The sequence below is a fragment of the Sturnira hondurensis genome, unplaced genomic scaffold (assembly GCF_014824575.4).
Source record: "Sturnira hondurensis isolate 20B ecotype Veracruz unplaced genomic scaffold, ASM1482457v3 Scaffold0007217, whole genome shotgun sequence".
In the NCBI taxonomy this organism is placed as follows: Eukaryota; Metazoa; Chordata; class Mammalia; order Chiroptera; family Phyllostomidae; genus Sturnira; species Sturnira hondurensis.
The window spans coordinates 1,498,003-1,608,999 of NW_028079848.1; the positions used below are offsets into that span (position 1 = coordinate 1,498,003).

A 110,997-nucleotide genomic window follows, 5' to 3' on the forward strand; every position below is an offset into this window, starting at 1 on the left:
TGGCTTCTGAAGGTCGATTTGTGCTGTTGCCAAGGCTTGTCTTTTCTGAGCCGCATTTTCAACTTTTCCAGGAAAAGCAATTTGAGCTAAATTGCTCTGGCATGGTCTCTGCCCAGAAGGAACCTTTTTTCCAGTAAGAGGTTTAACATCATTTATATATTTTTTTTCAATCTGCTTAAAAAATTTTTTTCTGTCTGTTAGGGATAGGAACTTGCTAGAGATTGTTTCGTGTTTTTAAGCAGTCAGGAATTATTTTTAGTCGTTTAAACAATGAGCTCAAATGAGTTTAGAGAGCTCTGTGAGTGTATGTGTGAGTGCCCACATGTCATTGATGGAGAAAAAAACATCATACACCTTTGGGCACTTGTCTTTCATTAGAGTTAAGCAGAGTCGACAGGATCCAAAATAAAAGGGGGAAAATCTAAGAAACTGTGTAATTTTCAAGACTAAATTGATTCGGAAACAAGACAACCCGGAGCTGCTTGCTTGTGAGAATCTCCTCGAAGCAAAATGACAGGTGCTTAGAAAACTGTCGCGCTCTTCTCCTTGGGTCCTCCTTAAAGTTTAGCAAGTTTGGATCCTTCCCCGGGTGGAAATAAGTGCTGGCCCCGCGGGTCTGAACGTGGTCGCTTCTATTCCTGGCCAGGTGAACGCGGTCAGGTCTTTAATGAGCACGGGATTCCCACACCTCCCGCTGCCTTCAAAGCCGTCTCTCCCACCAACCCCTGCTGCTCCGTGACGCTTCCCCAGCCACACCCCCTCCTCCAGCTCCTCCAGGCTCTCTCCTGTGACCGTCAGCATTGTCCAGGAAAAGCGTGGCACCGGGCTGGATGGTCATTTCCGTGTCTGTGTCCCTCGGAAGGCTGTGAACTCGATGGTCTCAACTTCCTATCTGTAGCTCCTAGCGGCTCCTCACAGTCTGCTGGATGAATGACTATCAATCTACCAGCTTTGTGAGCTCTGTGGGTCAGTGGGAGTTAGTTCAATTCCTTTCTCCTCGTGTCCATTCTCACCAGACAGGCAAAGACCCCCAGAGCAGCCCACCAACGTCCCTCAACCCTGTCTGATAAAGCTTCAAAGTTCTCCTTCCAGCCCTGTGTCAGCCCCAGACAGACTTCAGTCAGATTCCAGACCTGATGGCTAAGGGTCTTCCCACGAAAATGAAATCTGTGTAGCACCTCATTTCTGAAATACTCAGAGGAAATAAAAAAAGAATAAAAGTGGAGTGCAATCAAAGGGTCCGACCTGTGCCCGAGTCGGGGACCCGGGATACGGCACAGAAGGCGTGCACCCTCATTTGAGGAAGTCGAAGCTCCGAGGAGAAGGAAGAGTTACGCTTCACCAAACCCAAAAGCCGAAAGAGGCTCACCGAAAAGGTGGGAAGCCAGCTGAGCGCAAAAGCGGTTGGCTGCAGGTGGCTCGTGACAGGTGTAAAAAGAAACCTTAATGGCTACACCTCACGAGATGTTTTTACCTGGCCGGCTCGACTCTTGGAGCACTGAGAACACTTGTACAAAAACAAGAAAACACCCAGCATTTAAGATGTTCGGAGTCTTAAGTACAGAACATGCTTCAGACAAAAAGGCTCAGCAAGTTTAATCTGTTATCGCGGCTCCTTCGGGTGAGCAGATTTGAGGGGGAGGAGGGTTGGGGCCTTTCGCTCTAGACAGCTCTGATTTCTATAAGAATCATATTCCTTTAAAAGGAGAAACAAAATACGGACTGATAACAGGATAGGCTTTAAGTAAAATGTGTCATTAAATCAGATCCTAACGCTAAGTCAGGTATCTTCCTGCCCAGAATCTGAGCCCAATAAAACCAAGAAAACAGTAACGTTTGGAAAAGAATTGCTCAGGGTTCATTATTAGGATGATGCTGAAATGTATATTGAAACTTCCCTAAGTTGCCGGCTTATTGGAGGCTGCACAGTGTTGTGTGAGCCCAGGAGGAGAAGCCTCGCCTGGTGGAAGGGGCGCAGGCAGGTTGCTGTGGAAACATCACCCCCTGCCCCCCGCCATTTGGCCAATGTGTCTTTTCAACATCGCACTAGAACAACTTTTTTTTTAATTGCCAGAATTTAATTTTTTCCCGTCAGGTCGCACGGTGTGCATTCTTGGCTTTTTAGAGATGTTACATGCTAGCCGAGCATAGCAAGAGATTATTAATGCACAGACATGTCTCTAAGATTTTCTGCCTTGAAACATGCTCTATTTTCAAAGCAATTAAACGTTTTAACCACAGTTTTTTCTAGGCCTACCAACGTGTGTTTCAACCCCAAGCTTTAAAATGCTGAGTACCCCCCTGGCCAGGTGGCTCGGTTGGTTGGAGTGTCATCCCGTATGACAAAAAGGTTGCGGGTTCGATTTCCAAGGGAACAACTTGCCCAGGTTGCTGCTTAGATCCCCAGTCCGGGTATATACAGAAGAGGCAACTGATCGATGGTTCTCACAGTCATGGTTTTCTTTCTGCCCTTTCCTCTCTGTCTAAAAAAAATCAATAAACATGTACTTGGGTGGTGATTACAGCGGGGAAGGGAGTGTAAGGGGACTCATTGGTAATAGAAAAAACAAAAATTTTACATAAAATAAAATGCTGAGTACGCCCTGCTCGGGGTGCTCCCGGCACTTAGTCTCACTGGGTGTCCCTCACAGCAGCCAGGTCGTATGTGGCAGACGCTGTTAGGCTACGTACAATACAGCAGAGAGAGTAGGAAATGGGCTGTGGCCTTGGCCATCTGTGTGTTTAAACCCAGGCCGTCCCGCTTGCTAGCTGTATGACCTTGGGCAAAGCGCCACGCGTCTCCACATCTGTTTCTTCCCCCTCGAACTTCCCATCACAGGGCTAGGTAGTAAGGTAGCAAATAGGTTTTCCTTGTGGATTCATGGTACTTTGCGCATTGTCTGGCTTAGAGTAATCACTCAAAAAGGAATAAAAGTATTGCTAACATTCCCCCAAGGTCTGCAGATACCACGCTGCAAATCTGAGGTCACGTGAGCTGCTGAAATGTCGGGCTCGCGGGTTTTTCCTGAGAACATTCCGTCTGGGAGCCCGTCCAGGGCAGCTCGACCTTGGGGTCCAGCTGAAGGAGCCGTGACCTCTGTGACCCTCACTGCACAGGCTGCCCTGCTGCTTGCTGAAGAGTGTTTGAAACTTCCTGAAGTTTTTATTTTTATCTGCTCTCACTTCAGATTATTCTAACTCATTGTTTGAAAACTTCCATTCATAAATGGTATTGTCATATTTCTTTTTATAAATTGATTTTAGAAAGAGGAAGGGGGAGAGAGAGAGAGATCGATTTGTTGTTTATGCACTTACTTATGCATTCACTAGTTGATTCGTGCATGGACCGTGACCAGAGATTGAACGCATGACCTTGGGGTATCAGGATAATGCTCTAACCGACTGAGCTATCCAGCCAGGGTTTTTATTCTTTTGATTTGCCTTCTACTCTATTGTAAGCAGTTCAGCAATTTCCAGTATATATATTTTACTATTTTATTTCATATGTAGTTTTTTTTAACTACATTCTTTTTAAAGCCTCCATGATGCCTTTATTTTTATTGCATTATGTTTTGGCTTTAATTTCTCCATACTTCTTTCCTTGTGTATTTTTGAAATTGCAATTTCTAAAAACTATATGAACCTATACGAACAAAATGTGAGGACAAGGTCATCTGTTAAGGCAAAGAAGATTCAGGGATCTTTTCCTCTTCCAGTTGGCCCTGGAAGCGACTGGCAGATTGGCGGCTCCCGTGGGTGGCACGTCTCCTGTGACGAGCATCATGTTTGGGACCAGAAGCTGTGCCACTTCCGAGTTTACCTGTGAAGAACCAAACAGAAGCCGGAGCCCTGGTGCACCGGAGCCTGGCGGCCCAGAGCTCCTGTCTCCCGCTCACAACTCCTCCTCTCCACGTGGCAGTCTCCTGACGGCAGGGGCCGGGGTCCATCCACTTCCTAAGGTAAAGCTGCGCGTCCATTTAAATGGGCTTTTGTTCCTACAGAATCAGCTGGCTGATATACAGAGTGTACCAAAAAGATGGGTATCCTTAGAAAGGCCTGCATTCGAGGTCGCCCTTAGCCCACACCTGGGGCCTTGGCCGGTAAAAGCTCCCACGCTGATACCAAACTGCCCCTGATGACAATTTGGCTCAGCGGCGCCGCCCCGCGTCCGAGAACACATGAAGGTTTAGGCACAACACCTGCTTTCCCACCTGGAGTCTGGGGTTGCGGTGTACGCCCGGTAGAGGGCGCTGCTAGGACCACCCGCAACTTTAAAAAATTCGTAAGTTTGGGTGCTTTGTTGTCTAATGAGCTTCACTGGTAGACAGCAGGTCACATGGACTGTCACCACCAGTTGCTGAAGGAGGGACCCCTCCATGACCCCTCGGGAGAGGACACTGGGCAGCCCGAGCCTGGCTCCCCACACCCGGCTCCCCACACCCCCTGCCTTCCCAGGACTCATTTTGTTGTGTACCCTTTCGCGGTGAGCGGTCTCAGCTGGGAGGGTTCCTGGTTCTTTATTCGTTATTACTACAGTTTGTGTTGCTATTATTTTGTGGTAAGAACCCTTCAGGCCCACCCTCTTAGCAAATTAGGTGGAGGGCACAACGTTTCAGGCACTCTACGGCCCGCGTGGCACCTGGAGTTCGCCAACGTACTGCATTAGTCTTCAGCTTCTGGGCAGCAACAGCCCCAAGGAAGAGTCCCAGAGCTGTGACTGAGGTGCGTACTTAGTGTGCATTTGCCCGGATGGAAGGGACAGCCAACCTCCTCTGAGAGGCCTTTTTACCTCGGCTTTAAATCCCAGAATCAGTTGCCGCAAAATTTGTGCCCAGGGGTGGGGCTGGGAGTAAAAGGCAAAAAATTGTACTTGAACAATTAAAATTTTGAAAAAAGGCCCAAAAAATTGTGCCCAAAGCCCCCTTTTGCTGCATTCTTGGAAGCCATCTAAGTCCTTTGAAAAGAGAGCTATCGTATAAATAAAGATACATTTGTAAAAAAGAAAAAAAAAGAAGGTGTGGGGGGTGAAGGGAGATGAAGAAGTACAAATTGGTAGCTCCCAAAGATTCATGGGGATGCAAGTATAGCATATAGTCAATAACACTGCCGTAAGGATGTAAGGTACTGGGTGGGGACTCAGATTAAGGGAGGGATCACTTGGTCGCCTATATGAGTGTGTATGTGCTGTACTGTGCACCTGAAACTAATTTTTAAAACTGTTGAATGCAAACTGCAACCAAAAAATAAAAAATAAACTAAAAGGAAAATGTATACATATTTGCTGGACCCTTACCCTGGATCTAAAGCTGAATACAAGCAACACGTTGCAGCTGGTCTCCTTTCTATAGCCACTCCCTTGTCCCGTTTGCAATCGACTTTTTAAGAAGCTTCTGGTCAACTTGCATCAGACCTGAGGAGAAGGAGCCAGGTGGGGGTGGTAACCCATCTCTGCTTTGGGGTCGGCCAGGTTAAAGCAAGACATGGTGAGCAAAAGGGTCCGTGCACTTACACTTACCAGCTTGAAATCACGTGATCTGCCATTAGAAGTAGGCTTTCAATGTAAGTTCCTACTTGCACCCACCAAAAAAAAGTTTAAACTTCTCTAGCAAAGCTATTTTTCTCCTCAATATGATTATCATAATTTGATCCATAGAGAAGCAACTGGGCGGGAATATATTATCCTTTCAATTCAGCTCAAAATAACTTCATACCATTATTTTCCACTTTCCTTGCAACCTGTGTGTAAGTAAAGTACTTTCATCTCACAGTGCAGATTACATATTGCTGTAGTTGGAAATCTCCCTAATTCGTCTTCGGAGGAGACATGTAGTGACCAGCTTCTCGCTTTGCTGAGCGAGGCCAGAAAGACTGCAAGATGCTGCAGCATCGTGAGCTCCACCCACGAGGGCACCTCGGAGAAGAACACACCCTCATAGGACCCAAAACACCTGAGTCCTGCTCAGCCTATGGACCAACCACTGGTCTACGAAGGAACTTGAACATGTGACTCAGCACGTCGCGGAGGAAAGCATACAAGATCAATTTTGAAAATACTTTTGTAGAGCTTAGGGTTGGTGAATTTGTGTTCCTGCCGCTGTTTAAGTCACAGCTGAATCCAAAGATTGCTTCGCCTCTTCAAGTGTTTTGACATCTATGGGTAAGAAAACCTTGTCAACTCAATGGCCAGTAGGTGAGAAATTCATTGGTCCTAGTTAATTAATTTTTTCATCTTTTTTTGTAAGAACTAAATCTGTTGAAAAAGACTTTCTGCCCTTTTACACAGGTTCATGAATTCACAAGAAATCTCCTTAGATGTAGTCCGATGACAACCTCAGGAGCCAACTGTCCCAGGCAGTGTGCGAGGACAGCTAATTGGCAGATTCCCTACTCAGGAGGTGAAGCTATCTTGCCGCCCACGACCTTTCTCACGTGTTTCAAACAAGTCTGACAGGCAAAAGAGAAAGGGATGAACCTCCTAGCTATCACAACCCAAAGAGATCCAGTTCAATACATAAACTATCTCCCATGTTTCTTCTTCCTAAGCTGGCTTCTTTCCGGTGTGTCATAGAGTAAATGACCAAGCAGAACCCCAAATGCTGACCCGTGACCATTGCTTTAGTAACAGAAAGGAAAATGATAGAGAGAAAAAGAGTGAGAAACTGACATCATCTGAAACTCAAAGTATACGATTTCCTAGGGCTCACTCTTGTGCATTTCAGGAAATGACCGCATCCTGGAAAACCAACGAAAGGTGAACCGAAAATCCGGACTGGCGACCTTGAGGAACTCAATGGAAGGCACCGACCAGATCGGGTCAAACATAAAATCATAGACTTCAGTACCTTAGTACTTCAAAGCCCAAATTATCAAAGCCAGGGAAATGTGAATTGCATAAAACTTTTATTATTTATTAGCAGTGTATTCTTCTACACTTTAAAATAGAACAAAATATCTTTTGGAAAGTTAAACTATTCATAACAAAATACATGTCAAACAATTTTTATTATTGCAGTAGAATTACTTTTCTATATACTTTCTATATTATATACATACACTTCTTGGTTAGTCTATGTATGCACATGTGTATAAAACTTTAAGACATACACATGTAGATACATATGACTAACACATACCAGTAGGTCAAATTTACAGTAGTCAATTTCACAATCATTTCAATAGCTGCACACATATTAGTGTTCACAGAACTAAAATCTCCGTGGTTCCCTTTCCACTTCCCAAATGTCATGTGAATTACTTGTCAATGATCATTTAAAAAAAAAATACTATCATCGGCCTACATAATTCACCAACTTTTTTTTACAATAACTCATAATAAAATATTTCACTATGTCAGCTTCTAAAAAGGTAGACAATTTAATTCCACAAGTTTTGATCCCTAAAACATACATCTTTTCATGAACTTAGTGCAATTATTTGGTGCTGTCCTGCGTGAAGGTTCAGTCAACCAACCTGAGTCAAACATTCATTCAAAGGCCTGTTTAAAACTGTAAAACATCCAGAAACATGTGTGAGTCTTGAGGCACCCTCTCCTGACAAATACATTATAAATAACCCAATGGGTGGGAGTGAAGCACTTCATGTGAATCCATTAAGCGACGTGGGGAATCGGGGTCTAGGGCTCCCCAACTCCCCACAGAAAGGGAGCCTCCAGGCTCCCAGAGGCCTGAATGGAAGACCACGCTTCCATACCAAGTGCCACAAAGGAGTCCCTTCATTTTCACGCTGGGTTTCTGAGAGGCGAGCTCTGTGCCAAGGTCTCTAATCTCTTGGAAACATGCCTCCTTTAATACACAGAACTTAGCAGCAGCCTTTTTTCAGTTCTTTCCCCTCGTGGAGGTACAACCGGCGCCTGCCCCAGGTGAGGTCACCGGCAGGCTCGGGCTCGTACCACAAGCAGAAAACGCCTAGGGGCCGAAGAGCCCTTTGGAGAGCAGGGGAAACACAGAAGCATCTGGAATGTTGAGTCATTTCATGGAGGACACTTTCGGGAGGGACAGTCAGTGAATCCCCATCTTCCATGGGATGTTGCATTGTGCTAACGCCCCGAAAGACGCAAAGCTGAATGGCTCAGCCATGAAAGCAAAGGGGGAGAAAAATGGTCTCCAGGAGCCGGATCCAGCGACTACTCTTGCTCGAGGTAAACCTGGAGAAACTCTGTGCATCAGACTGACTTCCTCAAAGAAGGAACTGCCCCGCCACCTTCGGAGTCGGGACATCAAAACCACCTTCTCAAAACTTTCTCCCTTGCTTCTTCTTAAGAGAGAGAAATTTATGTATTCATTGTAGACAAAACCATCCTAACCAAATCCAAAATACAAATTTTTGGTAGCAAACAGCAAGAAAATCTAAGTCAAAATATAGTCTAGCTCTGACGTAATTTTATATATTTATAAATTTATCAAAATAGGCTTTTGAAGTTCACGATACATACATAATGCAACACTGTACACGTAAATGTAATAACAGGTGTATTACCGCAATACATCAAAAATAACCTTTGAAAATACCAAAGTCAACATGAAAACTGTCTTAAAAAGTGTGGACGAACAGAGTCTCAGTGCACGGACAGTAGTCGTGGACCGGGGCGGCCGGTCTCAAGTCTCTCGAGGGGGTTTTAGTGCTGGCTGGGGTTTAGGGAAGAAGGCTGAGTGAGTCCTCCGGCCCGCAGGGGGGCGCTCTCTCTGCGGTGCTCGTCCAGGCGCGTCTAAGAGCGGCTCCCACCGGAGTGGTGAGGTCTTAGTAATGAACGAATTCAGACCGAAGGGACTGTGCAGGGAGAGACACAAAGTGAGGTTACATTCCATCCCGCATCACACTCCTGGCACATCACACAGCTTCCTCCTTCCACACCCCGCAGTCTGGGTCGATTTGATAAAAGATAGATAAAGCAAACTAAGAAAAAAAAGGAGGGAAATAAAGCGCTGGTTGAGAAGGAGATACTCATGACAAAAGTCATTGCAAGAAATTTATCTTTTAAAGGGCTTACTAATTTATGAGCAGAGATGAAAGAGTAAGCATTATTTGAAAACTGGTAACACTAAATGTGTTTCCATGCTTTTGTGCACGACTGTGGAATTTTACTCAAAAGCATTAAATGGCACTGGTAACTAAACTAAAATGATCACACTATACTTGAAGAATTTATTATACTTTCGAGCGTAATTGAATACATATCCATCAGAATGTTAATGCGTCTAATGCAGTAGAATCAGGAATCGTTTAAATAAACTCCTTCAGAATGGGTGCACTGAATAAATAGCTTACAAATCTCTTGCTTTGAAATCAGACCTTCAGACCCCAAAGGATTTGTGCTGCCGAGTCCGGCAGTCCCATAAAAGTGGGCCAGTTTCCAAAAAAGTAAACGATGCAAGGCCCACCCTTACCATCTTAGATAATAACCTACGAAAAGGCATGTACGGGGACAGGCCATCAGAGTACACTGACAGGGACATAAACCAGAGGACACAGAGGAAGAGAAAATCTGCCAAATAGTTATTTCTGGGCAGAAACCGCAGTTAGAAAGAAGAAGCGCAAATCCGTCCGACGGCAACAAAATGACTTGCACAATCCTTCTAATCAGATTCCTGAGAACTGGATTCGCTCCCACTGGCCCTTTGCTCCTCCCCCAATATTTATTTTTCACATTGGTCAGCAGCATTTCATGACTTGGTCTTATCATTTCTGAGACTGGCCCGTTTTGTTGATGGCATGGGGGTCTGGACAAAGGAATCTGTCCACATGGCAAATAATTTACAAAAGGATCCGAACTCCCTTTGTTCAGCTTCAGAATCCCAGAGCTTTATATCCCGTCATCGGCCACCGACGCAGTCAGTCTCTCAACCCCATGAGTTGAAAGGTATAATAGTCCCGGTGCCCACCCTGGACAAAACATGTCTCAGACAGACGTAAAATCGACAGAGGTGTCAATGTGAGATAATAAGTACAAGTGAGAGGGACACCGTGCATAAGCAAACAATTAGTCAAGGAGTTGTTGGGGACAGTTTGGGGGGGGCGTGGCTCCCGAGGCAGCCCATTTCAAGAGAAGAGGTGACGTGTAAGAGCTCCTAAAAAGAATGGAAAAGGGGTGGCAAGCCTCCCCACAGGATGTGGTTTATGCCAGGGCTTCAGAACAGGAAAGACGACCAGGATGAGGGCATCGCTCTCAGCCACCCCCAGTATAAAGCCTTGGGACGCGGACACCGCCTGTCCCGGGCTCACTCACGCAGTCTGTCAGCCCGCGGCAGAATAATAATAACCTGAGGCATGATGCTGAGTGAGCGAGGAAACATTACCTTACCAAAAATAATGTAATATTTATTACTGTAGAGGAGCTAATATACAATTAAAATTATGTCCAAGAAAGCCGAATCCAACATAATTTTCAGGAGTATTCTGAAAAGAAACTGTCTTTATAAAAACACGCGTGGTTAAGTATCCTGATTAAAGTTTTCATTGTGCTTTGCCCATTTTTTATCATTGCCATAAGAATGAATACCTAATACATCTTAAATACTAAAAAAAATGGGGGTGGGGACCAGCAATGACGATGAAAACAAAGGAAGTGAGACTTAGGCATAAATATTTTACAAGGCAGCACTTATTTATATACTCCAGAGATTTCAATTACTCAAATAGAATATTCAGTTTCAGGTGAACGGTAAGTTCAACGGGGCTATAGTGAGTGAGCTGCAGACCAAGTCCATTGTGAATATACGGCATTTTTATGGTATGCGTGCCAAAATCCAGCAATATGCAACCGCAAAATAAGACTGAAATTAGCTCACACTTGCAGCCCCCAAAACCCTTATGTCAAAACATCAGCTTCCAGCAAGAAGCCTTGCTCCCGGAGAGCAGTTCAATTTGACACAAAACCAAGCCTTCGGTGAGGAGAGCAAGAAAAACGTCTAATAATGATGGACATAAATACTGACAGATTGTTCATCGGTGAAACGACAAAATGGCTATGCAAAACAGAAAGCTCTAAGGCGTGATGAAAGACTGAAGTCTTGGTCAGCAAATCAATGAAATGCTATCTGCACATGCAATGACCTTGAACCAAAGGGCCCCATGACCCGCCATGTTAGTTTCACACTAGGTCAACATCCTGACTCACAATCACCATATGCTTTGGCCATGCCTTTCCCCCCCCCTGCATTTCCCCATTTTTCCAAGTCCCTTAAGAGAGAAAAAAAATAGTTCACTCATTACCCTTGATTTGAGTTCTATCTACAGAGGCAAAAAGCACCTTAAAAAGAGTTTTGTTTTAATGGCATAGGTATTTAAAGGGGCGGAAGCACACGTTTGGCACTCGGTACCTTAGACTCCACTCCAGTGTTTTACGTTTTAATGAGCAGAGACGGGGGAAATGAATGCTGGGGGCAATGGTTTATCTGTAACCACCTCGACAGTCCCCGGACTCTTTTGGGCTCTGTGGTCCGGTTTCCGGCGTTTTAATCGCTTCCCAGTTAAGGACACCCAAAATGGGCGGGTTGTCAGTATCTCCGCGAACGTGGTTTGGCCAAACCGAAAGGCTCCGCCTTGGCCAGCACAGCAGCGTGTCTCTGGTCAAGCCAGGAGAGACACGACCGAATAATAAAATCGGCTGGAAAGAGGTGCGCACACTTTTCTGTAGCGCTTTCCGAGCATTTCAAGGACCCCAAGAAGAAGCCGGTTTGCGTTAACAAAAATGCTACATAAAATATTTTCTCACCTTTCCACAGAACTCTTAACAGAGTCCCTTTCTCCCCCCACCCCGCCCCGGGGGAATTAAATCTGTGCTTGTCAACAGTCACAAAGATCTCGACTGCCCGGTGGCGGATTGCTGGCGCCCTTCCTGGTTCGGCCAAAGTCGCGTGGGTGTTGGCAGTTCAGCTGGACACCAAGGCTCCATTCACCTTTCTCAAAGGCAGTCTGGTTTGGTTTTAGAAAGCCACATTGGTTGGGGGCTATCAGAAACTAGACAAGGTCAAGTGAAGGTTACATCTTTAGTGCCGACCCCCCACCCCCCGCTGTGGCAACCCTGGAATACTCTCGGCTCTGCCTCCCGAACAGCGAACAGTGTGAGCACTGTCCGTGATCACTGTGCAATCATCACCGCCACCCCGTCACCAAGATATTGTCACCACAGACACATGGACCCCCCTCAAAATACACCCTCAGAGGTCTGTGGCACGCTCACAAAATAAATGTGTTGCAACCTTTATCTTAAAGAGGCCCTGCGGAACTGGGTAGGCTTCAGGGTGCACAAAACCTGGAACCGCCCTTTCTTCTCATCACTCCCATTATTATTCCCCTGGTAGAGCCGTTAAAGGACTCGCAAAGGACTCAAGAAGTGGCAGAGGCAGGCTTCGAACCGAGGTCCACCTGCCCCCAGAACCCTAACGGGTCACTGGGTTCCTAGCAGGCTCCTACCACCCTCCAAAGCCCAACGACACTGTCACCCCTTCCCCACAGCTGTCCCTGCCCCTTCTTGGCAAAACAAAGCCTCCTGTAGCTCTCCCTCCTGTTTCAACACCTGACACAGCACAGACGTGACAACATCACCAACAACACGTGCTTTTTGGAGTCAAACGGACCTCCGTTCAAATCATAGCTCCGCTACAGCGTATTTGTGGCTCCGTCTGAGGCACAACATTTAACCCCTCCAACCCCCAAGTGATCAGTCTCTAAAATGGGGGCACAGTTCTCCCCCCTTCCCCTCAGGTAAACACCCAACCGTCCCTACAGCCATTCAGGAAATACTTGATGAGCGCCAACTATGTGCTAGGCTCAGAGCTCACAACGGTACAGACCGGAGGCCCCGGCCCTGCCCGCCCGCAGCCGACGGCCTGGCGGAGGCTGCAGCCAAGCGAACAGATGACTGCAACGCACAGTGAGAAGGAGACCTAAGGCCAAGGCTGCAGGGCCCGACCTGGGCTCACGGGGTCAGGAAAGGACAGTGCAGATAGATGCACGTCCAACTCGGTGGGACGTCTCTTCAAAGTAAAACAGATCCTTTTCCCAAGACAGATACCTCAAGTGATCTCAGCCTAATAAGATACTTCCCCCCACCCACTCCGTCGTCACACGGCCCTCGTTCCGAAGCATTCGCGGCCTCCTCCTCCGGGTTCAGAGAAGGGGCACTGAGTTCTCACGGGGCCGGGGCGTGCAGATCACACCTGGCCCCTTGCGCTGCAAGGGCCGACCTCAAGACCAGCCGAGGAGGGCAAAGAAATAAAACACAGGATCTGACTGTGTCTCAGCACCCCGTCCCAGCCAGGATTCCTCAACATTCGCTCTTGTTTTCTGCATGACAGCAGTTCATGACAGAACAAGGGGATCGTTTCTCCATTTTTCTGGGGGCTGAGTTGCAGCAAAGAACGAGGGAAAAAGCGGGGCTTTCAAGAGAGACACTAATTACAGCTTTTAAACCATTAGGCAGCTCCCCCAGAACACCTGCCAACCCCCCACCCCTAGGAGCTTCTCGAAGGTGCTGCCACACAGCCTCCCTGTTCTCCTTAAGGATTTAAAAACACTGCTGAGTGATTCCCTCCTGCTGCTTCGAGGGCCGCACGCCGTGCCTTCAGAAGCCTTGGAGAGAAGGACGCCATCGTTTAGACAAGAAGAAGCCTGTGGCTGTCAGAAGAGCGGCATTGGACCAGAAGGACAGGAGCCTCACGGCCTCCCACTTTCTGCCACAGCGGACGGGGTTTCCATCTTAACTCGGACTTTCTGCCCGAGAGCCAGCAGGGGTAGGGCTTGGCGGCTTCCCTCTCCAAAAAGACAGGGGTTTTGTTTGTTTGTTTCTCCTTTGTTTTTGTTTTCAAGCAAAGATGAAGGGGGAAGAGTCAGCTCTCTGCTTCCTGGGAAGGTCAGAGAATGAAAAACACCACTGTGCTGACCCACCCCCCCACTCCCACATTTAGAAACGCTTCTCCTTCACAATCAAATGACAAATTCAAGAGGGAGAAGAGGGAACCAGCAGCAGCCGCCCACACAGACAATTAACTTTCAATTTAATTACTGGAAAATTACTCAGGCCAGAAAGGGGGGGGAGGAGGAGGAGGAGAAAAATGAGAAAACACGAACCGAGACCAAAATCACATCATAGAAACATGGAGGGGGAGGGAACCGACAACCATCTAAAGAATCCCCCCAGCAGGGAGGGAAACGAGGGTCCAGAAAAGACAGGCCGTGGCTCCCGTCCAGACGCCGGGCCCTGGGGTCCCACTCTGAACAATGCCAGCTGCCCAAAACTCCCACCGGGAAATCTGCCGGGTGTTGGTGCCGCTAAGTTTCTCTGCGTCTAATGCTTCCTCTAAAAGGGGAAAGACCTATTGCTGGGGTCTAAAAGGAGAGTGGCCCTCACTCAGGGCATGGAAATACCGACGGGACCCAATTTCTGCTGCGAAGTCCACGGCCTTCGGACCTAGTTATGAAGATGTAAATACACCATCGTTTGCCATCTAAGCCCCAGCTACTGGGAGTTAGGGTTCACTGACACATGCACAGCGGTAACGTCGTGGGACTCGAGTCAGACGGAGCGGTGGGGCGAGCGGGCAATTGCTGGGTCCCTAGTCGAAGCAGGAGTACAAAGTAATGTTTAGAAACATCCTTAGGAACAAAATCAGATGGGAAAATTACATGAGGCAGAAAAGGGACTGTGTGTGGACCTGCCCAGGTGAGGGGCTTGACAGAGGCCTGAGACAGATGGCGTGTTCGTGAGTTCTACCAACCAACGTGTATGCACACGCTCTCACACATTCATATACACATGTGCGCACACATATGCACACACATTCACACAGCATCATCATGTCAGAAAACAGCTTCTCATCTGCCATCTGAGGAAAGTGGGTCCCACTCACGGTCACCCATGGGGTTACTGCTTCGCCCAGTGTGGGGGTACAGGCACGCTGCCCCCCGTGAGGCCCCTCCCCGCCTGCAGAAACCAGCCTCCCCCTGGATAACCTGCAGGAGGAGAACAGTGGGCACGAGGGGGACCCCGGAGCTGTGCTGAGCCCTGTGGGGAACTAGGGGCGCCCCTCCCGTGGGTCCACAGCCCCCTGATCTGTGCGAGTTCTGTCTCCTTCCTTCCGTCCTTGTCCACTCAAATCAGGACTCACATTCCCAGAAACCTCCACGCCCTTTGCTGAGCGTGACTGACAGCAAAGCATGGGCCAACAGACTCGCTCAACGGGGCTCACTGGGCATGAAGCAGGGGCTGGCAGCCTGCACGAACAGCCCGTGGGCCGGGGCTGTTGGGAGAGCTTGCGTCCCATCTCTAGGAAAAGGGTGGCTCACTCTTCAAACCATCTTCCTGACACTGTGCCTTCCCATCCCCGACACCCCCCGTGAGCCTTCCTGGCCCTGAGTGAATTCCTCTGCCCTCACCGCGGTGGGTGGGCAGAGGGATGGGAAACCCAGCAAGAACCCGCCTGGGTCACTCGTGCATCCCTGACAGAGGGGACAGAAGCGATTTCCTTCTCAGGGAAGCCACCCGAAAAGCAGTGGGGGGAGGAGAAACTGGAGGAAGGAAGAGCCCCGGTGGAAACTGGGCCTTTACTTGGCGAGGAGCCAGCGGCAGGGACGTGCCTAGACGGTGTCACAGCACAGAGGGGTCAGAAGGCCTCCTTGGTGCTGCTGAACTTCTTGGGCAGCAGCCTGGGCGAGGACCACGAGGCGCAGAAGTCGCGATCAGGGCTCTCAGGGCCCTGAGGTGGTGTCTGCGAACTTACGGGGATGGAGCGGCTCAGGAACCGGGCGGAGGAGGAGGACAGGCCCGGGTAGGAGGGCCGGAGGATGGCGGCCGCGGCGGTGACAGTGGCCTGCTCCTGGGTCTTGGTGCCCTGGGGGCCCAGCTGGCTGCTCGGGGTGCTCCTGCTGTACTGGTTGTTGTTGAGCTCGGGGTAATTCGGGTCAGGCATCTGGGAGCTGCCATTGAGGAGGTTGGTGAAGGGGGTGGCCAGGAGGGCTGCCTTGGAGAGTGAAATCCTTCTGTTGTCCGGGTCGTCTGCCACGGCGTTCAAGTTCCCGAGAGAGCTGGCCAGTCGGGAGTTTATGGAGAAGCTGGATGGGAAATATTGTGGGGCAGGGGAGGGAACACAGACAGCGATGGGGACCAGGGCATGTGTCCGACACACACACACACACACACCCACCCCCAGGGGTGAGGAGCACAGTTCTGACCAGGGCAAACAGAGACCAAGGGGCTCCGACATCGCTCTGGGTGATGTAATCATATGTGGCCTTGAGTTAGACATGCTAACTTCCTCCACCCAAAGCCGTTCACTGACATGCAAGAAGCTGCCTGAAACCCCGAGACTGGAGATCTTGAACTAGACTGTGGAGGTGCCATTGGTCCTGAGACAGGAAGTAGGGACATGCAGACGCAAGGAGAACATGAGATCCGACTCATACGTATTTGATCACACGACCACGCAAATCGTCCCTGACCACATGGCTCTGCCCAGCGCCCAGGGGAGACATGACCATCAGAAGTGCCCTTATTCAAACATACAGGTCAACTCCATTTTCGAGTTAGGCAGCCTGTGGAAGGGGACAGTGCAGGGTGTCCGATCTTTTAGTGTCCCTGGCCCACACTGGAAGAAGAGTTGTCTTGGGCCACACATTAAATACACAAACACAAAAACTTATGAGCAAATAAAAGGTTTGAAGTAAATTTATGATTGTGTGTGGAGCTACATTCATAGCCATCCTGGGCCGCAGGCAGCCAACAGGCCGTGGATTGGACAAGCCTGTCTGTTGCCATCCACGGCCCTGAAATTCAAGACAGGGATAGAAGCCCAGAGGTCACAGAGCCTTCTGTGGTCTCTCCCCTTGCCCCTCCTCTGACCATCTCCAGCCAAACTCATTGCAGTGGGCCTCTCCTACCCCTCACCAGGACCTCAAAGAGGGGAGAAGAGTTACCTCCTTATATTGGCGCCCGAGGATACGGAGCCTCTGTTTATCCGCTTGGCCGTGGCTGACGGAGACGAAGCCACTTTCGAGGGCTTCAGCGTGGATGCAGACCCTTGTAGGGAGGAAGGCAACCTTTGGAGAGAAACATGGGCCAAGGGTCACTCAGACACTGTGTCACCTTGACATTCAGCAAGCGCCTAGGATGAGATAAACTGGGAAGCACTGAAGAGGTCCCAGCAGGCCCTAGTCACGGCGACCACGGCAGCCACATCGAGACAGTGGCTCTGCCCCACGGGCGTCTGAGGACCTGGCGGATGTTAACTGGGCTCAGCCCCGCTGTGGGTGGAGGAAACAGAGGCGTGGCGGGAGCACTCCTCACTCAACGTCACTCAGAGCAAGTGGCAGAGCTGGGGTCGCGCCCAGGGCCCCCAAGCTCTGCCCCTCATGACAATCCTGCCATCCGTGGTCACTCCCCTTCCTTGCCACTGGCATTCCTGCCCGTGTCCTTGTATTCTTCACCCACCCTCTCCTTTCCACCCAGCAACTGCCCTGGGTGAGGGCATCGTTGTGTCTGATCTCAACTGCTGGCGGCACCTTCCATCTCCCCTAAAGCGTCAGCTCTGAATGGCCTCCAGCAAAACCTGCAACGCCTGACGGAGTCACTCGGCTGTTTAAACCGATCCCTCTTCCCTCCGGGCCCAGACGGCCCTAATGTCCTTGACCTGGCTTATGACGCCCTGCCACATCTGGCGTCACCACCGCATTGCGCGGGTCCACGTGCCCGTGCTTGCCCTCTGGACGAAACGCCCGGGCACCCTGCCCGCCTGCCCTCTCACCTCGTCCAGTTTGTCCGGCCAGGTGCCCCACCCCCGTCACTGTCTCGTCCCTTCCTCCCCCACCTGACGCACACCTACCGCTTCTCCTTTCACAGTGCAGCCCCCTGGGGCCCCTTACAGAGGGTCTTCACTGAATTCCCAGTGGGGGAGCATCCTGTCTCATCCTATCTTTCCATAGGAAATCATAGCTTTCATGTCTCATTTCACTGCTGTTCGTCTACCTCCCTTGACTTAAGGTTCGTTGGGAGCAGAGAACTCTCTCATTCCAATCCCCAGTGGCCAGACTCAGGTCAGGCATTTGGTGAATGTTTGCAGAGGGCACAAAAAGCAGGAAAGGGACTCACATCGGAGAGCCTGGGCCCAGGCGTGGTAGAAAAGCTCATTTTCTTATAGACCCCCCTTCCCCACCCCCACCCCCAAGAGCAGCTACGACATGGTGGGCCTCTGAGATGAGAACACTGAGACTGTTGTGCAAAGAGGAAGCTCCGCCTCCTGCAGAAGTCGGAGCCCTCCCAGAACTCCCCCTAAACACCCTTAAGCCTGGGGCTCAGTGACAGGTGAGGCGTGAACCAGCCTCTCCCATCCGCAGTTTCGGTCACACGTGCCCCCTGCCCTCACCGAGCCCTCCACTGGATCCTGTGTCCCGGGGGCCTGTGTCCCCGGGGGCCTCATTCGACCGGGTGTGTTCAGGGGACATTTCCCAGAGAAAAAACAGTCTCCTCTCTGAATGGAGGGCAGAGAAGGAAAAAAAAAAAAAAACTAGAAAATAAACGAGGGCAGCACACACATGCAAAAATAGGAAGGCGGAAAAACAGAAATGTGACAAATTCAAGGCAAACTCCACCACGAGACTGAAAGGGCTGTGCGGGCAAATGTCATCTGTCAGGGACCCCGCACGTGTGGGCGCTGGGGGTCCCGTCATAGCCACACAGCCCTGCGTGCAGCTCGGGAAAACAAAGCTCCTTTCCCCAGGGAGCGCAGCGCAGGATCCCCTGGAGGGGAAGGACCGCAATTCGGAAGGGAGATGCGGTTGGCGGGGCATCCTCATTGGCTTCGAGGGCTGGGGTGTGTCTCTCAAAGGCGGCATCGTTTAAAAGGTTCTAGCAGTTGTGGAACCTTGGTCACAGTACCTGAACGGCTGGGACATGGCCCTGGGATGCCCTTTGACGTCGTCCAACCTGCGAAAATCAGAGACAGATGTTCAGGTGTCACCGGGCTCACATGGCCTGGCAAAAAGCAGACGGCGCACGCGCGGAGACGGAGCGTGAACCCCGCAAAGACCAGACGGCACACTCGTGGCGTCAGGGCAGTGAAAACACTCAACTGGCGGAAGGGAGGGCCTTGCAGGTGGGTATCACCTTAATGCACTTTCATAAAACAGGTCCTGGAACCAGCAGGAAGTCTATGGTAGTCATTCTGTTTCATCTGGACTTCCCTGTATTGTCATTGCTTTTTAAATCGGCAGGTGGCACTGCATCCCCTGAGGGTAAAATCGCTGGATGATGGTACTACGATGTCTTTACAAAAAAAAACAAAAACAACAACCTAAATTCCAAAACTATGAGAAAATTTCTGGGAGTAAAAAGAAAAAAATAGAAAAAAATCATACCAGAGTGAGCCTTCTAAAACCTGTGTACTGGGAACTCTGTTTTCCCAATTCACTTGCCAAGTTATTTTCCAACTTCTCCCTTCCTCGTCCTTATGATTTCTTAAGAATAAAACATAGAGGTTTGGAATGGATTTTAACCAACAGAAAGCCCTTTCTTAGAGTTTGAAAGGGAAAAAACAGTGAAGAGAGATCAGTGATCCCGAGCCCCTCCCTAATGGAGAGAACACCGACTGGCAACAGTCCCGGGTTGAGCACCAGCTCCGCTCTCATCCTTCCAGGCTGAGGAGCGATGGAACCGCCCTCACCTCCAGCGTCCAAGCCAGGTGTGGGCGAGGAGGCCCGCCTCTCGGGTTAGCTCAGGGAAGCCTCACGTCCGAGCTCAGCACCTGCGGCCGCCCCGGGCCCAGATCAGCCGCTCTGCGAAGGCCGCGCCTCCCCAGCCTGGTCGTGGTGGCTGCTGGTGGTTACAGAGCACCCAGCTTGTCATCTCACAGTAGAGACTGATCGATCACGCAGCTCTGAGCTGCATGAGTCTCTATCGCTCAGCTCTGGGCACCAACACTCCAAGCGGAGGCCATGGTGCGATCAGCCCCCCTCTGACTGGAGTGGGAGTCCCCCCAGGGAGCAGGTGAGAACTGAACGGCCTGGGAGACGGCCGCACATGTATCACCCTGACAAAACCGCCTTCCTGCTGTGCGTGTCTCTCGCTCCAAAGCCAGAGAGAGGCAAGCATTTCCCCTCAGATCCCTTTGTGAACATGTCCCGAGGAGCAGTCTCAGTGACATCAAGATGGTTTATGGCTTTCCAGGCACAGCTGGGAACAGCTTATTCGACTCTCAGAAACAGAGGGAAGGCTTTGGAGTGAGGTCTGCCCACGCTTGGCACACGGTACCTTTCTGCACGATCAGGATTCAAACCAAAGCCTGTGAGGATCTGACACGGAAAACCGGCTCATGGGAGGGGGCATGGAATTCCACAAGGAGTTTGGAGCAGAGCCCCAGAGACACGGACCGCTTAGCAGTTCAAGGTACAGTTCTCAAGCCTGCTGTGCACAAGATGCCTTTCAGAAGCTTCTAAAATTTAGCTCCTCCCCACAGTGGTAAAATAAGAAACACATAACACAAAACAGTAATAAACCAAAACACAAGAGGTGAAGCATTACTTGACTAACAACACCAGAAAAAGAGGATTAAACAATCTGTCCGCAGGTGGAGCTGTGCTGTACGCGTACAGGTGTGAAATGGACCCACCTAGATGCGCGGGAGGGCAAGGGGCGGGTATGCCTCTGGCTCTTTAAGGTACGCAGTTTGTCTCCCTGGGTTACGCTGTTCTTCATCTCCACATCCTCTTCTTCTTCTAAAGAATTCTGGAAAAAAGAGCACGTTCCACAGAAAGAGCGTTACAGATAACTTGGTTTTGTATAGCTTTCTTACTCGATTATAGGTCCTCTCAGTATATATTTGATATGTATTATCATACATTGCTTTAATGCACCATGAGTTCAGCATCACTCACATATATACTACAGAATGTGCAATGAACAAAGATGTATGACCACAGTACAGTCAATAGGACCATAAGCACCATATATGGTTCAGGTGGGTGACGACTTCCTAATTACACGAATGTCTAATCGCCACATTGCATACCTGAAATTAATATAACATTGTAGATCAACTCTAATTAAATTTTTTAAAGAAGAATCCTCAACTATTAAGCAATGAGCTATCCTGGTCAAATTCCCAGTCGGGGAAGCGTGGGTGTGGATGTGGAAGAATTTAGGGGGAACTGTAGTTACAACGAACCGCAACCACAGAGACTCTCCTGCGGACAAAACCAGGCTTTGGAAGCTGGCACAGACACAGGCTGCCTGGGCAGGCCCGGCACAAGCACACTTCCAGGAACCAGCAGGGCCCACCGAGCACATTCCGTAACTCGCTTACGAGAGCGAAAGGTGAGACCATGTAGAATGCCTACAGTCGCTCGTCAACACCGCTGAACACCAGTCAAAGCCCTCAAGAGCTTTCCAGAAGGAACCCAAGCTTACTGGAGGGGGGAGCGTACTTTCCCCTGAAAAAACCCATCCTGTCTGTGTAGATCGAACTCCTGCTTGACGAAGGACACACAAAGGTAGACCGCCTCCGTCCCCCACTGGTCATCTCCAGCAGCCATTCTGGATCGAAAGACCTCTTCATTCCCTGCCCCTACGTTGGGGTCCATGGGTGCACCCGGGGCTCCACGGGCACGCCTGGGTAAAGAGACCACCCGTCTCTCTGAGGTGCAGGGAGAGAAAAGACCTAGGACACAGGCAGCCGGCGGGACAGGAGCAGGAGCAACGGTGAGAGCTTCCTAGAAGAGGCAGTGCTTCGGCTGGGTGTTCAAGAAGGAACCCGAGGAACACAGGCCAAGGCCACCGCAGGTGTCCTGCCAGCCTCGGCCCCCAGCTCAGCGTCCTGGGATCGTGCGACTCAGATATAGGTGGTGGTCTCGTAAAGATCAAGGACCTGGACAGCGCACGCAGACGCGTTTTATTCCTCCAGTCGTTCTGTCTCTACACGCAACACAAAACCCCAAGTGCAATCCCTCAACGGGGCCCAGAGAACTCAGGCGGCTGAAGTGAAGGCTGATGAGCTGGTTACTGCAAGGATGCGAGCCGTGCCCGGGGTGGGAGGGGCCGTGCACCCCACGGACGGGATAAAATGCAGCGTGCTGGGCGAGGCAGCGGGAGGAACTATCGTGGGAACGGGGCGGGAAAGGGGGGTTTGAAATAGGGAGGCGCAAAAGTGGAAGTGAAAGGACTGGAAGAAAAAGATGAAAATGGAATTTTTAGCAGGTTTTGAGGATCAGGCTCGGAAGGGTGCGTGAGTCACCTCTCCAGCTCCGGGGTTGGGGTCGGTCAGGGGCACACACTGTGGACAGGCAAAGGAGTCCTTCCCATGGTCAGCTGCTCCTGAGCGGTAACAAGTCTGGGTTCAACAGAGCCCCCAGGTCCGTCCGCTGTCCCTCCTTGCCGTCACTGTGCAGACCTCTGCCTGCTCCCCTGTCGCCAGCTCCCGGGCCTTCCGCCCACCACCCCCAGCCACACACAGACATCTCCTCCCCCACACACCCCCCCAGGGGCGACCTCCCCACACTGGTCTCTCTGGACTGCCACTGCGGTCCCACAGCCGCCGCCAGGGNTCAACAGAGCCCCCAGGTCCGTCCGCTGTCCCTCCTTGCTGTCACTGTGCAGACCTCTGCCTGCTCCCCCGTCGCCAGCTCCCGGGCCTTCCGCCCACCACCCCCAGCCACACACAGACATCTCCTCCCCCACACACCCCCCCAGGGGCGACCTCCCCACACTGGTCTCTCTGGACTGCCACTGCGGTCCCACAGCCGCCGCCAGGGCCCAGCGGCACTCAGCGTGGTCCTGAGAGGGGAAAGGGCCGTGCTGGAAAGGGGGGCCTTGGTGGTTTCATCTCCTCCGAGACACTTTCCTCCAGGGAGGCACCCTGCTCGTGAGCACGTGAGGTACAAATCAAATTCAGTGGTGAGGTTTCGGAGGCCGCAGTGTCTCCGAGATGCGGCTGCAATGTCACGGCCTTATTTACCTGATGTGGGTTTATGGGGCCTCGACGCCCGTGGGCAGCCCCTGCATCTCACTAACATCTCTAAGTCAAGGGCATCTAGGGGTCAGTGGGCTAAGAGTGGATGGCTGCCCTGGAGTAGGAAAAGGCAGAACCACCACAGTTCCAGGAGGGATGTGTTAGAACAGGCTGGCTAAGCTCCCATGCAAAGCCACTGCAGGTGAGGGACCAAAGCCACATGGGGACTCGGGGAGAGAGGGAGCAGGTGAGGCGGGAGGCTCCCCCGTGGCGGCTGAGTTTGGCTCTGGAGCTGGGGCACCTGGGTGGAGACAGCTGCCCTGTTGACAGCTCAGTGATCTCGCCCTGAGTCCCATGCCCAGCCCACACAGCTGCTGTAGGGCCCGAACGAGTCACCCACGCCAAGGGCCAGAACAGTGCCCGGCAGGCACAGAGAAGGTGCTCTGTAGGTTGTTCTTGTTGTACTCCAAGCTCTTCGTTTAATTCCTCAAATATCTGTACCTTAAATGTTTCAATTCTGCCTCCCATTTTTTTATAACCCCAAGACACAATGAGCCCTTCGGCCCCTGGACGTCAAAATGCGCACTTCTCGCTGGTGCTGTTTGGATAGCTTGGGTCCTTAGCAATGTCACCTCTGCTTGTCTGCTTTCTACGGAACTGGAAGCCACCTTCACTCATTCGGGCACGGCCGACACAGGCCCAGCGGGCTCGGAACAGACTCCTGGAGTCCGCACCTCCACAGAGCACGCCCCCAGGGAAGGGCTGTGAAGGACAGGGACGTATTAGATACGAAACTACCTACGTAAACCAGGTGCCTAGCCTCACATCGGGCATAGTCTGACAGCGAAACCTAAACGAGGGAGTCAGACCCCTAATTCTCCAGGTGGCCCAACTCCTGGACACCTTTGGGACCTCGGGCAAGTCACAGATTCTGTGGGGCCCCGCTTTCCGAGCCACACACGAGGGGACTGGAACAAACGATTTCAAGGTGGCTTCCAGCTCCAGAAAGGTCCCTGTCCCTAATTCTGAGTAAGTCACTTTGGTCCTCTTTCGGAGGTAACAGGCGGTAGTTAGGAAAATACGTGGCTGGTGGGGGAAAAAGATACACGTGATGTGAATCACGTCTCCACAACTGAGGTGAGAACTCGGCTCTTCAATTTCTTTGCCATGGAACAGAGGCGGCACTGCCTGAATCACCAGCTGGTGATCCAGGTGAAATCAGACCTTGCCAGCAACTGCAAGAGGTTTGCTTATCACGGAGTCTCCGTGTTTTTAAGCATCGCCCCCAGCTGTTTTCAATCCAGGGCTTGCTCTGGAAGTCAACATGAAGCCGAGGCCTTCGAGAACTCCTCGTGGCATGAATTATTTCTTCCACTGTCACGTTGAAATGTTTCTTCTCCACGGGCTATTTCCATTTTCACATAGTCTGTTTCTTTCATTTCCTTTGTTTTGTAAATATCCTCCAAACCAGATGGCCTCCTGTATAATTGTGCTCCTTAAATTACAGCTTTCTGCTTTTTAGGGATAATTGCTTTCCCCCCCGCTCTGACGCTTGCTTCAGAGGCGGGAGACTCCATGCCCCAAATTCGGGTGCTCTCCGCAACTCAGAGGAGGGACGCGGCTACATTACATGTGTTCACACGCGGAGCTCAAGTCTTAAGGGGGTGCGCACATCTCCCCGGGGCAAACTCACCTCTCCAAATCTCTCCGCGTTTTGTATTTTGGAAAAGTTTCCACCAATAGACATGTCATCCAAGCTAGAAAGAATTTTATTAATGCTTCCTTCACTGGACGGTCTGTTTTTCCGTTTGGATCGGAAAATGTCTCCTTGGACCCACAACGATGCCTGTTTTCTGTAAAGAAGGAGAGAAAACAAAGCGACTTGTGAAACGAGTTACTGTTGTCTCAGAAGTACGAGGTCTTATAAACAAGAAAAGTTGCAGAGAAACATTTACAAATCGGAACAGAAAGATTTTGAAGTCGTAGAAGAAAACGAAAAGTCCCTCTCTGGTGCCACATTAAGTTCAAGTTCTATAAAAAACACAAACAACCGGCTTCCAATATATGGGCCCAGACAACCCCACACGGGTTCACTATTAAAGGTTCTCAGATGCTTAGAACACACTGCACAGCAGCAAAGACTGGGAGCCACTTTGTCTTTCAAAGGCAAATTTAAAATCTGTAAGAAGTTCTGGGTGCGCACAGGAACGGGAGTGTGGTGGCCTCGCTTTTCCATAGTGGCCGATGGTTTTGCTCTTTGGAAGCAAATCGCCAGGGAAGATTTCTGAGTAGGATACGCAACTCGATGCGTTTAGCCTAACGACTCCATCACATCTAACTTTTCCATGCCAGGTGTAAATGTGTGTATTCAAAACAAACTCGTCGACTTTTTCCTCCTTTCCGGAAATCTTGGTAAAACCACGGAATAGCCCCTCTGAGACTCCTGCACCCTCAGAAAAAAAATCTTGCTTTAATTTTTTCTTCCTCTAAATTATTTCCATTTAATGCTGTACCTGGCATAACCCTTTCTCTGATGCTTGACTCTTATATCCATAGCAGAGACCTTGACAAGGTAGGAGCAGTTCAAAAACTGTTAAATTTAGCCCTGGCTGGTGTAGCTCAGTGGATTGAGCGCGGGCCTGCAAACCACAGGATCACGGTTCGATTCCCAGTCAGGGCACGTGCCTGGGTTGCAGGCCAGTTCCCAGCGGGGGACGCATGAGAGGCAGCCATACATTGATAGTTCTCTCCATCTCTCCTTCCCTTCCCCTCTAAAGATAAATAAAATCTTTTTAAAAACTTAAATTTATAAATGAATGTCCTGGGCCTGTGGTCAAAACTCCCGAAAATAAAGAACTACAATTTCACAGGGAGAGAAAACTCCGTTGTGTCAAAGACAGAGGAAAAGGCAGATAAGTGAAACACAGAGACAAGACTGGGATATTCAGACAAGACAGAATTCCTGTCCTTCAAGAAGTTCCCCATTTAGTATGAGAAAAACCAATCTGAAATCCAATACTGAAGACCCATGACTGAGATCTGCTAAAGACCCGGGGGGGGGGGGCGGGGGAGGGCTGCGACCTCAATGTGAAGGAATCAGAGAAAAAGTCTGGGATCCGGCCGCACGGGCAGCGATGAGCCGGGCCGAGCCAGCACGGGGCATTCGCAAAGCAAAGAAAACACTGCGAGCTTAAAAAATAGTGAGATCAAAAACGCCACGTGTTTTGGAAACTGAGGTGCCTGAAGAGAAAGTGAGATGAGAGAACTCAGCATGTTTGGGAGAGAAGGCTGTTGGCTTTGGCCCGCACGCCACGCCGGGGAGTTTGGATTTATCTCAAAATGGAAGGGAAATGTACCATAGCTCTTTCGTCCACTCCTCTACTGATGGGCCGCTTCCAAATCTCGGCCACGGTAAATAACACTGCAGCGAACATATGGGTGCCTGTGTTCTTTTCAATTAGTGTTTTGAGTTTCTTAGGATAAATCCCCAGAAGTGAAATCGCTGGGTCATGATTTTTCTTGAGGTAACTCTATTCTGCTTTACTAGTTGGCCATAAAAAAGAAAAGTGTATTATGCTAATTGAAATAAGCCAGTCAGAGAAAGACAAGTACCAGGTGATCTCACTCGCACGCGGAATCTAATGAACAAAATGAACTAACAAGCAAAACAGACAGACTCATAGATGGAGAGCAGGCTGACAGCTTGCGGGTGGGGGGCTAGGGGTGCAGGGATTGTGCCAAAAAGAAAAAAGAGGAAGAATTCTAGACACAGAAAACAGTGTGGTGATGGGGGTTGGGGGGGGTGGAGGTAGAACAGGGTAAAGGGGGGGATAAATGGTAATAGAAAAAAAGAAAATTTAAATTGAAAAATGGAAGGGAAGACCGTCTAAGGATCTTTTGGGGACTGGGGGGCGGGAACCATGATGTGGAAACAGAGGCAGAGAAGTTTGAGGCTTAAAGTGAAAACAAAAACCCAATTGTAAATGTAAACTGAGGACTCGGACAGTGCAGCCGACCTAACGGTGGCAATTACACAGTGACACCTTCCACGCACTCAGTTTGCAGGTCTCCTGTCCCGTCGCTGGGGGGACTTGATCTGAACTTGGATATGAACGACGAACGGGGGTCAAAGCTGGTTTCCCGCGGCTGAGAGATGTGGTGCGTTGGTGCTTAGAAAACAGCGGCTCCTCCCGAAAACCCTTTCCCCTGACTGTGGAAAAACCGCACTGGCTTTTACCGTGGTGCCTGTTGCTCCTCAAGAGCCTCCTCTCAAACAAAGGTTGAATCACCCACTTTTAAGTATTTAGCATTTGAAAATCAGATGCTCTCACAAGAACACACCAGCTCGAAGTAAATCCTCCGGGGATGTGGTCCGTTTTCCAAGGGTGCGCCCCTCCACCCTCGGAAATGACAGGGAGACACCCGTCTCCATGCAAAGCGAGCCTTGCAGAGCTAAGCACTGGTGCCGGGGTCACCACTTTTGGCCAAGTCCCAACCCCGGGCTGGCCAGGCCTGGGACGTAAATAACGAACTTGGGCTCCCTAAGAGCCAAGTCCCAGCTACGTCTAACACTGAGCCTTCATGAGTGTCTTTTGAAATCTGCTGTTGGAATTCCCCTAGAGAAAGGCAAGTCGTTGCCTGGTTACAGATACTGCTGGTTTTGCACGCGGAGCAGGGGCGGTCACTGTGCACCTCCTTCTGTTTGCAGGTGACCTCCACTCCCTCCCTCCCCGAGCCCAACCTAACCCCATCTCCACAGCACCCCAACTCTCTGCCTTCCTCACCTCCTTCCTTCTGGGTCACATATCTTTCCCGTATGACCCAACCCTGTCCCAGGGGTCCATCTAAAGCCACCATTTGGTCATTTATTGTGGAGAAACCCAACCCATTTTTAGCTCCTCCTGGACCTCCTCCACTGCGACCTGAGAACCAATCTGCCTGGGCATCGCCCAGCCCAGCACCCAGGGCTGCTGTGGAAACACAGGCAGCTGCTGGGCTGCAGACTTAGACTAATGATACAATGTGACTTGATTTCCAAGGAGGACGGACCAGAGAGCAGGACGCAAGTCTCAGGGGTCGGAGGGAGACAGGTGTTCAAGGAGAACTCCTCCTTATTTGCACAAATGCAAAATTTAATAGGAAGAGGTTTCGAAAGGATTTAGGAGGGCGTGGGGGAAGCTCCTGACGCTGAAGCACACAGGAAAACACAACCAGAAGGGAAAGAACTGATTTGGGAAGTTCCCAGAATCGACCACTAGCTGAATCTAATTCAGATGGAGCACCCCTCAATCTGAACCCCGGAGACCCCTGGAATCGTGACCGAGTACACACGTGACAACGAAACCCAGTGCGTCGTTACACCTCCAGCCCTCCTCACACGGGGGACCAAGTGGGTGTCACCCCGTCTTCCACAGCAACTGGCATGAGGCTTCCAAGACAAATTTCTGACCCCACGGTTGCCAAAAATTCTTCTACACACCTTGTTTTCTTCTCGCTTAGCCAAGAGATGCAATGCCAACTGACCACCGAGTGGATCAAAGGATGCAGCAGCAGGTACTGATAGCAATTACCAATTTTTTAATAACTGAGTGTCGCTCCCAAAAGGTAACTGTCCAATATTGCTCAAACTCCAGCCTTCACAGTATGCTTGTTATTCTAATCAATAAACCACAACATTGTCTAGTATTATTTTAAATTCTCCCGTTTCTAATATTTTAGACTTCAATTTTTTTCTATTTTAGGAATAGCAATTTCTTAGCTTTCAAATAGATTATTTAAAAAAATTAATGCACTTTCTTTGAGCTCATACATGTATCTTAAAAAAAAGTAAGGAAACAGTAGGAATCAATTATAATGAAAAACTCAAGCTCTCACTGTGACACATTTTCAAGCATTTTTCCACTTCTTCAACAGGTTTTCTTCATCTTATTTTCAGTAACTTCCTGACATAAAACACTGGCAGAACAATTAATTTCTGATGTCACTCAATTCAATGGCGAAATTTACCAAATGCTCTAGGCACCAAACTGAGTGTGACGTTACACCGACATGTGCAGAGTGAGACGGAGCCACAGGCCCGTGTAAGAAGAGGCAAGTGGCAGGTGACAAGTGCGAAGTCCCTGGTTCCGCCCTGACCCTGCCTCAACCTCCCGAATCAGAAACTGCGTTCGCTTAGGCACCCCAGTTCTGAGAAGCGCTGCAGACTGACAACAAAATGAGAATTCTCAAAAATATCCACCTGACTGGACACTGACAAAAATCAGCAGAACGGGGAAATTCCCGATCTCCGGATTTAGAAATCAAAAAGCTTAACCACAACATGGGCACCTCCTTGAAGGTGACTTCATCCAACATGGAAGCTCTGCTCTGCAAAGGCATAGCTCTGTGCAGGGCCTGGGCGGAGGTTTAATGAGGTTTCTCAGGAGGCGACTTAAAGACAAGAGCTTGACATGGGCCCCATAAAAAAAAACATCCCTGTGAAGCGAAGGTCCCTTGGTCACCCACCGCCAGACCCCCAAGACTCCCTTTCTAAGGAATGAAAGCGTTAACGGGCCGTGCTTGGGAGGGAGGGAGGCAGAGCCCCAAGTGGTGAATACCCCATAAACAGAACCAAACCAACCATCCCAGCAGCCTGGCCCCAGGTCCGGGCCTCCTGGGGGGATTGGGGGAGGTGCCAAGACCCGTGTCTGAAAGCAAAAAGCAATCTGGGCATTGTTGTGAGAACGTTGAGGGTGTTTGGTAGAAGACGTATCGGGGCTGTTATGTTTTTAGCTTAAGAACATCAGCTTTAAGTAGAATTTTAAAAAACGCCTGATGTTTGTTTTGCAAACAGTTTTATAGCCCAGGAAAAGTTCAATATGAAATTTCAGACAGTCACAAGGAGAGGCGGTGTTCTGTCCATGACCCAAACTCACCAACTCACTAGGACTCGGATGAGCACCTCTGACTGCTGGAGAGCTTACGGGGAAGGTGTCTTCCAGACGCGGACACCAGGCGCAGTTCTAGCGTTCGAGGACCAGCGGGACGTGACAGTCCGAAGTCACGGGTTCGGAACTGACAGTCCCTAACGAGCACCGACTGTCCACCTCAAACAATCCCTCTCGGGATGGAAATCCATCACCAGACGCGTGATGAACGTGGCACCTACTCGCGCCTCCACGTCACCGCTGTCACAGGTCTTCGTCTACCGTTAGCCAGTCTTCACGGCCTGAGACTGATCTGCGATGCCCCCGATGCCCACCTCCAACTCCTCAGTCTGACTTCTAGCCCTTGGACAAGTCCCCGCCCGCTTTGGGGGACAGTCCAGTGCTCTCTCTTTTAGCCTCTCTGGCTCCAGTCTTCTGCCCCCGAGTGCCGCAGCCCAGTCTGCCTTAAATACCACGGGGGTTGCAGGTGCCCCACTTCCACTCCTCCACAGTAGGGGTCCGACGAGCGAGAGAAGTGCAGAACACCCACGTCCCCACGAGGATCTGTGGGTCCGACTGGACATATCTGCTGGCTCTCGACTCAGAGGCACAGAGTCTACCAGGTGGACTGGTCCCCTACCCACCCAGAGCTGCTGTGACAAGGTCCCACACACTGAGCAGCCAGGCAGGACACATCACTTTCGCACAGCTCTGGGGTCGGAAGTCCAACATGGGCTCCAGGGCAGATCTCCACTCCAAAGGAAACAGAGAGGCTTGACTTTAAAAGACCGACGCTCTCAGGCATCGGTGAGTCCGGGAAGACCTGAAACTCGCCCACACTGCTGATGGGAATGTGGACCAGCCTGCCTGTTCTGGAACTCTCTTTGGTGGCGCCTGCCACAGCTGGTGGTTCCACGCATAGGTGCAGAGCCAACCCAGAGGCGGACCAATGACAGGAACCGGCCCAAGAGGTTCTAGACTCTCTGACTCCATGTATGTAAACATATAGCACTCTCGAAATGACAAAACCCATGAAGGGAACACAGATCCGCCGCCCTTGGGAGTGGAAGAGGCGTAAAGGCAGGAAGGGGGTGTGGCTATAAAAAGGCAGAAGGCAACTCGAGGGCTTCCCGGGGGGATGGAAACATCCGTGTCCCACGTCAGTGTCCTGCCTTGGACGTTACACTGTAGTTTTGCCTTAGGGGAAAGGAGGGGAAAGGTACACAGGAACCTTTCTATTGTTTCTTACAACCACCTGGAAATCTACCATTAGCTCGAAATTTTTATTTAAAAAAAAGTGTGTGTGTGTGTGTGCATCTTACAGTCAGATCACAGCACCCCTCCGCTCAAAACCTGCTGCGGACCCTTCTGTCACACACAAAGGACAGAGGCGGAAGCCTGGGAGGGCCGGGAGGCGATGCCCACAGGGTCCCTCAGGCATAACCCCACCCAGGAGGTCGTGCGTCAGACACACAGCCTGCCCACAGAAGCCCTGCCCGGGGGCCGGTCACCACTGACTTCACCACTTCACTTGCACGTGGAGACGGGCGTGCACCTCAGCTTTCACAGACAAACACCTGGAGCTACAGGTGGGCTTCACACCTGAGGAACTATCCCAAATGTGTCTGCTCACAAGTCTACACAGGGAAAACACCGTCCTTTCCAACTTAGGGTGCCTCTGCCTCCTAACCTACCTTCTGGGCTACTGTTTGGCGCTGCGGCAGGGAGAGGAGCTGCAACAGGGGTGAGGAGGAGGGTCGTGCAGGTGTGAAGTGGGGGGCTGTGGTGCCGGATGCCCCGAGAGATGCTGGGTGAACTTGACCGGCGGTGTTCTCAGCAGAGCACCAAGTGCCCGGTGCATCCTCGGTGGGGACCCAACAAATGAAAACTCTTCCAATCAACCGCTTTAATAGATGCCTGGACAGCCCAGCACACGAACGGTTTGGTTTTCTCATCCCAAGGCCCTTTATTCAACTTCAGCAGGAGAATGGACCACACAGGGATCAAGGGTCAGGACGCACGTGCAAAACAGTGGAAACCGCGGGCAGAGAGTCCCATCAAGGGTGGAACCCTTAAATAATGCAATGATTTTATCTGTATCTCAGAGGCCAAAAACCTAGGAACTTCGGTCTTCCTGCGGCTCCTGTTCTTGGGTGTCGCTTTCTCGTGTGCTCAGTACGGTTCTGCCTCACTCTTTCAGGCCACGATGTACGTGAACATGTTTCTGCCCTAATGGTCTCACCGGTGACCCCTCGGGGACCGGAAACGACAGTGATTCCTCAGCAGGCTCGGAGCCCTAGCACCGTTTCTGGAGCGAATCGCTCCCTTCCAGCATCTTTCCGTGAAACTTACCAGGGTGTGTTTCTCACAGACATAAAATGGTTTAAAGGCAAAGGAATGAATTATATGGAGAAGGGTGCTATCCCAAAGAAAGCCACTCCAACATGGAGAGAGAAAAGTGGAATTTCAGTACAAGAGGTCACTCACTGACAGAGACTTTGACCTGGACCTAAACTGGCTGGTGTTGATTTCATCTCCTTGTTTTATGCACAAATTGATGGTGACTGTCAAGACCTTTTAAGGGGGAGTCAGGAAGAGTTGTGCCCGTACGGGCTTTACCTGCCCCTCCGTGGACCGCCGGGGTTTTACAAAAAGCTAGCGCCTGAGTACAGGAAGGGAGGCGTGATTTTGAAGCATTCCCCTAAGCACGGGCAGGGCCAGACTGGCCCAGCCCCCCTTTCCTTCCTGGGCACCTCCTCAGTGGCGGCCACAGAGCAGCCGAGTTAGCTGTCAGGAAGGCGACAGCCTCCCCGAAGTCACCGATGGGCCTCAGCTGGGCTTCCTTTTGTTTTCTATCCTGCTCTTAGACATGCAAACCGAAGATTGAAAGGGGCCAGGTGGGACGACGTCGTCGGAACACTGCACTGTGGCCAGGTCACACAGGGGAGACAGCAGGGACGAGGTGGACAAGAGGTGGCTGTCCCCGAGCAAAGGGAGAGACAGGGCAGGGTGAGAATGCCTGAGCTGCCCGTCGAGAAGACTCCCTGGGAGGTGCTGACACGGCCCAGGGAAACTGAGGCAGAGGTGACCCGGAGCCTGGATGGAGCCCGACACACGGAGCGGGGGCGGGCAGGGGGCAGTGACGACAGACTTACTCTTCCAGGAAGTGCTGCTGGGGCCCTATGATAGAGCCCGGGCGGCAGATCCGGATCCAGGAGATGATCTCGGCGTGCGTGAACCTGTAGTGCTTCATGACGTAGCAGGCTATCAAGGTGCCCGTCCTCCCGAGGCCGGCTGCAAGAGAGGGGGACGGGCCGGAGATGCAAACCACTGCCCACGTGCCCCTCCCGGGAGCCCCTCCCGGTCAAACATTCTGCTTCCCCTGTTTTATTAGGTGAGGGGTTTAGGGGGCAGGTGGCCTGTTTTCCTGTGAAGCACCTTTGGCCTCCGATCCAACACCTACGTGCTTGGAAAAGAGTCAGATGTGACTTCAGCCTCAGCAGGGGCTCCCCTTTCAATGTAAGAGTCACGAGAATTCTGTCTCTGTTCCTGCAGAGGAGTCCACTGCCTGGGAGTCTGCAGGGGCCACAGGTGACCGTGGTGGCCAGACACAGCCGGAGCAGGGTCCAGGGCTCGGTCAGCATCCAGGGCCCCTCAGGATGGCCTTCTTGGGGGTGGCAGTAGCTCCCATGCCCCACTCCCTGAGGGGGGGGGGGCTGCTGGGGTCCCTCTCAGGCCCCTCGTCACACACACAATGAAAAGGCAGCGCAGCAACGTTCAAGTTTCTCTGAAACTCAGGTTGCTTCCCCTCTTCAAAAAGAGCCTATAATTTCATCTATAAAAAGAACGTACTTTGCGCTCTTAACACAATCGAGCAGAACAGGAACGTTCCGCGACGTTGTCATAAAAACCTGAGCAAGTTTGTTAGAACATTCATCACCCAAGGTCTCCCTGGCACAGCAAGACAAGAGGCGGGAACGGTTTCTGTTCATGCCACGGTCAACGTCGGCTGCCTTACCGTTCCTGGCGCTCTCTGAAATCCCTGTCGACCGTCAACAACTGCACACCAGAACATCACGGCGTTGCCATTTTTTAAATGATTACTTGTGCTAGAAAATTTTAAGAATCCATAGCCATCTGTTTTATTAACCAGAAGGTGGGCTGGAGACACTGGATTGTCATAAACCCCCACCCATTTCCAGCAAATCCATTTCTCCTTTGACTCTCTACGTCGTACTTTATGTCGAGACAGGACACATCCATTCTCTTCCTGACAGCCATCAAAGTGCATTTGACAGGCAGTAAGACTCCCTCTGCCTCCCCCTTGTAGGGCGATTAAAATGCTCAAGGCTGTTTGAATTCCCAGAAAATTCAGCTGACTTAATTAGGGCAAGTGTCAAAATAATTAACGGGCCTATAGCAGACAACCACTCTCTTAAAAGTAATACAGCTGTAATTAAACCAAAGCTATGCTCCTTATAAAAGAATCCTAAGTGTGTGCACAAGAGCAAGCAAATGAAGTGGTCTCAAAAAAGATGTCCCCACAGGTAAATGTGACCTTCCCGTGCAAGGACTGGCCTCAGTTGCTGAAGGGTCTAAGTTTGGGACTTCCGGTCAAGATGGCGGAGTAAGTCTATGCTGTGCCCGCCAGCATCCCCGACCACATCACAATCACAACCAAATTATGGGATGACCACGCTGAGAACCACCTGCAGACAGACTACCTGCACAGAAGTCCCATACCTAAGAAGCAGCCACGTCAAGACTGTAACATATCAACACTGTTTTAATGCTAAAAAAGGGACAAACAAAAAGGCTCTGGTTTTAAATACATTTGAAAAAAACCTCTGTACTATAAAATAAGTGTCAACATGCACCGATCCAGGGTATAATGGAGAGGAAGACCTGTAGCGAGGATGTGTAGCACCAGACACTTTGTTTTCACACTGTTTGTTAGTGAGGAAGGCTATGGAGAGAGGTGCTGAGCTTTCAGAAAAGCCTCCCATTTCTTCCCCCTTGAACTTGTCGACCCGAGACATGACACACAGATAAAACATATGACGTGGTCCTCGCAAAACGAAACGACTCAGAAATCAGGCCAAACTGATCCCAGGAAAAACACTGACTTTCATGACACAAAAATAAACTTCAAAAGAGAGCATGTGAGTATCTCCTGACCTGCTGGCAGCGGCTGCGTTCCCATTAGCTCTCAAATTCCACTGATATTGGAAATACGTGAAAGGCAGGCTTTTTCTTGGGCCTGGGCCGTCCTTCACCAAGTGAGACAGAAAGGCAAAGTCAGGGTGCAAACGGACTGCCCCTGGGGCAAGCCTGCTCACCAGCCCCCTGCAGTGACCTACTCAGAACTGGAAACAGCAGTCTGCAAGGAGTGAACAAAGACACCTTCCTAGGAGGTAGGGAGCCCCGAGCCAGGGCCCCATCCTGCTCAGACAAAGGGTGGGGGGGCTGCGTCAGGGTCAAGAGCCCCACCCCAGAAGCCCCTCGAAATCCGGGCCACCTACAGCTCATTTCCCTTTCCCTGGGCCCCAGGCAAATGGAGCTTTCCCTCACTCTCACATGTTCGGCAAAGTACCTCCTCCACCTACTCAAATCTTAAACATAGAAACAGGGGCCTACAAGATGGTATTTTAATTACTGTCAGAACCCAAGCTGAGCTTGTCTGAATAAGTCAGTTACAGTGGCACCTGGCACGTGAACAGAACGATCCCGATACCTATGGGAGCAAGTAGCATAAAACTCCACAGACGCGCGAACAGCACCACCCAGAGGCGCTCTGAAAAGCTGCATGTGGGAGCTCAGGCCAAGGAGGCCAAAGGGATTCCTTCCTCTTCTCGCTGAAATCAAAGAAAGACCCCTGTAAAATGCCTCCCACCACATCAGGGAGTCTCCCAACAGTGACCTAGCCTCCTCCGCAGCTAAGGCTTGGCGCAAAGGTCCGCTCGCACAAGGCTGCCAGAGAAAACACCAAGAGTGTACGTCCTGTGCCCTTCACGATGCCAAAGACCAGTAGGGAAACTGGGGAGCAGAGGGGGATGGGCGCAGAGGGCTGCCAGGGTCAGGAAACGAGATCGTTAACTATCGGGTGGGTGGAGGAGGGCGGAAAGGAGATGGCCAGTTCCGAAGGAAAAGAGAACAGAGGAGGCAACAACCCCATGCCTCTCCACCAGACACTGTCCCCCTCTCCTGCAGGGCCCGGCGTCAGCGAGCCTGACCCCAGAAAGGCCACATCCAAGCGACCCTTTTCTAGGAAGGGATTATTTCAATAGGTGTGTGTCCCACTCTTCTGAAACCAAAAAAGACCTCTTTCTTTTTTCCTCTAAGACACTAGCTGGTTTTTGTTGGACGTGATTTGCTGGGCCTGGGCCATCCCCTCCCAGGGACCCCAGGCCGGGCACGCACCTTTGCAGTGAACGGCGATCGCCCCCTCCGTGTTCTCGCAGATGTTCAGGAACCGCCGCACGATGTGGTCGCTGGGCGTGCTGCCGTCGATGAAGAAGAGGTCGTAGTGCTCGAAGCCGGCGTCCGTGAAGCGCTTGGCCTCGTAAATCTTTTTGTTCAGCCGCACGATGGCGGTCACATTGTGCTTTTTGAAGTAAGGGAAATAGGCTTCGGGGGCGTGCAGAGGGTAACCTAGGGGGAGAAAGACCTGTGGTCAGCGCGGCAGGGGACCTGGGGACACCCACATCTGCAGTAACATTTACAACGAGCAGCAGCGCCCCAGGGGACCGTGCAGCTCAGGACACGGCAAGAGGCCCCAGCCCCTGCTTCCATGCAGCAGTCTGAGGAAGTGGAGAAACCCCCACGGCAGGGGAACCCTTCCCTGGGCACTGCAGAGAGCTCCCTTCCAACAGCCGGTCCCAGTCCCTGGAGCACCTCCTGCCAAGCCCTGAGCACAAGTGCGCACAGCTGGCCGGCCGGGGCCGCCATCCCTTTACTGGTGCACGTCAGTGACAGAAGCCCGTCAAAGGCAGTTGAAGCCTCTCTGCCGGTGGGACAGTCTCAGTCGGCAACGCAGCCACGCAGCCCCCACCAAAGAGACTGAGAACTAAGCGCCTGTCCTGTTCCAGCCACGATTACACTCTCGTTTCCTCTTAATTCTCACACCGACCTATCAAGAACAGTTCGGTCCACTTAGCAGATTCAGAAACTCAAAGAGGTTGAGTGATTCTTTTGTAGACATTTTCTTTTGGGGGGAGGTCAGGCATTCAGCCTCTAACCCCCCCTCTATTTTGAGTGCATCTGGCCTCACATGAGTGTTCCCAGGAGCTACAGTCAACCAAGGGGACCCCTGGGGGCTTTGCCGGCCTCACCCAGCAGCCCCAGGGGGTGAGGGGCCTGGGCTCCCAGCACACTGCCCAGTGCTGCTGAACCCCAGCAGGGCCCACTGGCTCTCAGCAGGTGCACCAGGTGAGACACCCTCACTCAGAGCCTGTCCGTGGTGCTGGGGTCCACACACGGCTGGCCAAGGGGACCCGCAGTTTCCGCAGGGTGACCGTGGGGACATTTCCTGCCGCCTCCAACCCTGCACAAGCAGCCACTTCTTCCTTTGTCTTGGCAGCAAGCCCGCTCTCTCTCGACCTGCTCTGAGCCGACTTCCTGTCAGCTCTGCAACTGGGAGGCACCCCAGGGTGACCGGAGGCCAGAGCCAGGGGAGGGAGCAAGCCCAGTGGTCCGGCCTGCGTGGCCTCAGCAGCTGAGGGCAGCTTGGCTTCCCCCGGCGCCAGCCTGCAGCTCAGCCTCCTGCCCTCCACTCCTCGGCCCCCAAATGCAGGCCTCTACACCCCGGCGCAGGCCCTCCAGGACTCTGGCACCAGCCTGGCTCCTCCTCTGAGCTCCCTCATCCTGGTGACTCCACCCCCCTCTTCTGTCTCCTGGCCTGAAAGGCAGTAGCTCTTTCCTCCAGAATATTCTGGTTTCTTCAGTGCTGCCCTTTGGCTCTTTGGCCGAACAGCTGCCCCCCGCTGAAGCCCCACTGTCGAAGCAAGGCAGTTTCATCCCTGCCCAGACCCCCTGGCCCCTTTGTCTCCCCTGGGTGTGGCTCGTAATCTAAGCCTCGTTCTCCAGCTGTCGCCTGGAGGCTGCGACTCCCCAGCCAGATTCCAATCAGTGCCTCCTGGGCTTCATTCGCCTGAGCTGGTTCTGCCTGCAACCCAGAGCCCGAGGAGGGTACACTCAGCCAAGGTCACGCCACGAACAGGGTGGAATTGGAAGGCAGGGCTGGCTAATCCACAGCCCAGATCCACGATTTCCGCTTCAGGCACACAGGTGATAGAGCGAGTCCACAATCTTCCGCATTAGAAACAGCGACGCATACACACACAGGAAAAACAAATGCTTTTCAACTTGGAAAAATCCTATCTCCTAGTTCTTTTAACAATAACTGAACACTGAGCAGTTCCCAAGTATGGTAACAGGATGCTGAGGTAAGAGCAATAATGATAATGATGCTCCTTAGCGTTTACTGAGCACTTACTATGCGCCAGACTCTCAACCTTGCCTTCACCGGTGCGGGGCCCGGAGAGGGAGCTGGTGCGCACACTGCTGCTGAGAGAGGGAGGACGCCTTTGGAGCCTGGAGCCAGAGTCCAGGGCCTGTGCTGGGGCTGATTCCAGGGAACAGCCACCCGGGGGCTAACCGCTAGGTCTCCGAAAAAACTGGGGACGTCACATGAATAGCGCTGGTGAGCAGGTTTCTTCAAGATCCCCCAAAGGGCTTCAACTGAGTTACAGCCGAAAACAATGCCCATATCCTATAGCTTGGGGCAATGGGTGGGGGTTGTGCAAGCACTGGACGCTATGGCTGACGGGGAGTTCGCCCAGCTCTTCTCCATCTGGCCACTAGGAGGCGCCCTGACCTCAGTAAAAAGCACAGGCAGGGCCAGGTGCCAACCCAGCCCTGAAACAGAATCCCACAGCCTTTTAAAAAAATCCATCTCCTCCCAGCCCCTTCGAAGTCAGGAATCGGAACAACAGCAGTCAGAGGACTAATCCCCCTGCAAAAGAGGCCGGCAAATGGAGCAAATGAAATATCGGGCTCATTCGTGGTAAAACTGTCGTCAGAATACCTGCTACCGGATGAGCACCTCCGACGTGCCGGAGCACTTTACACAACCCCACCAACCCTCACGAGATGCACTCTGCTCCACCCTTCGGTAGGGGAGGAAACCAGGGCTCAGAGAGGGTGCGGGGCTCATGCCAGTTCTCGGGGCAGGATGGGTGGGAGGGGAGCCTGGCTTCTACCTGCCCAGGCTCTGCCCACTGGGGGTCTCCCACGGGAAGAGCAGGCTGACCTCAAATGTCGGGATTCCCCGCCTCCAGCTGTCTTTCTCTGCGCTGTTTTCTCTTTCTCTCTTTCTCATTTCTCTTTCTTTCTCTCTTTCTTTTTAATGAAGATAGGAAGGACATTGCCACCTGAGAGTTCTGAGGGGTTTGTTTGTTTGTTTGTTTTTAGAAAACTTGACATCCAAAATATGTTTAACCAAAACCCAGCAGGGCTCTCCTCTTGCCCGAGGCCAAGAGCGGCTGTCGGTCCACACAACACACGCGACAACACCCACGTAAGCCTCTCGCAGCGCGTCCTGCCTGGCTGCCAGGGTTGTGGGGCTGCGTCGGCCGCGTCCTGGCAACAGCCGTCCGAGTGTGAACCCCTTGACGATCCACCTTCCCCACTACCAAACCCCCAACGCGACTCCCAGCCTCCTCGGGAAACCAGGGTTTCTCAATGCGGGGGGGGAAAAAAAGTGGCGAGATCTTGCTGTAACTGGATCGAGTTTACTAATTCCATCGCATTACTTTTAAGTTCAAAAAGGATGTCTAAAAGGTGAGGCCCTTTGCAAAAAGCCTGATGAAGCTTCTAGTGAATATCAGGTGTTAAAACGGGCATCCCAGGAACAGGGCGACACTTGACCGACGGCCGCCTTGATGCAGTCGTTCCAGACGTCAAAAGGACAAACACGAGGTAAGCAGCCCTGTCAGGCCTTGCTCTCTCTCTCTCACTGTGAGCGGGCACAACAAATGCGTAGGAAAAAAAGGGTGTGTGGAGAGCAGTGTTTCATATATTACTCGTGACTTTTTAACGACATTGCTTACATTTTCTATCGTGGACGTGTTCTTCCTCTGTAACAAAATTCAAAACAACCCGGAATTTGGACCTGGAGACACCTGTGTTTGAATCCACGTGCGGCGCTTTCCAGCCGGGGGAACCCCCCGTCGGGCCGGCCCTCTGAGCCTGCAATGCTCCCCCTAAAGTAGGTGCCGCCTGTTCCGACTGTGAAGCAGACAGGGCACAGAGGCTGGGCACCATCCCTGGCACGGAAGCCAACGGTGGCCGTGATTATTACCGCTGTCTCGCAATTGGGGACCAAAAAGAATTCCTGAAAGATTTCTGACAATGAAGAATGATCACACAAAGTGTTTGTATCCTTTTGGCGACTGGGTCTACTTTCAAGACTCTAGACAAGAAACTAGAGCTTCCGAAGAGACACATGAACGTGTCTGCCCACCATAAGCTTTCAAAAAGTTAGTCTTTGTCGTCCAAAAGTGATTGATTGATTGATTGATAGTCACTGAATAATATAGAAGGCAGCCATGGAAACATATAATGAAGGTGCACATTTCCTGCCCACGGGAATATGTTTGTGTATGTTATGTGGGAAAAAAAAGGCTAAAAGACAGTAATTACATCGTGATTCCAAGCTTGTAAAAAAAAGGAATATTCTTATAAGTGTCTCTGTGCGTATTCATTGAGAGAGGAAAAATGTGTACAGGTAAAAAATAAAGAGAAGCACATGGAAGGAAAATTAAAATCCCCAAATAATCCCACCACTAACTAGTAAGCCTAGAAAAACCTGGGTAGAATTAGAGGTCATTTCTACGCTCTTTTTATTGGTTCTCCTGCACTTGCTTCCTTTAAAACAATAAGCAAGGAGTATCTCTGTAAAAATATTTTAAATGATGTTTTAAATTATACCTCATCTCCTCTCTAATTTCACAAAACACCATGAATCCTAAGTGGCAAATTTCCTTCCACTTCGCCAGTGAACGCCAAACAACAGAGGCACCACCAAACCCCAGGCCTGCACAGGTGTTCTGGGCTGAGTCAGACCCTTTCGCACTCAAGGCCAAGGGCAGGCCTCATTGGCGCTGCCTGGAGAGTCCACCAGTCAGAGAGCAGTCTGTCAGGCATATTCCTAACAACCCCGCAGAACAGGGGTTCACCCATCAACGTCTGGGGCGGAGGAGGCTGGTGAGCGAACCCCTGCGGAGGACGTGGTTCTGGCCTCCTGGGGGCCTGTGGGCCGAACCCTCTGGGGTCCCGTCCCAGAGGGAAACTTCCGGGCAGAGTTTCCCCGGTGCATGAAGTCACAGGTATGAAACGATGGGCAGGTGTGTGGAAACTCCAAGAAATGGTCAAATCTAAATGTGTGAATAGCAATGTATGACAAAACTGGATTTTAGAATAAACACTTGTGATAACAATGATAAAAATAAGAATAAATCTAGACCAGGTTTCCAATCCTGTCCCCTCACAGGACAGGTGGTCCAGGTCTCCGAGCAGACAGAGAGCGAAGGAAAGGGGCTGTTATATTCAAGGGTGACTTTTGAAATTTTATGTACTTCTCCCCTCAATTACTCTTCAACCCTTGGAGACTCTCATTTCTTGTCTTCTAGGAAATGTTACCAGATGAAAAAAGAAAGTAGAAACTACATATTAATGGGAAAACTCAACTAATGGTCCTGTTTCATTCAAGAGGTTTATTTTTTGTTTGTTTGTCTTTCCCTGAAGAGGGATGCCCCAGCCGCCCACGAATGGCAAATAAGTAACACAGTGACTGCCAGCGACCTTGGGCAATTTCCTCCTGCAGGAAATGAGGGTAACAGGACCCACTCCTCCCGGAAGTGTGTGTGTGCGCTGAATGAGACAGTGCTTTCGTGAGCTAGCGTCTAGCACATAGTATGTGCTCAATAAAGGACTCCGCTTGTCGCCCTCATCATTATTAAACATGGTGTTCCCCAAAGAACACTCTGATGACCGGCACTCCCCTCCCCTGCCCCCTGATAAATCAGAACTGCCGTGGGAACTGGGTCATCTTATGGGGTCTAACGAGCTTCTCAGATTCTTCTCTGACACCTGGGCCAGGTAAAGAGGGAGTCCTGATCAAGACAGCCTAAACACTGGCGAGTTTTAACTCGGTGATCTCACCTCCACTCACTAAAGTATAATATTGAACACACCGATTACTACCACTCTGATTTTCAACTTACGAACATTCTTTGGATTTTCTGAGGAAAGTAAGACATTAAAAATGAAGTGCAATAAATTTGGAGGGGGGATTGTAAAAGAAAGGAAAACCTACCATTTTCAATCTTGCTTTTTGGATGTGGTCCACTGAACGCTAAAAATTTCCCGGGGACAATCCAGTTGAAGTCGCCGTTCTCAACTCGCTGGAAAGAGAAGAAAAAGATCTCATGATTCTTATACAACTGAGGATCGCCTTACAGACCAAGCTGCTCTCACCCTGTGGGTCCAAGAGCGACTGGGCACCCAGGGAGACGAAGCAACTCGGCTTAAATTTAAAACGGCGTCGATTCTCAAAGTGGTATTTATGAATTCGATCCACTTCAGAAAAGTTTTTATCTAGACTATAAAAATTCTCCAGAACTCTATTTAGGTGGAGGTGCTTTGCTTGACACGAGTTTGTCTCCGGGCCACTGTGCACTGGAAAGAAATGCAAGCGAACATTGCTGGTCCCAGCGATAAAGGAAAATTAAGAGAAAAATATAAGCACTTGCCATGAACGCAGGCTACATAGATTAACCAATAAAAAATACTATACATCAGGGTTATGATGAACACACTTTCTTGGGCTTTTTTTTTTTCCTGTTTTTACGGATAGAAGTCTGTTGCCAGCACTGATTATAGACTGGGAAATGGACGGAGGTGGGAGTGAGGGCCAGACCCTCGTCCAAGGTTACACCACGATCTAGAGTCGGCCAAGGTCGTCTGCCATGGCCGCAAACCACTCAGTCCAAGGGTCTGAAGGAGAGACATAAAGGCAGATAGATGCTCCTTAGCAACGTGGCCCGTCTTCCAATTGGATTTTCATAGGAGATTTGGAATTTGCCATTTTGAGTGACATCTTTCAATACCGATACCATGCAGCCACACAAAACACACCTGCGGGCCAGCTTAGGTCAGCAGGTGTCAGCCTCCAGCCCACGCCTGCACAGGGAGCCCGAGCAGAGGCCGGGAGACTAGGGAAGGGGCAGAGCGTCCCCCCACTGCCCCACCCTCCCTCCACCTCCATGCCTTCCCCGGTTCCGATGAACCAGGCGTCACTGACTGGGGCAGGGCTGGCGGTTGAGATCAGGCAGGTGATTGGACCGGTTTCCTCAAGGCATCCAAAGGCCGGTCACTGCTTCTTCACACGAACATCCTGAGCCCCCCACCCACCCCACTGCCAGTCAGTGGGTCCCCAAGTCCCCACAGAAGAGGCTCTCTCCTTCCCGGGCGGACAGAGCAGACCTGGGCGCTGGGTCAAACACCTCCCACACCCTGGACAGGGCTCATAGGAGCTTGTGTTTGTTAAACGTGACATCGCATGCGGGCCTCAAGGAAACGGGGAACCCCAAAGAAATGGGGAACCCCAACAGTGACTCCTTGCACTGCCCCTGGCCATTCCCATGAAAATCCCGCCTGGGCTGCACGGTTCTCCTGATTCAAACGCAGCCGTGTCTCTCCAGTTAGAAGAGAAACGCTACAGGCCGCCTTATAAATGTCTGTGCTGCGTTAATGTGATTGTAACAGAGTGTCTCCCCAACACCCTGAGCAGGTCTCAGGGACCCTGTGAGTGCTCACACCAAATTCATTCTCCAGCACAGCTACCTATCTGCAGTGGCTCACGTGGAGCATCTAACATACAGCTCTTCCGGATAAACCTTTATTTTCTTTCTTCAATAAAACGGGCCTCAATTAACGGCCTGCTGCCCCTCTCGAGTAACTGTGAAGCTTAAAAGGGCATTTACAAATTCAAAAATAAAGATACGCCCTGATGCTCCGGCGGCGGAAAACAATTCCTTGACGAAGCGTGGAAGCAAACAGCTTTCTAAGCTCCGTCTTCCCGTCTCCGTGGGCACTAAGCGGTCTCGACAGATGTGCCACGCCACCTGTTTGTCTGGGTTCCCGGCGCCCGTGGGTTAAACAGTAACCTTTCATAATCAATCACGGGGGGCAGAGACAATGGGCTCAGCAAGACGCATTCACTCACAGAACCCCAGTGTTTGCAAACCCGCCCACCCGGGGAGAGAACAGGGAACTGCGTCCCGTAGCCTGGAGAGGCGCGCGGGGTAAACAAAGAGATTGAGGTCTTGGATCCAAGTCGAAAAAAATATATGCCGGTCATAAGAAAGTGACGGCTTTTCACTGACTATTATAACTTAAGCTGACTTTGACAAGCCTCCGACATTAATACCTGTGCTGTCTTCATACGTGAATTATTACACCGATGTCCAATAACACAAACGGGTGTTTCTAATTAAACAGACACACACGCTTCAGAGAGATCTGGCTCAGGCAGGAACTGGAGCTGCGATTCGTTCCACGCTGACCACACTCTGCAAACCAACAGCCCCCCAAGATGAGGCAAGAGGGGAGTGTCCTTTCTTCCCACCGAAAGCCTACCACCTACTGGTACTATGTAGGAAAATCTCAGATGCTCTCACTATTAAAAAAAATGAAATAAAAACTTTGGATGGCTAAAACTGATGCATTCGGGTGTCACTGATTCCCTTTACTCCAGAATTCTTGGACTTGAAAGATTCACCAGGTTCCTTTGGAATAGCTGGGTCTTCTGGTTTCATTTGCCGAATCACTGGGTTTGCAAACCTGAATGGTTACAACGTCTAACAACAGCATCCGTGCCCGTGAGAAACTCGCTCTCACGGCCGCAAGTACACTGCTCAGCCCCAACCCTGAGAAGCGTTTGGCCTCTACACGGCCGTAACAGACAGTGAGACAGAGAAGGGAGGCCTTGACCTTGACAACCCCGGGATGGATTCCCCTATGAACGGTGTCTTCTCTCAGGCGACGTTATGGGGAAGCAGTGTTCACGAGGATTCCACCTTGGTTCCAGCGTTGGCCGAGCCTTTATTACGACGTATCAAGGACTCTAACTGGGTGTCACCCGTGAGATAAGACAGAGTACTCCTTCCATGCTCTGAAGGAGTCTGAGAGCAAACGGGGACGACAAGTCTCAGTGACACACAGCAACACACACATGACGCCGACCCTGCACGAGGCACTGCCCGGTCACATAGCCAGTCTAACCCTGTGTGACCCCGACAGGCAGGCGCTGTGGTTCTCACTGTTCTGGGCCGTGCCGCAGGCTGAAGGTTGTGTCTCTCAGAGCTCACCTTTTAAAACCTAACCCTAACCCCCAGGGTGATGGGGTTAGGAGGCAGGGCTCTTAGGCGGAGATTAGGTGGTGAGGCCCGAGCCCCGTGAATGGGGTTAGTGCCCTTCACAGAGAGGCCAGAGAGCCACCTCACCCCGCCACCGGTGAGGACTGGGGAGAAGACTGTGTCTAAGAACCAGGCAAGTCCTTCCCAGAGGCCCACTCTGCGGGGCCTCATCTCGGCCTCCCAGCCTGCAGACCCGAGAGAGTAGGTGTCTGCTGGTTAAGCCCCTCAGTCTGTGGTATTTCTGTTACGGGAGTGCACACCAGGGCACACGCTGAGGAGAATGCTGCGGTGAACGCTGATTGAGAGCTGTGGTGAACGTGCACGGGGGGTTACCTGCAGCACCCAGGCTGTGCTGAAAATCAGAAAGGCAGGAAGAACTACAAAGTCCTTTTTTATCCATGAAAAGGTGCCCTTGTGTTTTTTTTTTACAGGGGCACACTTTGCAACCCGTACGATGGTCTAACCACTGTGTCGTGCACCTGACCCTAAGACAAAGCAATACGGAACGTCAACTGTCGTTGGAAAAGACACTTTAAATCAAATAACATAACCTGGGGTGGGGAGCGCCTTCTTCCTAGTCCCCTATCGTCTGGGACAATAAAACAGTGTTTGTGGCACAGCTGCGTTACATAAATGCAAATATGCCGACGGACTGGCACTTAATGGGTTTAAAGCAAAGTAAACATTTGAGTTTGGGGTTTAAATGAAGTCGCCGCACATTTGGCTTTAAACAATACGCTCTAGATTATTAACTTCAGCATGATTTGCAGAGAGAGCGTGTGGCGGACGGGAGGAGGAGGGGGTGGCGGCCACACCTCTGCGGGAACAGCAGGGACAGGGAGGCACTGGTGGCTGAGGACTTGGAGGGAGGGCACCACCAGCTCTGCCCAAATGCTGCCACCTTTGCAGGGGCTGTTCCGGGGCTCAAGACGTGCAGACCTGTGGCCATTAGCGCACCAACAGAGGCTGAAACTCGGAAGCAGGGCCCCCACTCAGGAGCGTGTATTTGACCCGACATCCCGGGGCCCCAGCCAGCAGCCGCTTTGCAGGCCGGTGGAGGAAGCAAGAGGACAGGAGGAGGAGAAAGACCAAGACCAAGCCATAGGAGCTGGCAGGTGGGGCAGAGTTTCTGGATTTAGCCAGTGCCCACGGCGCTGATCAAGGAGGGGGAGACCAGAGACACCCGGGGGGTTGGCCGTGAGCTCCTCTATCAGCAAGAACAGTTTCAGGAGAGTCGCCGAGCGAAACGCCCCACCACGGTCAGACCACAGAGGTGAGACTGTTATCCTTAAGACGTCTGGAGGGTCAGAGAACCCAACACCACCCCAGGAGGAACAAAACCCCACGGGACACTTCTCAGGCAACGTTTCCCGGGTTTAACCGACGTGGCCGCTGCCCCAGCAGTGGCTGTGGGAGCGAAGTTTGTCCACACGGCAGCTGCGGCCGGGAAGGAACCGAGTGGCCCTGCAGAGGTGGGGCCCACAATGCAGGGTCGCTCCAGGGACATGCTTCTAGTAGTTCCCTGAAGGGCCAAGTCGCACAGGAGAGACACACCTCCACAGTCCCTCCAGGGGCTCCGGCAAGGCCACATACCTGCCATCTAGAAGGCGCTTGACGCCAGTCCTGAGGCAGAAATTCGCATTTTTCTAATTCCGTCACCCATGAACAAACAAGAGAGCCGACTGAGCAGCCCCCAGGTTACATTCCAGTTTGCTGTACAAAGCCTGACCCAAAGCAAAGCCTTGAAATACCATGCCCTGGGGTTCAACGACCATGACCCCTGGTGCTGACTGACCTCGGGTGGCACACTGACAGACAGGAGACCTAACAGGACTTGTGGTTCTCAAGGTCCCTGTGAAGGGGCAACCTGTGGTGTCCACCCCACCTGGTCAGGTTGACGATGCGCTGATTAACTGCACGCAAGGACAGCACCGTCCACCTGGAGACAGACTTTGTCCATACATTAAACTAAACTGATGTCACAGGCAAGCCCTGGTTGAAGGTGACAGTATCTAGCAATCCATGTTGCCAATAACTGGTTTAGGGAAAAAAAAAACACCTCCCCTCACAGCGACGAGCGGGTAGTAATGAAAGAAGCATCTCTTCAAAAAGCTGCCCACCCCGCAGTCTGTTTTTCCCTGGAGTGTCAGGGCAAAATCAGAACAGGTTCTTAATTAATATGCCTTGGCCTCTTTCTGTTGAAAAGTAGTTACTTTGAGCAGATTACATAAATATCTTAAAATAGGCTATCGTCCTCAATTAGTCGTTGTTGTCTCTTGTATTCGTCATCCTTTCATTGATGACGGTCCGCACCTGTGAGCTGCCAAGATCAGGCAACACCCCCCCCCCCACGGTGCGGCCCCGGAGCTGCTGCTTTGCCTTCCTCTCCACATCTCNAGCAGGCAACCCCCCCCCCCGCCCCTCCCCGTGCGGCCCCGGAGCTGCTGCTTTGCCTTCCTCTCCACATCTCACCCCCGCCAGGAGCAGGGCGCGGGCCCAGGCAGGACGGCTCGCTTCCAGTCCCACTGTGCGTTGGCCTGTGCGCAGCCAACCCAGGAGCAGCTCCGAAAAGGCGAGCCCTTCTGGGGAACAGCAGAAAGCCCCATTCCGTGTTGTCTTCTTCTGTTTTGTTTGTTTCGTGGACAACCAAAATCTTCCCCGGAGCGAAAGGTCCATTTTTATTTTTTTAAGTGAACTCATCAATGGTTGGATTTCAAGGGAATGGCTGCTCTTAGTTCTCAAGTTCTTTGAGAATCCCTTTAAAAATAAAAACCTGTTGGAAATGTATAACTGTTTAGATACGGACTCTTTGCAGAGTCTTCTGGACCATCACCTGGGAAACACTTCCCAGGACCTCCGCAGCCTGGCGGCCAGAATGAGATACGGTGGATCAGCGCAAACACGACGAAGAATGAGACCGCACTCGGGAAGATGCCTCTGTTTATCAATTCGTAACACAATGGGCCGTTGGCGAGTCACCTGAACGCAGAGCACGGGCCTGGGAGACCTTAGCCCAAGACTTGCACACGGAACAGGGCCTCAGAGGTCCTCGACACCCCCTTACTGGCGGCCTAGCTCCAACAGCCTTTGCCGAAACCCTGCACGGCCGCACAGGCAAGATGCCGCGCAGAAGCTGTGCAATAGCATCCTGGGAAAAAGCCAGGCCGCCTCTTACAGCTCGGCAAACGCAGCCGAGTTTCCAATAAACTGTGCGCCGCCAAAATATTGGCGCGAGTCTCCTTTTGTCTTCAACAGAACCTGAATTTGAAAGCGAGAGTAACTTACAATTTCACTGCCAAACTGTACTTTAAAATTGTTTTTCTCATGACAGTGGAAGGTAACTGTTCATAAAGATTTGATGAAAGAATATATATAGATATACGGCATTTTCCAAAACTCGAAGGCTCCTGATCAAAGCTGAAAAATGGACAAATATAGAAAACTCCAGAATGATTGCTTTTACCAGCTGCTCCATGTGCAACCCCTGAGTGTTAGTGGGCAGTGGGGGGTGGAAACAATTTAATCAATGTGTAATTTTCTCTTACAAAAAAATTTAAATGTACAAACCTCATAGTGTTCGTATTCATCCACGTCAAAAGTCTCAAAGTCAAAAAATCCATGCTGTAATCCCTGAAAGCAGAATTTGAGTTAGTTTTTGCACATTCAACTGGCAAGGCTTCTGCCATTCCCCAAATTCCCACTCATCAATGGTGCCCCCTGACTGGATGGACAATGTCGGGGGACCTTCGGTTCGTAAAACGTTTCTAAAAATCAGCTTCTAACATCAGTCGTTTTGCTTTGCATCTGTCTTACAGGTGGGACTAAACACTTAGAAAAATATGAAAATATGCCCCACAAAATATGTCTCTTGAATTAATTTACATTATTTTGTGTAAAATTGATTTATGTCTACAAAATGCAACAACATACTAGCAAATGTATAGTTCAAACCTATTGAGGCCACCCAGTTCATTGATACCTGACCATAGCAGAATATAGGATAGTGATTCACTTTTCAGATAAAAGAAAATCAAAAATTCTTAGGATGGCTCATCTTTTGTCATTAATGAGACATTTAGAACAAAGGGCTTTTTTTTTTTTTTTACTGAATAGGCCCGTATTTGTCCCTAAAACTCTACGTGGAAAGACTTATGGTGAGAGTTTCTAACAGAGTAAAACTGTACTCGATGGTCTCACAGTTTAGAAGGAAGAACAGATATGCTCAACAACGCGAAGAGAAAGTTGACACTCCTTTTTGTAACAAAATGACTTAGAACTTTTAAAAACTACCCGGCCTGCTCAGATATACTATTTCCAAAAGAAGCAGGGTCCTTTATAAGTCATACAGATTACAAAGAATGCGAAAGCACAGTTACTTTGAAAAGGGACGTGACAAAGTCATTAAAAACGGAAGGAACCACTAAGCAGGCTCCCAGACAGCCATCTTTGACCATACTTTAGAGACCAGCGTTCTCCAAACTGCCGACCATGGACCAGCTGCAGCAGAAACACCGGGAGTTATACGCAGCACACGGGTGTCTAGGCCCCATGCCTGCACCGCTGCATCAGAGGCAGCTGCTGGGGAGGGGAGGGGGTCGCAGACCGGCACTGTTAACCTGCCGCCTTGGGGGATTCTCCTGAGTGCCAAACAGGTACAGACCACTCTCCCAGAACAAGCGGAAGGACTCTGCTCCTCCACCCGTCCCATTCCAGAGACATCGGTGAGGAAACCCCCCCCTGAGCGACCCCTTTCCCACCTTTTCAGACTCTGCGCTTGTGCAGGTCTCTGTGGGGAGGTCCCGCACCCGCGTGACCACGCTTCTGACGCCGCCAGTGCAGCATGACCAGAAAGACGAGCTTCCTGGAGAGGCAGAGCTGTGGCCGCACCCATCTCTGTCCTCAGGAGGTTTGGCGGTCCCTGCCACAAAGATCGCCGGGTGCGTGCCCCACGGAAGAGGCGTTTGAGGGAATGGTGCGTCAGCTGCTTAGAGACTGACAGGCTGGGCGGCCTAGCAGGTCCTCCGAAACCTCATCTACACTCAGGCAAAATAAACTCCAACAGCCGATGAAACAAGAAATTTACCCAAGACCAAGTGCCTCCTCCCCTCTACCGCAGGACGGATGCCACCGATTTCCGCGTCAAGTCGGCAGCTACTGTGACCGCAGGGGGAGCACTTTCTAAATTTCACACAAGTCATACGAGAAATGGGCTGGGCCAGATGGCGGGATAGGCAAAATAATGATGACCACAACAATGACGATGCTGATAAAAATAGAATTACCTTTTCCCCCAGGCATATTTTTAAATGCTGCAATTGTGGATTTTGTATTAGCCACTATCTCCGTAAAGCCTGTTAACTGATGTTACAGGAAGTGTGTGTTGACGGTATTGTTTGCAAGGGGTGGACAGGAGGGCTTAATAGTTTTTAAATTAGAAGAAAAATGTTTGAGAGGTACTTTATAGCTTTACAAAGTTCAAATTCACTTTTTGAACGCCGAGACAGTAGGGCTGAAGTCCCACCAGCAGCACGCAAAGACACTAGCGTCATTCCTTTTCCCATGTGTCACCTCCCGCAGCCCCCGCAGCAGGGACACTTGTCACTCATTACCTTTCTGATTCCCTGCAGGCAGTCGAGGATGGTGAGGTTGTAAGTGCAGTTTCCGAACGAAGCATCCCTGCAAACACACACACACAGAGAAGGTTATGGTTAAACACGGGGGTTTCCACATTCAGATGCGCAAATACCAGTCGGCCGCACGAGTGCCCGCGTGGCCTCCCAGCCGCGGACGAGGTCAACGGGGGGACATGTGAGGACCGGCCAGTTAGTTAACTGCCTGCTCCCCAGCTCCCCAGCTCCCCTGCAGCGGCTGCACCCCGGGGGCGGAATTCATCAGGAAGCACGTGGAAGAGCCCTCACTCGGGGGCCAGACTGTCTCTGTTGCGAGTCCCACCGGCTGGGGCCTTGGGCAAGGGATGTGACCTCTGAATCCCAGTGTCATCCTCTGTGAAATGAAGGCGTGGAGAGCAGCGGCCGTTCACGGGACAGGTGCCGCTCGCATTTATGAAGCAGGACATCCATCACACAGTGCCCGGCAGAGGAAGCACTTAATAAGCACCGTGACCACTATTATTACTGTTCATCGTAACCAGTAGCACTGGACCGTTTCATTACGTAAGACAGAGGTGCCAAATACAACTCTGAAAAGGTGAAGGGGAGGGTAGGTGCGGGTCAGCAGAACCTCGCAGCTATTTTCATGGATTAAATGCCATCTCCCCAACCCTCCCCCCCCCAAAAAAAAGGACAGGATGGTTGCTCTTCCAGACGGCCTCCCCTGGGACCCCCTCCCACCCCGAGAGCTCCCAGGGCACCATGAGGGGTTCTCTCCAAAGGGGTGGGGACCCACTGCCCCCAAAGCCAAGGGCTTCATCCTTTATTTAAGTTTTCAGAGCAACTTAGCAGACCTGCTTCGGGCCACGTAACACTGAAGTATCAAGTTCGGGTCAGTTAAGCAAGGACTGGACCGGAGCTTTAACACTAGCACCCTGCCAAGGTGTCCAAGGCAAGAAACTTGACCTCCAAGCTCTCAGTCTCCCTGCCCAGCCCCCACTGCTGACCCGAAGGAACAGAGCCGTCAGGGACCAGAGAGGACAAGTCGGTCCCGGGGCAGCAAGGGGGTGGGGCTGGCAGTGTCCCACAGGGAGAAAATGACCTCTAAGGACTTTAACATAATAATATAAAATTGAGTGTTACATCACAGCCAGCCCAGGTAACTTGAACCCACGGCGGCTCAGCCATGAATTGAAACGCAACTTCAGCATCATTGAGTTTCAGCATCCCGATGGCCTCGTGTGCGAACAGTAAGTCCGCAAGGCAGCTTGACCGAAATGTCTCCTAAGCCCTGCAGCTCCGAAGTTAACCCAGGTGAGTAGGGCGGGTTGCTCTAGGCCCTTGTCTGATCGCCAGAATTCGTCCGTTTAAAGCTGTTGGGACGCATGGGTCAGTGAAAAACAAAATAACCCCCTTTTCACATACCTTGTTAAAGACATTAAACATCTATCAAGAAGAAAATATGAATGGACCACACCAAAGAAAGAAGTATCTGGGGACCTAAGACAAGACACTGGTGTGTGTGAAGGACCGCACAGTCCCTGTGGGCACTTGCTTCGGTGGGGTGGACGTTCAGGGTCTTATCTGTACCAGGGACCCGTCAGCAATCCGAGGGACCCTTTTCTCAGCCTAAGTTTCACATGCACGAAATAAAATACAAAGGAATAGCAGGAGATTCACTCGATTAAATTTACAGTGAAGAAAAACATTAAGAACAAGTTTCTGTTACAACAATGTGTACTTTTGTATCACCATGCTACACAGCAAGGCATAGGAGTCGGTCTGATAAGGGCCATGAAGAAGAAAGAAATGCAAATAGTATCCATCTTAAGATACAAGCAACAACTGTGATGGAATTACAAACGGCTATGACAAAGTCACACAGGGTTCTGCTGGGACAAAGTCGTATGTGTTGCTAATACTGCTATAGTTCATGTCCAACAATTACAACTAACTGAGTGTCATCCCACAAGGTCAGTGACAATAAAGATAATCCTATTTTGTCAACCCAAATTACTACCTCGCTAAATTAGCTCCACAGACACTAGATTAAAGAACTACTCCTTCAGTAAAGAAAAGGGAATAAAACTTTCACCTTTAAAAAGAAAACAAATACTCTAAGACTAGCAGGTGGTTCTCTATTTCCTCCAGCCTACCTCCCCACGCCCAGACGCAGCGACACAAACCCACAGACGGCAGTTGTCAGAAAACCCAGGCCCAGCCTTCGGACTGTCTGCAAAGTACGGGGAGACTGCACGCTATCTCTCGTCCAAGCAAAGCCACACGCTCCCCAGCGACTAAAAAGGGCGCTGGTGGCCCGAGGGAGCAGACCTGAGAGTTAATATGGCACCTGGCTGAACTGGGGCCCCAAAGCGGTCAGGCCGGCTGGTCAGACAGGCCCAGGCTCACAGACTGGAATGCGTGGTAAGGCGAGCAAAACCATGCAGTCACACTCTCGGGACCCGGAAAGGAGGTGGAACACCTTTTGTGAACACCTGCTCTGCTGGGTCATTCACATGCGTCCGCACATTTAATCCTCACGACAGACAGTCGTGAGGCCAGCAGGTCCCCAAACCTGCCCCAGGCTGGGCAGGGGAGAGAGAAATGGCTCCCTGGTGGTCCCCCGCTCAACATCGTCAAGGGAGAGGAGCCGAGGCAGTGAAGGGCCGCAAACACCTGTGATATACTTTGGGGGGAAGAGAGGGGGGGTATAGGTGGCAGATGAACCCAGGTAGCCACCAGAACCTCACTTAAAAAATAATTTTAGAAAGCTTTTTTTTAAATGGAATCCAACAAGGTCAGAGAGAATGAGAGCGTATACCATAGTGATAAAATCCTGAAGCCCAGAAATCAGGTGAGAGACCTAAGAAGGCCAAGAAACTGAAGACCAAGGGGAACACGAAAAACCACAGAATCGACCCGATTAACAGGAGATGATTCTCCCAAGGCTCAGGAACGGGCCGTGCTGGGTTCCTCCGCAAGTGGGACTGGAGACCACACCGGGAATCCGATCGGAAGCCCACGGGACGACGCAGAGGGAGTTCAGTCTGCAAAAGCAGCGCTGTGTCCCGTCTTCCCGCTGGCTTTCCTCCACCACCCAGCTCGGCGAGAACCACCGGGACCAGGACGGTTGGCCCCACGCGGCGCCCAGTCTGAGTCGGACACGGCGGCCAAGCGCATTTCCCCGGCCCCGCTGCGTGAAGCGGGGGGCCAAGTCAGGAGAACCCCAGGCTCTGGCAACCTCCAAAGTCCCTTCCTCCTCCGGAATGAGATCATTAGTTAACGCAACGCCTTCTCTTCCCCCCACACACCTCTCTCCTGTACCCGTCCCAACAGAATTAAACCATTTTCCGATCACAGGGGAAATAAAGGCACCATCCCAAACCTTTCAGCTCTACATGCCCCCTGGAAAACCCGACTCCTCTAAAGAATGGGTTTTCCCACCTCCTCTGCTCCCCCCAAACCTTCACCTCCAGTGCCCCCCCCCAACCGTCCCTGCCACCCTCGGGCCACCCCGGGAACGCCTCTCCCTGAGCTTGCCAGCGGCCTCTGCCTCACTGAGCCCAGGGGACCTTTATACTTAATTGAGAAAAAAAATCACTCTTTTAACCTTTTCAAGTACGCAATTCAGTCATTTTTAGTAAATTCACAGTTCCCATCACCGCTAATTCCAAAACCACTCTCTCACCCCATAAGGAGGTGCTGCGCTCACTCGCAATAGCTCTCCATTCTCCCCGCTGCCCGCCCACCCCTGGCAATTACTGGTCTCCTTGGTCTCTCCAGGCGATGTGTTTCCAGCGTCATTATATTTCATGTGCCGGCGACAAGCGTCTCCATCCTCGGAGTAGTCTCCTCATTTGATTCCTGGATTTTTCATCACTTCTCTAAACACGACTCCTTCCCCATCTCCCTTGCAAAGCCAGCCATCAGCTCCCAGTCTTACAAAGTTAGGGCTCCCCAAGCCTCGAGTCCAGGCTCGAGTTCTCCCCACTCTCCCCCTAGACAGGAGTTGCCAGCACCGGGAGCTTCCCTGGAGCTTCCCTGGAGCACAGAATGCTGGGCCCACCTGAGTTTCCGATTCCCTAGGTCCGGGGCAGGGCCTGAGACTCCGCATTCCTAACGCCTTGCCTGGTGGGGCTGAGGCTGCTGGTAGGCCGGACCACATTTTGAGAACCATGCCCTGCGCAATCTCATCTACATAAACTGCCACCCCTCGGCCAACCACCTCAAATTTCTCTCTCTAGTGCAAGCTCCTTAAAGCTCTGAATCAGGACAGCCAACGACGCTGCAGGGCACAGTTCCACCTGGGGGTCTTAAGGCAGCTCCTGGTTTGGCCCTTCCTTCACGCACCCATGCCCTCGTCCATTCGCATGTACGAAGCCAACAAGCATTTACTGAGTTGGGTAAGGGGGAAGTGTATTTGTCCACGTCCCTCGTAAAGGACCACGGAACCCCCGCAGACTTCCCCTGAGCAGGGAGAGTTTGCACCCCTTTCCCGCCTGGGAAAAACTCCAGCGCTCACCCTTACTTTCCTGACAGTTTTACCCAGTATTGTGTTACCTCCTTAAACAGGTAAACCAGAGGTGCTCTTCGTTCAGGGGATAAGGTAATGCCCGAACACCCAGAGTTTCTAACCCTCCGCCTCTGCTTTCACCACAAGCATGGGTCTCTAACCCCTAGCACGGAAGACCAAGGACTGACCATCTAGAGACATCCAAACCCTGAGGCAGCTCAGCCTCAAGCTTGACCACCTCCATTCCATCCACCCGGACGATCCTTTCTCAGTGTGACTTCCAGCGTGATGGCCGCCCGAGCCACAGAGCCATTAGGAAGGGATTTTAAAAACCCACGTGAGTGTGGCAACGGGCGGGGCTCCGGATAACATTGAGGGAGCAACTGCATGCGTGACCACTTGTGTAGATGAAGTCGCTGGAATTTTACATTTAGTTTTATGGTTTGCATTTAGTTTGCTGCAAAGAAGCTGAAGAGAAATTCAATGTAAGGAACGAAGGGAAAGGGTTTGCGTCGTCTGGCCCCAGAGCGGAGCGAGAGTCGACTGTGAAACCTTCAGAAACCCTGAGCCCACGTCAGCACCGGCAGGACCGTGCTCACGCCATGGGCACCAGCAAACGCTCTTTCTTTACCAAGCCAGGTGACCAACACGCCGCTGCTAAGAGCCTAAGAGGTCACTCAGCACCTAGCAACCTTGCCCGTGGTAATAATGAGATGAAACCAGAAAGGAAAGGACATGTTTACACAAAACAGTTAGAAGGCATTTCTGGTAATGAGCCTGTTTGAAAAGAAGAACAGGGGCAAGGTGTTTACAACGTGGGGACCACACTGAAGAGTCCCAAAGAGCCGATGACAGAGAGAGAGAGCGGGGGTGACAGTGGTCCCCGGTGGTCCTGATGCTGTGGTTCTCTGTAACGTATCTGGGTGGCAACTGTTAGGATATTTGCAAACACCTGCAGAGCCACGGGTTGGGAGGAGTCTCAGAAGGCATCCTAAGCGTCCTTCCAAGCAATGAACTAAATCCCATCCACCCTGCCACCATGAGCTTCTAAAGGACAAGGAACGTGGCCTTGAAGTCTGGGTGCCCAGAGGCTAGCACAGGGCTGGGCACACTTCTAGGCTGTAGATGCTGAATGAATGAATGGTCAACACCAGGCGATCATTCAACTTATGCCCGAACAACTCCAGTGGCTAGGAACTAGGGACCTTTCAAAGCCAAAATTCCATAAAACAATCTTTAATCATAAACAGTGAACAACAACAAAAACATAATCAAAATAACTGCTGACCAAAGGAACTATGATGCCAGCCACAACACAGAGCGGCACATGTAATTTTGAATATGTTCATAACCAGGTTAAAATAAAAGGAAACCAACTATATTCATTTTAATGTATTTTATATAATCTGATACATCTGTAATAGTACCATTTCAGCATGTAATGAACACAACTATAAATAAGCGTTTTTATATTAAGTCTTTAAAATGAAGTTGCAGTCTATTTGAGTTTTGACTAAACCAGCTCCAAGAGGCTCAACAGCACATTTCACTAGTACTAGACAGTTACCCTGGGGACTGTGTATATCGTATGGACACTTGGGGACCGGGCCCTGCCCCAAAGTACTTTCCACAACTGTCCAAAGTACACCTGGCTCCCAGGCTCTGGCCAAATCCTCGGCTCGCGTGCACCAGCTCCAAGGAAGAGAAGAAGCTGACGGCCTGTATCATCTAGGCCTGCAAATGAGAATGTACTTAACAAGAATCAGTGGGCAGACAAAGCAATCTGCCCCTCACGATGGAGCCAAATCGATGACCGCGCAGGTGCGAGCCAACAGTGGGGAGGGCCGGCCCCCGGGGAAAGTGGGAACTCGGAATCTCCGGAGCTGCGGATCTAGCACGAGGCTCTACTCTGACCACATGGCTCCTCTGAGGAACAGAAGTATGTGAACTCATTGCTACGTCACAGCTTCGAAGGTCCCGCGAAATCAGCAGAATAAATCCTTTTAGAACCAGCCAACACGCGCACCAGCAAGACACGTAAGTGGCTCCCAAGTGATAGCACTCATGTTGCTGTAAAGATAAAAACCGTAGTTAAGAGCATCCTATAATAGGCATTCACACCCTGGCTGGTGTAGCTCAGTGGATTGAGTGCGGGCCTGAGAACCACACGATCGCAGTTCGATTCCCAGTCAGGGCACATGCCTGGGTTGCAGGCCAGTTCCCAGCAGGGGACTCACAAGAGGCAACCATACGTTGATATTTCTCTCCTTCTCTTTCTCTCTAAAGAGAGCTAAATAAAAATCTTTAAAAAAAATAGGCATTCAACCAAATGCCTACGTTCGTTAATGTAAATGATCACAGTCTTGCTCCAAACCGCCTTTCCCACCAAGGCCGGCTCCTGCACTCACACCCTAACGAGCACAAACAGCCTGGCACCGGGCCTCCCCAGACAGCTCGGTGACACTGGGACCGTGCACACAGGACCGAGAACAATCTGAGCCAGTTTTCACAACTCAAGCCACTGAAGCGGAACGTGGCGTAGAGGTGACCCACGGCCTTACGTGGATTTACTGGGTCCCGGGGACCGGAACAGTCGTTTCTGTTATCAGGTCTTAGGTGAAATGGTGAGCGGCTGCCTGCTCGACACTTTCACAACCAAATTCTGATGAAGAGCCTGCTCCTCCTGGTGATCCAAGTCAGCCAATCCGCCCCACCGGTGAGAACGGGTTCGACAGTTTGGGCTGGATAAGCCGCCCGTTGCCATCCCTCAGGAAACTGGCACTCCCCGCTATTCAAAACTCACACAGGCTTCCCCCCCACCGCCGATGTAACAAGCATCAAAAGCCAAGATTTTGGAAAGATTCACAGGTGCAGGACCCCAAAGGTGAACACCAAGAAGCTGAGAGGCAGCGGGCTGTCACAGAGAGAAGTTGGGAAGGAAAGGGAAGCCTCCAGAGGGCATAAAATAAATTTCACTCCTGCATTTTTGATACTCAAGAGAAAAACGTGGCAAGGAGAACCTTCCCTTTGAAGTGCAAAGTTATCTGCTAAATAAACTGCCAAAAGTATCGTATGTCAGCGAACAAACACCTTGTTCAGCGCTTTCGGTAAAGAGATCTGTCTTTTTGTGACATCTACCAGCCCATGTTTACTCCGCTGTGGAAGAATCAGGGGAGCAGCTCAAAGCCGAGCTGTGAGTGGTGCACCCCTCTGCGCCTTTGTCAGGGACTGACAAGTTCAGGCTTGCCCAGAGGACCAAGGTCACCGAGGAGGAGATTTCCAGGTTGAGAGTCAGCCCCGGTGTGAGACGGAGCTCGGCAACAGAGGTCACCAAGGGTGCTCCGAGCACACAACAAACCCTCCCGTCACACAAAGGTCTCGGTCCATTTCAGTGGCACACGCCAGGAAGGGGCTGCCAGTGGGGGGGGGGCAGGGGCATCTGTTGGAGGTCGCCCGGCCTATGAGAAAACTCGAACTTGCAGATGGCTGCTCATGGCAAATAAAATACCCCCACTTGATCAGCCATCCATGTCCAAGGCTCTCAGAGAAAAAGCACAGGAACAGTCCCACAAACATCAGCATGTTTACTCTGATCCCGAGACGTGGACAGGTGTCCCAGGGTGTTTCGGAGGCAGAGTTCTGCCAGGTGTTAACAGAAACTTGGGGGACGAGGGGGGAGGGGCTCAGGATGAAGCACTTCGGAAAATTCCGAGTCGAGCAAAATTAGACCGGTCACTTTATCGGTCAAAAACACTTAGAATCTTAAAAATTGAAGTGTGCTTTGTACATCTCCAAGACAGAGAGCTCCAAACTTATTTGATCCCTGACTGTTGTGGGGAGCCGGGCACCGTAGATCACAGAGAGCTGTCATGCTCAGCCCTGGCGACATACCGCACTCACGTAGGTGGTTTTCCTAAAGCCCAACACCCAGGCCAATTCTATCAGAATTTCTGGAAATAGAACTCAGGCAACGACATTTTTTTTAAAGCTTCCCAGATTTTTGAAAATCCAGGATGGGAATGAACAGATCTTTGGGGAAACATGGACCTATAAATTCTGCCACCTTCTCCAGGCCAAAATAAAACAGCCAGAACAAAAATGCATTCCTGGGCCCACCCAGGAAGAGGTCTGCCCCCCACCCCACCCTGCTCCGGTGACCTAAACAAAAAAAAAACAAACCACTAAACTAACAATCGGTGATACAAGAGCAAACCTTCAACCAGGCTTCTTTCACGTGATGCTGAGTCGCCCCTCTGTCCACCGCGCCTCGGCCCTCAGCCACTACGCTTCCTACCACCCTCTCCATCTTTGTCTGCAAACCCAGGAGCCTGGGTTATTTCTTGTCTGCGGAGCTTTATTTCCCATTTAATTTTATACATCACAGGGATATTAGGTTTTGGTACATTGATGAATCACCATCGATACCAAAACAATGTACCAAGCTGGCACACAGGGACCAATAAACCGAGGGTGTAAACGAATTCAAAAGCACCGCAAGATCTAAACGAAGACTGGTGCGGTTCAGCCCAGCTACCTCGCCCACGTTCTTGTGAGACTGAAGCATTTTCACAAGTGCTGTTTTATAAACCACCCAAGAATGCAGATGTGAACACCGCTGCCAGGGGTGGCCAGGACAACCGCCTGGGAATGACATAGAGATGGTGGTCTCGCGGGACGGCAGACCAGCTGCGGTCCCTGTGACCTTGCAGAAGGCTAGAAGTTGGGCATGAACTCAAAGGAAGAGGACCTGAAGAGATGCCTCCCAGGCCCGCCCATCCAAACTCTGCTGGCTCGGACCCCAGAACTGAGAGGTCCACATTCCCTCGAACGTGCTAGAGATAAAGGGAGTCGAAGAACCAAAGAGGTGAACAGCACCCGGTTCCCCTCATTTTCAGCTGAAGTGACTCTTGACAAATACATTGTCTAGCTTAGTACGGGTGAAAAGGACAGCTGTCGACACAGCTACTGTATAATTAAATGGGACACCCTAATACTGACATCAAACCACACCCAACTGGGTGTCACACTGAGCCAGAAGTTAAACCTTCTCTGAAGCCTACAGTACTTAATAAAATCACGAGTAGACAGTAAATGGGGGTGGGGGGGGACTGGGCAAAAGGGGTTAAAAGGCACAAACTTCCAGTTACAAGATAAACAAGGACTAGAGACAGAACACACAGCCTGATGGCTGCAGTGGACACCGCCATCTGGGACACCCGACAGCTGCTGAGAGACCAGACCCCCAAAGCTCTCACTGCAAGGGAGTCCACCGTGTGCTGCTCTACAAGGTGGCAGGAGTCCGTGAACCTCGCGGTGGTGATTGGTACAGGTACGCCAACTAGCTGGGCTCTACCCGGGGTGTCCGACCCTCGGCCCAGGAAGGCTATGCATGCGGCCCAACACAAAATCGTAAATGTACTTAAAACCTTTTTTTTTTTTTTAGCTCGTCGGTTTTCCTTAGTGTTTGTGTATTTAATGTGTGGCCCAGAGACGCCAAAAGGCCGGACACCCCTGCATGTACACCTGAAACTTACACAGCATTCTATGTTGATTCTATCTCAGGAAAACGGGGAAAAATAGGCAGTCAAGTTACCCAAATCTTTGCTTTAATTTGCCCCATTTTGAAGTGCTTTTTAACTAAGTTAATAGAAAGCTATAATTTACTTTTCTAAAATATATTTTATTGAAAAAATATATATATATTTTACTGATTATGCCATGACAGTTGTCCCATTTCTCCCCCTTTATTCCCCTCCACCCTGCACACCCCCTCCCACCCGCATTCCCCCCCTTTAGTTCATGTCCATGGGTCATACATGTAAGTTCTTTGGCTTCTACATTCCCCATACTATTCTTAACCTCCCCCTGTCTATTTTGTACCTTCCATTTATGCTACTTATTCCCTGCACCTTTTCCCCTCTCTCCACCTGCCTCCTCTCCACTGATAACCCTCCATGTGATCTCCATTTCTGTGATTCTGTTCCTGTTCTAGTTGTTTGCTTCATTTGTTTTTGTTTTTGTTTTAGGTGTGGTTGTTAATAACTGTGAGTTTGTTGTCATTTTACTGATAGGTCCCTTTAACATTTCATATAATAAGGGCTTAGTGATGATGAACTCCTTTAATTTGACCTTATCTAGGAAGCATTTTATCTGCCCTTCCATTCTAAATGATAGCTTTGCTGGATAGAGTCATCTTGGATGGAGGTCTTTTTGCCTTTCATGACTTTGAATACTTCTTTCCAGCCCCTTCTTGCCTGCAAGGTTTCTTTTCAGAAATCAGCTGATAGTCTTTATGGGAACTCCTTTGTAGGTCATTGTCTCCTTTTCTCTTGCTGCTTTTAAGATTCTCTCCTCATCTTTCATCTTGGCTAATGTAATTATGATGTGTCTTGGTGTGTGCTTCCTTGGGTCCAACTTCTTTGGGACTCTCTGAGCTGCCTGAACTCCCTGGAAGTCTATTTCCTTTGCCGGATTGGGGAAGTTCTCCTTCATTATTTGTTCAAATAAGTTTTCAATTTCTTGCTCTTCCTCTTCTCCTTCTGGTAGATTCCAAGATCTATGATTCAGATCTTGGAATGTTTAAAGATGTCCTGGAGGTTCCTAAGCCTTTCCTCATTTTTTTGAATTCTTATTTCTTCATTCTTTCCTAATTGGATGTTTCTTTCTTCCTTCTGGTCCACACCGCTGATTTGAGTCCTGGTTTCCTTCCCTTCACTGTTGGTTCCCTGAGCATTTTCCTTTATTTCACTTAGCATAACTTTCACTTTTTCCTCTAATTTGTGACCATATTCAACCATTTCTGCGAGCATCCTGATTATCAGCATTTTGAACTGTGCATCTGATAGGCTGGCTTTCTTTTCGTCGCTTAGTTATATTTCTTCTGGAGCTTTGATCTGTTCTTTCTTTTGGGCCTTTTTTTTTTGTCTTGGCACACCTGTTACGTATGAGGAGCGGAGCCTTAGGTGTTCACCCAGGGCGGGGCAACCCACAGCCCTGTGTTGTGACGCTGTACGTGGGGGAGGGTCCCAGAAAGAACAGTGTCTCTTGCTCAGCTCTCCACGGACTTTCAGTCACTTCCTCCGCCTCCCACAATCAAATTGGGCCCTGCTGGTGCTGATTCCCAGATGGTGGGTTTGTGTACATTCGAGGACCCTGTGGGTCTCTCCAATGCACTCTCCTGTGAGGCTGGGTGTTTCTCCAACCGCCGCAACCCCCACAGGTGTTTTCTGTCAGAGGTTTGAGGCTTTATTTCCCCCCTGGAATCCTGGGTTGTGGGTCTGTCTCGCTCCCTGGTTGTTCCTCCCGGTTCATCTGCACGCAAACATGGGACCTCCTGGTCAGCCAGCCGCCACCTCGTCCACCCCGGTCCTCCAGCCGCCACCTCATCATGCATCTCTCCACCCGGCTGCCCGTCTCCGCCCCTCCTGCCAGTCTGGGTGAGTGTTTCTTCTTTAACTCCTTGGTTGTCGGACTTCCATATACAGCTTGAGTCCTGGTGTTTTTTTTTTTTGTTTTTACATTTGTTGTTGTCCTTCTTTTGGTTGTGCGAGGAGGCACCGTGTGTCTCCCTATGCCTCCATCTTGGCTCGAAGTCCAACCTGCTTTCTCTAATTTAAATTCTTTAAGGATAAATCCCGATAGAAAAACTCAACCAGGGAGTCCCTCCAGTTCTAACGACGCACCTACACCACAAACGTCCTCGTACCCTCGTGTGCCTCCTCCCTGGCCTGCTGCCTTCAGGAAGACAACCTGTGCTGGGCAAATGAAAACCCGCAGCACCCAGAACTGGCCCCTGCACGGCTTCTCCCGTTTCATCCTCACGGGAAAAGCATTCAGGGGCTCACCCCTAACATACCCTCCACTCCCCAGCCCCAGGGTGAAACCTCCACCCTCCATCTTCCTGCGGCATCTGCCTCCTTGCTCTCATCAAGCACCGTAATCGCTCACCAACCTACACACTTACACACCAGGTACTGAGTTCCCTGGGGCGGCCACCTCATCGCCCTACTCCTCTTGGGGGACCCAGGAGACTGTCACAGTGACTGGCGCGGAGGAAGCAATAAATAAATGAACGCACCCATTGTTCTCTGGCACACGATGAGAAGAGCCCAATCCGGCCCTCAAGAGAAGAGTCAGCCACCCAAACAAGACATCGCAACACAGACGTTTGCTTTGATGGCATAAAGGGCACGTGATAGGGTGTCATCCCCCCTTCTCCCTCCCCTACCTCCCCCAGCTCCTCTCCCTCGGGTCCTCGCCACACTGTTGTCCGTGTCTATGAGGTGGTCGTGTCTTTGTTTTTGCTCAATCCCCTCACCTTTTTCTGAAGACGATTCCTGAGGCCACTGCCTTGGCCTGGGCCACAGACTAACTAACATCAACTCACAGCTTATCTTAGTACCAGCGAAACTTAAGTTTCTTTCATCAAATCCCGGCAAACTCACAGGATTATCTTTCCCACTAAATCATAAATCCACGACGTTGCTGTATTTTCTGCCTCCCACGTACGGCTCGTGAAGAGTCTAGATGTAGAAATGCAGCTAAATACAGACACAACTCCTGGGGTCTTGAAAGACACAGAGCTATGTTCAAGGTCAACCTATTAACAGGAAATAGGTGCTTACACCAAGCACAAACGCCTCATATTTGCATTCGGCATGCTTTTTTCATATGAGTAGCTTTATCAAACAGATTACAAAACTCTCCTTATGTCTAACAACAATCCTGTAATCTTCCTTAGAGTATTGTCTGGGTTTCTTTCTTCTAAAATACATTTGAGACCTTGGGAATTAAAAAACGAGAATTCAAATGATAGCAAACCACCTGAAGGTCTACCTGTCAGAGATGGGTTAATTGTACTCTTGAACACGGTACAGAAATAATACAGAATGAGGAAGGAAGCTGTCTACATACGAATATGAAACGACAGCCAAGAGGAGTTACGTGAAAAAAATCGAGGTACAGAATAGTATACACGGTGTGCTGCATTTGGTGGTAAAGATGGGGAGACTAAAAACTGCATGCCTTGCCCTGGCTGGTGTAGCTCAGTGGATTGAGCACAGGCCTGCAAACCAGACGATCGCGGTTCAATTCACAGTCAGGGCACATGTCTGGGTTGCAGGCCAGTTCCCAGTGGGGGACGCATGAGAGGCAACCATATATTGATATTTCTCTCCCTCTCCTTCCCTTCCCCTCTAAAGATAAATAAATAAAATCTTTAAAAAAAAATTTTTTAAAGAATGCATGGCTTTATCTGCTTATATGCACATATGGAAACTTTAGAGAGAGAATAAACTAACACAGAAGTTCAAGGAGGGACTGGACAGGGGAGAATCAAGGGTGAGAGGGAGCATTTTCACTGTAAACCTTCTTATACTTTTTAATATTTTTAAACTGTGTTAGTGTGTTTACACTTTCAAATATTTACATAAAAACAATTTAGAAAAATAGACTACACCTGTAATAATTATGATTTAATTCTACATTAAATAGTAATAATTTTTGTACTATCTCCTTTCCATTCTGATTTTCTTAATTATCCAGAAACTCGGGAAACAAATCACTTAGCACATATAAGCTAAAAATATAGTCACACTTAATAATCTGTCATTTTTTTTTTGCCTGCCGTTCAATAGCTAATTAGCTCATACTCCAGATTTGGGGGGGATACCTCCTCTCACGGCTTTACCCCCTGATTTTGCGGAGAAGTTCAAGTAGAGTGGGTACAGCCACGTCCATCCCCCCTCCCCACCCTGGTACCCCCCCCACCCCATGCCTAATAATGCCCCCTCCTGTGGTCTGAGAAACAGAGGTAAGAATCCCTGGAACCTTAAGGGATTCCATCTTAATTCACTCCTTGAAATGTTTACTAAAAACACGTTTAAGTGGCAGGCACTGGGGTGCCCCCTCCAAGTCGGCAGGAGAATAAGGGGGACAGACCGGCAAGGAGGCCCCCTGGGCCCCTCTGCTCCCTGCTCCCACTGGTGCTGGTGACGATGACATCAGAGACAACGAGCAGCCCGTGTGCTTGTTGGTCTGGACACACAAATAAGCCAAAAAGGCAAAAACACTGTGATCACCCACAGCTCTATCAGAGATGACTACTGTGCAGGCTTCAATGTATTCCGTCCCCTTCTACTTTTTAAACAACCCCAAGTTTACCCAAAGTTTTAAAAGATCTTCTTTGGGTGACACTGACAATACCTTCTTTCCCAAGAGTGGAATGAAGAAACAGCCTTCTTCCCTCAAGATGAAAGCCAGATGCGTGGACTAAACAGGGAACTCGGGGCTCCCACCCAGTGTCTGCTTCTGGGAAGACACTCAGAGGGTCTTATTCTACATCCCCAACCCCTGACATTCGGTCAGAGCCCACCCACGGCTCTGGAGAGGAGGGAATAAATGGACGCATCAGCGATGTGGATTACAAAAAGCTAACAGATCCAGACATGGTTATTAGCTCCTAAGTCAGGCACCCTCTGTGCTGCAACTGTCAAGATACAGAGAGGACTCAAGGGAGAAATTAATCCCTAAAAAGAGAAAGCTGTTTTACTCTTACTGGATAGGGAGGGGGGGCAAAACTCTGCAAAAAAAAAAGGAAATAATAAAAACTGCCATCTCATTTCACTCCATGGAACATAAAACAATGAATACACACAATAACCCCACTGTAAAGTAGCGCGCCATCTGGCCAGGAGCGGCAGCCCAGGGCTCGCGAGCAGCCAGCTGTACCTGAATGGAAGGTAGGGGGGGTTGGAGCCAGACAGGAGAGCTCGGTAGGCTTCTTCTGGTGTCTTCTTCAAATAGATGACCTGCGACAGATAAACAGCAACACTTAGAACACCACCAACGAATGACAGGAGGCTGTACGACTCCCCAAATTTGCATGTCACCCCTTCCTCTTTGAGGGGCAACTGTCACCGGTGACAAATGTGGATCTTTAAGACAGCGATCACACTGCCCAGACTTCCCTCTCGGCCTTTGGCCTAAGGACGGGTGAGAGCTCCGAGACGAAAGGCAGACACACAGAGGCCGCCCAGCGCTGTGTTCCAGGCGCAAGGTGCAGGTGTCCCCGCAGGGCCTTCCCGTCCGGGGGTGGCATGGCTGCACCCCCACGGTGGCCCTGTGTGCTCACCAAAGACCAACGTGGGCCCGCCGCCCTGTCCTTCACAGGCAGCCCGCCGTGAGGCAAGGCAGGGCCCCACGAGCACTGGAAGACGTCTGTCTCGGGGTGGGCACAGCCCCCACGGGAGGCCTCCTGCGTTCTCCACCTGCGCTGAGGACCGCCCGGCTGCTCTCTGAACGCTCAATAAAATCACAATGAAACCGTGCAAACGCACGCAGCTCAGGGCGCCACCAGACAGATTCCCTTGGCTCTTGACAGCAAGGAGACCCGAATCCCCAGGGTCCAGCGGGACACGCTAATCCTGAAGAAGTCAACAGAAGGGGCCCGCCACACCGACCCATGGCTTCCATGGGATTAGCACGCTGGCTCTCGTCAGGGCCTGGAACCCCTCAATAGAATGTACGTTCTTGCGGGGCAAAGACAGCGATTCACAGAGATAAATAGTCTGCGTTAAGTGCTGAGAAGGAAGTAAACAGCGTCCTGAAATGAGAGTCGGGAGGGGCTGCTCGAGGTTAGGAGTAAGGGAGGGTCTCTTTGAGACACGGGGGGTAAGACGTGCAGGGGCGGGGGGAGCCAGCTGGCTGCCCACAGTGACGAGCAACAGCAATGGTGGGCGACTCTGCTGCCGGTACAGGTGCAGTTTCACGCTTAGTCCTGGCCCAGGCCATGGGTCCTTCTCCTCCCGAGTCTGAATCCAATGTGACTCCTAGAACCGCCTCCCCTGAGACTTCTCAGCATTCCATCCCTCTCAGGCCCCGACCGCAGAGCCACGCGTGTTTCTGCGACGAGAATGGCAGAGACCAGTCCTTACAAGGCAGGGCTTCCCTCTCTGCGTCCAGTTCCCTTGAGCTTCAAGCTATTCCCCTAGCAACGTATTACACGTATGGAATGATTAACAACGTCAGGACTAGAAAACACCTCAATTTTGAATTCTCCGAAGAGAGAAAACTAAATGAAATTTGCGAAAAATGCGTCTGCCTTGCCCACGACGGCTCCACCTCTGCCTGACACATAACCCTGAAGGTCTGATCAAGGAAACGCCCACCCAGGCGACCGTCATAGGAAACAGAAACAGCACAGAAGAGGAAACCACCGTGAAAGGAAGACCTCACTGTGAGGCCCAGACTCAGCAGGGGCAGCCTCCTATTTCGAACTGCAGCTCAAATAATTCCCCAAGATCCGTTTACACCAACCCTAGCTGTGAACATCATTTTTAGGGCCCAACATTGAAACAGGGTTTTGTTGTGGCCTGATGGGCAGGTTACATAACATAAGTGCAGCTGGTTGTAACGCAGTCGTATTTGAAGCCTACAGATGTGCCGTGGTGGGAAGCTGGTAGCACTTGCTACAGGGACAGCTGCCTGGAGAAAGCTTCTGTGCCTGGACGGGATCATTAAAGCTTACCCCACAAGGTCCGCAAAGCGGAAGGTCACTTCCCACCTCAGGAGCAACTGCACGGACACCCGTGTGTCGGGAGGAGGCCCTCCTGCGGGGAGGTGGGCGGCCGCCCCTGTGAAATGCTGCTTCCCAGGGGCTCCCCACAGGGCTCCGCTCCTGCGCTTACCTGCCTGACTGAGCACGCCTGACCCGTGTTCTCACACTGTAAGAGGAGAGCCTTTGTTTTTATTTTTATCCCGGTGCTAAATGATTCATAAGTGCAAAGCGAAACCCCACAGGGGCCATGCAGATTCCAGGAGGACTCCAGGGGCAGCTGAGTGCAACGACCTTTCACAACCCGAGGACGGGTGCGTGGGCGAAGGCTGGGGATGTGCCCCCGTAAATGAGGACACGGCTGAGTGCATGCACACCGGGGTCACCGTGTCCAGAAGTGCCTCGTGGAGGCTTGGGCCAGACCTTAGGTCTGCCTGCTATTGAAAAGAGGAAAGGATGAGGCCGATGAGGCCAGGCGAGTGAGCGCGCAGAAGGAAAGCCACCCCGAAGCCTCGCTGCGGCAGAATCTGCAGCTCAGGAAGGTGAGGGACCTTCCAGGCCGCCCTGCTGTACTGGGAAGGCATCAGAACCCCAACACACGTGTGACTCCGAAGCCACAGAAACCCCCCGCGTCCCGTCGGCTTGAAGATTCGGAGACAACAGAAGCGCCAAACCTGGAAATAAAGAACCCCACTCTTCCAAACCCCCATATGCCACCTGACTTTGAAAATTAGGTGACTTCCAACTGTCGACAGTAGCCGTGTCTGAGCAATAGGGCTGGTGGGGAGGGGGGGCCAGGGAGGCAGGAAGCATCTCCTCTTCCCATTCCCACCATCCCCACATTCCTTGGATTCTGTACAGATGCACATTAATTTGTTTTTTACATGTGGAGGAACTGAATCCATTGTGAAATGTTAAATGTACACTCTTTCTAAAACGTAAAATCTGTATCTACTTAACACTCAAAAATTGGTTGCCAGAGCCCTGGCTGGTGTAGCTCAGTGGATTGAGCTCAGGCCTGCAAACCAAAGGATTGCAGTTCGATTCCCAGTCAGGACACATGCTTGGGTTGCAGGCCAGTTCCCAACAGGGGACACACGAGAGGCAACCATACATCGATGTTTCTCTCCCTCTCTCCTTCCCTTCCCCTCTAAAGATAAATAAATAAAGTCTTTTAAAAAAGAAGAAGTGCTCTTTTAAAAAATTGTTACCAGATATTCTAATATTTCAAAGAATATTTTCTCAAGAACACTGATTTCAAAGCATCTTTTAAATATCCTGATTTTCCTTTTCTGCTTCTCAGAGGGGAAAAAAGTAGTGATATGCTGTCTTCCCTTGTCCCGAGATTAGCATCAACAAACCCAAACAGGTAGAATCTTCCCAGACTCATAACTGATCGACGTAACCATGGCCCTTTGCACAGGGCCTGGCAGTGCCAGGCCAACTGGTCCCCAAGACAGTGACATACCCATCCCTTTCCTCAACTTCTCGCCCGCAGGGAGTCCCAGAAACCTTCCCCAGAGAACAGCACTTGACATACCTGTCATCTGTTTAACTGACTGGGAGTCAACCAATCAAAGTGAGTCCTCTTTGCTCAACTAACTTTGATGCCAGGTTCCAAGGACCCAAAGAACTCTTAAAGAGCCAGCATCCTAATACACATATACGGCAGCTATGAATGTTTTATTTAATAGCATAATAAAATTACAGGACCACAAGCTAACAAGCCAGCAGAATGTATTATTTACTGTTAGCTAGTGTTCCCCCCACTGAATTCACCATCCATCAGCTTCTACTTCAGCCCCACGGAGGACCATCTACTGACATTTCTCTTTAAATCGACAATCTCTCTGAACTTCATGTATTCTAACGTGTTTTTGTATCATTGCAAAACTGGGAAACCAGTATCACTTGCCAGTGTCATAGTGTCCACATATAAGTGAGTGTTACAGTTTTTAAGAGAACTACATAACTCTTCAAAATGCAAAAAGGTTTGTGCTCACCCCACACGGTGAAGCCATGTAACAGATACCAAGCGTGGACTGGTTTTACCGACAGCAGGCCCACCTGGTAAACTAAATACCGTCCTCTTAAAATTAACAGGCACATTCTTTCAAATCAAATCCTCCTCAGAAAGCCCGGCCAGGGGGCCAACCCTCCACCAAGACAAGGCGCCAGCCTAATTTCCAGTAAGTTTGTCCTGTGCCTTAAATAAACCCCAGCCACCAGCCTGACCCCTCACCGTCCCCTACACGTGCTCAACGCCTTCTGGCATCTGTGGGCTTTTCTGGACCGCTCTCCACACTGTTATCGCCGCTGGGAAAATCCTTCCTACTTCATTTGCCCTAACCCAAGCATTGCACCCATAATGCCTTTCTTCTCCAGCTCAGAAACCCCTCCCCTCACTCCAGAGACTCGATTTCAGGAGTGACCATGACCGTGAAAATGACAATAAAAAAACAAAAAGGGACATAGCACACACCAGGTGCCAGGGACTATTCTAAGCACTTCAAATAATCTGGCTCGGACGTCCTCAGGGCCACCCCGAGTGTCCATTATTCTCCCAGTTTCCGTCTGACACATGAAATGTTGGAGTCAGTTGCTCGAGGTCACACGCAGGCAGCCTGGCTCCCAGACACACCCCCAGCCACTTCCTGACCAGCCCGCACAGCCCTGCTGGTATTATTTTCCTTCACCCTCAAGCAGAAAGCTCCTGGGAGGGCAGCGACTGAGATCTGCAAACCCTTGTACGCCTCCCAAGGCCTCCGGCCAGAGAGATGCTCGGGACACAGAGGCATCATGAGTGACTGCGGACACTTGCAGGGGACTGAGTGTGTGCCCACCCTGGAGGGTGAATTCCGTTTCATTATTCTTAAATCCTGTCCCAACCATAGTGAAAAAGCCCAGGGGAGCTAACGAAATCAATTTCCTGAGCCAGTGGTCTGAGCACATCCCTGGGCCTAGTCAATTCTTCCATGATGTGCTGGAAAGGTGTGAGGAAGGTATCTGCATCCTCCGATAGCAAGTATTTCCAGCGCAGGTGCACGGCTGGCCCAGACTCCCACCCACCCACCTCCCCGCGCCTGACCTGTGGCTATACTCGGCCACTCCCAGCCCCTGCTAAGAGGCAGGAAGCTGGAGGTGGAGCAAAAGTCCCTAAAGATCAATGTGCAAGTACTTAACGAGGGCACGGGGAAGGTCTGCAACCTCGACAGGGAGCTTACATTCAGTGCCAGCCAGGTCTCCTACGGGAGCTGGAGAATGGATGGGCCATGAAGGACCAGATGGGACCCGAGCCTTCCTGGCACCCTGGTAGCGTTAGAGGGCCACCTCCCCCCCGTCACTCTGGCAGGCCAGCCCTCTTTGGTGACCTGCTGCGACCAGGCTCCTCCTGCTCTTTTTGCAACTTTTTCTGCAACCCCGGGTCTGTCACCACGTGTTTCTGTGGCTACTGCTGTCAGTCTGCCCGGCTAGGCTGCAAATCTGAGCACAGGACTTCAGTCCTCTGTGTCACAGGACTCTGCACTGTGCCCGCGGGGCATAGCATACACCCCCAAAATGGACGGTTGTGTGAAGTGGGAATGGAGAGAAGGAGAGCATCATGTGTGACGAGCGTGACAGGGACCACCTATCTGTAGGGGACACCGGAGTCCACAGCCCGGATGCCAGGGTTCAAGTCCAGCCTCCTCCTTCTACATATGGGCTGAATGACATTAACTCTGTTTCCACTTCCTTACTGTGAAGAGGGGGTGGTAACCCTCCCCGGCCCCTAAGGCCGATTGTCAGGGCCATGAAAACAGTCAACAGTATGTGTCAAGTGCTCAGACCTGTATCTAGCACGTTACTCTTCTACAGCCAGGGACCACAGAAAGGAGATAAACCTGGGTCCCCAAATGTTTCTGCCTCCTTGTCACCCCCTGGGTCACTGTGAGTCTGGACCCACGACTGTTGGTATTTCTGGCGCCTTAGCCCTCAAGACTAGCTGTGTGTACAAACATCAAAACACGAGGTGGTAAAGCATCCCTATGCTTGCCATGTGCCAATGCGTGAACTGTCACGTAGCTCAGCCTTTGCGTTTTATTTTTTACCGTGATTTTTAGGGAGAAGGAGGAGAGAGAGAGGGAGAGAGGGAAATATCAACCTGTTGTTCTGCCTTCCCACACATTCTCTGGCCACCTTCTGTTTATTTATTTTTGACTTTATTTTTTTACCTTCGTTTTTATTGTGTTTTTTCCTCTTCCATTTGTCCCCCTCCTACTGTCTTCCTCCCACCCCTTCTCCCCAACCTTGTTTTAAAGTACAGACGTCGACCCTACTCTCAGCGCTGCCTCTTCAAACAGCCTCCTGGGTTGCCTGGTACCTGAGCCTCAGCAACCGCAAAATCCAGGCTCAGGCCCATTTGTCCCATTGATTGTGCAGATACCAGATTGGGGAAGAGGCCCAGGTCTCCCTGCAACAAAGCATGTGTACTCAGGAGACAGCGGACGCCCTGCCCATTTTTCCTTGCATGAACGTCTCATAAACAGAAGAGAAAGGTCACCTGGCCAGGTCTGCCTTCAGACAGGACAGCAGCGGCCAGTTGCCGCAGACAGTGAGCCACAGAAACCTGTGCAACAACTGTCTATAAAAAAACACTATGAGGTAAGAAACTCCGCCAAGAATTAAAACAAAAAACTTTAAAGTCTCTTCCGCGGCTCCCAAGACTTTGGTTCTCAGACTTCTTAAATGTCAGGGCACTTAATTTATAAACCGCTTTTTCCTGAAGACAGCATTAAGTCTCCATTGTCATACACAAGCACCAACAAAATGTTTAACCTTATTATTTTTAGCAACGTTTTTCCTCTTAATCATTCCCTCCCATGATAACCAGTGACTGCAAAAACAATGTCTGTATTCAACTTAAAAGCTTTAAAAAAAATTTTGGAAAAAGGCAAACAATTTCCATGCCCACGTTTCTTCAAATGAGTCTACTTTTGTTCCAATTGCTTGTGGAAATAAAATAAAATAAAATGTGCAATGTTAAGCAATCACTTGCAACTTGGAGACCTAAGTCACATTACAAACCAGAAATGCAAATGAACGTGGAAAACAGCCTGTATTTTATTTGGTCTATTTTAAATCACTTGTACTAAACAGACTAATTAATTAAAATAGAACAAGAATGAATGCATCCTGTCTCCAGGAGCCTGTCAAAGAAGGCAAGTCATTCTTCCTGCTCTTCGAGTTTTGAGCCTATTGTAAATCACAGGTTACCAGGCCTGCAAAGTCCCCTCTGCTTAATAAATATGGAGGCCACGCTCATTACAGAGTAAGGCGGGTCCGATGCCAGGCCTCCTTCTCCCTGGCTTATTTCTGCCCTAAAAATACTTAACCGTCACCTGGCGTCCCTACAAAAACAAGGTCTGGAAATGGCTGTTTTTGGTTGAGGTGACGTTTGCTTCCAAATACTCTCGGGTGACGTCTCTTTCCATATTAACTTGAATTTGGGACTGGATATACAGTGGACGGGGTTCTATGTGTTGGAGGGTTGGTTTAGAATAGAAGTGCTCTCCACACCACTCCTGTGGGCGGGATTCTGGCCAAGCCCTGGGAGCCCTCGGACGCCCACATAGGAGACCTGCAGGCAGCCTCCACCACGGGTGTGTCCCCATCTAATTGGGCAGGGACCAGCATTCCCATCATCAGCCTGAAGAGACGTCGCTCCAGAGCTGACAGCTACCAGAGGGACAGACACACATCGCTTGCTAGCAGGGTCTCCAGGACATGGCTCGTCCTTGGCTGAACGGAGATCAGGTCCCATCACAGGCACCGCTGAGCTGGGCGCGTCCCACCGAACTGGCCCAGCCCCTTACCCAGGGCTGAGGCTGTGTTCCCCCCACACACAGTCTAAAAGGGCCCCGTGAATGGGGAAAGGGAGAAATATGTGACCCCGAGAAAACCCGAGTCCCTAGGCTCACAGATGCTGAGTCCAAGTCTGCCGAGTTGCAGTATGCAGGTAGACACGGCCCTGCGTGTCACCGTCAGAGAGAGGACTCACTCCAGAACATCGCTGGAATGACTCCACTCTCAAATGGCACGGTGTCACCTACAAACCCCTTGGGCTGAGTTTCACTGCTTACTTCCCGTTATAGTAGGAGTTTTATTGTAGAAAACCTTTCAAATTAAGAAAGACAAGTGGGGGAAAAAAAAAGAGTGTGTTCTTTAAGCCAAGGACCACATCGGATCAAGCTTGGAAAGCAAAGAACATTTATGACAACTTCCCTTATGACAAAGATGGAGATGACACAGCCACTGTCGTAGACCGAGAATCAGCATTTAAATCTGCTTAACACCTGCGACCAATTACAGACAGTCCTGACCTTGCAAATTAACCATATTCCAAAAGCTTACTTGTAAAGGTTAACATTTACATCTCTGGAAATAATTTCCCAAAGGTAAAAGTGTATAGCTGTTAGTTTCCTAGAGTAGCCCCAAAATGACCCTACATTCCACATTATCATACCTTTAGTATAAAATGTAGTCGAAAACATTTGAAAAAACTAAAATAAAGTAATTAAATAAATGTTTGCGCCTTCAATTCTCTTACCCAATGAGGGTTAAGGGAGGATGAAGAGAACAAAGGGGGTCAAATACATGGTCATAGGAGACTAGACTTGGTGTCGTGGGTGTGCAGTGCAATGTACAGATGATGTATATGGAATTCTACACTTGGAACTTATAGAATATTACTTACCTATGTCACCCAATTAATCGAATTGAGAAAAGAAAATAGAAGCACGGCCCCACCCCCACCTTCCAAACAAAACAGTCTTCCCTTCCTGTTAATAGTTGAGGGAAGGCTAGGTTAAAAAAACATGGGTTGGGACCTGGCTGGTGTAGCTCAGAGGACTGAGCACAGGCCTTTGAACTAAAGGGTCGCCGGTTCAGGTCCCAGTTAAGACCCACGCCTGGGTTGCAGACCCGGTCTCCTGTAGGGAACACATTGAGAGGCAACCACACATTGATGTTTCTCTCCCTCTCTTTCTCCTTCCCTTCCCCTCTCTCTAAAAATAAATACATAAAATCTTTCAAAAAATGAGCTGGGTGGAAGAAGATTTGACTTTGGGCAGTGAACACACAATGCAATATACAGATAATGCATCACAGAATTGTACACCTGAAACCTATATAATTTTACTAACCAGTCACCCCAATGACTTTAATTTTTTTAAAAGATATCATTGAACATTCGATGATGCCTCTAAAGTGAACCTCAACTTACTTCAAATGTTTGGACTGATACTTTCCGATACGTCCAACCCCTTCAAAATGCATTGCTTTCCTAAATATCTGGGGTTATATTTAAGGCTGATTCCCCATCTGAGGTATGGTGAGGGCGTGCGGGGCCGGAGAAGGGCCAAGACAAATGTGAGAGGAGCAAGAGTTTCCTGATGCAACCAGAGGAAAACAATTGGAAAGAACAGTGGAGGAGAAAAACCAACAGCGGTCTGGAGTGACCCAGGAGGAAGACCCCCAAACTCACCCAACAGGACCCCAAGCGCAAGGACCACAGCGAGACCAAAGCGTGGTTGGTGCCCCATGGACCTAGGACAACTCACGGCCTATGAATATCTCCCAGAGGGGGAGGAGGTGGGCCCGACAACCCATTGTATTCTTCTCACTAACTAGAGCATGGACCTAAGGGACCCCCCCAAAAAGGGCCATCTTATTCTTTTCAGACTGAAGAAGTTGGTAGGTAAGATGTTATCCAAACTTCTAAGACAAAGCTTGGAAACTAAAATCTCAGATCCTGAACCTCATTGTAGCTTACAGGCTACTAGTCTTTGAGTCGACTGAAGAATAGAACACCAACAATGAACACGAAACAAGGAACTGGTTGTTCTCCTCGAGTATTTACAAAGAGTCGTTGCTTAGAGAAAGCGGGAGAAACGGAGCTGCAGGCATCAGTCAGTGTCTGCGGAAAGGACTCTGTAGCCAATGGGCCGGGCACCAGCCCCGCCTGCTCACATATGGCCGCGGGCCTGAAGTGCCCTTCAAGAACACAGTAGAATTCATCGTTCTTCAGGGTCTGTTCATTTTGTAAGTAGTAACTGTGTCCCCTAAGTAGTTTACTGATGTCACACACAGTAGAACTGAAACAAGTGAAGGCGACTTCAACATAAGTAGAAGTGACTTAGATGCAAGCCAGAGAGGTGCCCACGCACACAGACCCACTACGTGTGAGGGACAGGAAGTCCATCCACCTGCCCTGTGGCCACCGAGAATTCCCATCACGACTTTCAGGGCACGTGCAAAAAGCACATTCCTCTCAATTCTGTGTATCAATAAAACAAGTGGACACAAGCATTTTCCACACAGCAAGTAAATGTCTAATAAGATTCAAAGAATGTGTAAGGGGCTATAAACAGTGTGTCACACTTAACTATACATATAGTACTGAATACAGTGCGTGCGTGCATGTGTGTGTGTGTGTGTGTGTATGCAAATCTGAGGGTTTATTTACAGCACAGAGGAAGCTTGTTATCTGGACACCAAAAGGAAATTTTTTTTTAAATCCTGAAAAGACATATTCAGTGAAACTTGAGACGCAGCCCTCCCACTAAGGAAGAGCAAACAGCTAGTTTTCCTAGCCCCCAGCGACACTGGATCAAAGACAGTACCACTCCACCCATCTGCAGAAGGCCAAGAGAACTTCCTAATTCGCAGAGTTTGAAATTAAAACCGCTGTATGACTTTAGGGAGCCTGACTTGTTTCAAGGACATTGAAAGGACAAGCAGACACAGGTAAGGGCCCGTCTGGCCCATGTGCAGACGATGACCACGAAGGCCTTCTTGCCCACGACGCCAGCAAAGGCAGGAAGGGGAAACCGGAAGTCGCCTGCCCGGCCAGGCGCCCCTCCCCGACCACAGGCCGAAGGTACCCGGAGACCTGAGAGGTCTGAGCGCACTGGCAGCCGAAGCCCGCTCTGTCACTGTCTCCGCAAACACGTGGAGGTAAACGCCTTTGTTATTTGGAACCAACACTTCACTTGACAATTTTCCTGTCATTTCAAATAACTGTCGTTGAACCCACAGTTTGGCAATGGCATTTTCAGGTAGTCTGACACCGACAACTGACAGATGAATGACGAATTGGAGACGGAGGAAGCTGATAGGCTTGTTCCAAACAATGAAAACAAAAAAAAAACTCAGGGTTAGTTGCACTGTTTACCATTTTCCAATGGTTTAAACACATACACACCAACCACTTTTAAGAAATGCTGTTCTGACTCTAATTTTCCACACACTCAGTGGACCACTCAGGGTGAATAATCAGTAGGTCCCCTACCAGCAGTTCCAATTAACCCTCCTGTATTCAGGTATATGGAAGTACTTATTAATACAGCATTTTAATAAGGAACAGAGTTTAAGGCACATAAACTTCCTAATTTCGTACAGAAACTGGGACTGATGGGCATGATTTCCAGGGCTCTACATCTATTGGTACAAATTAAACACAGAAAATTTTCTTTAAAAGGAGACTGATAGTCACTTTCCAACTTTTAATGATCAGAACACAGGAAACAAATTTAAACAACACAAACTAACTGAAAAGTTAATAAGCCCGTAAGTAAAATGACAGGAATAATAAACCTCGATGATAATAAAAAATGATTCGTAAAACAATGAGATATCACCAATTAGAAGCTGCCTTTATGTTTTCCACAGTGCTAGGTAGAGCTCACCTGAGCTAAACAACTATTTACTGGATTGATGAGTGCCAGAAGACGCATCTCAAAAACGAGTTCATTTGGATTCGAGATCGTCCCTCAAAATGCAAATAACACACAAGGAGCGTGGGGAATGGGGAGAACTCACACCCAACACCTTCCAGTGAACTATCCTGAGCAATCGTCGGATTAACACCCACCTGAGTGCTGCGGAGCCACACAGCAGGACTTAAGTGTAAAAAGGGTGGGAGGGAGGAATGATGAGCAGACAACAGTGGGGGACAGTCTTCAATTCTCCATAGGAAGACGATGGCTGAAAACATGTTTTGGAGGCCAAAGGCCACCCGCCCACCCAGAGCCGCCAGCCAGAGGCAGCATAACACGACCTCTCCCTCAGCCTCACCACAGCCGGTAGGCGGGCTGTCGTTACCTCTGATTTAGGGTAAAACGGGACAAAACGGGAGTTCAGATGAGTTAAACAACTTGCTCAAAATATACACCTAAGCAGAGGGTTCAAGGTCGAGCCTATGGTTCTGCTCAAGGCATGCCCCCCACCATCCCCTACACCAGGCGGGGAGCAGTGTCCTCAAAATTAGCAGTAGACTCAGAGGCAGAACGGAGCCACCAAGGCCTCCCATTCAGTCTACAGTATCTACAGCGGACATGCTCAGAAAGTCTGCAAACGTTCGCCTCGTCCCCCGAATGCAGACGTGACACCTGGCTCGGGCCAGGCCCAGCCCCGCACACAGACCTCTGATTCAGCAATGTGGACTTAAGGCTGAACAAGCGGGTCAAGGGAAGTCCTACGTGGTTGCCACCTCCGTTTAAGCGGCCCCCACCTATCCGGGAAAACTCCTAGTTCTGGGACCCTGAACTTCATTCTTCAAGCCAAACCAACGCACTTCAGGGAACTACTCCTCAAACACAGTATCTTCCACGCTTCGGTCCTCACGGCCTGGCCCACACTCCCCTTGCCCCCTTCGTCACAGTTCTCTGCACTGAAAACACCACGGCCACAAGTGAGGGTTTCGTCTTTAAACACTTGGCAAAGACCTCACTACGTCATGCTCATGAGTTTGCACAACCATCCTGTTCGAACGGCCGAGAGTACGCGGGAGGCCGTGGAGACCCGGAATCCTAACTGGGGAGGGGCAGCAAGCGCTGTCCCGAGGAGCAAGACCTGCCTACAGAGCCGCTCTCTGCTTAACCTCTCAGCACCCCAGCTCAGGGATAACAGACCCCCATGGGCAGGGGCTTCCCCGAAATGTGCCCGTCATCTGCCCAGTGTCCCCAATCACTGGTCGGTGGTCAGTCTCTGCAGCTGCCCCACGGAGAAGCAATGGTGGATTTCCTGGGGAGCAGCCGTCCTCTGTTTTATCTCCTTTTTACTTACCCCCAGGACAGCTCTGAGCCAAGAAAACGGACGCACAGAAGCTTGGGTGACACATGAACTTACGGCCCAACAGGCGGACCACAAGCAAAGGCCTGACTCTGCAGGCGCGCGTTTGCCCCAAGACGTCACTCTCAAAAGCAAGGTCTGGCGTTAGGACTGTACCGAGCGCCACTGAAATGCACACTCGGAAATGGTCAGGACACATCACAAGAAAACACATGATGGAACTACGTGCCGTGCCGGGTGTTAGCTGGACTTTCTGTCCAATTTGACTGTTTTCAGAGTTTTCCTTTGAAGTTATTACCTTCCTTCTTCCTTTCATATTTTAGCACTCCATTGTCCATTTCCTCAATAGGTATTTACCCAGCGCCTGCTGTGCGCCCGGCATAGTTCTCAGCTGATGCCCACTGTTCGGAGGCTGAAATCGTGCCACAGTTCCACAGCCAGCAGCACCCCACCCCCTGCGCCCTGGCCACACTCCATCTCTTTCCTGGGACACACCCCCTACCCTCCACTTCCCCGGGATTCAGCCCAGCAGGAAGGCTCCCTTGTCGTGAATGCCAGGGCCTAACCCCTTGTTCGATGTTTTATCAACTAGGACACACAGCAATGAGTGAAACACGCAGGTCCCTCCCCTCCAGTCCGGGGAAGAGACAATAACCGAGTAACTACATAAATGAGTCGGATAAGTTCAAACAGTGTGGGAGAGAAAAGAAAACCGCAAAGGGTTGGAGGGTGGCTGGAGATGCGAGAGCCTGGAAACTGGGAAAGTCTCTCTGAGGGGGTAACTTGAGAAGCAGCCAGGCAGGAGTGCAGAGGTCTGAACTGCACATGCTGAGGTCAGAACATTCCAGGTAGAGGAAAGAGTGAGCAGAAGCATCGAGTCCTCCTGCTGGGAACCAGTCTGGGAGTCCCATGGTCGCCAGGCCGGTGTGGCGGGCCATCTGAGCAAAGAGGCCCCGGAGGCAGACAGGCCTGGCGGGGAGAACCTTGAGGGCCCTGGGGCAGTCAGTGAAATCCTTAGACGGATGTGAAACAGGACAATGACGTGACTTAATTTTTACTTGTAAAGGGTTGCTCTGACAGTTGACCACTGAATTAAGGAGAAGAATGTAAGGAGGAGACACTATGACGCTGCGGCGTCTCCCAGGGGCGTAGGCCGGCTGGTAGCAAGAGAGACGGACAGATGTACTCCGGCTGCACACCTGTTCCAGAGGTACAGCTGCCCCAGCGCACTGACGAGCATGACGTGGGCAGAGGAAACCGCAGGAATCCGGACAAGCGTTCAGCAAGTCACTGATGGCCGCTCACTGATTTACTAAAAAGGTAAGGACGGGGGACATAACAGGTTTGCGGAGACACGGAATGAGAAGTTCCGTTATGCTGCAATCAGGGTGAGATGCCACTGAGAAATCTAATCTAATCCAGCAGGGAGCTGCACGTGTGATCTTCATAATAAAGTAGACCTGAAAACCCTGGGATTACCCGAATTTTACAAACGGGAAAACTAAAGCTCTGAGAAAACGGCTTGTCTCAGCACAGAATATTTATCAGTCAATGCCCCTTGGTAGATGGCTGGTTCCACATTTGCAAAATGTGGGGAGGCCTTCGCTCTGAAAAAACACACCACACAGCTCACCCCACAGAGGCTAGGAGCTGCTCCGGACATCAAGGTCCTTTGTGTCCAAGAAGATGTCCCAGGAAATTAAGACGCCTCCAAACAGCAGCATGTAACATGCGTATACGCAAGGCCAAATAGCGCACAGCGTGGACCGTCTTCTGAGAAAATGTGTCCATGATCGAGTGCACACACGCACAACAGGAAGTGAGGCACGGCCTCCTCCTTAAGGAGAGATTACAATTCCTCGTTTTCATGTTTATTAAGCGTTGTGTCAAAGAGCTTTGCGGGGAACACAGTTCCAACTTAGAAAAGAAAACCAGTCGGGAAGGGGCCAACACAAGAATAAGGACTGGACAGAGCGCGTCGGGGCCGCAGCGAGCCTGGGGCAGATGCCCTCGGCCCGGCGACCGCACCAGGGCTGCTTCTCCCACCCCGGGCTGCTGCTTCCAAGCAGGGGAAGCTTCTGCATCAGAAGACGTATTTTATCCCGAGCTCAATGCACCCATGACAACTAAACTTCCTGTCCAACGCTCGAGGTGCTCTGTGGATGTGAAGGGCAGTGCTAAAAACAGGGAGGATGAGAGAGAAGAGAGAAGAGAGAAGAGGAGAGGGCGGGAGGGAAGAAAGGAGGGAGCCGAGGGGGGCCTCTTCCCAGTGGCCGCCCCTTATGACCCTTATGACAGAGGGCACGCCCGAGGAAAAGCTTCGGGAAAACACCCTGGGAAGGCACGCTCATCACTCATCAGGGAGGCCTGATCCAGGGGTTACTCTGGGCTCTCGGAGTTTGAACACAGTGTCACCACCAGTTTCAGAGCAGTGGCGATGAGCAAGGGGAAGCGAAAAGGAAGGATGCTGGCTGCTCGCAGCCCCCACTCTTCCCTGGACCCTCCACCCACAGCCTGCTGGGCGGGTCTGCTCTTAAAGCCAAAGCAGCAGCCTAGTGGGCACTGCAAATAATCCTAGTCTCCTCTGAATTTGGCGGGCAGAGGGGGGGGGCCAACACAGAGACATCATATCCACCCTCTCATTTCACAGATACAGGACCTGAATGAAGCTGGGGCAGATAGCACGGCGGGCCTGCGACCCCAGAGCCACTTCAGGGGAACAGTGTCTCTCCAGTTCACAGGTACAACGCCCGTGCTGTATGACCATGCTGCACACAGAGAGCGAGGGGCAGGGGACCACGGGGATGACCCAGGGCTTCACGGTAATCACGTCAGGGGCAGAGTCAGGCACCTTGGTCCCAGAAATGAGGCCTGGTCACTGTGCCCAGCCTACACCGGCAGTGGCTGACAGTTTCTCCAACACCACAGCCAGGCTTCCCCACACAGTGTGGCTCCAAGTGGCCGGGGGGTGTCCAGGAGCCAGACTCTTCCCCTCTCGAGGTCTCAGAGGGAGACCTTTGGCAGGTCACTCGGCAGTCCGCTTCCAGCAGCCGTGACCTCCCCAAGGACAAGAAGACACAACACGCCCACCCCCTGCCTTTCACCCAGCATCTTCCTAAAGAGCTATCATAGGCTACACATGAACTTTAGCCTTGACAGCTTCTGTCTTCCAAGATTTTGCCCCATCCCAGCATATACAGAAAATTCTAGAACTAGTCATATCCAAACTCAGTAGTGTGTTCTCTTAGTGTTTACAGAGAACAAAATTTCTAATGGAAATTAGTTTGGGGAAGTCTTGTCTAGTTATTAGGAAAGTGGTAACACGTGCCAGATTTCCGTTTAGTTCGCCTACGACAAACACTTGATACGTGAATAAATGGGTTGGTAAAAATAACAATAATCATCCTTCCCATTCAACCTAGAATTTCCTTCCATCACCCCCCCAAATCTTCATTCATAAATATATATATATATTTCCCCCTGGAAATATCCACCCCCCCCGGGCATTCTCTTTATCACAACACTTGTACAACCGTGGACTCTAAGCTACGCACCACGGTTCCAAGATTCTGTCACTAGCCCCAGAAAATAAAATCCAAGAGGAGACAACCCCTGGGTGCCGCATCTACACTTTTCATTCCAGAGCTGACCCTGCACTGCTTAGACTCTCCACCAGCGCCCAAGGCCACTGAAAACGCGGCCTGGATTTCGGGTGGCCGTGATCTTGCCCCTCACAGCAAACAGCCCCGGCGACAGTACTTACGGCATAAGCACCTATCAGAAACGCTGCGTTCGCTCTTTTCCGCTGATCGAAGCAGGTGTAGTGCACTATTTTCTTCCTTGATAAACTGTATGACTAGAAAGAGAGAATGGAGAGAGTTAGCGCGGCCACAGAGACCATGCTGACCGGCACAGAAGACAAACACCCTCTCTTAACTCTCCAAGACGGGTCGCGGGCAGTGAAGGTGAACAACTGCGACGTCTTTGGCATTTGTACATAAGAGTCCGAGGGCGTGCAGGGCTCAGCCATCTGCAGTTCAGTCATGATGTAAGAAGTGACATTTAACCCAGTATGTCTTCTCTCCAAGAAAGGAGGCTGGTGCATTGGAAATAATTAAGTTATTAATTCGCGTCTGTATTAGCTTCAACCGTTTTTGAAGATGTACTCTTGATCTGGTAGGTCGAGTCCTTTTTCATTTTCACACCATGCGCCCACCCAGAAAAGCTGTTTATTCCCTTTTATACCCTTTGTTTTTGTGTGTCCACCATCTTCCTCTTTATAAGGTTTAAATGCCCATAGTAACTAGAGCACATTAATATTTTCTTTCTAAAATGTCCTATAAAATGCCCCTCTTCAATATCTGGAAATAAATGGTTACTGGAAAAGAAATGGACCAGCCAAGGATTACACCAGCAAACATCTCAATGCAACAGCCCTAGATTAAGTTCGTGGATTCAGAGAGTTATTAAGCACCTGCTGTATGCCAGGCAATACATGCATGCTCAAGCAATCAGCTAAATCCAAAATAAGCAACATGGTGCATGGTATGCATGCGAAACAGGGAAAGAACAGCACAAATAAAAAGATCCGTTAAGACAAAGTCAAACTATTAACCAAAACTCCAATGCACACAAAACAAGGAGGACACTAATACAACTCAACAACGACAGTAAAAACCCCGATTTCCTCACATCCCCAAAGTTACAGTGTTTGGGCAAGAGGGTTTCACAATGCGGCCCAGAAGCACACGTCCCTAGTGTCTGCGAGTCCGCCCTGGCGATAAGAGCAGCTTGCCCAACACCTGACACAATGCGTGGCGCATCCGCGCTCACAGAGCCTGGCCAAGCGCGGCACAGCCCAACCAGCCACCCGCCTTTCTTCACCCTGTTCCTCCCTGCGAGTGGAAGAACCTCTCTGGCTCAGACGTGAACTCGGAGAGGTGGACCCGGCCGGAACACGCTGGCTCTCACGTGCCACCATGAGAAACGCAGCCTCGAACGAACCCTCGCCACCCAGGGCGGGCACGTCTTGAAAACAGCCCTGCTCTCTGCCGCTGACTCTCTCTTTGCAAAACAAGCATTGGCCTCAAGGCAGGCTTCTTCTTACCGAAACTCTTATTTCCCGACAGGCTGATTAAATTACCCCTATGAAGTAAAAATGTTACGAGCACATTGTATTCGATCCAGTTCAGTCGGGTGAGTACCCTGAACTTACCTAACAACTTGAGAGTCGCTCACTATTACCAGACGGACACTGCCCTCCTGGCCTTCCCGTTCTGAAATACTGTCTGCTGGACTGTTCTTTTTTTTAAATCTTTTTCTATTATTTGTTTGTGCATCTTTGCCACTTACTGTTCTCCATCAGTATGTTACGTTTGATTTACAGAAAGGGACTTGAGGTTCTTAAAACCTAAGCATCTCTCCGGGTCTCTGAATCCCAGCCCCCGCAGAGACTGCCTTCCACAGGCCGGGCCCCCAAGATGTGAGTCAACCCGAACATGAGGCCACAGCGGTCTGGCTCTCGGGGACCCACTGCAGGCCTTTCCAGGTTCCCCCAACACGGGTGGGGAGGCAGACACCTGGAAGATCAGCTGATGTGTTTGGACGCTCTTTTCCGCCAAGAATTTAGGTTTCACAACAAACTATAGCCATCATTGAACAATGTGGCATTACATTTATTTCACGAATCCACTCCCCAAAGGGGACAAGCTCATATCACTGGCCTTCCATCATCCGCGGTCTTTTTTTGTTCGCTTTGGAACTTTCTGCATTGGCTTGTTTCTAATTTTTCTCTAATTCTAAACTATATGGACCACAGAGACATTCTCAGGCAAAAACCAGGAAGCTGAAGGACAGAATTCTGGAAAAAACGCTCTTTTCACTAGACACCTACAAAATTTTTTCAAGTAAATATAATGCAAATTAAAATGGTAAGAACTTCATAGAAGAATTTTTTAAACTTCAAAAGCTTTCGGAAATTACATCAGATAAAAAAAATCCTCACAAAAATCTACCTAGATATTTTGACTCCTTTGAAATACCTCCTATTGGAAGCGGCCCCCAGGGTAGAAACGGGAGTGACTTTCCTTAACAACCATCAGCCACCACGGGTATTTACAAAATTGTTTTTCCTGTGATGAGCACTTTGCAGATTTCCTCTCTCAGCAACTTTCGCTGACAGTCACCAGGCCGACATCACAATAACAGATCTTTTTAATGCGAGTTTCCCATCTGACTTTTAGGAGTCAGTTTTAAAACTCCTGGCATTTACCTTGCCTAAGTGTCTCTGGAATTCAACTGTTTCTCTCCGTTGAATTTCCAAAGCACTACAGTTAAGAAACGACCTGCTCCGTGAAGGTTAACCACCATCTCCTAGGTCAGACCACAGAGCGCAGCCCCTGTCCGAGGAACGTAAACTAGTTCAAGGTGAATGATAACACAGGAAAGTCCTAGGGGTTGTCTCAACTTCCCTCCTTGCCACAGGCAGCCTCCCCCTCGTGGGCCGGCCTGCCCCAGGTTTACACCGGCCATGGGCAGTGGAAGAGGTTCTGGACCTGGACAAAAAAATGTCAGATTGACAAGACCTTTGCCTATTGTTTAGCTGATGCTTTCTACAATTGGGCTGATGTACACAAACTCGTTCCTGTTTTCTCCTTTCAAATATTAATGAAATGTGTCCCTCTCTTTAAAAAAAAAAAAAACCTGTCCTAGCTGAGTGGCTCAGTTGGTTGGAGCATCATCCCACACACCAAAGGGTTACAGGTTTGATTCCTGGTCAGGGCACACACCTGGGTGGCAGATTCAATCCCAAGTAAGGATGAGTATGAGAAGCAACAGATCAATGTTTCTCTCACTTGCTCTCCCGCTCTCTCTCTCTCTCCCTGCCCCCCTAATCAATAAACACATCCTCAGGTGCAGATTTTAAAAACAACCTTATTACAAAACAAAGCACCACGAGAAGAACAACATCATCCACCAACGACTCAAGTACCTTCAGGGGAACATCCATCGCATCCTTTGAGCTCACTCACCGAAGAACTTGACCAAGCAGGCAAAGAAAGGCACAGGCTACAGACAAGAGTTCTGGTGTCTCTGAAGGAGTCCAGCAGATACTTCCTCCAATCCTGTCCCAACGCCAGAGATATCACGCCTCCCAAGACAAGCCTCTTCCCTGTCTCCTCTGCGGTTCGTACACCAACCAGGCCTCCAAGGAGACCACTTGCACACTTACACCATCACCCCGGCTTTCAGGGTACCACCTGCTCTCTTAGAGAACAGTTCTGCTTTCCACTAGAAGCTCAGCGATTACAACAACCCCGTGCACTGCAGCCACGTAGATTCAGAACTCGTAAAACACACATCAAGGCGAGGATGCAGCAGAAGGAATAGCAAGATCTCTGGACCACTGCTCTGCCCACAAGGCAGCACGTGACTCACGACGAGGAGAACCTGCAGCCCCTCCTCGCTGCATTTCAGATGTCCCTGGGCGCCCGGAGCATACAGCCTTCAGCAGCTCCCTGTGTCCACACAGCCAGCGGCAGCCTGGCAACAACAGCAACCACAGTACCAGCCCAGACTTCTCGGCCACTTGCTGTGGTCCGCCATTGCCCAAGGCAGTAGGTCCAGAGCCAGGTGTGTCCCGTCTGACCAGACACAGAGTGACTCACACACCGGGGGCCGGGGCGCAACTGAAGCACAATGTGCGTGCTGTTTCTCTCTTTATCAAGAGAACATAAGCCTGGAACCAGACACAGCCTGGCTCACCACCATGGCCAAGGTCTCCAGCAGCAGGTCACAGAGTCGAGCTCTCTCAGCAAGGGAGGCAGACGGGAGACATCCTGAACGCTCTGCTCTCACTGAGCTGGACAATCAGGTAAATCTCAATTTTAAGGCCATGCCTAGTTTTAGCATTCAAAATTTACATAATCCTCGGGTGGAATTGATCAATATTTCTGAAACTTTTCAGAAGTAAAAAATAAACTAGCCATCTAAATCATATTTTATTATTACATTTTGTATTATAGCTCATTCTCCTAACAGGCTGGTTCAGAGACACCTGGGGGGCTGGGTCCCACCCCTAGAGGTTCTGACTCAGGGGGCCAGGCAGGGCCTGGGAACTAGCATCTCTAACAATTTTCCCAGCAATGCCGGCCAGCCACTGACCCAAGGACCACGACCTGAAATCCACTCCACTGAGACAGTACTAAATTTTGGAGAAAAGGGCATGAAAATGTGACTGGTCCCACCTCTGAAAATGTTCTACGTGGACCTAAAACTGTCCCTCTGGTCCAGTAGCCTCAAGGGACATTTAAATTCTCTGAGGAACTCCAAATCATGCCACATAGCTTTTAAGAGCATGTTATTTTAAAAAAAAAAAATTCCCCAGGTATTTCCCAGATTCCTCAGAAAACGTTATTACAATGTGTAAATCCTTGTGTGATGACACCTTCGGAACACGTTCCTCTGATAACTCAGTAACTAAGCTGCCCGAATTCACATCACTCCTCGGGTTGCAAACTCAGCGGCAAACGGGACAAGCGTGCCCTGCACCAGCAGACCGAGCCCCAACCTGCTGTTCCCGGGGAAGGCATCTGGACTCAGAACTGGATACTGCAACATCATCTGTAAGTCAGACGCCCAGAATCTAATGGAAACTTTTATAGACTGCCCAAGTTGACCGTGAGTTAAAAAACTTTCAACAGCATCCACGCCTCCCAAAGCAGGCCTGTGGACCGGCTGCGGCCCACAGGCAACCAACCGGTTCGCTGAGGCTGGGGGCTGAAGAACATTCAGCCACATACCGTGGCTGAAGAACATTCCATGTGTTGGTTCCACCAGCACGAACTGAGCGGCATTTGTGCGTCACGCACAGGGCTGCGCAATATGGTAACAAGGCGCACGGGACCCCAGTCTCTGGTCTCTAACTGCTCAGAGTCAAATGAATATTTGATACTCAACCAGGGGGAAATATTGGCCAAGGCTCATTACACATGGGGGAGACTCATGACCCAGGCTTATATTCATAGCACAGCAAGGAGTGATGAGACGATCTTAATTACAGGTACAATAACTGCTAAACAAGGTAAAAAAAAACAGGTAAAATGTCGAATATTGAACACCTATCAATATTGAACACCTATCAATCAGCATGAGCAAACCTAGAGAAATGTCCAGACCTGTACTGCTTACCTGAGTGAGAGTCACAGTGTTAGCACTCTGTAAACCATGACAGGTGTGGCAGGGAGCACAGCAACCGTGACTGGTCCCTGTTCACTAAAGCACCATGGCTGCTACGACAGAACAGCGTCAATTCCGAGGAAGGAACTGGCCCCATTTTCTGTCTGGGAAAGGAGAGCCGGGTGAAGGCTGCGTTCCAGTGGGCTCACGCCTTGTGAGGCACAAGCCAGGGTGACTCGGGGAGGGAGGGAGAACAGGGGACAGGCTGGCTGACCACAGAGGGCCCAGGCTGCCCTTGGACCCTGGCAACATGCACAAATCATGCTTGGGAAAGGAGACGACACACCTCGGAACCATTCCGAACCCACAGGTGCGGCAGTGACGCACAGAGTCAGAAATGAGTTAACGGCCGGTGTAAAGGCTGCGATGTTCCCCCAGCCTTCCGTGTGTCATGCTGAACCATGCTCCCTCCTGCAGCTTGGTGAGAACCCCGTGTCTCAATAGCAGAGTGGGTCGAGCTGGGTCACGTGCTCGTTAGTGACGTGTTCAGCCTGGGCCCCACCCTACTGTAACACAGCAGGCTCTGTGGGTGACGGGGTCACACAAAGCAGCCTACAGCCTGCGGCCCGTGGGGATCAAAGCATCATTCTCTAACAGGTGCCCAGGGTGGCCCAGCAATGGCCGCGGCAACCAGCGTCTCCATAGCAACAGGGGTCCCCCTCAGTGCAAAAGCGCTAAAAGGAGCAGGTCTTCCTGGGAGTGGCCATGACCTCTACGTGCTTTACCTCCAACTTTCCCAGGAAAGGGACATTCTTGAAAATTGTCTTTGGCTGTACACAAAACAAAATGCGGTTTACGTTTTCATCCAGAGCTCCCATGAAACAGGTGGCATGGTTTTGTTTAGGAAAAGGCGGGAGGGGGCGCTCTGTGTAGCCCATTCTGTTTCCAACGCAGCACGTTGCGTTCATGAAATGACATGTTTGATTAATGTCAAAGTCCACGTGTCACAGAAAAGTAGCTCGTGAACATCACTGGGTCACACAGATACCACCGCCCCAGGCTGTGGGGGATTTTCTACCAAGGGGGTTGTTTTCACCTGGGGATTTCTGAAGGGCCACCAGAGCCCCAGGCCCTGCACGCTCCGTGGACGCTCCCTCCCACGCAACTTATTGCTGCCTCCGACCCATTACACCCCTTTACTCGACAGGAACTGCCTCCCCGAAGGTGGCTGGCCTCGTTTCCCCCGAAGCCCCTGACCCTGAAACAGAAGATAACCCCGCGAAGGAATCTCTCCATGTTTTTGTGGTCCTAACGAGAGGGTGGTCTGATCATTGTATCAAAAGAGTTCTTGTGTACAACGACCTGATGCCGGGGACGGTGCCCGGTTACCGGGTAGGATTACTGCACGGATTCACTCGGCGGCAGGGCCGTCCCCCGAGCCCCCACCGCCTGCCCAGCGCTTGGTACTCGCATACAATCGTCCGTTTCACCGTGCCCACCTCTTCCCACTCTACCCTGAACGGGCCCACATGGGCTCCTTTGTACACTGAAAATTACGTTTCTGTCAATATGCTTTCAGACCTTTAAAAACAGTCCTCAGGAGGACTGTAATTGGCCTGTTGATTCATCAGAGAGGGTATGATTTTTAAAAAATCATTGCCCTAGAAAATGTCCCTTTTTTCAGTAATACTCTTAGATTCACCACCCCTACCCCCAGCCCCAGGCTAGGGTTTTATTTTTCTCTGAGGGGAAGTGAAATCAACAGGTAAAACTATATTGACTATCTTAGAAAAAGCTGGTTGAATCATATATGTTTATAAAACTTTCAGATTATCGCATCAGTGGCAGAGGTTTTCTTAAATGACTGAGTTGGAAGAAGGTATTGTTTTTCAAAGTGCCACTTCTCTGTCTTTGGTGAGTGCAGTCTTCTCTCTCAGAAGCCCTGAGAGTCTAACCCGTAGTATTCTCTACGTTGTGCCAAAGAATCCCTTTCAGAACCTGCTAAAGCCCTGGCTGGCGTGGATCAGTGGACTAAGTGCTGGACTGCGAACCAGAGGGTTGCCAGTTCGATTCCCAGTCAGGGCACATGCCTGGGATTTGGGCCAGGTCCCCAGTGGGGGGGGGCAGTGCATCAGAGGCAACCACACACTGATGTTTCTCTCCCTCCCTTTCTCTCTGTCCATAAATAAGTAAAATCTTAAAGAAAAAATAACCTGCTAAAAAGGTAAAAACCCGCTCTGAAGAAAAATGTAAAACACACACAAAATTCGACTTATAACCTCAGAAGTTTATGACTCCCCTGAAAAGGCAGATTAATCACTGCTGATCTAGCCTATCCATCAGTAATGACACTTTACATTAAGTCATCACAGTTTTACAGATTGTTCTCATTTCACAAATTGCCCTTCTTCTACGCCCCTCATTACGGCAACTATGGACCCAAAATAGCAAACAAGAACCCTTACTCCTTAACTCTTGTACTGACACTTTTTAATGGATGGTTCAAAATAAGATACAGGTTTTTGGTTGGTGACGGTGGATTCTATTTTTCTGGCTTTTTAAAATCTAAGCAGATGTTTGATGGAGAATTTTTCATTCTAATCAGCATCATTAAAACGAAGGCTATTAGCAAGAAGATACCTACCTGACATGCACACAAAGAAAGCAGTGAGTCAACACCTCAAATCATCAGCTCTTAAAGTACCTTTTCCCCCAGTGAAAAATAAGAAATTTGGGTTTGGAAGAGAATTCACTGCCAAATATTACCTGCCCACACAAGGCATCCTCTAAAGGGCGAGCAAGTCAGGGAGAGCAAGTCATAAAAGGTTTACTAGGAAAAAGAAACATTTCTCAAGTCGAAAATCAGATGTGCCTGAGGAGCTAGGAAACCACACGGGAGCGTTCAGAGTCGTTGTTAAAATAGTGCCAAGTTGCTCCGAGAAGAAGAGGGGTTTGAGGACCAGGTGGCTGCCATCAGCTAGGGTGTTTAGGAAGACACTGGAGCGGACTCAGTAGGTGAGGACGGCAGAGGTGTAACAGCAAAGCATGAAGAAACCACTGTGGAGCCAGGGTGCCAACAGGCTGAGGGCAGCCTTGGGGGGAAAGGATAAAGAGAGGCCCCGTGAGTCAAGGTCCACAGACGTCTCCATGGCTTTGGTGACCCTGTGCAGGCACCAGGGACACAAAATTCTAAGGCACGTCTCCATCCCCTAGTCGAGGAGAGGAGCTCACAGACACACACAGACAGAACTCGTGATTGACTAGTGACGGGCACCTGCACAAACAAGGGAGGCGCCTCCACTCGTGTCCAGGGGGACAAGGAGACGCTTCCTAGAACCAGTGGTGCCTGAACAAGGTCTGAAGGAACAAGAGTTATTACACCAGAGAGGGCAGGGCCTTCCAGTCCAACTGGGCGTCACAAGCCATCATCTGGGATAAAGTGCAGGGCGGGGCAGGGCGGGGCAGGGCAGGGCAGAGGGACTGCTGTGGTCAGTGAATCAGTGAAATGTAGGCACAACCTCACCCACTGGGAAAGACGCCAAGGCTGGGAGTGGTCAAGGTGAGGGAGACAGAAGGTACAGAAGCAAGGTGCCCAAAGGTAACCACAGTGGGTGACCTTGGGCTGCAGGCAAGGACATTAGCAGGGAGCGGAGGTCTGGAGGTGTCATGGGACTGAGAAATGGAATGTGGACGTGTAACAGGAAGACACATTCAGAAGAGTAAAGCCCAGAGCCTGGGTTCCATGTAGCAAAGAGACTGGGCCGACAGTCGCCGGTGCACAGAGGCAGAAGAGCCTTGAGGCCACGATGGGACAAGGTGAAGTCAGCTGAGCAGCACCATGGGAGAGTGTGGGAGGCCACAGACCACACCAATGGCAGAGAGAAGAAGGGGCACGGATGAGAAAAACAGTCAAGGGCCTTGAGTTCCAGCCCCGACTCTTCCCTGCAGCCCTGGGCGCGTCCCATGCACCTGTGAACTCAAGGGCCTGGACCAGGTGGTCGCTTCAATTCCTGAAGTTACATCAGACAGCTTTCTCACGTGCACACAGCAGCCTCGAGGCGGCAGCTGCGTCCCTACACTTCGCTGAAGAACTGCCTTGACTGGACCTCCCATCGTCAGTCACAAAGGTTCCACGAGTCACTTCCTTCTGTACAGGACTTTAAAATTTATAAAACTCTCTTGCATATATTTTCTACTATAATTCTCTCCGTGAGCGCTCTACAATGCCTCTTTAGAGAAAGAAATAGTTTCTACAGGGTGGAAGCAATCACAGCTTTAAACTGGTAAATCAGTCTTTTTCTCCTAATATAGAGATAGGTGTGCATTAACATAACCCAGGACTGACTCATTAACATTTGGGTTTTTGAAAAATGCATCCCTTCAGCAAGTAACAGGGTGGCCCCTAATTGTACTAAAAAGCCAGAAGTGTCCTTCCGAGCGTCCAGCAGATCACCTGATCACCGAAATGAACCAAGGGGACCGTCCGGGCTTTATTAAACTTTCATACTGTTGAAAGAAAACTCCGGAAATGAAAGCGCATCAAAACGAGCCCCTGTATCCACTTACCCACACTGTTCAGGACAGAACGCGGTAGAAAGAGGCCTACCCCGTCCGTCTACCTGTGTGTGGTCGCTGTGAGTAGCCCACCGAGTCAGCTGGGGTGTTATTTTCCTGATAATGATTTCTTTCTCTTCGGTCACTCCACATAGCTGCAGCGTCCCAAACCACTCCTTCTAATATCCCGTTCCTACCAATTGCACGCATCGAACAGGACTAACCAAGAAAGCAACGGAGTCCCTGGGTCCCCCGAGGAAGCNAACACGGTAGAAAGAGGCCTACCCCGTCCGTCTACCTGTGTGTGGTCGCTGTGAGTAGCCCACCGAGTCAGCTGGGGTGTTATTTTCCTGATAATGATTCCTTTCTCTTCGGTCACTCCACATAGCTGCAGCGTCCCAAACCACTCCTTCTAATATCCCGTTCCTACCAATTGCACGCATCGAACAGGACTAACCAAGAAAGCAACGGAGTCCCTGGGTCCCCCGAGGAAGCAATGAACTGGAAGTTCATTATTCATAAATAATGAACAATTATTTATGAACCATCCTTTCCTTGTTCGCTCGTCCACTAAAAGTCCATTTCATATTTTTATAGGACACCCGTGTTTTAGGGTATCATGTGCTTCCTCGGCGATGACAAAAATGTCAACTTCCTCAACTGTAGGCGGCGCTTCTTTTCTGAAAAATGAAAATCTGTATAGGGAAAGGAATTTACACACGTTTTTCAAGTCAGACAACACTTGGCGAACTAACTCCTTAAACAGTTCACTGCAACAGATCTTACGTTACATAACTACCAACGTCGAAAATCTCTTTGGTGGCGCTTCATGGCCATTCGGCATTTTGAATGGCCATTCGGCAAAAATGCGCGAATTCATTAATATACAACCCATCTGACGGGAAAGTCTCCACCATAGACTGTCTTTTATATGTAAGTTCAGTAAAAATCAAAGCGAAAGGTGATCAGCAGCTACAGGAACGAGGCACAGCCCCACCAGGAATGTCTTACCCAGCAGAAAGGATAAACCGTACAAGCAGGACAACGTAGCCACTGTCCTCAAGAGGATGCCGTGTAGCATTTCACCTTCCAAACTGAAACATTCTACCTAAGATCCTCATTTAGAAAAACTGGAAGAAAAAATAAATATGTCCTTCTATGCGATGAAAGAAGTTTACCAACATTAGGAACACAGATGGCACTTTTCCTCGTGTATGCTTAGAAATTAAGAGCGGAAAAACAAAAAACCACACATGTAAAATAAAAAATCTAGACGCACATTGAATGTACGATCCAAATGCTGCCGTAATCTGTAAAGCCCACACTCCCTGACTCTGCCAGTTCCTCCCTCTCACTCGGCTGTGAGCTCTACAGAGAAGTCATCCAAGAAACACACAGACTTAAATCTTGATGGGGCAGAAAAACCGTCTGAGCTGGGGCTCCCGCCACAAGGCCGTGAGCCCTTCCTCACCCAGTCACCCTGCCCGGGGGCAGGTCGCAGGTTCCAGGAAAGCCAGCCTGGGGGGAATTTGATAGACTCATTAACGACCACCAGGAAGGTTCTGTCCTTTCCTCCTTAGATCCCTATTGCAATGACTTCATTCAGCTCCTGTGTCAGTTCACCCTGAAACATGAAAGAGGCTAACATGTCCTTTGTGGGGGACCCAGGAGGATCAATTTCAACGTCTGCGGGAACGACTCACGTGAATTTCCCACGATCAGAATTACCCAACTAAATGGGGTGCGCACCGCACTCCCGCTGGCCGGCCTCACAGTCAGCTTCTGGACGTCAGAACACAGACATCGCCCCGGTACTCACTTTTAGTTTCTTGTTTAGTTTACAGCAGTATCTGTACAGCATGGCCAAGTTCAGAGGTCCGAAATCTGCATAGAAACTGAGATTTAAAAAAAAAATAGTAGTTAGTAAAGATGTAATTTTCAGTAACAACTGTGCTCATTTTCTTTTCATTAAAGTTGCGATCAAATTTCAGCCATCTTCAAGAATAAGGGCCAGTTTGAAACTGATTCATAAGAATCCAACTAACCAATGGTTTCACCCCACCAATGCCCTCCCGTTACTATAACTAGTCTCTCAACCAGGAACTGACTGGACAGTTTTGAGCTGCCTCTTTTTACCTCCCTGCCAGGACCTTCGTTAGGTAACAGGGCTGCAAAGCGGGCACTGGAAGAACCACATGAACAGAACACGTATGTGGCCTGCACGTCCTGGGTTTTTTTCTTTTCCTTTTTATTGAACTGACGGGGATGACACTGGTTAACAAAATCACACAGGTTTCGGGTGCGCACTTCCACAACCCGTCATCCGTACCCTGTGTTAGGCGCCCCCCACCCAAGTCGAGTCCCCGTCCATCACCAGCTCTCCTCCCTGTACCCTCCTCCACCCCCTACCCCAGCTTCGGTTTCGTTTCTTTATCACCTACTTAAATCATAAAACTCGTGGACTCTGGGTTCCAATTCCAACAATTCCCCTCGAACTTTGTTCTCAGGTCTCAAGTGTCCTAAACCCAGTGGCCTCTGTGTCATTCTCCTTCAGCCCTCTGTCACGCAGGACACCTGGGCAGGTCTCCCTCTCTCAGCACCCTGGCGCCTCCAGGATACGCTGACGCCAGCCATGACTTTAGCCCTTAGCCCTGAGGAAAACAGACAGCTCCTGACCTGAGACCCCCACCTCCGTCCTTTCCACCTTCGACCACCTGCTCGGCGTCACAATGTCCAGGCCTCCCGCCACCGGGAACTCAGAACACCAAAAACCCACCCACCTTCCCATCCCAGACTGAAGGCACTGTGCTTCTCCTTGTCCCTCAGGCATGACACCCTCAGTCACAGGAGGGCGATAAGTCAGGGTTGACCTCACTTTGCTCTAAGTTACCCCTCCCTCTGCCATTCCTACTTTAACCACAAAAGTCCAGATCCTCTTCCTCTCACACCCTTATTATTTGAATTTGCTCTCCCGGCTGCCCAATTATCCTACAGTCCAACCTTCGAAGGCATGGAAGGACCTCCTCTCCGAGTTCCCAGAATTCACCTTCTAAGCCACCCTGCCGACCCACTGTGCGTGCGACCCCACACTGGAAACTATCTTTGAAAGTGAGGTCTCACCTGCCCAACTGCAGACAAGCCCCTCACTCAGGGGCTGTGTTCTCATACCGTATCCGCTTAGAGAACGGCCAGCTCCTAATAGAAAACTTCAATAAATCACTTCTCATGAAGAATATTTTGATGCTCCATTGCCTACGCTATACATTTACTAAATATCCAGGTTAAACAACAAAAAAAAAAACCTTCTCAAAAACCCTGATTCTGAGGGCATCATTTGATTTCATTCTTTTCTCTGCTACCCAAGTTACCCGACCACAGACAAGTCGTGGTGCTACATCAAATCCGCCAATACACACAATGCGTTACACATGTAAAGAACACCAAGCTTACATGGGGGTGGTAACTCATGTTAGTCAGGCTGTTCATATTTTAGAACCTACGGACCAGGTAACACCAAAATTAGCTGTCCCTGTCCACAGGCTTCGTGAGAGTAACAACACAGAGATGCAAAAAGAAAAAAAGAGAAAGAGAAAGAGAAAGAGAAAGAGAAAGAGAAAGGAGGGAAGGAGGGAGGGAGGGAAGGAAAGGAAACTTTTAATGATTTGGAGCAAAGGTTTTTTATTTCTTTCTTAAGTTCCCAGTGTGGTTGTGCTTTAACTATGAACAAAACACTCATGAATCCCAAATGCCCTTTGCCAACCACACCTAACTACTAACCGGTCCGAGACTTGTCAACGAGAACCCGCTCGGAAGAAGCTAAGTGAAAACAAGCACATCAGTAAGCACCTGCCGGCACTGACGAAGGCCACCCCAGGGCAACCAAGGAGGTCTCTGTGTCTTCGGGTTGCCGGAAGCCATGTGCTTGGACGGATACGGCTTGTTTTTTTCTACCTGAACATGAATATTGACATGCAGAACTTTAAGGTGAATCTGGCATTTTTTTTTAGTTCTGGTGATCTCAGCTTCTTAACCTCGCTCTGAACAAATTTTGGGAGAGCAGATAGAATCAAGGTCATCTAATTCCAGTTTCCTATAACCATAACAAGCCAAATTCAATGTCGAGCTCAAAGCTGTACAGTTTCTGACAATCTCATCAGCTTAGCCCCGTGTACTTTCGGAAGCAACATGGTGAACAAAGGCTACTTCGCCAAACACCAGGAAAGAGATCAGTGTTCTCCAATGACACAGGAAAAAGGAAACCAAAAACAGGCCTCGCCCTCACGTGGATCAGCGGTCTCCAATAGGGTAGCCACTAGCCACATGTGGCTACTTAAATGTAAATTAATTAAAGTTAAGTGAACTTAAAAGTATCTTCTCCCATCATACTAAAGCCCATTTCAAGTCTTCAAGAGCTACCTGTGGCTAATGGCTACCACACTGGACACCACAAATACAGACCATGTCCACCTGGCAGAACATGTCTGTCCTGATAGACAACACAGATCAAGACGAAAAGATGCGATGGGAACAAAAATAAGTAAAAAATACTGGCGAAGTTGCCAAGGAGCACGAGGAGAGTAGAGAGAAAATGTTTTAGGACAAAGCCCCTCCCCCTCGGAGACTCACACATTTCCCAACAGCGGCATCAGGCCCTGCCAGTTCTAACCCCCTTCTGTTCGGGGGGCCGTATTTCCAATAAGCCAGTCTGGGGGAAGGGGTGGGGGATAGATAGAGAAGTGGAAGAGGGTCTAGCCCCGAGTCTCCTTTAGTGTCCCTCAAAGCAGCAGGTTGCTCCAAGAACAGGGGACAGCCCCACGGTGAGGAAGCTGCAGGTGCACCTTGGCCACGGCTCCAGGTTAAGGGCAGAGGACTCACAGGCAGCCCTAAGCCAGAGAGCTCTCCACCTCGAGATGCCCTGAAGCTCGGTGGGCCAGCCTTTATGTTTCACAAAAGGAGCGGCGGGCTTCGAGGCGCACTAAGAAATTCAGTCAAGACCTTTGCGCAACCAAGAGCTACTCAGAACAGACCTTCAAAAGTCAGAATTGCCACATATACAAAGCAACAAATTCTACCTTCGGGTCACTTTATAGACCCTTTCCTACAATGTTCATAGTTCTAAGAATATGTATGTGTTTACAAAATATAGTTTTCATAATTTTCCATTTCTTTATTTTTCCCAAATACAAGTGAAAATGCACAAAGTCACGAAGGTGACGGAAGTGAGCCAGCTGGGCTGTGCGGGCTCAGGAAACGAGTGACGGAGGCAGAAGACAAGCCCTGGGAGCTCAGAAGAGAGAGCGTGAGCAAAGGTGTACATCAGGAGGGAAGAAAAGAGAGAAAGCTACATATTTATACTGTTTTCTAACTCGCTAAACACATTTCTGGACGTGTCAAGACCGTGAGGGGAAAAGTGGTCCTCGCCACTCACACCACACTGGGCCATCACCAACTGGCACAATAAAACGCCCTGAATATCACACAAAAGACACCTTCCAACCAACATACTCCTTCGTAAGAATCTTTCTCATCAGAGGTGGGGGCGGGGAAGGGTCACCTCTATAAGCTGGAGAGAAACATCAAAATACAGAAATCGACGGCTCTCAGTCAAAGTCAGTCACATGAGCTAGGATGTATAACATGTGTCCTCGGCTCCAAAACAGGAGAACAAGAGAACTGGGCCCAGTCAGGGAAGAAGAGGGAGAATGGAAGGTCACCAACCTGGGGGCAGTGGGAAGGGGAGGAGAAACGGCCAACGTAAGGCCCGGAGGGACACAGAGTGACATGCACCACACTGGACAGTGTCTCCTCCCTCCGGCACTTCCCAGGACAGGCCTCCAGGGCCACGGCCACACAAGGATCCCCTGCTTTTTCTTGGGTGGAGGCGAGAGGGGCCATTCCATCTCATTCGAGCAAGAAAACCAGGGCTCTATCATGATTTCTTTATTTCAGAGTCCCCTCCACTGGCCCTCCACACGAGTGAGTCAATGAGCAAGCGTCCCTTACCTATTGGAGTTTGTGTTGGTTTTTTGAACGCACTCTAGTTTAAGAGGGTCCGTTCCCAGAGGTAGCATTGCTTAAAGCACTGGAGTGCCTTACTTTACAGATCAGAAGGCGCATCTGAAAATTTCCAGCTCCTCAGCCAAAAGATAAGCTCCACTCCAGGCAATACTCATTCATTCAACAGCATGATGACCATTGACTCTGAGCAAGGCAGTGCCAGCTAACACATTTTTCAGTTGAATTTATTGGGGGTGACACTGCTTAATAAAAGTACATAGGTGTCAGGGACCGGGGAACAGATGAATCTAAGAGCGCTGACAGTACAAAATGATTGGGTTTTTTTTTAAGATTTTATTTACTTATTATTAGAGAGGGGAAGGGAGGGAGAAAGAGAGGGAGAAAAACATTAATGTGCAGTTGCCTCTCACATGCCCCACAATGGGAACCTGGCCTGCCACCCAGGCATGTGCCCTGACTGGGAATCGAACCAGAGACCCTTTGGTTCGCGGGCTGGCACATAATCCACTGAGCCACACCAGCCAGGGCCCAAAACAAATGTGTAATTGCATTATAAACAGGATGAAATCTAAGGCATGCCACCTCGTCGTGTTTTACCAGCACTGCTGACATTTTTGTCTATTCATTCATTCATTCACTCATCCTTTCCCGAAAGCCATTGTCTTGCCCACCAGCAATGCAACCACCCAGTGAGATGACAAGAAGATATATTAGCCCAGTGTGATCAATGCTAAGTAGCAGTAGCCTCCAATGTGCAGTGAGATGATGTGTGTGCGCCATCGAATACTTTCCCTATCAGCAACCGGCCGGGCAGATGATAAAAACTCCTACCCAGGTCTGAAACTCGTACCGGTTAAGTTCCAAAGAGTCCGAACTTGCTCAGCAAACACTAATCCAAGATCAAAGTACAGTCCGCGTTTTTGCTCAAACCCTTACCGGGCAGGAGGCCAGTCGCATAGACGCATAGACTGGCTTCCTGGGGACAGAGGGTGAGCCCTGGCCATGTAGGCAGCTCCCACATTCTCATCCACCACAGAGAATCTAATGGAAAACTAAGAACCGTGGGGAACGCTCAGTGCCTCGCTGGGCCAGTGTCTCAGCGTCCCCACGCCATGTCCCCATCCACGAAACGACGCTGCTCAACTAGACGGCATCTAAAGTTCTCCTCTGACCCTGTATCATATTGTCTGTGACACTTACATTATTATAACGCATCACATTTCTGGCCATTATTTCTGTTCCAGAACGTTCTATCTTATCATAGATAACGTATACGTCATAATGTGTATGAGAAAATAGGTTCTAGCAGGGTGTCCAACCTGCGGCCCATGGGTCGCCTGCCGCCCAGGATGGCTACGAATGCGGCCCAACGCAGAATCGTAAATTTACTTAAAATCTTTTTTTTTTTTTTTTGGCCCATCAGTTTTTGTTAGTGTTCGTGTATTTTCCGCGGGGTCCAAGAAAACACTTCCTCTTCCAGCGTGGCCCAGAGACGCCGAAAGGCTGGACACCCCTGCCACAGACGGTAACCCCACAGGGGGGCCATCTGATTGTAAATTCCTAGCTGAGACAGTCAAGGTGCGTAGTCACCCCTCAGGCCCAGCACTTCTTTCTGAAAGGTTTGAAGCCAGCGCTGGCCGTTGTTCTTATGCGTGTAGGGGACCCCACCTATGAAATAAGCAAAACTACCCTCAGGCCAGCACACGATCTCAAGACCTGTCCTACGGCGTGATCCCTGCCTTGCGTTCTCCTGCCCTCTCGGACTCCCCGCCTTAATTCCAAGAGCAGAAAGGTCTTTCTCTGTGGCGTTGAAGATCTCACTTCCCAGCAACTGTCCTCGGTTTGGCCCAAATAAATTCTTATAAGAAAATCCCTCCAGGTCTGGGCATTCTGTCACCCAGGGCAAGTAGCAGGGCCACAGACGGCCTCGGCTGCTGCCCCTGGAAGAGGAGTTTGGCCTTAAAAGCTGAATGACCAGCTAGACAGTGTCAGGGAAGCCCCCTGCCGCAGGTCTGGATCTCGGTGACTTCCCTCTTCGGAGCAAGCCAATTCATGACAACCCCCTCAGAGACTCAGATTAAAGAAAACAAAAGAGGGCTCCAGGAATGCACTGGCGAGATGAAATCCACTCCCACGGAAGCATCCTCCAGCTGAGTAAACTAACCCCTGACGATGGCAGGTGTGGAAGGCAAGAGCCCTACCTCCACGTGGCGCTGAAAGAAAATGGGGTGATGTCCCCATTACGTAACGGATGTGCCCACCTCGCACCTGGTAGAGCCGCTGGGGCTCTGAAACGGAAAACAAGGGCTCTAAACCACGGAGACGATACCCCCCCCANAAACCCCCCCCCCCCCCCCCCCGCCTCTCGAAGCTCCTGGAATTAAAACCGAAACCCTAAAACGTGCCCGTGAGGCCCAGGGAGGAACAGCCCCCACCTACCTCTCGGGGGCCTCCCTGTGCACCATCTCCAGCATCCTGTACTAACACACCCCAGCCCAGCTATTTGTTTTCGTTCCTGCCTCCGGCCTGTAGCATCTCACCCTCCCTGGCCTAGAAAACACCCACTTAGGCTCAGGTCTCTCAGCTCTGGTCACACAGGAATGCCTCCCAGATCCCACCCCTAAGTCCGCTGTCCCCTCCCACCCCTGCCCAGCCCGCCCCAGCTGCAGCCAAGGCTCCATTGTCAGGTTTCACAAAGAACTGTTAGGTCTTCCCTTCTGAGCACGTCCAATAATCCACGATCTGAATGTTGGATTAAGGGCCTTCCACTACGCACCGGACTCTACCCTGCGGAGCCCGGCGAGGTCAGCCGCCTCTCGTGCAGGGGAAAGTAAGAGCGCCCGCCCACGGCGCCCCCTGCAGCCTGTACCTTGATTACTGGCTTGCTCCAAATGAGGCCGGATCCAGAAGCAGCCCCCCATCTAAAGAGCCTGCCCCCAACTGCATGCGTCCCCCAACCCCATTCGTCTTAGGAGCCCCCTCGCTCTGTGTGAGAGCGTTTTTTTGTAGAGATGGAGGCACGCGGAACAGCGCCACTTCTGACGCCAGTGAAAGGGGCTATTTTACAAACCCGCCATTCACAGCTTCTACAAGAGCCCGTGCTCACTTTTTTTGTCTCACACGCAGAAAACTAACGTCTCTAACATTTCAGACTGATTCAGCTGCAGACAATCAATAACACGTGACCACTAGGACTAATGAAAATGCTCTCTTAATTCCATACTCTCCTAAAAGGAAATGTATAGCATTAGAAGTGTAGAGAAGAGAGACGTATAGAATAAGGAGGTGAAGGGACTCACCAAAGAATGGAGATGCATAACCCGTGGACACAGGCAACAGTGTGGGGATGGCCAGAGGGACATCGGGCATCCCTCCCCCCTCCCCAGACTTTAAACAAGGAAATACCTAAATATCCAGGATGGGCATTGGCTATTTCCTGCACAAAGATCACCAAAGATGAGGATCCTCTCTTTTGTTTTCAAAATAGACCCCCCTTTTTATTTTGTCTCCCCCTCCCCAAATAAACAAAGCAACAGAAGGCAGGCCGTCCTTCTCGCTTGAAGCCAGAAACCTTGAATTTACCTTCAATTCCTCTTCCTCCTCTCCGTTCATCTGGTCAACCCATCCTTTCTAGCTCCTCCCCCATCTGGCCTTTCTGACCCGTTGCCACGACCCAGCACACCCCACCTGCAGGCCCAGGAGGACCGTCCGCAAGCACAGCCCTGGTGGGTCTCCCTACCACTCACAAACAGCAGGACAGAGACCCAAATGCCTCCCCATAACCCAGTCCCCAACTACGAGTCCATCTTCACCGGAGCCCTCCCGGCATTCAAACATTTCACCTGACCCAACGGAACCTGGCTGGTCCCAAACACTGCAGAGTCTTTCTTCCCTTCGGTCCTTCCTGGTTCACGCATTCATTCAGCTAAAATCTATCTGCCCGGCACTGGGCTGGCTGGAGGGCCCCTACTAACAGGAAGCAAAATGAAGTAGCCCCTGTCCTCACCAGGACCCTAACGTCCACTCTCTGCTCTTTCACACCCTCACAAAGCTGGTCAGACGTCACTGTGAAGCCTTCTTCACCCTGGCGGTAATAATCGCTTCCTTCCCGGGCCTCTAACGATACATTTGGTCATTATTTATTGCCCAAATTTGTGTCCGCTTCCTCCTCCTGTCTCTGGGTGTCCCTGAAGCGCGGGCCTGGTGCTCTGGACCGACATCTACCCCAACCGAGTGTTCGTCTCTCCTACAGCATCTTGCAGCCACGCAGGAGGGTTCAGTGATGCTTACCTCGTTTCCCGTAAAAGCGTTAATGTGTTTGTTTTCTTTCTTTTAGCCACAAAGGTGTATTAAGCTGTGGCTGAGAAAAAGCCATTGACTGTTAGCTATGGAATGTGTTTATGAACTTGCAAATGAGAACATCTCCAGTTCTGGGAGCCTACTTCAAACAAAACAAACCACCCTGTGGTGGTGACTCGCCCTGCAGGGATGGGCGGGGACAGCTCCCACTGGACTCCCCGTGGTGGCCCAGTTGGACTTCTGTCAAGCTGCCTGATAAAGACTCACCCTCTTGAACTGAGTCCTTGGCGGATAAAATTTGCATTTTCACCAGGTTTATCTCAAGCAAAGTTTAAGAACTGATAACCAAGATGCGTGACCTACCTCCAATGCCAAAGAGACTGAAGCAGCAAGTATTTAAATAAGTCAAGATCCCAATGGTGGCATTTGACTCCGGGGGGGGGGGGGGTCACAAAATTCAGCCTCAACTGGTGAATGTGTACAGATATGGCGACCTCCTCGTCCCCTAGGCTAGCACGCAGTCAGGTACACAGATGCATACACAAGCACATGTCTGAACCTCAGACGTTCGTTCCATGCAGCATGGAAAAAGTCGCCCTGAATAATACGGGGCTATTTGGCAAGGTTAGGGTGGAAGGAAGGAGAAAGGGAGAAGAGAGTAGAAACTTAGCATCCTTTAAAAACCGAAAGAATTTTCTGAGTTTTTTAGGAGAATTCTAGGCAGGAACCATTACATCTTATACCAGCTAAGCAGCACAAACATTTCTCCAGACAGCCTGCAAAAGCAGTTTCCGGAGGTTTAGGAAAGCTGGCTTCTTTTTTCTTCATTTATCCTATATTAATATATAATGATAATTAACTCAATTGCCTCTCTCTCTCTCTCTCTCTCTCTCTCTCGGCAGTCCACTGCAAGGAGAAAAAGTAAAATTACACCCACGAAAGTGTAACTATTAAAAAGACACTTGAGTTACCACCACACATTCCCAGATACGCCTGGACATACAGTCTGGACACACAGGCAGGGCCACACCGCTCGCCAAAGCCATCGTGGCCCAAGTGGGAAGGTCCAGGTGCACAGGGAGGGGCAAAGCCTTCTGCTCAGGACAACTGAGAACTTGCCAGAAGCCTAAGGGTGTGGACTCCCGGGCCCACTGCCTGCGGTTTGAATACCAGGGCAGCCACTCACCAGCTCGAGGACCGTAGGCTCTACCTACTCTCTCTGGGCCTCAGTTTCCTCATCTGTAAAGCGGTCACAATACTAGCACCTAATTCCAAGGGTTGTTCTGAAGATTAACTGACTTCATGGGTGCAAAGCACAGAGAACACCGCCCAGCACAGGGCTTTACAGGTGGGACGTGTCTCTGAATTTAACCAAATCTCTTCTGTCCGCATCACAGCAACCTGCAGGAGGTGAGCTGGCCAAAGAGGACCCTGAGACCATGCACAGGTGTATGTGTCGACTTTCCAGTAAATTAACCTACTTGCTACATATTCAATTTGAGATGCCAACTAAGCCCTGGTCGAACCAGCTCAGTTGCTTAGAGAGTGGTCCTGAGGCACTGAAGTTGCGGGTTCGATCCCAGTCAGGGCACCCAGAAGCAGCAGCCAATGAACACAGCAATAAGTGGAACGACAAATCAATGTTTCTTTCTCTTTCTTTCTCTCTCTCCCTCCCTAAAATCAACTTTAAAAATCAAAAAGTTAGCCCTGGCTGGTGTAGCTCAGTGGATTGAGCGCAGGCCTGTGAACCACACGATCACGGTTCGATTCCCAGTCAGGACACATGCCTGGGTTGCAGGCCAGTTCCCAGCAGGGGACTCAGGAGAAGCAACCATACATTGATATTTCTCTCCTTCTCTCCTTCCCTTCCCCTCTAAAGACAAATAAATACTTTCTAAAAAATTATAGAAGATATATAAATAAAAATGAAATAAAATTAAAAAGCAAAAAAGGTCTCCTCTCACTTTTACCTCCATTCCCACATATAATCTCCAGGCAAGAAAATTCCTTTGCATTTCCAAGATGGCCCAGGTTCACATGTCGACGCAAACCTACGCGACGGACTACATAAAAGAAATCATTCTTCTATAAATTATTTATCCAAAGTCCCTGGTGGCATTCATGTCGGGCTGCTTTAATAAAGTGTAAATGAAAACTGAACGTTTTAAATTATTTAAATCTGCACATGCGCTACTGAGTCCTCACAGCGGTGGGTCCTTCCTCAGGTGCCGCAACATTGGCGAAATTCTCCAAGCCTCTTCAGCACCTGCGTCCCATCGGTCCCCAGAGCGTGACCGCGGGGTACTCCTTCCCACCTCGGCAGCCCTGCCCTCCTCACACCCGACTAGGGGGCAAACAAATAGGGACAAGGCTGGACACGAACAACCCTCCCCTCCCCCCTCGGCAAACCCACACTCTGGGCCTTAACGACTCGGCACCAGCATCGCCCTAGAGGGGCATGCAAAGGTTATGACAATTCACGTATTCGATTTTGCTAACTCCGCGGCCAAAAATACGGGAGCCAAGTTGTAGAGAGTAAAGAAGCCTTTACGTGGATTGCAGGGCCCACTTCCCCAAACCCCAGGACTAGCAGCAGGGGACCCAGACACAGATACATCTTTGAAAGGCTCCCTTTTCACGGGGCTTTTGGTCCCCCAGGTGCCTTAGATCACACTCCGATTTTCATTCTGATCGGTGAAATCATAACCCAGAGATATGATGCGTGCTTTCTTACCAGCCACATTTCACTAAAACTGCTCAGGCCTTTATATTGACACGGTAAGTCCTATTTATAAAGGGGCAGAAAATTCCAGCTGTCATGTTTAATGAAATAGTCTTCCCACCCGCGCGAGGCCACTTGGCGAAATTTTCTCCACCAGCTTCTCAGGAGGTCACCACCTCCATCACGGGCGCTGTCACCCTAAATGACAATCTGCACAAGTCACAGCTATGTCCAGAATCCTCCCAGCCTAATATTCAAGGCGTCTACTTCCAGATTCAAAAATAATAGCTGCATTCCCGTGGTGACAATGGAGCGGGACAGGCGGCCCTGCATTCATCATTGGGCAGACAAGGACAGGGGCCCAGGGCTGTCTGGGAGCTGTGGGACTGTGTGTCCCCTCTCCTGGGAGACAGGTACTATGACAGGACGGTGGAGATTTTTCTTGCTGCACACCACCCTCCATCAGCAGAACCCAGGTCACCATGACACGGGTCCTTCTAGGAACTTTTCAGTCTCGCTCATTCTCTGCTCCCAAGAAGTGGCGCCAACGACCGAGGACTCCAGTGATTCTGTCCTCAGCCCTCTCCCCTCTCCCCCGGGCCACCCTGGTGCCCTTCAGACCTTGGTGGCTTCTCTCTCTCTCTCTCTCTCCCCAGGCTTCACGTCTCTCTCACTGCATGGTCATGACTTTGTGGAAAACTCCCAGACTGGAGAAGTTCACATTTACGTGACAGCCCTGAACTGCCCAACGTTCAACGTCCCGAAACGGAACGCCTGATCCTTGCACGGAGGCCGACGCCTGCACCCAATGTCCTGTCTCAGGAAGCAGCTCCAGCGGGCGCCTCAGGACTGGAGCTGCCTTGAGGACTTCTTCCACCCTCCTCTTCCTCAGCGCCGCACCCTCCCCGGCTGATCTGCCACCAAGCCATGGATTCAGGCCCCTCCTGGCCACCACCACTGCCCCCACAGTCCTAACCCAGGCCTGGATCTCTTCACCCCCCACATCCTAAAATTTTTCTAAGTAGGCTTCTACCTCCCGTCGAATCCATCTTCAGTGACGCTACCATAGTAATGTTTTGAGAGAGGGTATAAGTCCCCCAGCACCAGAGGGCTTGGTTTCACACTCCGGCCCTGCTACCTCTTACTTCTCTGGCTCTGGCCAAGTGCCCTAACCTCTCTGCCCCTTCCTCTCCTCCCGTGCACATGAAGGATGATCATCCTACCTGCCTCGTGGAACTAAAATGAACCAAGAACCATGAAGAACCTGGGGCAGACAGCCTCTGGCACGCACCTAAATGCTCCATACATGCCTGCTATTCAGAGCACAGACCCAGGCTCCCTGTGTCCCCAAAGCCCTCAGGAGAGTCCCATGGTGTTCTAGGACACAGCGTCTCCTCGCCCTGACATTCTATCTGTCTCCAGCTGACCTCCCACCTTCAGACCGCACATCCCCACTTGACCTGTACCCACGCCAGGCAAACTGCAGGACTTCGGGGCCCATGGAGCCCTGAGCACCCCATGGGGCACCCTCTGCACCCTGGCTCTCCTCCCATCCGGGATCTCTCCTCTCACGTCTCAGCCTAGGGAGACTGCGTCCACCTGCAAGCCAATCTCACTGCCCCATGAAGCCCTCACCCAGACCTGCGCCCACCGGCCTGGGAATTCCTCAGAGCCCAGGGCTCACCGCCGTCCTGCCATTCTCCTTCCAGACTCGGAGCTCCTTGGAGGGACAAGCGCATTCACCATCGCTGCATTGACACCACCCAACCCGGCGTAACGTGATGGGTAGCTGGGTAAGACGGGAACATGGGGAACCAGAGCCACCTCTGTGCCGTGGCTGCTGGACACATCAAGTCCAAAGGAAAGGCTCTGTCAGGCCGGAGGCCGCATCCTTGGTTCCAATGACATCCAAACTCACAGTAGAAACTGACACTCTCCTAGCTGGTCTTTCTTTACAAGACACCAGAAATAAATATTCAAGGAATGTGATTTGTAGCCCTATCCTTGAATACCAACATAAAAATCACACCAAAAATGGTCCTCATCGTCCTGACCCGTGCAGCTCACTCATCATTGCACAAGGAGAAAGGTCTACGGTTCAATTCCCAGTCGGGGCATGTGCCTGGGTTGTGGGTTCAGTTCCCAGGGCGGAGCATGTACGAGAGGCAAACAAAACCCGTGAGCACCGTGCTTAGCAGGCTAACGGTAATTTTCGGCTGGATCCACCATCCAGCCATCCCAAAGGCAGACCTCAATGGCTGGACCTTGTTCCTGTGAACGTCCGTCACCACAGAACTGGACATGATGGCACATCCACCGTCCCTCCCCTCAGACTCAGGAGAGCTCGCCAAGCCCTGAACGCACTGAAAGAAAAGAAAGCCACAGCAAGGCCCATTCCCAACCACAGACAGAGCGGGCAGGCAGTAAACACTGCAGGCAGGCAGTGACATCATCCAGGTACACTGGGTCAGGCGACAGGCCACAGATTACTACTCCCTCTGTCTCCGTCTGGGGCACAGCGGTAATCTGACACCTGGGCTCCAGACCTTCCAGGGCTGGGCATCAGGGCTGCAGCAAAGGGCCCTTTCACTCCAGGGGCGCCCTGCTCCCGCACCTGGGAGGGAATGTCCTGGAGACGTCAGCTTCAAGAACCCCTATGGTGAAGTGACACTCAAAGTTTGCTTTCCATCAAATAAAAGATACGCGCTTGAAGGGCAAGGATATACACTCTTGGGATCCCTGGCAGGACTGCTTAGGCGGGACTGCCCAAATGCTTAGGCAGGACTGCCCAAATCCCTTTGGACAGGACAGGTCCTAGGAAGCTAGGAAGCTGTGGTTCATTTAATTATGTCCATCTAATCGCACGTTTAGACAGAACAAGGAAGTAAAATTAAGTGTTTGCTAGGCTACATTAGACTGCTCTGAAGCACCAGCTCTCTTGGTAAAAGGCCATAATCAAGTCAATTCAGCCTTCTTATTCCTCATTATCTGTTGCTTTTATTGAATAGAGATTTGCCTCCAGTTCAACCTGTACTACAGTTAGTTACTATTAAGTATTAAAATACCTTTTTCCTGCAGACTAAGGGTCCTCTGCCAAAAAACCGTTCCACACTCTTATCTTACTCTCTCAAATCCAAATTCCAGAGAATCAAAGTAACCAAAGAAAGTACACCCCATCCCCGCCCCACTCCTCCCAGGCTTTTACTTCACCACTGGCGAAAGGGAGTAAAACGTCCATAACGGTGCGTAGTGTTTCTTCATCAAAGAGTCAACAAGCTGAAGAGTTGAGAGAGAGAGAAAAAAAAACAGAAACTTACTTTTCATAGACCAGCTCCTCATCGATGGAGAAATAGTGGGTATTTACTGTGCTTTTTGGTCTATTCCTTAAAGTAGCAAAATATAACCGATCTGAAAGACAAGTTTAAAAGATGGGAGAAAACATGTGAGAAGTGGGGAAGCTGGAGGTGGGGGTGATGACAATACACGGAAGATCAAAATAACCAGGGTTACCCATTATTTAAAGACCTTTAACACGTGGAATTCTTGCAGAAACCTGATCTCATCCAGAAAGGGACGGAGATACTAGGAGAGCACAGCGGTCAGAGAGGCATGCACAGGACCTGGGTGAGGAGGGGACTGGGCAGGGGGCAGAGCGCCCCGGCGCCCTCGGTTGCAGCCAGCAGGAGTGCAGAGAAGCCGGGGAGAGCGCCTGGAAGTCGGGGGGAGCATCTAGAAGCCGGGGTATCAGTAGAACTGGAGATGCAAGTTGGGTTCAGACATCTCCAGCCGCTGCGGAAGGGGAAGAAAGGCGAGCTTTTCCCTACAGCCCCGGGACTTAAGAAGAGGAAGGGAGGAGAGACGGTGGGGTGTGATGGAGGGCGGGGGTGTCCCGAACACCGAGGCCAGCCGGACTAGGATAAAGGCGACCTAAAGCATTCTCCGGACCCCACCCCGGCCTCCGCACGGCTGTGTGAGGGAACCGGGCAGAAGCCGGCGCTGTCCTGTGACCCGCGGGGAGGCCATCCGAGGGAGCTGCGGAGGGAGCGAGGGACGCAAGAAAGACAGGGAAGCCGGAAGCAGGGGGTCCTGGGGGAGAGGACAGTAGCGAGGGAGGCTGAGCGCGCGCGCGCGCGCCGGCTGCAGGACCCTGGGGCCCCGGAGAAGCCGGAGGCAGCAGTTGGGACTTAGGGGTGGCAAGTGGAGTGGGGGCCGGGGGAGATCGGAGAAGGCGGGGCGGCTGCTCCTCACCTTTTATGAACTCGCAAGCCCCGATTAGTTTCCCTGACTCCGCTGCCATCTTAAGCGAGATACGCTCGGGGGAGGGCTGGGTCGTGGCCCGCTGAGGACACCCGCCCCCGGGGGCTTCCCCGCTGCCCAGAAGCCCGGGAGCCTGCAGTCCGGAACAGTGAAACAGACCGCGAGAAGCGGCGAGCGCCGAAGGCGGAGGCGGCTGGGGGGTCAGCACGCCGGGCGCCCCGGGGACATTCCGTGGGGAACCCGAGCCTTCTCCACGCGGGACGCACACGCCCCGGGCTATGGTCGCTCCGACCCGGACCGGGCTGCCGCCTCTGCTCCGCCGCTGCCTCGCCTGGGAAACGCAGAGCCGCTCGCACGGCCGGGCAAAGTCTCCTCCCGGCTCCCAGAGTGATCATGGAGCAGCCGACTTCTGGCCCCGATCGCGCCCGTGGCTACTCGCGCGGCAGCGGGCAGGACTCCGGTGCCCGGGGCTGGCAGCGGCCGCCCCGGCTCCTCCTTCGCCGCCTCCTTTCACCAGCAACTCTTCCTCCTCCTCCTCCCCCCGGGCCCGCCCCCAGACCTTCCTCCCCGCCCTCCCTCTGCCCCTCCACTTTCAAGGCTCCGCGGCCATCCCTTAAAGGGACAGCCGGCTCCCGGCTCTGCGCGGCTGGCTCCCGTCACCAAGCGCCCCGCGGGTCATCAAGAGCCGGTTGCTAAGGCTTTGTTACCTCCCGCCAATTGCTGTGAGCGAAGCGGGGCCCTGGGCCCACTGGAGCCCCGCACGGCCTCCAGTCCTAAAACTTAAGAATGAAAAGGTGGCGCGGGGAGCTGGCGGCCGGGGGGCGCTGCGTCCCCCTGTCTCTGCACCCACGCG

The 110,997-nt window shown here is 50.7% G+C and overlaps 1 protein-coding gene across 2 annotated transcripts; it reads right to left on the minus strand.

Moving 5' to 3' along the window:
* Window positions 1-7,274: 7,274 nt before the first annotated feature.
* Window positions 7,275-110,673, minus strand: CDC14A (cell division cycle 14A). 2 transcript variants are annotated; one of them, XM_037051325.1, is made up of 16 exons: window positions 110,136-110,672; window positions 109,205-109,295; window positions 94,668-94,743; window positions 82,881-82,973; window positions 66,184-66,263; window positions 50,943-51,009; window positions 48,901-48,963; window positions 42,231-42,318; window positions 36,275-36,505; window positions 33,010-33,148; window positions 24,643-24,802; window positions 20,616-20,731; window positions 18,887-18,934; window positions 16,930-17,052; window positions 15,738-16,068; window positions 7,275-8,787 (listed from the first exon to the last, which is right to left on the minus strand). In XM_037051325.1, the coding sequence occupies exons 1-16, from the start codon at window positions 110,182-110,184 to the stop codon at window positions 8,758-8,760; spliced, it is 1,785 nt and encodes a 594-aa protein (XP_036907220.1). In that variant the 5' UTR covers window positions 110,185-110,672; the 3' UTR covers window positions 7,275-8,757. The 2 variants fall into 2 exon arrangements, with proteins under 2 accessions (XP_036907220.1, XP_036907219.1); XM_037051324.1 differs by lacking the exon at window positions 7,275-8,787 and having other exon boundaries at window positions 15,408-16,068; window positions 110,136-110,673.
* Window positions 110,674-110,997: the final 324 nt, after the last annotated feature.

Bases quoted from the DNA above. Each gene is read 5' to 3' on its own strand.
- CDC14A (XM_037051324.1), bottom strand. From the start codon at position 110,184: ATGGCAGCGGAGTCAGGGAAACTAATCGGGGCTTGCGAGTTCATAAAA. The intron at 94,744-109,204 runs GTAAGTTTCTGT...TTTAAATCTCAG, and splicing joins GAGGAGCTGGTCTATGAAAA to TTTCTATGCAGATTTCGGAC. The intron at 66,264-82,880 runs GTAAGTACTGTC...TATCTGTCGCAG, and splicing joins TTCTGATAGGTGCTTATGCC to GTCATCTATTTGAAGAAGAC.